Here is a 122,657-nt window from a genome sequence, read left to right on the forward strand (position 1 = left end):
ATGTGAGGGATGGAGTGGGCCAGAGGCCTCTAGGGGTGGGGGGGGGGAGGGGAGGGGTGGGTTTCTGCTGTGAGGATTTGGGGCCTTCCCCGGATCACTCCCTCAGGAAGCCACCTGGAATTTACGGAATGCTGGCAGCACAGAGATGGAGGCAGCGGCAGCCAGAGCAGATGTCCGAGGACAGAGGCAGTGAGAGAAAGTGTGGGCTAGGTGTGGGAGGCAGGGAGAGATGTGTGTTTGGGGTGAGAGGCAGGGAGAGATGTGTGTTTGGGGTGGGAGGCAGGGAGATGTGTGTTTGGGGTGGGAGGCAGGGAGATGTGTGTTTGGGGTGAGAGGCAGGGAGATGTGTGTTTGGGGTGAGAGGCAGGGAGATGTGTGTTTGGGGTGAGAGGCAGGGAGAGATGTGTGTTTGGGGTGGGAGGCAGGGAGATGTGTGTTTGGGGTGGGAGGCAGGGAGATGTGTGTGTTTGGGGTGAGAGGCAGGGAGAGATGTGTGTTTGGGGTGGGAGGCAGGGAGATGTGTGTTTGGGGTGGGAGGCAGGGAGAGATGTGTGTTTGGGGTGAGAGGCAGGGAGAGATGTGTGTTTGGGGTGGGAGGCAGGGAGATGTGTGTTTGGGGTGGGAGGCAGGGAGATGTGTGTTTGGGGTGAGAGGCAGGGAGATGTGTGTTTGGGGTGAGAGGCAGGGAGATGTGTGTTTGGGGTGAGAGGCAGGGAGAGATGTGTGTTTGGGGTGGGAGGCAGGGAGATGTGTGTTTGGGGTGGGAGGCAGGGAGATGTGTGTGTTTGGGGTGAGAGGCAGGGAGAGATGTGTGTTTGGGGTGAGAGGCAGGGAGATGTGTGTTTGGGGTGGGAGGCAGGGAGATGTGTGTGTTTGGGGTGAGAGGCAGGGAGAGATGTGTGTTTGGGGTGGGAGGCAGGGAGATGTGTGTTTGGGGTGGGAGGCAGGGAGATGTGTGTGTTTGGGGTGAGAGGCAGGGAGAGATGTGTGTTTGGGGTGGGAGGCAGGGAGATGTGTGTTTGGGGTGGGAGGCAGGGAGATGTGTGTGTTTGGGGTGAGAGGCAGGGAGATGTGTGTGTTTGGGGTGAGAGGCAGGGAGAGATGCGTGTTTGGGGTGGGAGGCAGGGAGATATGTGTGTTTGGGGTGGGAGGCAGGGAGATATGTGTGTTTGGGGTGGGGGGGTGTGCATACTGCCCCTCCTGCTTTGTCACTGTTTGAACATTCTGTCACATTAGAGGCTTGGGAAGTCATAGCAGCAAGGGGGAAATGAGAGAATAGGCAGTGCAGTTATGGTACATTTAGGGTACAGTTAGGGTGCAGTTAGGGTGTAGTTAGGGTGCAGTCAATCTCTGACTCTGATGGCCTGCAAAGCAGATGCCCCCAGAGGAGATGCAGGCTCGCACTTAAGAGGAGGTACCCAGTTAAGTGCTTTGGGACAACCACTGGGAAAGGTGCTATATAAAAATAAGCTGAACTGAATTAAAATATGCTGAAGGTAGATAAGGGGCTGGGGGGAAGTAATAGTTACCCTGGGAAAGGTATTTACGTACAGTCAGTTAACCTACATCTCACCAGTGATAAATTACAGATTAACACATAGAGATTACAGATTAACACAGCAGTCACTATATTACTCACAAACACACTTCACTGTGCACGCAGCATCACATTCAGCGACTCCCCAATACATGCCATGTCACAGCAGAATGCTAGCCAGCTGCCTCATTTGCTACAAAATTAACAGAGATCCACAAGAGCCATAAATTTCCCATGGTGGGGCGCTTACTGGTTCTCAGCACCTGATAAACCTCTTCTGAAGAAGCCTACAAGCTACCTTTCATCTTTTCACACCAAAAAAACACCTCTTCTGATAACTCCTAATGTTTAATAGCAACACACAGACGTTCTATTTTAATTGTTACAGATACTGTTATATAAGCAGACTGTGGTTATAGCTAAACTTTGCGTATATGAAGCGGTCATGTGCTCTCCTCGGCCTTGCATTTCCTGGTAGACTATCTTGGTTACTCTGCTTACCCTCAGTCCCAGCTAGAACCACTCAGAATAACTCAAAGGTGTGCTTGAATGTGGTCAGGAAGATACAAGCCGCCGTTTCTCTGGTCGATTGTAGCTTTTTAAAGGTCAGCCCTATGAAAAGCAGAACTGTGCAATTCAGGGGCTGCCTGTGAAACAGGGAGGAACCAAAAGCCTATGAACTATTCATCAATCTCTGCTGCTTTGCGAACGCCAAGATGTGACTCAGATAAATAAGTTGTCTGTGTGGAGTTCACTGCTTCTTCCGTCACGCTGCAGCCCCCCCTCCCCCCCCAGGGTCACACGCCGCCGCAGTGATATCAGATGTGTCTGTGTCACAGCGCAGGGCCTGTCGAGGTGGCCTGCAGTGACCTCTGCTGTGAGGAACACGTGGGTGGGGCGGCGTCGACGATTCCGCCGCTCCCCTGTCCGAAACGGTCCATTTCTGCGAGTGCGTCATTCCTGTGGCCCCTTCAACCCAGCCTTTCTCACCTCATCTACTTGTCTATGGAAAAAGAATGTCTCCCTCGTCCTCCCCCTCACACACTAGGCCCGTTTTGCATGAGACCCGGCTGCTTTGGGTGTAAATGAGTCTGCCTTATTAAGGTGGGACCCGAAAGTACCCCGAATGTATTTCCAGTTTCTTAGTTTTGACTGAGCATTAAGTTTGTTCGCTGCAACATTATAGTAGGTCACCTGACATTCAGCGGCTTAAACACTCACCCCACTTCCCTCTGTCCCCCTCCAGGAAATGCGCACCCATGGGCACAAGTGCACACACTCGCACACAAGGCTCGCACACTTCTCAGGGACCTTTCACATCAGTAACTGCTGGTGACTAAGAAACACCAGACATAAGCGAAAGAAGAAAAAAATGCACCTCAAAAAGCATCTGTCTGTAGTGCTGAGCACGTATGCGCAGGTTTCCACACGCTCTGAGCGCAGCCAGGCCAGGCCGCGATTTTCCTACACGCTCCCCGGTGGGGGGAACGGGGGTGGGAGGACAGGCAGCACTGGAAACACAGCGACACTCGCCTCGCCTCGGCTTGGGTTCGCGGCCAGACAGCAGACTTTCCAAAATAGGAAAAAAAAGTCCCAGTAGCACTATCTATGGTAAAAGTTGCAGAGAAAGGAGCAGCAGAAGGAGCTACAGGAGGAGCAGCATAAGGAGTAGCATAAAGAGCAGCATGAGGAGCAGCAGGAGGAGCAGCATAAGGAGTAGCATAAAGAGCAGCATGAGGAGCAGCAGAAGGAGCTACAGGAGGAGCAGCATAAGGAGTAGCATAAGGAGCAGCATGAGGAGCAGCAGAAGGAGCTACAGGAGGAGCAGCATAAGGAGTAGCATAAGGAGCAGCATGAGGAGCAGCAGAAGGAGCTGCAGAAGGAGCTACAGGAGGAGCGGCATAAGGAGCAGCAGAAGGACCAGCAGAAGGAGCTACAGGAGGAGCATGGTGGCATGGCAGGTGGAGGGTGTCAGGTGCCCTGGTGGTCTTGCTCCTGCCTTGTAGCCAGATGCAGTTCAAATTAGGTTAGAATAAATAAACCAGCTGGTCCAACCAGATTGTTCTTATATGAATTTATAAGAATATGACGATGGCTTTATAGAATTTATTAAATAAATTTAAAAATAGATACATTTATAGGTGCTGGTGTCTAACAAGGTACAGAAAGCTATGTGTTTATAGGAGACCAAGCTGTTCTGAATGGCCAATGTTTCCATTTTTAGCAGATCCTTATCCAAAGTGATATACTGGAGCATGTGGGGGTTAAGGGTCATGCAGACACTGGGATTTGAACCAGCAACACAGTACCCAGTCTGATACACATTCTTAACCGACCGAGCCAGACACAGCCCATCTTGTAGGGCCGTTTCAGCTCAGGAATAGTGTCATAGACAGCGGTCCGTCCTCCTCGCCTCCCCAGCCTGCGTGCGGTGAAACCAGATGGGTGGCAGTTCATGACACCGCAGGGAAACTCCGGCACGCTGTCATGAGGGCACCTTGTGCATTTTCTGAACACATTCGTGAAAACTGGCAAGAACGCCCACCACTTTCAACAACAACAAGCTGAAAAGGGTGGGAGGATGTAAGGAAAAGAAAGGCTATGAATAGCCCTGCCTGGAGGAGTGCGGAAACGATTTGAACCACAATCTCGATTTCCGTGTCATTTGGTAACTCTCCCTATCATGTATGAAGAGTCACAGGTAATACCGCATAAGCACATGTTGGCCATTAATGCACTGACTGGACAATGAGGCTTTTACTTCCCTTACTCAATCACACTCTCTGTGAAACACATGTACAGGTGAGAGCAAGGTGAGGGATCACATAACGGGGGGTGGGGGGTGGGGTGGGCAGAGTCTGTGGGGTAATGGGGGTTCAAAGCCCCACTCAAGGATGGGTATTATTTTGTCACTCACGGGGTTTGACCTGGTGACCTTCTGATCATTACCACAGGGGCCAAACCCACAGAACTGCCCGCCATCCCAGAACAGAACCCAACGCAAATAGCTACTTTTTAGTCAGTTTGTCAGCATGAAGCTAATGCTGTAGAGTATAATTAATTTATCTTTTTATTAATGAGGATATTCTAATCAATCATTCAGTTATTATTGAATTAATAACAGAGATCTGGTCCTCAACTTAGTAGTGCTGTTGTGTCATTTTGCACATAGGCTCATAAATCAGAGCACTTCAAATTACTCAGAAGAGCCCTCAATGAATAACGTGGAAAATGGAAAAGAAAACATCTTACTGTATGCAAAAAAAAAGACAATATACAACGAGGTTACAAATCACTGAGAAGTACAGGAGAATGATGCTTTACTATTTCATAATTTTATATATTTTTTTTATTTACAAATTTATATATATATGCCCTGTGATGGGCTGGCCCCCCATCCTGGGTTGTTCCCTGCCTCGTGCCCATTGCTTCCGGGATAGGCTCCGGACCCAGTAGGATAAGCGGTTTGGAAAATGGATGGATGGATATATATATATATATATATATATATATATATATATATATATATATATATATATATATATATATATATATAGAGATATATAGACAGTGAGAGAGAGATACACAGACACACACATATACTCCATATTATTAAATTCTGGTTTAATTGTGATTCTGCTGGCATCAGGCTGCTTCCACGTTCAAGACTGCAGTACAGAAAAATATAGTGACGCAGGAGACACTGGGAGCAACAAAAAACCAGCCAGGTAAAAGGCAGATATATATATCTGTATAGTTCTTATTATTCACAGACATACCCATAAATTGAGAAACGAGTGAAACAAAATATTTAACAGAGCTGTATGTGTGTATACAGTCAGGTCCATAAATATTGGGACATCGACACAATTCTAATCTTTTTGGCTCTATACACCACCACAATGTATTTGAAATGGAAGGAAAGATGTGCTTTAACTGTAGACTTTCAGCTTTAATTTGAGGGTATTTACATACAAATTAAGTGAACGGTGTAGGAATTACAGCAGTTTGTATATCTGCCTCACACTTTTTAAGGGACCAAAAGTAATAGGACAAATTAACAATCATAAATCAAACTTTCACTTTTTAATACTTGGTTGCAAATCCTTTGCAGTCAATTACAGCCTGAAGTCCGGAATGCACAGGTATCATCAAACGCTGGGTTGCATCCCTAGTGATGTTCTGCCAGGCCTCTACTGCAACTGTCTTCTGTTACTGCTTGTTCTTGGGGCATTTCCCCTTCAGTTTTGTCTTTAGCAAGTGAAATACACGCTCAATCGGATTCAGGTCAGGTGATTGACTTGGCCATTGCATGATATTCCACTTCTTTGCCTTAAAAAACTCTTTGGTTGCTTTCGCAGTATGCTTCAGGTCATTGTCCATCTGCACTATGAAGCACCGTCCAATGAGTTCTGAAGCATTTGGCTGAATATGAGCAGATAATATTGCCCGAAACACTTCAGAATTCATCCTGCTGCTTTTGTCAGCAAGCACATCATCAATAAATACAAGGGAACCAGTTCCAGTGGCAGCCATACATGCCCACGCCATGACACTACCACCACCATACTTCACTGATGATGTGGTATGTTTTGGATCGTGAGCAGTTCCTTTCCTTCTCCATACTCGTCTCTTCCCATCACTCTGGTACAAGTTGATCTTTGTCTCATCTGTCCATAGGATGTTGTTCCAGAACTGTAAAGGCTTTTTTAGATGTTGTTTGGCAAACTCTAATCTGGCCTTCCTGTTTTTGAGGCTCACCAATGGTTTACATCTTTAGTTGAACCCTCTGTATTCACTCTGGTGAAGTCTTCTCTTGATTGTTGACCTTGACACACATGCACCTACTTCCTGGAGAGTGTTCTTGATCTGGCCAACTGTTCTGAAGGGGTTTTTCTTCACCAGGGAAAGATTTCTTCGGTCATCCACCACAGTTGTTTTCCGTGGTCTTGCAACTCTTTTGGTGTTGCTGAGCTCACCGGTGCAATCTTTCTTTTTAAGAATGTTCCAAACAGTTGATTTGGTCACACCTGATGTATTTGCTATCTCTCTGATGGGTTTGTTTTTATTTTTCAGCCTAATGACGGCTTGCTTCACTGATAGTGACAGCTCTTTGCATCTCATATTGAGAGTTGACAGCAACGGATTCCAAATGCAAATAGCACACTTGAAATGAACTCTAGACCTTTTATCTGCTCCTTGTAAATTAGATAATGAGGGAATGACACACACTTGGCCATGGAACAGCTGAGCAGCCAATTGTCCCATTACGTTTGGTCCCTTAAAAAGTGGGAGGCACATATACAAACTGCTGTAATTCCTACACCGTTCACCTGATTTGTATGTAAATACCCTCAAATTAAAGCTGAAAGTCTGCAGTTAAAGCACATCTTGTTCGTTTCATTTCAAATCCATTGTGGTGGTGTATAGAGCCAAAAAGATTAGAATTGTGTCGATGTCCCAATATTTATGGACCTGACTGTATGTGTGTGTAGTTTATATACAGGATATAGAGTACGGATGCTCCTCTACTAACAAACTTTCAACTTACGAACTTTCAGACATATGAACGAAGAGGACTGTAAGTCCAAACTGTGTTACTTGGGGTCCCGTTTCCTGTCCGCAACATAACTTTTTTTTTTTTTTAGGACAACTTCTGGCCGCTACTCCCGCCGCGCAGCAGCGTAGCGTGTGTAGTCGTAAAAAAACATTTTTTTGACACTGTGGGGACCAATTTTCAGGTTCCCACAAAGATCGGTGAATGCAATCAAAAAAGTAAAAAATGCCAAAAATCTCACAGTTTGTTTGGTTACTTATGGTTAAGGTTAGGGCTGGTGGGGGTTAAGGTCGTCATGTTGTGATTAGAGTTTTCCCCATAGAAACAAATGGAGACATAATAACAGACATGTGTGTGTGTGTGTATGTATATATATAATTGTGCCATTTACCTTAAACTGTGGAGATGGTTATGGAAAAAAAGTCAGATTTTACAAATAGTGACACACAGAGCGATGGCTGTGGAAAGAAATGTGTCTATGATGACGATGGGGGGGGGGGGGGGGTATTGAAATGAACCTCGCTGGGGGTGCAGATGCCGCAGTCAGGAGCGATGCGGGCAGTGTGACAGATGCAAAGCGCTTCAGTCTGGGAAATACCCTGCGAGCGTCTCAGGGTCAAGCAGCCCTGACTGAGTCACTTCCCCGAAACCTCTGGCCCTTACTGCTATGCGGGCAGGACGTCCCATGAGTGACGTCGCATACGCTCAGGCCCCGCCCCTCCGTCGGCTTACCGCAGCGCACACAACCAACCGGAGGGCACAAAGGAGAGATAGGAGACATACATTCCCCCAACCCCCCCTCCACAGGCAGACCGCCCCCATGCAGTTCAACATGCTCGTCTCCCTCTGCAGCTGCTGCTGTTTCCTGCTTTCACCCTTAACTGTTTTAACATGCACATCAGAAAATGTACAAATATTTTACCTATCTGGAGTACATGTATGCGTGCAGTTTTTGCGGTTTACGGATATGTGATAATGTTGATCAGAGGTGGAAATTTCAGGTCCAGAAAGTATACTGTAAATCCAGACCATGATTTTCTTTCAACCAACCAGCTGTGTACTCTGTGACTGTGACTCTTCATACGCAATTGGTTGGTTGAAACAAAATCCTGGTCTGGATTTTTACTTTCTGGACCTGAAATTTCCACCTCTGGTGTTTATAGTAAATAATCATAACACATAATGCAACAGGCACAGTGCCTGACTATCAGTTACAGAATATCTGTATCACCAAATAAAGACAAGGGACAGCCATAGATATGCATGTTCTTTTCTTTGTTGGAGGTGTCTTCAAAATTCACAGCCCCACCCCCCCCAGTCCACCCACAATAATGTCACTTTTAAATACATAATAATTTGGTTTTCCGTCCTATTCATTATTATATAAATAATAAAAATATGTATAATATTAGTAGTAGTTATGATAACGGAAATAATAATAACATATATTTATGAATATTAACATATTTGTGTATATACAGTATATGTATGCATGTATGTATGTGTGTGTATATATACTGTATACATATAAATTAGGGTGGCAAATTGAAAAACTAATCATACATTTTTCAGTGAATTAATCACAATTAATCGCTACTAAAAACTCCATTTTTCTTCTTAAAACTGAAGCTTGTTATAATACATATTTTAATGTAAAATCAATCACCAAATGAATGCAGAATAATCACAAATGATCTATATTTCAGATATAATAATGTCATTAATGAGAATAATACCAAAAATGTGTCTCCTGCAATCATTTATATGATTTATATGCTTGTCCCCTAATGCACTGTGCGATGACAAAATCTTAAGTTGTGACATTTCCCCCCTATGGTGTCACACATGCAGTGGGAGACACCTGCCTGTCCTCATTCATCTCTTGTCAGTGTTTACTGCATCAACAATCATAGTCACCAGCTTTTGTTATTTACAGTCAATCTGAGCGTCCGGATTTACTAACTGTCAGGACAGTGTGGGTATTTTTGTTATCCTGTTGAAAGAAAAACAAAGCTAAGAGAAAGAGAGAGATGTGTTTCTTAATTTTTCAGCCATTAAAATGTGCATCCTGTTCACATAATATGGAAATTAGGGAAAAATGTGTAGTAAGATGGTTATGAAATTCGCTATCTGCTCAGCCATCATGCCACTGACCGTACCCCTGTCCTACCCCAACCTTCCATGCCCACAGCGGTTCCTGGTATAGGGAGGTTCAGGCCCTGCCTTCACCCTGTGGGTGTTTGGAGCTTGCATGCTCGCCCTCTGTTACGTGGCTAACTGGCATCTCTGGGTTGCCTGTATCATGCTGTACCACGCTGGCATCGCCCAGCCTTGCGCCCTGTGCTCCCGGGGACATGAGCCTAGATCACGCTGGCCAGCATGAACGGTTGGACGTCGGATGTGAGAAAGCGTCGTAAATCCACCTCAGTTAAAATTTTAAACAGCTAAATAAGTAAAAGGATTACAAACTAATAAATCACATGCAAATAAAAAGGTGTTTTATTCTCTTACTTAAAAGGGGATCATGTTGCCACCAAAGCACCTTAACGCAAATCCGACAGAGACACACGGGTCACTGCAGCCAAGAGAGGGCTGTGCTTACAAATGCCTCCTGTTTTGAGTGATGTACTGTACTGTGTCTGGGAAAATTGCAGCCTGCCCCTATTCTCTGTTGACCCCCAAAGGAGACGGGGCTGTTTGTCATATGACTCTTAATGTTGAAGGCCACACACAGAGGCTTTTATTTCAAATGGCAGGGACGGTACAAAAATGCCTAATATAAGTGATGGAGGACTGTTTCATTCACAAAGAAAAAGGGTTAGGACTGAAGTTAGAGACTGACTTTGGCGGCTATGATCCACGTCGTTTGTGAAAAGGACTGCATGCGATAACAGATTATTCACTCCAGGGTAGAGCCAAACAGTGCTTACGCCCAGTTGGAGCACTTGGACGCTTGGGACACGACGATAGAATCATTCTACAGGTGTCAGAGGCCCGCGTGAGTAAAGCCTTCCAGTTAGTTAAATCTCGCAAAGCCGCCATACCTAATGGCATCTCATCACGTGTCCTTAAGGCATGTGCTGTGCAGCTGTCTCAAGTGCACACTGTCATCTTCAACCTGTTACTGTCTTCGTGCACTGACCCACCGTGCTTTAAGAAGATTGCAGTCATGCCTGTCCCAGAGAAAGGTACTGTCTCCAGTTTAAATGACCAATTGCATTGATCTCCGTAGTCATAAAGTGCTTGGAAGAATTGGTCATGTCACACGTCAACCTGCACATTCCCTCAACACTGGACCTACTCCAGTTTGTATTCTGGTGTCAGTGATCCAGTGATGCCATCTTGCTCACCCTGCTCACTGCGCTGACACATATAGTAAAGAAGGACACCTCCGTCAGGATTCTCTTCATTGACTACAGCTCAGCTTTTAACACTACTATACGATGCAAACTGGTGTTAAAGCTGAGAGACCTCCCATGGAGCACCATCTGTGACTGGGTGTTTAACTTTAACTAATAGACCCCAGACGGTGAGAATGGGCGATAGGAGATCATCCAGGTTGACCGTCAGCACTGGCGTCCCGCAATGCTGTTACCTCAGCCTGCTGCTGTACGGCCTATTCACTTATGACTGTGTGGAAAAGCACGTGGGCAACAGCATCATCAAGTTTTTGGAAGACACCATCGTGACGGACCTCATCAGTGACGGTGATGAGGCTGACTGCAGGAGGGAGGTGCAACACTTGACTGTATGGTGCCATGACAGCAATCTCTCCCAGAATGTCGATGTGACACAGGAGATCATCAGGAAGACCAGAGGCCTTCACTCTTCACTACTCATCAATGAGTCTCCCGTTGAGACAGTAGCATCAGGTTCCTGCATGTCCATATCACCGACTCCCTCTCATGGTCTCCAAACACCAGCTGCTTCCTCCAGAAGGCTCGGCAGAAGCTGTTCATGCTGAGGAGGCTAAAGAGCTTTGGGTTAGGAACGAAAACCCAGGTGAACTTCTACTGCTGCACCATTGAGAGACTCTTGACTGGAAGCATCACGATGTGGTTGGGTAACCTAACCAACACGGACCTCAGATTACTAAAAAAGTCTGTCCTAACAACTTCTAAGAGAAATGGCACAGATCTTCCACACCTGCATTTCAGCTATCTCTCCCACTGCCAGGATAGGGCTGAGATCAGGGAAACCAGCCACCCAGCTCATGTCCTCTGGAAAGTGCTACCAGTGCATCATTACTCATTTCAAGGACAACTGCTTTCGCCAAGCCATCAAGTCACCAAACAGCCAGTGACCTGCATCTGTCCTCCCACTGCACACCATTGATAACATTCCATTCCTGTATTTCACCAGTAATTCACTACCTCTGTCCTTATCACAATTGTTTCACCTACTATTGCTTTTCTTTTGTATATTTATTGTTTCACTTATACGGTCTTGCAACATTTTTTGTGCTAATGTCCCCCATACTCTTGTCCCCACCCCTGCAACTGTGGCATAAGAATTTCCCTGTGTTACTCAGAACACAGCTGACAATAAAAAATTGAAACTTGAAATTAAAAATGCCGCTTACTTGGTTCAAGGTCTGCACCCCTGACAGTCCCTGAAGCATTTAAATATGTCCCCGAAAGCTTCCAGGTCAAGAAACTGACTAATAACAAAGATGCAAAACATGTTAAATGTCAGCATGCAAATATTCAACCCTGACCTCCGAATGTGCAGTAGCCCAATGTGGCCACAAGAGGGACAAGCTCCCCATTTGAAAACTAGCCGCTATAGACTGGGTGTGAGAAGCTGTCCTCAAATGAGCCCTTCACATAGTACCCTGCAATGAAGCTCCAGCCTCACATGTCCCGTAGCCAGTTGAAGTAGATCATTTGGACAGTAACAGACTTGCATACATGGAAGACCTTTCTGAGCTGTAGTGTACCTCCTTTTCTGCCTTCACCAGAATCTTCCCAGTTATACACATCCTAGTTACACTACCGTTTAAATGTTTAGGTCATTTAGACATCTCCTAGCTTTTGAAAAAAAGCAAGTTTTCTCTCCATTAAAATAGCATCAGATAACATCAGATTGATCAGAAATGCAGTGTAGACATTGTTGATGTAGTAAACGATCATCAAAGCTGCACATGGATGTTTATTAGTGGAATATCTACATAGGTGTACAGAGGTCCATTACCAGCAACAATTAGTTGTATATTCCAGTGGAATGTTTTGTTTGCTAATGTAAGTTTATCATTTTAAAAGGTCAGTTGATCATTAGAAAAACCTTTTGCAGTTATGGTTGCACAGATGAACATTGCTGTGCTGATTAAAGAAGCAATAACACTGGCCTTCTTTGGACTAGTTGAGTATCTGGAGCATCAGCAATTGTGGGTCCAATTACAAGCTCAAAATGGTCAGAAACAAAGAACTTTCTTCTGAAACTCAGTCTATTCTTGTTCTGAGAAATGAAGGCTATTTCATGCGAGAAATTGCCAGGAAACTGAAGATCTCTTACAATGCTGTGTACTACTCCCTTCACAGAGCAGTGCAAACTGGCTCTACCCACAATAGAAAGAGGAGAGGGAGGCCCCAGTGCACAAGTGAGCGAGGGGATAAATATTTTAAAGTGTATTGTTTAAGAAATAGACGCCTCATTGGTCTTCAACTGGCAGCTTCATTAAATAGTACCGGCAAAAGACCAGTCTCAACGTCAACAGTGAAGAAGCAACTCTGGGATGCTGACCTTCTAGGCAGAACTGCAAAGAAAAAGCCGGATCTCAGAATGGCCATTAAAAAGAAAAGACTGAGACGGGCAAATGAACACAGACCTTGGACAGAGGAAGATCGGAAAAAAGTGCTTTGGATAAACAAATCTAAGTTTGAGTTGTTCCGATTAGAAAGAAGAAGACCTGTGAGACACAGATCAAATGAAAAGACGCTGGAGGAGTGTTTGATGACACCTGTCAAGCATGGTGGAGGCAATATGGTTTGGGGCTGCTTTGGTGATGGTAAAGTGGGAGATTTGTACTGGGTAAAAGGGAGAAATAAGAAAGGCTATCACTCCGTTTTGCATCGCCATGCCATACCCTGTGGATATCATCCTACAACAGAACAATGACCCAAACTATGCAAGAAGTCTTTAGGGAAGAAGCAGTCAGCTGGTATTCTGTGTATAATAGAGTAGCAGCACAATCACTGGATCTGAAATCTATTAAGCTGTTATAGGAGAAGCTTGACCGAACTGTACGTAAGAAATGCTCATCAAGCCAATCCAACTTGTGGGAGACGCTTCAGGTAGCACTGAATGAAATCTCGTCAGATTACCTCAGCAAAATGACACCTAGAATGCCCAAGGCCTTTGACGGAAGCAAAGTTTGAAGAACAGAATTTTTAATTTCAAAAATGATTATTTCTAACATTGTCAATGACTATTTCCTATTTATTTAGCTATATTTTCTATTCAGTCTCATTTCATGCATATTTTCTTGGAAAAAAAGGACATTTCATAGTGACCTCAAACTTTTGAATGGTAGTGCATGTTTTTATTTTTCTGGCATCAAGGAGTTTGATAAACTAGGACAAAAGCAGCAGCTTGCAGAGAGATGTGTGAGTACAAGCTGAAGGCCACATCTGGCTAAACTGGCCAGGAGCTTCAAGATTTTGGAAGCAATCTTAGCTTCTCCGTATTTTCTCTCCTCCTCCCCACCAGTTCAGGTCATTGACTGAGAATGAGGATGAGGTCGGCATCTCTTCCTAGCAGGATATCCTGTCCCAAGGGCCCTGCCCTTGGCTCCGTGTGGCCTCTTAACCCCCTCAGTCCCACCGTGGACAATTATGCATCTTCTAAACACAACGAGAGCTGCTGGAAGTTCGGTGGAAGCCTCTGGAATGGTGGTCGCCCGCAAACGCTGCTTTCCAACCACCCGGGATTCCCCAATTTGGAAGAGTTTTGGACAAGCAGAGATGGCACAAGCTGCACATCTGTCGCAGAACACTGCAGAAGCATAGGCTCAGAGTAATGAGGGGGCTAGCACTGGGGATACGGTGTGTAAGACACTGCAAGCAAAGGAAACATAGCCTGGAGGCAGGGCACCCACATGGGGGGGGGGGGGAAACCCACCGCTTCCTGCCAGGACAGGAAGGCCTACCTCCAGTGTCATGTATCAGAAGCAGCATAGCATAGGCAGACAAAGAGAACAGCACAGAAGGAGTCAGATAAAGAGAAACCAAACTGGAGTGAGACAGATCAAAATAAAGAGAAGATACTGTGGAAAGCGCACTGCAGGGTGTCTGCATGCACACCAAAGCAACGAATTCTGATGCACATAGATGAAAATTCCACTCAGAATGCAGCCGGACAGCATAAATCCTGGCTAGTTGTAGTGTACGTTTCTCTGTCATGGGAGTTACCTAAAAATGTAAGTGCTGCTGCACTTTTGCCATCATCTGTGGAGTCAGGTAATTAAAATCACCTGCCCTCTTTCCCGGTACAGATATAACTCAGCGTGTCCTGCATCCCGAGAGAACGGATCTAAAGTAAAGCCACGCATGGGAAGCAGCTATGGCAGGAAAGGTCCTCTGATTTATTCACATCCCTGCCTCGCACCTGATTTTTATTTCCCGTCTCTGTTAAAACAACGCTTTATCTTTCATGCTTATTTCGCCGTGTTCTCAGTTGTGATAACAGTAACATGATACAGTGCTATGTAATTGGCCTGGAACACAGAGGTAAACTGCGAAAGCATGCTCAGTCTATCAAAATGGTCATGACAGCTTTCACTTTCTTACAGTGACCTAAATGCCTGTCAAATGCTTATGTGGAAAACTCAGTACCCATCCAAGATCAATTTTTAGCCAATAAATGCTTTTTCTGCCTTACAAAAAAAGCCACATTCCTTTATAGATATGACCTTATTATTGAGATCACAATTCAGCCTGGACTAAAATTATGGAAAGAGGTCCATGTTCACTGAAATACAGAAGGTAATTTGCTGCTGATATTTACTGTGAAGTCTTATAAATAATTGGAGACATGGCAGATTTGAGTCTCATCAGTAATTGCTTCAATTTTTTCCACTCATTCTCTGTGCCTGCTTGTCCCATTAGAGGTTATGGGGATGCAGAACCTATCCCAGAAGCTAAGGGGGGGCAAGGCAGAGAACAACACAGGATGGGGCACCAACCCATCGCAGGGCACACTCACACACCATTCACTCACACAGCATTCACTCACACACCATTCACTCACACGCCATTCACACCTATGGGCAATTTGGTAACTCCAATTGACCTTATCATGTTTTTGGACTGTGAGAACCCAGAATAAACCTCACCACAAGAACATGTGACCTTCACACACAATGCCAGGGTCATAGAGGTGCTAGGCAACAGTGCCAACCACTGTGCCACCCCTGCTTCATCTGTATCTCCAAGTAAAACTAATTTCCTCCAAATAGAGCTTAAGCGTCTCATTGCATTCAGTACTTATACGAATGACAATAAACCATTTCAGTCCTCTTTTGAATTGTTGCTCGGCAAAAACTTTTCAGAAAAAAAGGTTTTTACACATTTCTCGCCCTATGGCTGAAATATTCCAAAATCTATTTACAAATCTACCTTTATTCTCTTTATCCCCACTCTAAATTTAGAACCACTTACCAATTACACAAAATGCTCAGTTAAAGTATAATAGCTAACATCACACTAAACCAAACGAATAATATGTTTGTAGAGTTTTCTGTGACTACATGTGGCATATAAACATTTGTTTGAATTCTGGCAGCAGTACAATCCACTACCTATTGCCCACCATAAATGAAATAAACTGAAACCTGTTCATTTGCTCTGTAACGCCCCACTGGATAAATAAAATAAAATAAAATAAAATCATAGCACTGTCTTATTGTTGGGAAAGGCCAGAACAGCCTGCGATCTGCTTTTCGTTTCCGCTTTTTGGACATTCCCGGATTCCAGAGCTCCGCTTAAAAACATGAGGCACTGAGGAAGACCCCTGGCTTAGAGCGCCACCCCCCCCCCCCACACTCTCATGTCACCTCTTCGCCGTAACACTGCCCTCCACTGGAGGAAAAGCCAGCACTTCACAATAGACGCCAATTCAGCTGGTGTCCAGTGGTTTTGGAAAAACGCTGGCAGAAAGAGTGAAGAGAAACAGTGTGGGCTCTGAACTCCCATACTGCTGCTTAAGCAAGGAACCTACTTTCTCCTGTGCGATGCCATTGCTGTTATCGTTCCCCATCTGAGACCCAGCCGGCAAATTAATAAGGGAGGGACACAGGACTGGGGGGGGGGGGGGCAAAACTGGCCTGAAAAAAGCACAGGCGTGAAGAAGGTATGTGCTCTGGGAACCAGCGTGAGGGTGAGTGTTCATATATAAATTCAGAGAAGACACTATGTGGCCTGGTAGTTAAGAATACCCCTTGATGTTGCAGAAGGTGCTGCCAAAATAGTCTCCACATAATAATAATAATAATAATAATAATAATAATAACAATAATAATAATAATAAGGGATGAACGTCAGGCCTGGAGTCAGAAGACGCCCTGAGCAGTTGCCATAGTAACTCACCCTGCCAGAGAGAGCAGCAGCAAGTGACAGTGTTTTGAGGAAAAACACAGGCTCTTTATGTGATGGTCATGCTATTTTAATATCTCATTCAAGAAAAACCCATTTCCTAAAAGAAGTTGCTTGCAGTAGATTCACTGGCATTTGTGAATAGTTTTTTTTGTCTGCCCTTGGTAATTAATTTGCATCAAATGCATAAAAACTAATGAAGCTTCGGGCATCACCTGGATACCACTGCACTACAAGGTGTCACTTGGGCACCATCACACTGCGAGGCATCACCTGGACACCACTGCACTACGAGGTGTCACTTGGGCACCACCACACTGTGAGGCATCACTCGGACACCACTGCACTACGAGGTGTCACTTGGGCACCACCACACTGCGAGGCATCACCTGGACACCATTGCACTATGAGGTATCCCTTGGGCACCATCACACTGCGAGGCATCACCTGGACACCATTGCACTATGAGGTATCCCTTGGGCACCATCACACTGCGAGGCATCATCTGGACGCCAGTGCACTACGAGGTGTCCCTTGGGCACCATCACACTGCGAGGCATCACCTGGACGCCACTGCACAATGATGTGTCACTTGGGCACCATCACACTGCGAGGCATCACCTGGACACCACTGCACTATGAGGTATCCCTTGGGCACCATCACACTGCGAGGTATCACCTGGACGCCACTGCACAACGATGTGTCACTTGGGCACCATCACACTGCAAGGCATCACCTGGACACCACTGCACTATGAGGTATCCCTTGGGCACCATCACACTGCGAGGCATATCCTGGACGCCAGTGCACTACGAGGTGTGCCTTGGGCACCATCACACTGCGAGGCATCACCTGGACACCACTGCACTACGAGGTGTCACTTGGCCACCACCACACTGCGAGGCATCACCTGGACGCCAGTGCACTACGATGTGTCACTTGGGCACCATCACACTGTGAGGCATCACCTGGACACCACTGCACTACGATGTGTCCCTTGGGCACCATCACACTGCGAGGCATCACCTGGACACCACAGCACTATGAGGTGTCACTTGGGCACCATCACACTGTGAGGCATCACCTGGACACCACTGCACTACGAGGTGACACTTGGACACCACCACACTGCGAGGCATCACCTGGACGCCACTGCACTATGAGGTGTCACTTGGGCACCATCACACTGTGAGGCATCACCTGGACGCCACTGCACTATGAGGTGTCACATGGACACCATCACACTGCGAGGCATCACCTGGATGCCACTGCACTACGAGGTGTCACTTGGGCAGCACCACACTGGGAAGCGTCAGTTGGGCATCATCACACTGAAATGCTTTATTTGACTTTCTCTGGTCTTTCCCTGCTACACAGCTGCAAGGATATCTGAATGTTTATGCAGTGCTTGTTGACCAGCTCTGCCGGTGCCTACGGATTCTCGGTACAAAGCTGTGAGCCAAACAGCCTGGAAGGCTTGAGGGTTCTGGGGTCGCTACTCAGTAGCGCTACAGGGACTGGACCAGAGGACTAGAGATTGGGCCTTCAGCGGGTGCAAAGAACATGCCTCTCACAGCTTACCCCTAAATGTTGCTTTGTCATGTGATGAGGGGCACATGGAGAGGGTGGGGATGGCACCGGGAAGCGTCCTGGCTGAGAGTGTGAGGACTGTCAGAGGGCGGCATGGCGGGGGCCGATTAGCACCTGCTTCTAATCCCAGCAAACAGGAGAAGAGGTCACATGGCGCAGTACCGAACACCGCCTGCCCCACAAAACCTAGTGAGGGGGGGTACCAAAGTTGACCCCTCAGCAGAAAGATGGAGATAATGCCCCCCAAGTCTCACCCAAGGTGGAGGCCAGCTTCCCCCACACACCCCAATCCTGTCCTCTGTCCTGTGGCCTCTCCCTCCACAAGGAGGAAAAAAAATGGCTAGTGATGTCACAGAGGAGTAACCCCCTGGCTGAGCCACCCCTCTGATTGGCATGTGGCATGAGCATGTCCCTGTGCCGTCCTCGGAGACGCCCGCTTCTGCCGGCCCTGACGGAATTACAGGGCTGGGAGGGTGGGGGAGGGGGTCTGTTTCCAATTTTCTCACCCCACCCGCCCTGGAGCCGCCACCTCCAAGATCAACACATGAGAAAGTTCCCGTGCCTCGCCCAGCACCTCCTGCTCAAACTGCCCCCCCCCCCGCAGTGGTTGAATCACAGATCTGTTGCATCTCGCTCGGTCTAGGCTGCCGGAAGGAGTGAGACACAAACCGCGTAGCAGAGGTCGCCGGTATGAGAGCCCCCCCCCCCCCCCCCAATTCACACACTCCGTTATGCTGCTGGAGCCGGGAGGACTCTGTGCTGCCGCCGTGTCACCGAGCTCCACAGTCGCCGCCACGAGACAAGCATAGAAAGAGGCACTCACCAGCGCGTGGTGTGAACATCCAGCAGGAGGCGCTCAGTGACCCGACGCGGGCATGCCAGCCCTGGGAGGAGGTCACGTTGTCAGCTCCTCACAGCCAGCGGAGTGCAGGCAGGATTTGGGTCCACAAAGAGAGGCATAAAGACAGAGCAACAAATAGAACACAAGGAGTAGGAGAAGCAGATTAAATGCCACGGGTCGCCAGCCTCTCCTTCCCTCACTCCCACCCTCCTTCACTCCCTCGCTCCCTCTCTCTCTCTCTCTGAACGTCGGATGCTGGTGTCCCTCTCACCGAGGCTCGCAAACTTCTGTCAGCACAGCCTGAGAGCCTGAAACAGCGGGCGGAGGAAAAGAGAGAGCTGGGGAGAGTAGTGCGAGACGGGGGGGGGGGGGGGGGGGGGGGCATAAGGGGGAGGGGGAGGGCCCGTCTCCAAAGAGGCCGGAGGCAGACGGAGAGAGACAATGGCAGGAAACGCTACATGGGGACGCAACATACCAATACGAAAATAATCAGGAGGAAAAAAAAACAACTATGCGGACGGTAAAAACAAAACGTGCGCGTCAGCCCCGTCCCGGACTTTTAAAAAAACAACGCTGACAATAAAAGTTAACTGTGGGACAGCTGCTCCCCTGGTGAGGCATGGGGGCCCCCGCTTGGCCCCTTGGCAGACCCGGATCATGAGAGCTATTCTGCATTCTATGCTAGTCCGCAGCAGCTACACAGGTTTTATATCTATCGGTGCCCATGTTTTGGATGCATTCCTTTAACTGCTATGCCACCTACTGTCAAATGGAGAGAATAGCGCTACAATGGTCCTGTGAAATTGGGAAGTTCTTTTTTTTGCACACATGCATTAAATACACACACACACACACACACACACACACACATAATTTACTCAGTGTTTTTCCCCTCCACCCTTCCACTGTAGCTATCTGGGTACCAATATCCACACTGCAGAGCGAGTCTTAAACTAGCACCCAAGCATCCACTGGTCTCCCAGTCCCATGAACCCCTCTGGTCCCTCTGGCTGGGGCCCATGGGGCCCCAGTGTCTGTTTCTCATTGTGGCCCTAAAGGTACAACGGACAGCGGCCTCATTCTTGCCTCGGTTTGATCAGTCACACAGGAAAGAGAATATGGCCACAGTAATTCAATTTCCTTTTAAACAGGAATCAGGGAGGGTTGACAGGGGGCGGTGGGGGGCGGGGGGTGAGTAGGATCAGGTACAGAAACAATCTCAGTGGGAGATTCGTCAGTAAACTGCATTAACCAATTAATGAGCAAATGATCTGACATAATAACCTTGTCCGTCACCTGGCTGAAGCTTTTATGGCAGACTGATACTCACTGTTGCGTGATTCCATCAGAGAGGGGGCTTCCAAAAGCAACTCCTCTTAGTATACAGGCCAACTCAGGTCCAGACACTGCAGTAAATACACAGTAATGTCTGCTTTAAAATATGAGTGCAATACTGCATACACAGCGTCATCATTAACATACTGAAAACCCGCAAGTGTATGATTTACGATTTAGCCAAATGAGAGCCATATTCTGGGTGATCTGCACGAGGCGCCCCTTCTACAGAACCGCCCAGCCCCATCCTGGACCTGCTTCACAAAACGCTGGTGGGAGGGCAGGGGGAGACAGCCAGGGGCGCGTCCCGTAACATGAGGAGTGCGTGGCTGAAGCGTCCGGCAAGCTGCGCCTCTCATTTGAGGAACTGCTGGGTGCGATCCTCAGTTTGCTGCCCTGGCAGGGCGCTGGAGGGCCGTGCGTCACTCTCGGCGTCACGGCCAGTCAGAACAATGTGTTTATAATCAAAATAACTGAATTAATAGGAAAGCCTTGGTTTGTGACGTGGACTCTGTGGATGAGGCAGGCGGATGGCGAGTACAGATGTGTGGCCTCTGGAAGCTGAGGACATGACTGTGACTGTGGGCCGGGTCGGGGCCGTGTGGGGATGAGAGCTGTATGTGCTGCTCTAATCTGGACAAAACCTGCGGGCTCTGATGATGCAATCCAGGGGAGCCTCCCCACATCCTGTACAACCCCCACCTCTCTGCCCTCTGTTGTGAACCCCCAGGACAGAGGCCCAGTCGCACTTACAAACAAAGCATAAGTGTTGGTTTGCATCTCTGTTTCTTTTTCAAACCGCGTGGTCATCATGCCGTCTCTGTATTTCACACAGAGACATGCCTCTGTGTCCGCGAGGTCGAGGACTGCATGGAAAAAAAATGGAGAAAGTTGGAGCTGAACTACGTACCACCAGGGTTCTTGTTCACTATGTATCCTAGAAAGCTTTTTCTGCTTTCCTTTTCCCTCAAGCTCAGTGCATGCTTTTGAGAAACTCTGTGAATCAATAATAGATCATTACTTTCTGCTATTCATGCAGATAGTCCCCATCTAGCAATAAAGCATCAACCACGAGATAATCTTTTCAGGTTGTCCCAGAGCTAGCAGGGTGGTCAGGGCACCCTGTGTGTCCAGTGTCATTATCGTAAGTCAGTGTTTCTCAACCTAGTCCTCAGGGACCCACAGTCGGTCCATGTTTTTGCTCCCTCCCAGATCCCTATTAGACAGTTCATATTTTTGCTCCCTATTGGGAGCTGGGAGGGACCAACAATGTGGACAGTCTGCAGGTCCCCAAAGATCACACAGTAGATCTTGTCCTCTTGGAATCAGCACATATGAGTATGTATCTGTTTGGGATTTTAATATGCTGTCTAATAAGTACTGAAGTAGAGCCGTCAAATGTCCATCACTAAGCAAAGTTGAAAGAAAACCAAGGAAGTCTATCCCCTTCGCCCCAACGTCATGCAAAGTAAAACAAGTATAATTATGTTATAAACTAGATAAGAAGGTCTCAGAACAGCCACCCTCCTCCACTGCTTTCAATTTATGGGATAATTAGCGTTACCACATGCTAATGGCCGCACAATGTCTCTGAGATTCTCTGAATCTCTTCGCTCATGATGATAGTAACATTACCAAGAGATAGACATGTAAATATTTGGTAGTGTATAATAAGACTAGTCTCCCAGTCTGATGATAGATAAAGGACAGACTATAGATTGGACTACAGCTGGTCCTGCCATCTGTGTGGTCCAGATTTGACCGTGCCCTGTTCTAACCCGGGCCTGAGTCATTCACATCCCAGTTGTGAGACACTTCCACAAAACAATATACGACCAGTGAAAAGGAGGCGGGGCCGTCAATGGAATCTGAGGCCATGGGAATCAAGATCGGAATAACTGAGAACTGAGGGAACTTCAGAGAATGGAAACGAAATAAAGGGCAAATCTGTCCCAATGTGTAACTGGGGATAGTACAAATCTGTCACTGTGTGGCTCAAGACAGTGAAAATCTGTCTGTGAAGCTGGAGACAACGAAAATCTGTTACTATGTAGCTGAAGACAGTGCAAACATGTCACTGTGTAACTGGGGACAGTGCAAATCTGTCACTTTGTAGATGGTGACAGTACAGATCTGTCTGTGTAGCTAGAGATAGTGAAAATCTGTTACTATGTAGCTGAAGACAGTGCAAACATGTCACTGTGTAACTGGGGACAGTGCAAATCTGTCACTTTGTAGATGGTGACAGTACAGATCTGTCTGTGTAGCTAGAGACAGTGGAAATCTGTCACATTGTAGCTGAGGACAGTGCAAATCTGTCCCTGTGTAAGTGGGGACAGTGCAAATCTGTCACTGTGTAACTGGGGACAATGCAAATCTATCTGTGTAGCTGGAGAAAGTGAAGATTTGTTACTACAGTATGTAGCTGGAGACAATGCAAACATGTCACTGTGTAACTGGGGACAATGCAAATCTGTCACTGTAAGTGGGGACAGTGCAAATCTGTCACTGTGTAACTGTGGACAATCCAAATCCATCACTGTATAGCTGGGGATAGTGCAAATCTGTCACTGTGTAACTGGGGACAAAGAAAATCTATCTGTGTAGCTGGAGAAAATGAAAATCTGTCACTGTGTAGCTTTGGTAAATACAAATCAATCACTGTGTAGCTGGGCATAGTGCAGATCTGTCACTGTGCAATTGGGGACAGTCCAAAGCTGTTACAGTGTAGCTGGAGGCAGTGGAATTCTGTCACTGCATCTGGGGATAGTAGAACTGATCAAGAAGTTGAACCCCATGAGAGCTCTGTATGTATGAAGTTTACCTGCTCTCCCTGTGTTGTGAGGGTTTCCTTCAGGTACTGCAGTGTACTCCTGCCAGTGAAGCTGATTGGTGCCTGTGTGTGTCTGCGCCCTGCAGTGCGCTGGTAAGTTGGCCTGTATCTACCCCAGCTGTATGTCCTTTTGCCAGTACAGAGAGAAGAAATTCATTAAACAAGTAAAAGAATTATTAACGGAACAGGAAGTGCACCTTGAAGTAAACTTCAAACCTGAAGAACCCCCAGGAAATTTGCATGCCAGTACTGGCTAAGGTTGCACGGAAAGACTTTTTAATTTACCATAGGTGGCAACACAATAGCTTACAGATCAATGCAGTGCAGCTCAATTCAAGCTGTGTATAGAAACCACACAAATGACTGTGTGTCACATATAAACACTGTGTAACGGCACAGATTGCAGATAAACGCCACGTGAATTCCTGCAGGCTGCACATAAACACTCTCTCTCAGTGTGGGTGACCTGTGCCAGCAGCCAGTGGGAGAGGATTACCTGTAATGAATGCTGTGGCAGATTTCACCAGTGACTCCCGCTGTGCAATACTGCCTAGCATGTGATTACATGTTTTTCTGTTTAATTTCTGCAAGTCTTGTTTTAATTTTGTTTCACCAGTAGGGTTAGCCCCATGGCTAAACTCCCCAGATGTTATTCCATTTATAAACGGCGCCCCCTCACCTGACCAAAAAAGAAGCAGAAAAATGATAAATGCACCCAGAAATAAAACCCTGGGGTAGCTTCCCTATGCCAGGCTCCCGCTAACAGCCACATAAAATGAAACACATCTGAATTCCTGCATAAAAAAGAACAATAATTGGATACACATTTTTATTCTATTATCAGTTGGACTCAGGGCGGAGGAATTCACTGGGAAATGGTTTTCATCCACTGTGATATTTTCTCTCTGCTGTTGGCAGGAGCAGCACTGGAATGCAAAGGGAGAGAGTGAAGAGGAAAAAACCTTAAAATATGAAGTTATTTGACGTGACAATCTTAAAGGGCTACCTTCTCTTTTTAAACAATGCACTGAAATAACAAGCCTCCAGAATGTAATATGAGGGGTCCCAGTTCCCTTTACTGTGGATCAGCCGGTACATCTTCTGCAGCTTTGAAATGCCTTTAGCAATTCTTTCTTTGGAGAAACCAGCATTTCTTGAGGTGCTTTAATGAAGGAAAAAAAGAAGAATGAAAGTTGATAAAGCAGGTCGACTGACAGGAGAGGGAATTACCTTCGCTTTGACACCCTCCCCACCCCCTACTACACCAATGCACTTCCTGTGCAGTGCAGCACCTTGTCAGTGCTTTCAGAATTGGGGGGGAGGACACAGTTTGTCAAAATATAATTCAATCTGCTGGAAGATGTCAGTTATAAGAAGAGGAATAATGCTGCTAAAAGTTTGGCACTTGAAAGCAAAAAGTGAGCTAGAGATGTTACATGACAGTGGGCAAAGAGACAAACATGCCCTCGTATGTGCTGTGTGACCTCCAAGGCAATAGGGGGCACCAATAATGCTTTTTTCCATTAGGGTTTATGGCAGTGTGGCGGATTGGTGGTGCTTCACCTTATCAGGAACTTGGAACACACCGGTGGCCTAGCTGTCAGTCCATAACAGCCTAACTGGTCCTCCCTCTCAGCCTTAGCATGACCACTTTGGACACTCAGTATGCCATGTGAACATTAGCACATTGTTGCTTGTTAATGTCCAGCCCAGTAGTTTAATGGCACTGGCTTTCAAATGAAAATATTCCTTTGTATTCCTCATTAAACAGCAACAAGCAGCACAGACTAATACTCGTGGAAGGCGGTAATGTTTATTACTGTCATCTGACAACTGGCCCCAGGTGGTAAGTGCTGTGTTTGATTCCTGGGATAAAGGCTTCTGAAGAGGTTGGGGCTTCATATGGCCTTCGAGTGGAAGTGAACTGGACCACATATACAGTACTCTGCAGTTCCTCACTGGGTTCTGAAGTAGTCACACACACATACACACACACAGAGACATGTACACACTTCCTAAACTATACCTCAGACACATAAAGACCACAGCACAAGACACTGTCGATATCCACCTATCTGGGGTATTAAGCGGCTTAACAAGACAGCAGGGTTCAACACAGTGGTGCATATTCACTGCAAACTTTCACATTTACTATATAATATGCACTGCATGGCACAAACTGTGTGACTTTTGGGGGATAAACAGGAAGAAGGGCTGAAGTTTAAAGACCTCATACTACGACATGAGGGATAAGAACTGGATGACAAGGTTAAGAGCTATGAATGGTAAATGGACTGCATTCATATAGCAGTTTTCTACTCCCACGAGTACTCAAAGCGTTTTACATTTCACGCTGCCATGCAAGGCACCAACCTGCTCACCAGGAGCAATTAGGGGTTTAGTGCTCACAGACACTTTGACGGAATCAGCCGGAACTAGGGCTCAAACCTGCAACCCTTTGGTTACTGAACAATAGCACTACCTCCTGCGCCTCCATCTTCCCATGTATGGAGTAGCCATGAGCTAAGGCTATAAGCTAAAGGCTAAGAACTAAAGGCCATGTGCTATAGGTTGTGAGTAAAGGCTGTGAGCTAAAGGCTAAGAGCTAAAGACTGTGAGCCAAAGGCTAAGAGCTTAAGGCTATGATTTAAAGGCAAGAGTTAGAAATTAGGAAAAAGGGGCTAAAAGCTTGAGTTGAGTTGAGTTGAATTGAGTTGAGCTGGAGTTATGAGTAAATTTGTATAAGTTTAAGGTTATAAGATGAAGGCCAAAAGTTGGAATTATGAGCTGCAGCATTGGGTTTGTGGTAAAGTGTCCCACTGGAGTTCCGGCTCCCCCTACAGTCTGGTTCAGAGGAAGCTAAAAATGGAGAGTGAGCAGGAAGGTGGAGCAGGATGAAAGTTGCAAGGAAGGCTGGCCAGGGGAGCATTTCTAGAGTGAGACATGGCGGGGCTGCAAGGGGAGGTGGTGGCTGTGTGCAGGCCGCATGCAGCTGTCATCTGTCTGTCAGAATTTCCCTGTCTAAGTCTGCAAACCAGAAACACATGAGCCATTAACCACATGTGCAGGCAGACACACACACACTGTAGAGCTGTGAAGAGTGCTGTTCCATGAAGAGAGGGAACAGCTGTACAAGGCCTTACAGGGACCATCTGGATGTGTTTCAAGTGGCAAATGTGATGGTCGGGGCTGAGTGACCAGGGATCCAGGACCTGGGCTGCGAGACAAATGCGTCAGACCATCCTGTCAGAGGGACTACAAGTCTGTATGGATAAGAACTGCGTCAGGAGAAGAAGGAGCAGAGAGCCACAGTGCGACCCAGGTGGATGGAGGTGCTGTGCAGAAATAACAAGATGGCCCAGCTGTCTAGTGGACTTCTCTGAGTCTATTATTATTATTGTTATTTGGTGCTTCACATCAAAACTCTGCTCATTGGACTGCAAAAAGCACCTGTCACGTTACCCCCCCCCCCCCCCCCCCCCTCAGGTGGTGTCACTGTTCTGATGCTGCGAGAGGAGGCATGTGACGCTACATGCCCCAGTCCAGTGGCAGCCAGCACCATGGCATGTTCTTGGAGCGGATTGGCAGCTCAGGGCTTGTTTAATGTTGCTTCTTTGCCTCGTCCTTTCAGGCCTCCCTGGTGGGGGGAACGGGGGCTCACACAAGCCTGGCTGCACCCCAGAAGCAGCAATTATAGTGAAATCACATGTTTTACAAGAAGCGTGTTTTGTAATAATGTTCTCAGAGAGGAGCGTACCTCCAGGGGCACGCTGGTGGGCGGTGTGTGAGGGGGTGCGATTTATCTCCCATCGATGTGGTGAGAAGGAGGCCCCCGTCTCCTCACACCTGTGACAAACTGAGGTCTCTGACTGCTTTCTCACGGCACCACCTGTCTGCGCCTCCCCTCCCTTCACCCTCCATCACTCCTCTCTCACACTCACCCCTCTCCCCCTGCCTCATTTACTTCACCCTCTCTCTCTCTCTCTCTCTGTCTCTCTCTCTCCCTTCCTATCCCACCATGGTGACAGGACGTGTGCACAACATGCATGAAGAAAAAATTTAAAGAAAGACAAAAGGACAAACACACTTACATACCATTACATCTTCCCGTTATGTTACAACTTAAAAAAAGACTAAACTCACAAATAACCAAAAGTCGATGGCAATCAAAAATATGAACACACACGCACGCACATGTATACACACACACACACACACACACACGAAGACTGACAATAGCCGTTTTGAGGGATTTGTGGGGAGGTGGTCAATGGGGGGTAATCAAAACAGGAAATGTTTTATGTTACATGAACACTCCATTTTTAACTCTCGCAAGCGAACAAAAATAAATGGGGCACTTGAAGCAGCAGAAGGAGACTGACAATGGCAGTAAGGTCCGGCAGTACAGCGCCTTGTGAACCCATTTCCTCACAAACAGAGTTCTGACTCACAGAGCTGCGTTCTCCTCCAGTTGCTGGTCCGGTCCTGCGACTGTGCCAGGATCTCCGTGAGCACCTTCAGTAACTGCAGTCACTGCAGTCATTAGTGCACTTTGTGCAGTGAGGTCAGTGAGCATGCAACAGTTTCAGAAGCTGGTTGAAGCTTCTCATACAGATTTCAGGATTATTTTTACATGTTTCTATTAAGTTGCAATACACACACACAGACACACATCTCAAATTTCATGGGGATTTCCTATTGACTTTTACTTTAACAGAGTTAATGATTCCCGAACCCATTAGAGAAAAACCAAGCAAGAACAAAATAAACAAAGTTCTGGCACATTCTTCTAAAAATGAGGTTGATTGTTTTTCCCACACATGCTGTGTTTTTCGGAGGATATTTTCACAGACACTTACACCTCCCCAACACGCATGTGCACACGCACGTGCACACACACACACACACACACACACACACACACACACACAGGTATGTAAATATACACTGCCCGGCCAAAACACAATGTTGCCATTTGAATTTCTCGTTGGACAGCCTTTAGCTTTGATTATGCCACATTTGTCACGGTATCGTTTCCATAAGTTTATGCAACGTCTCCCCTTTATTTTCATCCAGATTTCCATTCATTTCTCACCGAGATCCAGTATTGACAAGTGAGTTGAACCTCCATAGAGCCTCCTTCAGCACGTCCCAAAGACCTTCAATGGGGTTAAGGTCACAACTCTGTGAAAATGATTCCTCATGCTTCCTGAACCACTGCTTGACAATTCTAACCCAATGAATCTTCATTCTTGTCCTGCCCATGCCAACAGTGAAGAGAAAAACCCATTGCTGATGGATGGAGGGGTAACCTGGCCAGTCAGTAGATTCAAGTACCCAGCTGACTTTACTTTATTGCTGTATAACGTTGCTGAGCTGTAATAATGATCCAGTCATTGGCTCTTAAGTATTTGCTGATATAAATTCAAATGGCGACCATCTTTGTGGGGACTCTCCATTCAAAACTCTAATCCCAACATGATGACCTTAACCCCTACCCAGCCCTAATGCTAACCATAAGTAACCAAATTAAATACAAGACTTTTGGCATTTTTAATTTTTTGATTGCATTCAATGATCTTTGTGGGGACCTGAAAAATGGTGCCCACAACGTCAAAATAACAGGTTTTTATCACATTGTAGGGGACATTCGGTCCCCACAATATAATATAAACATTATCCACACACACACAAACACACCACCTGGGTATTTGCTGATTACTTAAGGAGTATATCAGTTGCTGTGTACATGGAGTTGGAGTAAGGGGGCGCACCGGGGTCTCTGGGACTGGCGGTAATTGGGAGAGGTGCAATGAGCCCCATAGACGTCAGCAGATCCCTGCAGCCGGGTGTAATTCAGCTGAGCCTCCCAAACCCCCCAGCCTATTCCACTACCTCACCTTTTCCAGTGAGAGAGCGACGGCGCCGCATCCCCACAGCCCGGACAGCTGCCCAAGGCTGGAATGAAGTTGGGGGGGGGGGGGGGGGGGCACGGAAAAACCCCACGGGGCCTTCCCAGCTTCCAAAGGCTCCTGGGCAGCTGTAGGGAGAAGATGAAGGGGGACCTCAGGCGGAGCACAAACACTGTCAGCGGATAGCCAACTCCAGTCTGACCACAGCTCCTGTGCCACCCAGCCAAGGGGGGGACACTTTCATGCATAGCCCCCAGTGTGCTCCTGTCATGCTGATAATCCTCACTGCATTCTTTCCAAACCATTCTCCTGATGTCTTCTGTTCACAGGCCTGTCCCTCTGTGCTTTTTTCAACTATACCAGCATATACTATGTCAGCTGTGCAGTGTCATCCTCCCTCTGTGACTCTGTGTAATCTGTGTGTTCTGGTGCATGACTCCCTGTGACTCTGTGTAATCTGTGTATCCTGCTGCATGGCTCCCCGTGACTCTGTGTAATCCGTGTATCCTGGTGCATGGCTCCCTGTGACTCTGTGTAATCCATGTATCCTGGTGCATGACTCCCTGTGACTCTGTGTAATCTGTGTATCCTGCTGCATGGCTCCCTGTGACTCTGTGTAATCCGTGTATCCTGGTGCATGACTCCCTGTGACTCTGTGTAATCCGTTTATCCTGGTGCATGGCTCCCTGTGACTCTGTGTAATCTGTGTATCCTCCTGCATGGCTCCCTGTGACTCTGTGTAATCCGTGTATCCTGGTGCATGACTCCCTGTGACTCTGTGTAATCTGTTTATCCTCCTGCATGGCTCCCTGTGACTCCGTGTGATCTATGTGTCCTGTTTCATGGCTCCCTGTGACTCTGTGTAATCTGTGTGTCCTGGTGCATGGCTCCCTGTGACTCTGTGTAATCCGTGTATCCTGGTGCATGACTCCCTGTGACTCTGTGTAATCCGTGTATCCTGGTGCATGACTCCCTGTGACTCTGTGTAATCTGTTTATCCTCCTGCATGGCTCCCTGTGACTCTGTGTGATCTATGTGTCCTGCTGCATGGCTCCCTGTGACTCTGTGTAATCCGTGTATCCTGGTGCATGACTCCCTGTGACTCTGTGTAATCTGTTTATCCTCCTGCATGGCTCCCTGTGACTCTGTGTAATCTGTGTATCCTGGAGCACTCTCTCTGTAACTCGGTGTGTCCTGGTGCATGACTCCCTGTGACTCTGTGTAATCTGTGTGTCCTGGTGCATGGCTCCCTGTGACTCTGTGTAATCTGTGTGTCCTGGAGCACTCTCTCTGTAACTCGGTGTGTCCTGGTGCATGGCTCCCTGTGACTCTGTATAATCTGTGTGTCCTGGTGCATGACTCCCTGTGACTCTGTGTGATCTATGTGTCCTGTTTCATGGCTCCCTGTGACTCTGTGTGATCTATGTGTCCTGTTTCATGGCTCCCTGTGACTCTGTGTGATCTATGTGTCCTGTGTCATGGCTCCCTGTGACTCTGTGTAATCTGTGTATCCTGCTGCATGGCTCCCTGTGACTCTGTGTGATCTGTGTGTCCTGGTGCATGACTCCCTGTGACTCTGTGTGATCTATGTGTCCTGGTGCATGGTTCCCTGTGACTCTGTGTGATCTATGTGTCCTGTGTCATGGCTCCCTGTGACTCTGTGTAATCTGTGTATCCTGGTGCATGACTCCCTGTGACTCTGTGTAAGCTGTGTGTCCTGGTGCATGGCTCCCTGTGACTCTGTATAATCTGTGTGTCCTGGTGCATGACTCCCTGTGACTCTGTGTGATCTATGTGTCCTGTTTCATGGCTCCCTGTGACTCTGTGTAATCTGTGTATCCTGGTGCATGACTCCCTGTGACTCTGTGTGATCTATGTGTCCTGTTTCATGGCTCCCTGTGACTCTGTGTAATCTGTGTGTCCTGGTGCATGGCTCTCTGTAACTCTGTGTAATCTGTGTGTCCTGGAGCACTCTCTCTGTAACTCGGTGTGTCCTGGTGCATGGCTCCCTGTGACTCTGTATAATCTGTGTGTCCTGGTGCATGACTCCCTGTGACTCTGTGTGATCTATGTGTCCTGTTTCATGGCTCCCTGTGACTCCGTGTAATCTGTGTATCCTGGTGCATGACTCCCTGTGACTCTGTGTGATCTATGTGTCCTGTTTCATGGCTCCCTGTGACTCTGTGTGATCTATGTGTCCTGTTTCATGGCTCCCTGTGACTCTGTGTAATCTGTGTATCCTGCTGCATGGCTCCCTGTGACTCTGTGTGATCTGTGTATCCTGGTGCATGACTCCCTGTGACTCTGTGTGATCTATGTGTCCTGTTTCATGGCTCCCTGTGACTCTGTGTGATCTATGTGTCCTGTTTCATGGCTCCCTGTGACTCTGTGTAATCTGTGTATCCTGCTGCATGGCTCCCTGTGACTCTGTGTGATCTGTGTATCCTGGTGCATGACTCCCTGTGACTCTGTGTGATCTATGTGTCCTGGTGCATGGCATGATTGTGACAGGGCTGAACTGCCCGCTTGGATGCCTTTAACAGGCAAACCGTGCGCTGCTATAGGTACGTGTGGGCGTGCACGAGTGTGTGTGGGGACAGAGCCCCCTGCGCCATGCCGAAGGTTTTTCCCATTCCAGGATTCCTATCTCCCCCCACACACTTCCTCCTGCTCCGGCCGCCAGCTGCTCTTCCTCTGGGAGCGGAGAGCAGGCGGGCCTGGGGAGGTGGAGTAAAAAACAGTTACCAACATGATTAAACAGAGTCTATCCCTTAGGTCCAGAGCTTAAAGAGAGGAGGAGAGCAAGAAACAGACCAAGTACATCAGCCATTCGGTCAGCTTCCTGCCATTGCAGTCATCATTCCTGTTAGTACTCAGATGTTTCATTCCTGTACTTGTGACCTGGTTTTAACAAATTTGGTAAAATTTACATGAAATGATCCATGCAAATAAATGGGGTAGAAGGAAGATAAGCAAGTGAAAATTGCTATAAACATCTATAAACTCACTACACCGTCGCTTCACAACTCCAAGCTTGGTGGCTCAAATCCCAGCCTGCTATGTCTGAGGAGTTTGCATGTTCTCCCTGCGATGTGCTGGCTTCCTCTGGTGGCCCAAAGACATGCAGTTAACCTGAAGTGAGTGTGCACTGCAGTGGACTGGCATCCTGCCCAGGCTATTGGGTTGGAGTTACTGCATATTGCTGCCTTTTGCCCTGTGCAGTCCCCCCTCCTCCGACACTGTACAGAATACGCAGTTGAAGATAAATCCATGAACTCATATAATTTATCAGTTCTTTACTATCATAGTTAAAATTGCTATCGTTACTGTCATCTCAATTCACACTCTTCAGTATTTAGAGTTTTGTCTATTAAACTAATGTTTGTAATGGTAGTGTTAATAGATTGAAGCTTAGATAAACCCACACACACACACACACACATACATCCCATATACACAGACACATCCCACACACACGCACAGGTTTGTAATTATATCTTTGTGGGGACTATCCATTTGTTTCTATGGGGAAAACCCTAACCTCAATAAGACAACCTTAACCCCTATCCAGCCCTTACCTTAACCAAACTAAATATGAGACTTTTGGTTGGCATTTTTAGTATTTTTCACTGCATTCACAGATCTTTGTGGGGACCTGAGATATGGTCCCCACAACGTCAAAATAACAGGTTTTCTATGTTAGCATAGTGTTTGTCAGTCTGTCTGTGTGCGTGTTTACGTGTGTGTGTGTGTGTTGATTATGCTAATATTACATGAGACATATGAGATGACTGAAGCAGCACAAATCCATGTGAGCCAGGAAGACGAAGGAAGAGAACCCCAGTCCATTCACTGACCTACATGTGTCACCGTCTCCAGACCAGTGCACAGTGGATTGGTCTTTGGGGTGAGGCCTGAAAGGAAAGAGCACATGGAGGAGCCAACACTATGACAAGAACCTCAGCCAAGCTACCACACCCTCAGGACAGCCCAGTCAGAACTCCATGCTGAGCGAAGTCGCGAGCACGTGGGAAGCAGGCCGGTGACTGTCGACACAAGAAAATGTAAGGTTCGCTGTAGATTGTGAGTGTTTTCAAAAGGAAAAGTCAACCTTCGTTTTGGAACACCCCCACAGATACAACCACCCAAATGCCCCACTCAGGGATTTGCGGAGACCAGGGTGCACAGCCTGCTTACGGTTTAGACAAGATCAAGTGTTCCCCTGTTCTTTAGCATCTCCAGCACAAAGCCCTCTATCTACACTCTCATTCACTAAGCCTACAGGATCCAAACAAACACCGTCTTTTTTCCCTGTCACCCAGGCAGCAGGAAGGGAAAATATGTCAATACAAAAGGGGGAACTGATGATAGTTCTACGGCTTCAATTTAACAATGCCTAGAAAACGCAGAACAAAGACTTTCCTGCTGTGAAGAGAAGTCAGAATCTAGGGTTTGTGCCAGAATCAAACCAGTTCCAACTGTAACTGAGCGAGTCTTTGGTTATCTAAATCAGTGTTTCCCAATCCGGTCCTCGGAGACCCACAGCCAGTCCATGATTTTGCTCCCTCCCAGCTCCCTACCGAGAACTGGGACTGAGCAAAAACGTGGGCTATTTGTGGGTCCTTAAAGACCCGACTGGGAAACACTGATCTAGGTAAACAGAGTGCAAAGCAAAATTGCTAAAATCTGCTTGCTAATTGTTAAAACATTTCACGGATCAGCATGAGCAAAAACACCTCGATTTCTGCTATTTTGTTTCATGTCTGTAAAAATCAACTTGTGGTTAAAATCCTCAAGGGTTGAATTAGTAATTAGATAACTGAGCCACAACAGTTTATGTTTAGATAATCTGATGCTAATCTTCTTAAAGATCTGCCCAAACCATCTTTTTGCTAAAATGTCTGGGCTTTTAAATATATACTAAGTAAGCATGAGCTGTCACAGCTGATTGCTAGTTGAGCCCTTTTGGTTTTACATAATACTGTACATGACACACGAGAGCATTATTAACCTCCAGGAAGCTGTCATGGAATCCAGTAAAATGGGATTTTTAATTATCTTATCTGCAATTCTGTGGTGAAAAAATATAAATATATTTCTGCAAGTGTGTTTCAATCTCTTTTGCATATTTCTTGTAATTAAATATTAAGGTACAATACATTGTACTGCTCAAAAGAGGAGTTTTATTATATGATTAATATATAAGTTAGTCAGTACTGCATGAGTGTGTGCTGACACAAGAGTCCATAGAGTCACATTCAGTGTTTAAGCTTAATTTAATTCTAGATAGTTGCATGTTCCCCATAATCTTACCAAGATATGTATGTAGAAGATGGATGGATAGATGATTCTGTGTTCTTTTTACTCAGTTGTGGTCCCTGTGAACATAGCATGGATAAAGGATTAAATTATTCTTGGCCATTCTCTCGAATCCTGAGGTCTATTCAGGGGAATACCGCACCACTTTGGTCATCTCATGACATCGGCGTATAAGCCATGCCCTCGATTAAATCATCATGACCTCAGTTGTAGCATTCAGTGGTTTCTCAGTTCCACGAATCCAAGAGCTAGACATATTTGGGACACTATAGCACACACACACACACACAAGCATGTACAGTCGGGTATACCTATCTTTATGGGGCCCGCTCATTCACTTCTATGTGAAAAATGCTAACGCTAACTATGACAACCTTAACCCCCACCCTGCACTAACCTTAACCATAAATAACCAAGCAAAATAGTTTTTGCATTTTTAATTTTTTCATAGCAGTCACTGATTTTTATAAAATAGAGTTTTAAAAAAAACGGATATTTATCATATAATGGGGACATTGTGTTCCCTGCTGCAGGTGAACATCCTGGGGACGTCTGACTGTAGTTTGCTTCTCTATGTAATGTTTCTAGGTGTTCTGTTCTAGGGTGGAGTTAAGCTACTACCTGGTAACGTTATGTCTAGTCTGCGTCTCTTATTCCGTTATGACAACATGGTCAAATGAGCAAACCTGGTGGAATGAGAACAACACGAACCATCAGCTAGCAGCCCGTCTCTAAATACCCTCTTCTCTGCATTTTTGTCCTACTTTCCATTTTCCATCTCGTGTGCTCTGTTAAACATTCCCCAGTGTAATGTGGATGGAGCCTCTGTGGCTATCGTTCCTGTCATCCTCAGGGTTGTCTCACTTACTTTTGATATTCTCTGTGTATTTCTTCCTATGGTGAAACAGCACATTCACAAGCAGACAACATCCTATTGACTGGATGGACGAGAGCAGAAATAAATGTTAAATCAACGGCTGAAGCACAAGTAAGGCTGCCTCCTGTTTCTTATAATATGGGATCGTCCCATATAATGCAGCGGGATGAATGAGATCTTCCAATACACGATGATGGAGGATGGGGAGCAACCCTATACACGGGTAACCATGGTGTTGATGAGCTCCATGATTTTCCTTCACATTTTGGAGAGGTAGACATTCACAAAGTTGTCTACAAGTACAGCCTAAAGTTACTATCCGATTTATATGAATGTGGGGCTCTAATCTCATCCTGGACAGCAGGATCTATCCTGAAGCAGTAGGTTTGCACTGCATTAGAATGGCCTACTAAAGGCCTTAGAATCAGCTTCACATGCTCCAAACTCAAGACTACAGGTCTATCCAGTTCTACACATCAAGCTGGTCTTAAACACTCAAAGTCTAGGCATCAGCTCAGCACACCAGGCCTTTTCCTCACAGTCTGCTCCGGCCTTGGCTGCATGCCCCGTGGACACCCAATCGCTGGTTCTGCCAGACATATGGAACCATTTGGAAGGAGGAAAGAGGAAACATGGAGATGGTAAAGACAAAAATTATACACTGAAGCAAATTGTTTTTAAGATTTACTAATAGTAAACACAAGCATGTATCAAGAAATATCACCACATATCCAGTGAAGCTAATAGATACATTTCCAGTGATGCACCAGTATAGCTATGAAAAGGTAACTAAGCATTGAAGCATTGAAGGCAAGAAGATTAATTTGATTATACTTCTGTTTAAATTGCTAAAGCGCTGGATCCTGTGAGGTGATTGTTGTGTGAACAGAAAGCAGTGAATGTGTGTGTATTTTCCACTGACTTATGGGGTCTATTGCTCACAGAGGCTGCTGATCATCAACGCAGTATGTCATTCCTCTCTGGGCTCTCTGCAGCCCGCCAGCGTCAAGCGCGGAGGATAAGCCTGTCAGGGTGGGTCCAGGGTTTGTCATAAAATGACTGAACTAATGTTTAGCTCAACTGACCCGAAATACATCTCTCAGGTAGAGGATCCAAGAACGTCTGCCAAAGGCGGAGCGGCTCTTGTCTTCTCTTAGTTGGGGGGGGGGGTTCCTCGGTTTTCTCTCACAAGCTGAGAAACAGCTGTTAACGCACAGGGGGAACCCCCCCCCCATAAGATGTCTCCTATCACAGCAGCACCCCCCCCCATCACCCATGACCAAGTCTCTCCAAAATTTGTTGGCGGATCCCGGGACTGGCTTGAGGGCGGGGTCCGGGGGTTTGGTCGTGGTCCCATGTGGGAATATTTAATAACAAACATTAAAAATACCACAGAAATCCCTTGCCGCGTTCCCACGCTCCCAGGCTGCAGCCGAGCCCTGACAGCAAGGTTATAAATATGAGACCCTGGCCCCAACCCAGGGCTCCATACGGACAGAAGGGGGCCCTCAGTGGCATACCAGCATGGACATATACGTGGATGGGCACTTGAACAGCCAATGAGCACCGACAATGCCAGCGCATAACACAGGCCCATGATCCCACCTTTATCTTCTGCTCCACCAATGACTATGTGCTGTGGGTGATCATGGCTCCACCCCCCTGTGCTGCTACGTTCCATGAAGCGACTCTATGAATAGCCCTACACCCCATGGGGTTCAGGAATGGGATGAGTGCATAAACCCAAAACACAAGGAGCAGTTCCCTTATGATCTACCCTTATGAAACATGTGCTGCTGTGCTTAGTCTCAGTGGTGCTCAATAAGTCCTGCCTGCTTCTCTGTCTATCAGTCTGCCAGCCTGTCTGTCTGTATATCTGTCTGTATCTGTCTATCTGTCTCACTACCTGTCAATCTGTCTATTTGTCTGTATCTATCTGTCTCCCCGCCTGTAGGTCTGTCTGCCTATTTGTCTGTATCTGTCTATCAGTCTCCCTGTCAGTCAGTCTGTCTTTCTGCCTGACAATCTGCCTATATCTGTCTATTTGTCTCCCTGTCTATCTGCTTATCTATTTGTCTATATTTGTCTTCCTGTCTGTCTGTATATTGTCTATCTGTCTGTCTATTTTTCTGTATCTGTCTCCCTTCCTGTCTCTCTGCCTATTTGTCTGTATCTTTGTCTATATCTGCCTGTCTGTCTGCCCATTTGTCTATATCTGTCTATTTGTCTCCCTGCCTGTCTATCTGTCTGCTTTTTGTCTATATCTATTTGTCTCTCTTCCTATCTGTCTATCAGTCTGTTGATCTGTGTACCTGTCTGTCTGTATATTTGTCTGTATCTGTCTATGTGTCTCCCTACTTGCCTATCTGTCTGTCTACCCATTTGTCTATATCTATCTCTCTGTATATCTGTCTGTCTTTCTGCCTGTTTATCTGCTTACCTACCTATCTGGCTGTCTCTTTACCTGTCTCGTGTCTGCCTGCCTATCTGTCAGGTAATGCAGCTTTAAATAATCCCCAGCAGCTATGGTTGTCCTAGGAGAAGAGGAAATGAGGAATCCCAGGCATCAGCAACCCCACACAACCCTGACAAAGGGGCACTTCCTTTCCCAGCCTCTGCCAGGAAAGACTCCTATTCATTCAGTATCACTCATACATATATGTACAGATTATACTTAAACCAAAAACAGTTTGAGAACATTTCATGTCTTCACTGTTAATTCTTTAACATTTAATTCTTCATTTAATTCAGTGGTTCTCAAACTCGGTCCTCGGGCCCCACTGTCCTGCTTGTTTTCCACCTATCCCTGCCCTACCTGCCCTACACACTGCTGATTACCTGGATCAGGTGTGTTCAGTCAATCAGAAGCTGAAAGACAGCTGGGACTTGTGTGTGGGGCAGGGATAGCAGGAAAACAAGCAGAGCAGTGGGGGACTAACTTTGAGAACCACTGATTTAATTTAATGTAGCTCTGCAAGTTAGAACTCTCACAACTGGAAGGGCGTCAGTTCAAATCCTGTATCTGGAAGGGTGATGTCACCATGGAGCCCTTGAGCAAGGCCCCTAAACCCAATTGCTCCAGGGACACTGGCTGACCCTGTGTTCTTATCCTGGCTTGTATGTCATTTCAGATAAAAAATAAATAATAATAATTAAATGTGATTGGTCACTGGCTCTTAGGTCTGTTGAACTGACACTGAGGTCTTTAAATTGCTACTTGTGACACTTCAGAACACATTCCTGATTTTATTACTGCTATGCCAGTGAGTCCATGTCTCAGTCAAACTTCTGTGTGCTAGAAAAGAAGTCCTGTTATTGACTGACGTATCTCTGCTCTCTCCTACCTGAAGATCACCTGTGGATTCCTCAAGCGCACAGATGCAGTTCAGAAAAGCAGGTGCATATGGCCAAGGAAGGAGAGTGAACAAGAGGAAGCCTGATCCAACCAGAGGTATGAGGCGGGATGGGGAACAGAGGCAACATACTGCCTGCAGGTTGACAAAACCCAAAAAACATACATAGATCGTCAAACGGAAGAGGTAAAGGGAGGGTGCTTGTTTGAGGGTTAGGGTTAGGTTAGGGTTAGGGTTAGGGCTATTTGACTGTCTGCAGAGAAAAACTCAAAAAACAAAACAAACAAAACCAGTTTTCCTCTCAGGAAATCTTTTGTATATAATGCCTGTCTCTCCACTATCAGCTTCTCAAGGAGATTTGACCCACCCCCACCCCCAGTGTGACCTTTGACATTTGTGTGGAAATTCAGGAATAAGAAGGAAACAAGCAGTCATGTTGTTTTTCTAAATGCCATTCAAACAGTCGGGTATTCTATTGAAAAATACATTTTAATACTGCCTGTTTAAAATGAGCACTTCACTTGCTTTTGTGACTGGTCAGAAGATAATCAGTTAATTGTGCTTTCTGGGTGGTCCAGTTTGTCTTCCATGCTTTGCCGGACACTGGTCATTATATGAGATTACATTGTAATGTCACTAAGAATGTAAAGGAAGGCATGCATAGGATACACATGATAGCACTGTGGGACCCAAATGAAAAAACTCAGAGAAAATATGACATCACTGAAACACACATGCTGTGCCAATGGCCTTGGGACTCACACGGATGACATGTTCCTTTTGGGTGGATTCATGAATGGTACCGATGGGCATCCCAGTCTCACTGCCTTTGAGTGTAGGTCTTCGTTCACTTGTTTGGGTTTTTTGTCTTGAATGAAGGTAAATTGCATCCAAATACACAGGCCTGGGCATAGAATGCGTCTTCCCCTAACAGGGAGGGGGGCATATGTTCTCCGAAGTGACCGATACCCACACCGGTATGACGCTGTGAGGGGTGGCCTGAATTCACAAGCTTGGCGGTAGAGAGAGACTCCCACTATGTTTGTTCTAGCTATAGAAGGGGGACACTGAAAACGGGACTTTTCTGTAGACGCCAGCATCCACCTGAGACCAAGCTATCACCCAGGGGATTAAGGGCTTCTGTGCTACAGGCAGGAGACAAGGAGCAAACTGGTAATCTGGTAGCCAGTGTCCTGCTGGGAAACTCACCAATTCCCAGGTTCTTTAAAAAAAGAAAGAAAAAAGAAACAAAAATGATGCAGAAATGAGTGTAATGATAAGCTGTCTCCATCTGCACCACATCACCGTAAACAGAATGGCTGGAGCCACCTACGGTAATGGTAGGGTACAAGATCAGATTGCCCCCACTAAACAGCAAAAGGGTCTCTGTAAATGCTCACTTTTTTCACCAGTCATTAAATGCTGGTTTCACAGACGTCTCTGACTCAGGTTCTCTCCCTGGGATCCAGTGTTTATCTCTGTGTAACCTCTCTGCGTCTTCCCGGAGCCTCCAGGCCCAGCCCGGCTCTGACGGGGACCTCCTGCAGTAGGTCAGGTCATCGTATCATAGTAACTATGTCTGGACGATTTCCACTGTGGAGCACAGGGTCTGCGGCTGTGCCCTCGCTGTTGGAGCCAAGTCTGATAACACAGAGGTGTATCCAGACACGAGTCAAGGACCCTCATTACTGTTACTATTCTGTGATAGTCAGCCTCGTTGTTGTCTGACTGTGGCTTGTGTTCAAAACAGAGACATACAGGGTTCTGTTTTAGCAGGTCCCCATGACCCCAAATGAACAGCTGGCTGATGTAGGGATGTTTTAGCAGGTATTAGTCATGCGCGTGTTTTAGTGTGAATGTGGTATTATTTACTCAGCAAGATCACTGCAAACAGAATCCAGGACACATACACACACTAACTACAGGCAAATTAGAGACACCTATTTGCTTAACGGTGTGTTTTTAGTCTGCCGGAAGAAACTCACACACACCCAGAGAAACACCGGCAACGAGCAATGATTTAACCCCCTCCTCCGCCCCCACCCAGCCCCAGACCCCAGAGGTGTGGGGCCACAATACCACACCAGCTATCCATTTTCTGGTCAAGGGTGCAGGGTGACCTGGAGCCTAACTCAAGCAGGTAAAGCTGGGGTACACCCTGGATGGGATGCCGGTGCATTGCAAAGCAAACACACACACACACACACACACACACACACACACACACACACACACACACACACACACACACACACGTTAGTATTCATAACTCCCTCTATTTCTATGTGCAAAACCATAATCCCAACATGATGACCGTAACCCCTACCCAGCCCTAACATTTGCAGTTTTTTGATTGCAGACACAGATTTTTATAAAATTGAGTTTCCTTTTTTGGGGACCAAAAAAATGTCCCCAGACAATTTAAAATGATCAAAAACTAAACAGAAATGTTTAACTATAAGAGAGAAGTTCACTAATAAATGAGTATTCAACTTATAAATGTACTCCACAGCTGAAGGTTGGCAATGCGTGAAGGACTACTTGTGCTTCTCAGGGCACCTGAGATCCAAGGTCCAACCTTCAGAGAGCTTATACACTGGAATTCACATCGCTTCAAGAAAGGCAGACTGAGAGGGCTAGTGGGCGCCCATCACATCTATATCTGACATGGCTCTGAAGGGCAGCCAAGGTGCATGCAGCTGAACCTGCGTCAGCCTGCCATTACTCGCATCACACTGCAGGGGGCGCTGCTGAGCCATCACCCGCATCCCCAGCATTGCTGGCTCTCTGGGGTGCTGACCACAACCACCTTGTCTCCCTTTAAACAGACACAAATAGAGACTGAGAGGTTGGGTTGCCACTTTGGGGGGAAGAGCAAGACTCCACCTATAGGCCGAATGTTGTCATTACAGCTCAGTGAGCACCGCTTGCTAGTCACTGAGGTACTGTGCGTGATTATCATGGGACAAGTGTGTGTTAAAAACAATTTAAAACATCTCTGTGTCAAAACAACTTGGGACAGAATTGTCAGTCACTGATTGACACTATCAGGTAAGGGATTGTTCCATAAACAGTGAACTTTTTGTCTAAAACACAACATACCTTGGCCGGTGAACTTGCATGGTATATAATGATATAATGAGTGCTGGAATATAGAGACACTGAAATGGACTTAGCAGGCAGTGGAATAATTAGCTTCTGCTAGTTAGCTGATCAGCTAGGACCATAGTTTACAGTTGAGATGAAGCTCTTTTCATTATAGCCATCCTTCTTTTTACACCAAACCCACCTTGAATGTTTATTGAAAAAAGCTCCATTTTTGTTTCTTCAGACCATAGTACATGATTCCAGTCAAAGATGCAGTGTTTCGCAAACTCCAGGTCCTTACATTTGTGGTTTACTGACAGAAATGGCTTCTTTCTGGCACATCTTCCACATAATCATTAGCATGAAGGTGGCATCTCATGGCTTTTTCGGAGATGTGGTGACCCCAAGATTTTACTTTGTCTTCTAATTCACCAACACTGATCTGTAGGGATTTTTTTGCCTCTCTTATGATCCTCCTCACTGTACATGGGGGCTAATTGGGTCCTATTACAGGCAGGTTTGTAACAGTTTGAGTTCTTGTTCACTTTTTGTATTATTGCCCTAACAGTAGAAATGGGCATTTTTGGGTGAGTAGCTATTTTTCCATACCAATTCCCTGACTTATGAAGGTCAGCACACTTCTCCCTCATTTGGTTTGTATGTTCTCTGATCTTTCCCACGTTGATGGACGACTAAGGGAATTTGTCCTCTGTCACCTCATGTTTGTACCCCAGTTAATCAGGAAATCATGGATTACAGCTTGAAGGTTCCAGTTCACTCCAATCAACTCAAAGATGCACAATTTACAGGGGAAACATGTTTCGGTTACATTGTGTTCACTGTAATGTCCCGGGGTGCAAATAATCATGGCATGTGTTTTTGTCAAAAAAATTATAATTTCTTGATGACTGTCACGCCCAGCTCGTACGATCCTCGTGTGTGTCACACCCCCCTGATTATCCACATGTGCTTCCCTGATCGTACCCAGCTGTGTCTAGTTATTTTGATCAGTCCTGTCTATTTCAGTCTGTGTCTTACCTCAGTTCCTCGTCTGTCATTGATGTTAGTTATCGTCTGATGTTTCCTGCTCCCCGTATTATTATTAAATCCCCGGTTTCCCCGTACCTTGCCTGTCTTGCCTGCTTCCTTGCCTGCATGCCTGTCCGTGCGCCTTACCTGCAATCCACGATCATGACAGAATGACAGACCCGCGACGCAAAGCACCTTCCGTCACTGAGGAGGACTTCATCAGCTACGTTGAACAGGTGCTCTTTTGGATAACCCTGCCTGGAACCTCATTTGTCATTGCAGGGACATCCTGGATGAGCTATCCCTTGAGGAGGACGTGCACCTGGCAGAGGAGGTGCGTGACAACCTCCGCTGTGTGACCGAGCTCCGGAAAGAGTGCTACGTCGCTCCCAGCGAGCCGGGACCCATACTCCCGCCGTCCGTTTTTGCGGATGTAGCGCCGCTTCCCGCCACCGCCGTGCGCCGGAGGAAGAAAAAGAGGAGACCCGCGAGACAGCCTCCCCGGGCAGCTTGACCCCGGCGAGCTGGACCCCGGCCAAAGACCCTACTATCTGTGTCCCGGAAGGGGAGAGGACATAGACACAGGGCTGGGGTCCCTCCCACCCTGCCCCCTGGCTCGCCGGCGCTAAGGCTCGGTCGGCGCCTGCGGGGCCTAGCCCTCCGGGTCGGCTGTCACCTGCGGGTCCCCCTCCACGGCCTCGTCGCCCTGCCTCACTCCCCGCTCTGGTGCCTTGTCGGTCGCCTGCGGGTCCCCTCACTCTGGCGCGTCGGAGGACTTTGCCGCCTGCTGCGGCTCCCCCCCTCTCCTTGCCCTCGCCAGGGTCCCCTCCAGCTCCCTCGTCCCCTTCCCTGGTTCTCCCTCCAGTTCCCTCCTCGGCCCCTCCATCGGTCCCTCGCCCTGCCTCCTCAGCCCCTCCAAGGTCCCCTCCGGCTCCGGCCTCCTGGCCACCTGCAGCCCCTCCGGCTGCCACCCGTCGCCCGCTGGGGCTCCCTCGGGCTCCCCTTAGTTCCCCCTCCTTCGCTCCCTACTCCCCTGCTTATCTCCCTCTATTTGCTCCTCCTCCCGTCTTTGTTCATCGTCCCTTTGTCCCACCCGTCCCTGCTCCTCGTCCTCCTGTTTTCCCTCCGTCCACTCCTGGCCCTTTTGTTCCCACTGTGTCACCTTTCCTGATCTGTCTGTCTGCCCTCCCGGTCCTCTGTCAAGTTTTGTCTTACTTGTCTCTGTGCCAGTTCTGTGTCTCGGTCCTGTTCCCTGTCCCTCGTTAAAGGTTTTTTTTTTTTCTTGTCTTCCAGGTCCTGGTTCCCCAATCTCGTCTCGTCCGTCGCCTCCCCTGAGGCGCGCCTTTTGGGGGGGGGGGGTTCTGTCACGCCCAGCTCGTACGATCCTCGTGTGTGCCACGCCCCTCTGATTATCCACATGTGCTTCCCTGATCATACCCAGCTGTGTCTAGTTATTTTGATCAGTCCTATTTCAGTCTGTCTTACCTCAGTTTCTCGTCTGTCATTGATGTTAGTTGGCGTCTGATGTTTCCTGCTCCCCGTATTATTATTAAATCCCCGTTTTCCCCGTACCTTGCCTGTCTTGCCTGCTTCCTTGCCTGCCTGCCTGTCCGTGCGCTTTACCCACAATCCACGATCATGACAAATTTCTTTTTCTTTTATTAAATTTATTTCAATGAAAGGTTGGATTTTTCAAATTATTTTTCAACATGACATGAAGCTACTTCAGCAAAAGGTAGATTATTTCTAACCATTTTATTTTTTTTTACCCAATAATTGTGGATGGCACTGTATGTGCCCCTAGATGGAGTGACAGGTCAATTTTGTGCCCTGCGCAGCCTGGTCCAGGATCAGGGCCCTGTAATCATGAACAAGGCCTAGCACTCGAAGGGTGGGGGAAGAGTGATACCTGTGACAAAGGGGGGCGGAGGGCTCTATGTATCTGCTAAGGTTTTAATAATATGGCTTTCGGCCCAGAAGAATATGCCTTAAACTGAGGACAAAGATCATGAATCACCACAAGAGGATTTTCAAGGTATTCGGCAGCTTGATTAAATTGCCCTCCCCCAGCTGAACATCCAAAGAGATTTTTAATCACGCACACCGTCCCTGCACCAAGACAGACACTGAGCACTGAAACACTGCTGCAAATCCATTCCTTCAAGCTTCACTGTATACCTCAGGCTCTTTAATTACTGATTTCTATTATACTAAGGTACGACAACAAAGGAGTGTACTCCAATATTCATATATTTGAAAGGGGCGGGGGGCGGGACACACTTACCTTGCTATTTTCTGACCTTTTGCTCCGACATTGAGCTGTGAGTCAATGTTTGCTCATGATCTGTAACTATGTTTTTTATTGTTTAATTTCAGTTCTAACATCATGCAGATTAGGATACTAAAGTAAGGCAGAGAATGTCACGAAGAGACCAGCAAGCAGTTTTTGACATAACAGTGAAATACAGCCTGATAATTTACACAGCTTTCACCCAGAAAACTCTGCCTCTCTTCCCTTCAGGGATTGTGAAATTGGGGGGAAAAAGATACCAGCACACAGATATTACTACAGTATGTACAGCGGCTTGCTTGATCTGGGAGTCATTTCACATTCTATTCATGCTGCACACCATCAGCTTACAATCAAGTTTTCCAGATAACAGAAAGACTAAGTGTACAGAGGGCATTGCAATAATACTAGCGATTAGACCAATTACAAAGATGACAAAACTGCAAAAAAACAACATTAAAAACAGCTAAAAGAACAAGAACAGTAATAATATTAGACGTATACAGCCAGCACTGAATTCAGTAAGAGGTCCATGTTACATCAATAGTATATTTTATTGATATTTATCAGCATGGCGAGAATATACTTGGTGTCCCGGTCCAAATGAAGAGTAACCCACACACAGACATAACAAGGCATGACCAACAGATGCTGCTCTGGCGCTGGAAGGGCGGTGGTCTTAAACAAGCTGTGCCGAGTTCCCCGGGGAAGGCCCCCTGCTGTCAGAGTTAATCAGATCGGCAGCCCCCCCAGGCGGCATGGCCCTCCGCTGTGGACAGTCCAGCATCGTTGGCTGATTGCCTGTTGTGCATTTCATTAAGGCATTCACTTCTGACATTTCAATCCAACCAACAAACCAACCAGGATCCCCCCCCCCCCCCCCCCGAAACATTCCATGGGAATGCGCATCTCCTATGCATCTGCATCAAATAGCTGTATATCCACACTCACACAAAGGTCCAAGGGCTGCCCCCACCCACCCCACAGTTAGGGAACCCTCGCTAGCAGCTCACACATGGATGCCTTTGCTTGGCATCAGATCCCGCGGTCACTACGGCTCCCTCTCTGAGACACACAGAGGTAGGAAAGCTAGCAAACATACCTGCTGCACACACAAGGTCAGCCCCGTGTGATAAAGCAACATTTCAGGACATTGTAGATGTTAGGGCAACTGTCATAAACATACTGTACAAGAGCAGGTGGGCAGAGGCCTGCTTGCTCTGAAAACAGGCACAGTGTCAGTCCGTTACAATTTAATTCAGCTTTATAAGAGAGACAGGAGACCAGCAGCGATGCAAAAGCATTTAAATAGCATACATATTTACAAAGGAACTACCGGCACTCACCTGCCTCTCTCCTGTCTCCCCAATGTCTGCCTGTGAGGCATGAATGTTGGTGTGTGTCAGCATTTGTCTGTAGGCGTGTGGTGACTATCTTTGGGTTCAGACTGCCAGTCTGCAGCGAACATAAAACTGCTCAATGAGGAGGTTCTGAGAATTAACTGGTTCCCCAAGAACACGTAACTGTACAAGCATTCCCTCTTTTTTTGGAGGAATCTGAACAAGAATAAAGTGTAAATTCATCTAAGAAAAACACCAAATTATGATTTTCTACTGAAACAGTATTATCATACAGTTTTGCCCGGGGATCAAAGTTCAATTCGTTAAATCAATGCATTAGTGCCACCTGATGAGAAGGAACTGCCACGTAAAGCAGAATTCTGTCACTCTAAAGAGCACGACTCTGCTTATACACAGATGAGGGTAAATAATCAGCTGTGCACCGGACTGGCATGCGGGCGCAAAATATCCTTCCTTCCCTTCGCAGTGGCGCCACCTGTCTTGCAGAGACGTAATGAAAAGACCAATGCGCTAGTCAGACTATTTATAAAACCTGCTCAAGTATAAAACTCAAGAGTGTCTCTCAAGGTAGAGGGCAGACTTCATACACGCTACATAAATAATTATGTACTAAGCTTGGGATCCACCAGCCAAACCACTACAAAACACAGCTGTTCAGGCCAGCAAGCTACACACGAGTATTACAGACAGTATGTATGGGGGAGTGGGGGGGAAGTTGGGCCTCATCTCTGCCTCTCTTAACTCTCCATCTCTAGGCACCATTCTAAGGGAGACGTCACGCCTCGTACAAGTGAAGTAGGACGTGAACCAGATAGAGCTATGGCATCACCTCACAACACTGCGAGCACAGTGCACCAAACAACTCTGAGGTAAACAATCCAGCATGAAGATGAACAATAATAATAATAACAATAATAATAATCCTTTGTGTGAGGATACTTATGTGGATCACAGAGGTAGTTTGTCAGTCACAGCTCCCCTAACACTCTTGTTTAAAAAAATAATAATAATAATAATAAAAAAATTTAAAAAAGTTTTCAACTTGTGTATCACTGGAAACCAGCTGAGATCACCAAAATGGAGCAGGACATAGAAGATCTACCTAAAAGGGCAGGGAAGGATGTCACTTTGTGAGAGGGCAGCCTGGAAATGTGTTACAAATCTGACCTTTTGAACTCATTTCCTGGTATGAGTAGGACTTCAGATATACAGGAAGCCAGTCTTAGTGTCACAGTCTGCCTTACTGTGATTGGCTATTTACTCTGACTCCTTCCTGTCAGGAAATGGCCACAAGCAAGCAACTTCTGTGGGGGTGACGATGCAGCCGAAAAGGCCAGCTGATTTAGACCCGGGGACCCCTAGGGGAAGTTACCCAGTCTGAGGTGCTACGGTCAAAATTTCCAGCTTAATTATAAAAATATTTAAAAGAAGCAGAGTTGTGGAGAGCTTTGGATTGAAGTATCTGCAGCTGTGGGTATGTGCAAGGCCCTTCCTTTGGCATCTCTGTGCTGGAAAAGCAGGGAAGCTGATGACCAATCAGCCTATAGGAGGAAGAGGAGAGCCTGGCCTGGCATTCTGAGGCAGCGCTACATCCTGGCCCCACCTCAGCTGACTTCAGCTCCACCCACTGAGCCGCCTGAGCCTGCCAGTGCCCAGACTGGGCTAATCATGGCAAAACGATGCATGTCCATGGAGCTGTAGGTAAAATGCTTAAAATGGCCCCCGGGCAGCAATTTAAGTAGACTGATGTTAGACTCCAGCCAATGACTCTATAAGCTGGGCAGCGGAGCTAGGCATTCCTGGGATAGGACCGGCAGGACGAGGCTTGTTTTTTTTCACCCTCACCTCGTCCTGTTTTTCCCCAGAGCTCACAGAGGCCTCCGTCGCCCACCCACAAAGGTCACATTCCTCAGTCTGGGGCCCCCAGGGGTGACTGAGTGAATGCCAGAATGATCATTCTCTTGATGGAGCCCAGCACTGCAGTTTATCTGTACGCCCTGCAGGGGGCACCCAAGAGTCAGGCTGCACTTTCCTCGCATCGCGACATGCGACATCCAGCATGACACCAGCTACGCTTTTATGTGGCACTGCTGGGAAGCTGCACGAAAAGCACCCTGAACACAGGGTGGGCATGCAGATGTGCCCACGCATAGAGGAACCACGGGTAAGCTGCCCCAGTCACCACACCCCCCCCCACGCTGAGGTTTGTTGTGCTACACTTACCTGATGTCAGAACTCTTACAACCCGTCCCCCCCACCCTGCTATGCATCCTCATCTATAAAGGCATCACACATACGGCCTGGGCTGATTCTACAGCTCTCTGCTTCAGCTGTGTGGAATCAGTACAAGAACAGCACAATCGCAGCAGATCTAGTCCCATACGTACAGATCTATGGCTTTCATTAGACAGCAGCATTATGTTTAGTGTAATTTTTTTCTCCAATCTTCCATTAAAAATACACATTCAGAGCAACAGTTCAATGCCACACCCCCACCACAAAAAATTGTTACAGAATCTGCACAGAATAAACCATCCCAGACAGCACGATCCCACCTAAAATGGCAGCTAGATATACCTGCTTAAGAAATGTTATTTTAAGAAAAAAAATTGAATTCCCCATATATTTGCATATATTTTCAGAATATACTTAATACTTTAATTAGTAGTAGAGCTACTTCGCCATACTTATGTACAGAAAAAGTAAAATATTTACAACATGTAACCACTAGAGGGCAGCAGTAAATGGCAGCATAGGATCAGCTCATTACTGTCATGGTACCACAAGTGTTTTTGGCACTGAATCAATTAAATCAGTATCTGATAGGGGAGACATTACAAAAAAAAAAAAAAAAACGCACAGACAGGGAAAAGGCTGTAGGTACAATCGATGCTGAACAGCACCGTAAAGCTTAGTGTCTGGTAAGCTATGCAATACAGAGGAAATGTAATGAATGCATGTAAGCAGCTGCACTTCCTGCCAAAGCCCCGCCCACAAAGCAGTCACCCTGCTGCTGCAGTCACACATCCTGGACTGGGGGAGCCACAGAAGTGCAGCTATGCCACCAGGCGCGAGGCGCAGGCACTTTGCAATGCTTCATTCAGCCCTATGAGGAAGCCGGGTAATTAAACCCTGCCCCCATTTGTCCCTCGGCCAATAAAAGTAATACAGAGGCAGTTTTGTTTTCTATCGTATTAGGGGCAATCTGACCAGGAACTGGGCAACAGTTTTTTTCGGGGGGGGCACAGCCAGAACCAGGGGCTTCCTTGTGGGAAATCTGGGTAAGAGGGCACTTGGCAAAGCTGCTGGGTATGTGGGGCTGTTTGTAACACTGCGCCCACACCCCCACCCCCAACAGCGGCCGTGAAATATCCCCTTACACAAACACAGGACACAGACGGCATGACCGTGCCCTATTTATAGTAGGCGTGAGTGTGTGTTTGCACCAGTTTACCTGGGGTCATTCCCCCAAAAGGCAACCCATGCAAGAATGGCTCCCCTAATAGAGTGTGTGTGTGTGTGTGTGTGTGTGTGTGATTAAATCTGCCTGCAGTCCCTTCTTCACTATATGGGTACCACCACTGACCACCTGGTCCACAGCCTGTCCACTCCTCAGCACTCCCTCAGCCAGCCACTAGGAGACCTCGTTGCCGAAGACCTCGAGCACGAGCGGCGTGAGCTGCATGCTGTGCTCGGGCTGGAAGGACAGCGAGCGGTACTGCTTGGAGTGCTCTTCATTCAGGCTCCGCAGGTCCGCCAGCTTCTGGATCATCTTGGCGTAGAGCAGCTGGCCGCCGGGGTGATGCACGCGGATGTAGGCCTGCAGCACCTCCGAGAGGCGGTCTTGAAGGGACTCCACACGGGCGTGGTCCTGCACACCGGCCCGGTCTGGGGGAGGAGAACGGCAGAGCAGATGGATGAATAGGTGGATGGAGAGGGGAAAGAGGAGAGGGAGGTGGGGCAGCTCGTGGGTCTCGTACCGGGGGACAGGAGGCAGATGGCCATCAGCAAAACGTGCTCGGCCTCATGGAGATTCAGCTTTTTTAGCCCGACCTGGAACTTCACTAGTGGTTCCAGCAGCTCCATAGTGTGTCCAGCTGGAGGGAGGAAGGAGCAGAGTCAGCGTGAGAGGAGCAAAGAGGGCAGGGGTCAGAGGCAGGTAAGGGCGGAGCTCACCTTTGGTGACGTCGTTAATGCAGTACTTGAAGTCAGGGCCCCCACAGCTCCAGGACATATCCTCCAGGTTGAAGGACTGGTTGGAGCGCAGCATGATGATCTCAATGGCACTGGATTTGAGCAGCGCAATCTGATCCTCTGCAGTTAGATCTCTGTGGAACAGACGGACCACTGCCAGGGTCATGGAGGGACTGAGGAGCTACTGAATGCTGGACGGTCGGGGTGGGGGACACATGGGAGGTTTACTTACACAAAATTGTTCTGAGGGCAGAGGCAAAAATGACATGGCCAATCAGAATATAGAGGAGGCGGAACTAACCAATCAGATGTCTTGGTCCGGCCTCCTCTAGTTGCTTGGACCCATCTTCCTTATAATCTGATTAGTCATCTCTCTGAACCAATCATTTTTCCTTCTGCCCTCAGAACAATTTCATATACATAAAACTCCCACGAGCAGTGGGGGGGGGGGGGGGGGGCAGTCTGGCCGGAAATAGTGAAGCGTGGAAGGACCTCTGTCAAAATCACCATGAGGAACAAGTGTGAACTATCATAGACGGTCTGGTCTTGTGGGCAAGGGCGTGGGGGGGCGGGGGGGGGGGGGGGGTGGGAGAGAGAGAAGCACGTAAACAGGCTGCCTGCGTCAGCGGCGCTGATCGGAGTCTGCGAGAGTCGGCTGCACAGGATGTACCAGTGCTCTAGAGTACGCCATCGTTACCCAGACAACAACAGGTCCACAAATACACAGCAAGCTCACGATGCATTTAGGGCAACAGAGATGACACCAGTTCCATCCCTGTCACGATGGACTTGTTTTTTAACCCCCTCAGGTGGGTGGGGCTGACCGCAATTACAATGTATTTTATACATGGTTCTGGTGGATTATTTATTGTTAGACTCACTTCAGTGACAGTATGACTGAATGCTGAAATGCTAATAATTGGTTCACAGCGTGTGATTTTTATAATTTTGTCCCACTGCCAATAATTTCTCTCCATGTGAAAGGGACAGATCAGGAAAAACAATGTCCCTAGTAAATGTCCCTGTACTAAAAGCACTGACATTCAGGTGCCTGTTTACAGTTTGTATTACGACAGGAGTCCGGGTAGCATTACACTCATGAGGCAGGCAGGTAAAAAGCCAAAGAGTTTAGATAAAACGACAGATGGAGGAGCTCCATCCATTTGCACCTGGACACTGTTAAACAGCTTGTACCAAATCCGTGGGTGAGCTTTGGGTCGATATCACACAGCAAACCATAAGCAGCTCTAATTCCTCTTGTTTCCTTCTTTGTGGTAAATTCCCATTGACTTTTATTTTAATCTGATATTTCAAAAATTACGATTTCTGACTTCTCCAGCAGATCTGAAAAAACAAATGAACAGTTCTGGCACGTCCCCTTTTCCTTCTGGATTTAGAAAAAGCTTTGTTGTTACGTATAGAACTTCTCCATGGTGTCTGCTGTTCAGGAATTAGTGTCAGACAGAGAGACAGACAGCGAGACAGACAGAGACAGGCAGACAAGCAGACAGAGAGACAGAGATAGATGGCCAGCCTGCCAAGCAGACAGAATGTCAGACAGACGGAGAGACAGATTGAGAGGCAGACGGAGAGAGAGACAGATAGGGGCTCCCACCTGAACCCCGGGATCATCTTGGCAAAGCCGATGACCTTCTGGATACTGTAGCTGACCAGGTCGGCCAGATGGGGCAGCATGGACAGGTGCTGGCTGTCTTCCTCTCTGTTCTGAGGGCTGCTGTTGCTCTCCTGGTACATCATCAGAAGACTGGTGAAGTTCATCTTCGGGTCCATGGACTCTGAAGAGGAGGACAGAGTGGCAGTTTCAGCCACAGAATCTAAACCACAATTTAGCGGCAGGCTACCAAACCCAGAAACACTCCACGCCTGGCAGCACGTGGTCTGAGCAGCACTCTACCAAACCCAGAAACACTCCACACCTGGCAGCATGTGGTCTGAGCAGCACTCTACCAAACCCAGAAACACTCCACGCCTGGCAGCATGTGGTCTGAGCAGCACTCTACCAAACCCAGAAACACTCCACACCTGGCAGCATGCGGTCTGAGCAGCACTCTACGAAACCCAGAAGCACTCCACACCTGGCAGCGTGTGGTCTGAGCAGCACTCTACCAAACCCAGAAACACTCCACGCCTGGCAGCATGTGGTCTGAGCAGCACTCTACCAAACCCAGAAACACTCCACACCTGGCAGCATGTGGTCTGAGCAGCACTCTACGAAACCCAGAAGCACTCCACACCTGGCAGCGTGTGGTCTGAGCAGCACTCTACCAAACCCAGAAACACTCCACGCCTGGCAGCATGTGGTCTGAGCGGCACTCTACCAAACCCAGAAACACTCCACGCCTGGCAGCATGTGGTCTGAGCAGCACTCTACCAAACCCAGAAACACTCCACGCCTGGCAGCATGTGGTCTGAGCAGCACTCTACCAAACCCAGAAACACTCCACACCTGGCAGCGTGTGGTCTGAGCAGCACTCTACCAAACCCAGAAACACTCCACGCCTGGCAGCACGTGGTCTGAGCGACACTCTACCAAACCCAGAAACACTCCACGCCTGGCAGCACGTGGTCTGAGCGACACTCTACCAAACCCAGAAACACTCCACGCCTGGCAGCATGTGGTCTGAGCGGCACTCTACCAAACCCAGAAACACTCCACGCCTGGCAGCACATGGTCTGAGCGGCACTCTACCAAACCCAGAAACACTCCACGCTTGGCAGCCTCTAGCGTCGGAGCAGTCCTGCAGCGAAGACCCCACCATATTTCTCTAAAGAACCCTGACGTTAGTGAACCGAGGGTCGGGTGGCTCACCTGGAGAGTGGCCTAAGGAGTCTGAGGAGACGTCGGTCAGCGAATGAAGCGAGGCAGCACGGCTGGCACTGCGCGTGACTGGGCCCTCCCTCACCGGGGGCTGGGTGTCACACACAAACATACACACACAGAAAGAGAAAAAAGTAAATAAAAACACTGATGATTCAGTTGCTCCAGAAAACCACCACTTTGTGAGTTGTTATATTTAATTAACCAGTTAAGAAAATTAGGCATTTACTAATGTTTTTGTTTGTAGGCAATTGTTTGCCACACAGCAAACAGGCTTAATCACACACAGCGGACCAGATTCCAGAGTTAAGGACTGGGCCGGCGCCCCCTGGTGGTCAACCCAGCCTGAAAGGTACGCTCGCACACCCGGAAGCGGGAGAAGTCGGAGTAGGAGTCGTCGTAAGTCTTGTGATGTGCCTCCACCAGGGTAGCGATGACATGGTTCTGCTCCGCGCTCAGCCGGGGCCGCTGCGCCTCCCTCAGTGCCTCCTCTTCCTTCCGCTTCAGGATCAGCTCCTTCTTCCGCTGCACCTCCTCGTCTGTCAAAATGACTACGGGTGGAAAGAGCATTGGAGGTTTTGTCTAGTATCACCGGTGCCAGCAGTGATTTGGGAACAACTTGCCAGCTTATTAGCCGGAATAATGTTACCTCATTTTTTAATTCTGTGGAAAACAAAAGATTGATTTGTTTGCCAGATTTAATAATAAACATGTCACAGGTCGAATAAATAAAATATTGTGGTATTCGAGAGGCAAAGAGATCATGAGGCAGACAGCAAAGATCAATTTTTTCTGGCATCTGGCAAGAAAAATCCTTTATTGCGTGATACTTAAAATGCCAGCAGTAAAATGGCAAGTGGGAATAAAGTCATTGACACACAGACAGGGAGCCTTTAAGACGACAAAAGTGGATACAGGCAATCCACCTATGAAAGGTTTCCATTCCATTCTGCTTTGAAACCATTGGAAACACATGCAGTTTCTCAAAAGGCACCAAGCGAAAACCAGCACCAGTACCGGCACCAGTACCGTGTTAGTGGAAATGAGGCAAGACTGATATTGTGATGCTTTTCTCAGGTCTCAGTAGGACTGGGCAATATGTGACAATATTTCATCACAACTGTTTTCATATCAGTCGATATTGATAATTATATTATTCAACTCATTATTTCTGTACTTCAAGGCTCCGTTTCTATTAAAAATTCCCTTAAAATTCCCCTTAAACGTATTCAGAACATGAGAAATGCTACAGATTGAACTGCAAATTTAATTATAATAAATTTAATAATACCAATAGTATGGCAAGTTGCTGTTTTTTTCCTCTAACTGCCTCGCTGCTCATTCAGGGGAATAAAATAAAGTCAGAATTTCAACTCAAGTCAAAATTCTGAGAAAAATGTGTTTTCCTTCCTCCTCCAGATGGCAGAAACGGGCTTCCATACAATGCCAGTATGTCTGCTGTATTTCCAGGTGGCACGAGTTTACAGTACACAGCAGCAGTCCTTTGTGTGTGAGACTTTAAACTGCCAAAGTACCACCATATCACTGACACCTTTTTACGTTGTTTATCCACAATATCTCCTACCACATGATTGGTCAGAAATGCATCCATTTCTGTGATGTGATTCCCTATCACCAGCCCTGGTTCTCCAGTGTATCGGTTAACTTCTCCATTTGTTTCCCATACCGGCCAGCACACTCCTCTCCATATGTCTGTAGGCTCAGATTTCTCAAACTCATGACTCATGAAGGCTGTGGGTGGCTATTTGTGACCCCCCTGCTCCCCCCTATGCCTGTCTGTCATCATGACACAGAGTGTCACTGAAGGAGAAACCCGAATTCCTCTTAGGGTGTGTACTGTGTCGCATTGTGTGTATGTTTCACTGTGTGTGTGCAGTGTTGCAGTGAGTGTGTTGTTTCATGGTGTGTGTGTGGCATTTTGTTACCTGTGTATGTTCAGCAGTGTGTGTACCTGTGTCACAGTGTACCATGTCTTAGTGTGTGTACCGTTTTGGGTGCCATGTCATGGTGAGTGTACCATCTCACAGTGTGTGTGCGCGGTGTCACAATGCGTGTCGGACCGCCTCGGACCTCTGGATCATGCTTGTATGAGCACATAGCGCGGGCAGGCAGAGAGGGCAGCAGGGCATGCTGGGAGCTGGAACGGGAAGGCGTGGCCTCAGGCAGGACTGACTCACACTCTTTCATCATGCCGATGTCCAGGCAGCGTTTGAGGCGGCAGGCCTGGCAGTGCCGGCGGTTGTCCTTTGTGATGGTGCAGCTGCCACTGAAGGGACAGGTGAAGGTGGCCTTGCGCTTCATGCTGCGCCTGTAGGCAGCACCGGGGGGGAGGGGGGGGGTGAGTACCCAGATTACACACCACATTATTTTTGTATATTTACCTAATGGAAGATAAGGGACTAATCATCACATAAATGATTCCCAACGCACGTATACGGGCACCGCACACCATGAACTGCTGAAGAGATGTTCACACTGATCTAGAATAACCGGCTCAGGCACTTAATCTAATGGCAGTTAATCAACAGAAGGACAATCAAGAGCCAGGGGGGCTTCCCAATATAACACACACACACACACACACACACACACACACACACAAACAAACAAACAAACAAACAAACAAACAAACAAACAAACACACACACACACACACACAGCCTCTGCTCATCATGACAGATTTCCGTAACTTTTCCTGAGAACCTCATACCTAGAGCATGTGGTGATCAGGACTAGAAAACCTGTTTGGGCCTGATGAGGTAGGGAGATAATGTTCAAATGGAGAAAATGCTTTCAAATCAGTTTTCCCAGGAGAAGATGCCCCCCCCCACACCCCCAAAATCCCCAGGACCTCCAGGATATTATGAAGATCAGTCTGTGACAGTCTCATCATGTCAGCACTAAAGGGTCCAAGGAACACAGAGCAATGAGTGTTAAAGGAGAGCCTTCGAGGAGCCTGGGAGGCTGCGTGCTCCCCCAGCTGCCAGAGAGCGCAGGCAGCAGCCACCAGGACACGGGAGCACGATTCAGCCCTCAAACGACAATAAAGCAGATGAACAGATGAGAAACGTTACATCGAATGCCAGTGAAACAGTGACCTGACAGAATGAACCACATCCCTGACCATAAGAACAGGGACCGTCATTGTTTCAGGCAGCCTCAGGTGTTGCAGTTTCTCAGAGTGTGGATTATTACATCATACTGAAACGATCCGGCGGGATTCTGTGCTTCATTCGTCTGCAAGCCACGCTGGATGGAACACGCATTGTGGATCGGCGACGACAGTGGTAAACGGACAAGCCGTCAACTAAAGAAGGTTAAACCCAACTGAGGCTGTGACCACGGCTCCTGGAAGCCCGGCTTGGAATAATCGACAAGCCGAAGCAGCCTTGAGCAGAGGACGTACCTCCAGGACCGGGAAGGATCCATCTGCAGGCATTCAGGCATCTGACTGGCTCCAAGATGGATCCTATCCAAGAGGCTATGGGTGCTAGACTGGGAACAACCCAGGATGGGGCGCCAACCCATCACAGGGGACACACACACACACCATTCACTCACACATGCACACCTATGGCCTCAGCATGTTTTTGGACTGAGAGGGGAAACCAGAGTTCCCAGAGGAAACGCCACGACTACGCAGGGAGAACATGCAAACTCACCCACAAGGAGACCGGACAGAGACTCGAACCCAGGTCCCAGAAGTATGAGGGAACACTGCACCACCATACCGCCCCCAGGAAATCCCCGTGGTGACCAGTTACAAAATCAAAAACGTCGGACCAATGCACCCTAATCACACACGCTATTCTCTTCCTGCGGCCACATTCTCTGTGATCATGTGCTGTGACTCTGCTGCTCCCCATGGCTCAGGGGACCTTACTGCATTTCCATGGCCAAGCACCTGACTGCGGCTCGTCACGACGAGGAGCCCAAGGCCACAGCAAACACCCCGTGACGGGGTCGGGGCCTGGTCACAGCACACATATGTACATCTTTGCAATCCATTCAAGCCAACCTCTAATCGAAAGCGGCCACATATATAGACCGAAGCCAGCATGGCTGGGGGGCTGCTGCCGACAGCACAGCTTGTACACAGGAGAAAACCCGGCGACGTTGTGCAAGCGTGGGGTTAGGACAGCGTGTGCGACTGTGGCGCGGTACTGTGCTCTTCATAACCCTTCACATGGAGACACCAGGCACACAGCCCCCGCCACAGCACGAGAAGGAGGGATGGGGGGCTGCATATATCCACACAAGTAAACAGAGGATGAGGATCAAATTCTCGCTCACCGCCCAGAGCTGCTGTGTCAGAGACCCAAAAATACCATGGTCAGGGTCGGGTTACAGGCCAGGGCGTGGCTGCTGATACTGCTGCTCCTGAAGGAATCAGTCACCGTCATCCTCACCATCAGAGTCACCCTCAATCCCACTGTAACTGTCATCCTCACCATCAGAGTCACCCTCAATCCCACTGTAACTGTCACCTTCACCATCACAGTCACCATCACCCTCGCTGTCATCCTCACCCTTACAGTCAGCCTCACCGCCATGTCACCATATTGTCACCGTCACCCTTGCCATCACCATGCTGATGACTGTTACTCTAAGTTGCCTTCCACATCTCATCACTACTGCTGTCAGCATTACTACAGATACGGCTATTATGACACCATTAAAGGGGGGGGGGGGGTATAATCACTGATAAACAAAACCTCGATGTTCGTTCTCAAACCCCCTGCAGACACGAGGTCCCAACATCTCACATCTCCTGCCCATATACCCTTTTTTGAGTGATTTATTTATATCCATCCATCCATCCATCAAGCAATCAATCAATCTTAAAGGCCCAACTGACACATGGGATATGAACCAGCAACCTTCTGATCATGGCATGGGTTCCTAACCTGCTGAGTCACAGATTTTAAAATGGCTTAAGGGTTTATTCCAGTCCCACTGTTTATTAAACCTCAAAAGTCAAATAAAATCTCTGTTCTTCCCACCCACCAATCCCTGGGCTGTGAGGATGTGTTTGCCTTCCGACTAGGGGCATCATCATCATCATCATCATCATCATCATCATCATGCTGGCACCCACCTGAAAAAGCCCTTGCAGCCCTCACAGGTCATGGCATTGAAGTGGAAGCCGGTGGCCTTGTCCCCGCAGACACCGCAGACGCGCGGCACGTTGCGGTCAAACTCGTCCGGGCTGGATGCCGAGGTGCTCACTGCCATGGCCTCCATCACTGCGGGTTAGAGAGGGTGACGCAGGTCACTAGAGGCTCAAGGTCACTCACCACGTCTGCTAGAGCTGATGCTGGGCCGGCAAGCCCACATGCTCTGGTCAGTTACCACGGTCCACGGGGCATGAATGTGGGGATGGAGATCAGAGGGAGCAGACAATTTGGGCTGGTTAACAGAGCCTCTTATAAGGCCTGGGGCAGCCTTGAGGAACAGGGTGGAGAACAGTCAGAGTCTCTCCACTCACAGCACTGTGGGCTTTTCAGCTGGACTACACAGAAAAGAAATGCTCAGGCAAACAAGGCATCCTGATTTCATGGAAGCGCACGTCACCCTCCAGACGGGGGAGGAGAATACGCGAGGCCTTTCCTCACCTAAGCAGAGGTTTTCACCCACCACAAGAAAAAGAGCTTGCAATTAACCTGTTGATGTAGGCATGTATGAAAGCTGGATAATTACAGAGGTAGGATGGCAAAATGGCAGGATCTGGCTACCAGACACTGATTAAGCCTTTCAGAGAGGAAGAGGAAGCTGAACAGCCTTAAATTCTACAGACTTCAAGGGGCTTTAGTCTACATCTACAGCCCACCCCACCCATAAGCCCTTGAAAAAGTGTATCAGGCCCCTGAGAATTGCTATTCCCAAATTAAACTATCAAACTGCCAAAACCTCACAGTTGAGCAGGCAGTAAACATATGAGAAGGACACGGCGGTTTGCTCAACATCCGCATTTGGGTGGGGGAGACCTGCATGTTTGGCAAAGTGCTAAATAATTGAGAATGCAGTAATGGCCCCTCCATCATCTCACGGGAGGGGGGCTGTGCCCACGCCACCGCTGTTGGGAAAAGCAACAAGGACACAGCGTTGCGGTGAATGCAGCAGAAAGCGTGGCAGCACTAAGAGGGCCCCGTTCTATGGGAGGGGGGTGAGATAACCAGGAGGTATTGGAACAGACAGATCACCACCAACACGTGGGGCTGGGAAGCATCCAGGAAGCATTCAAAACGGGAAACAGAGTACGGGGAACAACGTCTGCGCGCGGTGACCTTATCGGGACAATTTATTCAGTGCCCACACAGGAAAACTCAATGCTATAAAAATGTGTGACCACAATCAAAAGCCTAAAATAGCCAAAAGTCTGGTATTTTATTTGGTTACTTATAGGTAAGGTTAGGGCTGGGTGGGGGTTAAGGTCAGCATTGTTGGGATTTGTTTCTCCCTAAATACACACAAAGATAGAAAGACAAACATGTGTGCATGTGTGTGTGAGTGTGTGTGCATGTGTGTCTTTGAGGACACATCTCTGAGATGGGTGCGGTGATCTCCCCTCTCCCAAAAACATCCCCCTGTTAGTTTTACCAAAACAAACATGAGCGATTTTGACAGCCGGCAGTTCAGAGCAGCAGCCCATATGAGGGTGCATCAGATTCCCGGGGAAATGCAAAACAAACAAACAGTGTAAACACAGCGCATGGGTGGATGCCTGTGGAGTCAGGCACTGGGCAGGGATTAAGCAGGGGCCCCCGCCCAGCTACACAGACCCACCGGGGAGGTGAGCTGGGAGCCCCGCAGAGTGACGGTCATGAAGGCCAGCTTCTGGAAAGGCTCCCAAGTCTGCCTACTGGCCTTGGGTTCAAAGAGGCACTACTGCTGCCCTGAATTTCAGTGCCCCCCTCAATGCTGAGTGAGCAGGCTGCCTGGAAAAAGGAAGCAGGCATTTGTGGGTGAATCTGGAAAGAGGGAATTGGTACCACAGCGTGGGAGAGAAAGTGTGGGGAGCGTGAGAGCAGGGAGGGGAGCAGGGCTGTGCGGGGAATATTCACCCAAGCTAGACACTCTGCGCGATCCTGTTGACTGCCTACACACACACAGCTCCCTATAAGGACCCCCCCCCCCCACACACAGTAAAGAGTCCACCTGCAGGTCAACAACTAGACACACATTCAGCTGGTGGTGGCTCCACACGGCCCCTGCAAATGTTTAACCGGCACCCAGCCACAAGAGGGTGGGGGGCTGTTGTTGCTGATTATGGCAGATGGGGGTAGGGGTGCTGTCCCTGCTCTGGAGTGAGTCTGAGTGTCACGCCACCACCACTAATAGATGCTTCACTGGGGTGGTCGCTTAGACATCTGCCCCCCCGGGTGGAAAAATAACAGAGGACGTCATTCCCAGTGACCCGGTGAGCCCTGTCTCACAAATATGGCCACACTGGGGGGGGGGGGGGGTATCAGTTTTCATGACAAAAACAGAGAAACGAAACCTTGGTTCTCTCAGACCGGGGGGGTTCTTGCACGACACAAAACAACACAGGGAGTCAGAGTAAACAGAGTAAAAGAGGGACGGAAAAATGCAGATGGGAATTATCTACAGTGCCCCCTACTGTCCTCCTATGAGCTTCTACTTTTCTTCACAATGGGTGACACTGTCAGCTATATCTGACCTGTTCGTGGTTATCTCTGGGATTGCAGAGGCCAGAGGAAAGATCGGTGGTTCTGTGGGGGGACTGAGGTCTGTGCCTCCGATCACCTGACCTTAGGCGATAACACCGGTGTGGGATCGATACACTAAACGGTAACCTCACCCCCCAAGCCACGGCGATAGCCAAACTGATTCATGCAGCAGCGACGTGCCTGTTAAAGGCTCATCAAGAGGGCGCCCTCGCACCAGGAAGGGAAGCCTGAAATGACCCCGCCACCCGCAGTGCGGAACCCCCCCCCCCACTCGCCACTACGTGTGCCGTCATGCCATACGCGGTGTTCCTGCAAATAATCAGCCCCTCTCCGCAAACCTGGTGACGCGCTTAGAGACAGCGTGGAAGTCATTACCGCTCTTTCCCAGCAGTAAAAGTTCGTCCAGAACATAAACAGCTCGGTAGTTAAGGAAAAACACTAAGGCGATGATTAAAAGAACAAAAAAAAAAAATCATTTAATGGCATTAGCTAATGGGGTTTTAAATCCCAAAAGAGAAACCCTGACCACAGCGCAGGGGGAGCAGTTAGGGTCGCTCGGAATCAGACGTGTCCGGCACGAGGCTGGTGATACATGCTCCTCCTTCCCCACCCCCCGATCATGGGCGTCTTGCCCCAACGCAAAACGAGCTCCCTTCACCAGAACTCATATGACTACAAGCTAGACCTCTCACTTAATTACACCATCGGGGATTCATCAATAACCCAGGTAATGCGGACGCAACTTTCACTCACACTTTCCAGTGAGTCATTAAGTCTTCAGTCATCAATAATAATCAACCGGCATGATCAGACTGCAATCAGGTTATTTACCTCACGGCAAATGAAACCAGCTTCTGGAAGTGGTTAATTATTCATATATTATGTGGACTGTTGCCAACATGCAATGAATCCTTATAAGATCGAAATCCAAGCCGGCGTGCTGATTATTCAGCATAATCTGGGGGCCTGGTGGCTACGTGACAAGCCTCATGGGTCGCCATAGGAGACGGTTGCCAGGGAAACGGAGAGGACCAGGACATTGGCTTCCCAGACAGCGGACACATGGACAGTAGAGAGCATTGAGTCTGATGGCATCCTAAGTGCTTCTTCAGGTAAAGAGAGCTCATTGATTCACCCCTGGATTCCACTGGAGGCAGCTACACAGTCTTGAAATAAGCAACACAGGCCTGTTGACGGCCTGTGGTCCGGCGGTTATGGAAATTATATTTGGTGAGCCTGGCACACAGCAAGCTCACATAAAGACTATTACGTATCAAAGAAAAACTTTATATAATGGCTATTAAAAGAAGCTGTGAAAAAAATCTCCCCTCCTTTTCCTCTAGATTTCTGCTCGTCGCATTACCCAAAGTAAAAGGTCAGCGCAGAGGCTAGAGCGAACACTGCACATTTTTGTAATATTGATGCAGGTTTTCCACCAGGGAGGAAGCCGGTTGCTGCCTGGCACAAGGCGCTGCTGTTTGCAGGAAAGCCGTCGCGATGTCCTGTCTTCCACGGCCACGGCTACAGCTCCAGCTGCCTAAAACCGCCGGACACGCAGCGTCAGGCATCCGGGCTGGGACTGGCACATGACCAAGGACAAATTTAAACCCAATGTGGTTCTCCTGACTCAAAAGTTGCACAAAAACACCATTGAGGACTAAAAACCGAACAAAAATGAGCAGTATAGAGGAAGCACGGGCTGGTGGCGACGCACAAACGCGGTGGGGGCTACAAGAAGACTAACAGGCACTTTCTGCAAAACCAGACACAGCCTGACAGCTGCTGGAGGGCAGGCTCTACCCACAATGCACAGCATGAAAAGGAAACAGACGCAAACATTTTTTTAAAAAAATTAACTTTTTTGTCATAGTTGCTGGGCTTTTTCCCTGACTGCCCCGCTGATGGTTCCGGGGGACAGGTTTGACGCGGCTGGTAGAGTTGTCACCCATTCTGTAATGAACAATAAATGTGTCTGATTTTTAACCAGTACGTGATGAGATTTGTCTCTTATTCCTTGAGACTGAAAGGGGAAACCAAAATTTCTGGTGTTTTCTTACTGTAAGCACTTGCTTTCTGTCTGTTCCACGGGATGGTAACGCAAACGGGTTTTCCATACCTTCAGTATTAGTTTGCAGTACACAGCACCAGTCTGTTGCTTGTTTGGAACTTAAACTGCAAAAAGTAGCACTAGACCACCAGCGTCTTTTTACCATGTTTAGGTACAATGTCTCCTTTCTTAAAAGCTGCAGTGGCTGCTGATCTGTCACCGACACTGAAGGGACCCACTCATCTCTTCCATGATTTTATCAAAACGGTAGCATATGGCATGCAGCACTAGCTCAGTCAACTTTGCTGTGCGTTTGTTGGCAACACATGTTGCCTGTTCTTAAAAGATTTCCATATGATTGGTTAGAATTACGTCTCTGTTATGTGATTGGCTGATGTGCGCTATCGAGCAATGGCCCTTACTGACAATTTAAGGAAGTTTCTCATTTTATTATTTCAATTTGATATGACGATAAGTTAGACAGAGTTTATATTATGGAATATTATTTAGCACTATATAACATAGAATACAAGTATTATATTATTAAAAAGTATGCCAAATATCCATGATGTAATCATTACAATGTAAACATTATAATGTAACCAACACAATGTAACCAACTGAGTATGTATTTGCACCTTTTGTTAGTCTGAGTTTCTGTTAGCTACTTTATGTTAGTCCTGAATCTATGAATATTCACTTTTATTAGCGTATATTTTATCACTATGTTAAAGGACAAATATATTATCAACCGTCTAGTTAGACAACGTGCAACAGGCTGAAACTGCCAAGGTTTACTACTGAAGGGATTCGCTTGAGTTCACCAGAAGTTCACGGCTGAGCATTTTAAAAAAAACCAAGTGGAGATGGTTGTACCACCATTATGTTCAGCTGAGGGACCAAACGGTAAAAGAAATGACTGACAACTTTACGTGTGTCCAGTACTGTTTTACACCAATTTTTATGCAAGTTATCATTTAACAATATTCTCATCACTTAAGCATCATCATTTCTTCAGCCATTCACAATCATTGTTTTTTCCCTTAATCCACACCCCGAGGTGATTTCTTTTGATAATATATTTGTCCTTAAACATAGTGATAAAATATACGCTAATAAAAGTGTGCCAGTCCAAGCCTCAACTTGGCCAAATCCCTGACACAAAATGTGGCAGAGAGAGCAGCTGGCAGTGAGGACATGGGGCCGGGCGAAGCCTCACGGATCCACCCGCTGAAGCGTTCGGATTTAAAGAGAAAGGCTGGTGGAATGCAGATAGCCACAAGACCAAGTCAATCGATCCCAAACATCAATGTGTGGATTGTAAAAGAAAAACAGCGGGACCCGCGGTCGTCTGCCAGAGACTGGGACTCGGGGAATAAGAAAGTAGGAAATATTTCCGACGTCTGGACTCTTTGGCACTTTGGCAAAAAGGATGGAACGGGTTCATTTTGAGGTGGAAAAACAACAAATAGTGAAGCATGTGCTATCTGACAGAAAGGATAAACAGGAGCCATTTGAAGAAGGTAAGAAGTGAATATAACAGAGGTGACCTACATGCCAGGCCAGGCTGGGCACGGCGCCCACAGCGTTCGACAGGAATGCTGCCAGCAGGCCGCGGCACCGTCTGGGGGAGCAAAGCCAGCAGAGGCTTCCCAGCACAGCAGAGTAGGGCAGGGGAAGTTCATGGGGGGGGGGGCTGCTATGTGGACGTGGAGGGGGTTTAGTGGGGAAGCGTGGGACAGTGTGGCTTGTCCACATGGCCGGGGGTGGAGGAGGGGGTGCTGGCTCTTGGCCCGGTTTCCTGAATTACAGATCTTTTGTTGCCAGTGAAGCATAGTAACACCTTCACCTTCCCGTCCTGCATGTTGGGCCCCCGCCCCAGTCCATACTGATCAGTGCCTGGCCGTGAGTTTCCACTTGCCCCCCCCATCTCATTTTCTGCCACTCCATTTGGCACAGTGACTCGTCTAATCTCTTGCAGCACCACACCATGCTTCAGCGGGTGTGATGTGGAGGACAAACACAAAATGGACAGCGGTGCAGTAAAGGCCATGGGGGGGGGGGGGGGCACAGACAGTGCGGTAAAGGAGGCGTGGGGGGCGCAGACAGTGCGATAAACACCAAGGGGTAGCATATACAGTGACATAAAAGCCACAGGGGGGCTATATACAGCACAGTAAATGCCGTGGGGTGGCACAGACGCAGCACAGTAAATGCCGTGGGGTGGCACAGACGGCACAGTAAATGCCGTGGGGTGGCACAGACGGCACAGTAAATGCCGTGGGGTGGCACAGACGGCACAGTAAATGCCGTGGGGTGGCACAGACGGCACAGTAAATGCCGTGGGGTGGCACAGACGGCACAGTAAATGCCGTGGGGTGGCACAGACGGCACAGTAAATGCCGTGGGGTGGCACAGACGGCACAGTAAATGCCGTGGGGTGGCACAGACAGCACAGTAAAGGCTACGGGGGTGGTGGGGGGGGTCTAGTTTACACCACGCAGTTTAGTTTGCACCATCGAGATCCAGGAGCTCATATCAAAACAAAGAGCGGCGTTCGCTGCCATTCACTGCCATTCCTCTACAGTGCATCTGCTGTTCAGACGGGCGTGATATTAAAACTCTCCCACACTTCTGCAACTTACACAATCAATCAATCAGAAGCATTATACACACCTCAACAAAACAACTGATGACCATAACATATCCGTGCACGAAATATAAAAAACCTGTAATTATTTGGATAAGTATTTCAGGAAGTTCATGATAAGATCCCAGTTAGCCAAGCCTTTATGAAGACCTCTTGAAACAATCAGTGAAACCTATTTGTAAGAAGGAGCCAACTGTATGTCACTCCCATCCTTCAACTCGTAACACACAACATGACTGACACAACGATCACCCCAAAGCTAAATACATACCTCTGCCAAGCACGAGATAACACAAACCCAGAAAAAGCTAAGAAAAGTGACCTTGTGGATACATGTTGCCCAGAAGGAGGATAATTCAAAAGTGCAGCCCCAGACTGCGCTCAGTGGAATTACTGAACCCACCCTATAATTTTAGTACGATTGCTTAGCCCCGGTCATCCCATAGGGTGAGTGTGTACATGTATATGACAGCTGGAGACAAAAACCCTCACAGGTACAATACCTTCCTTAAATATATAACCTTGTAGGTGGCTCCTAAGGGCTGCCTTTGTTGCTTTTTTCAGAATATGAGCAGGGAAACAGGTTTGCAACCCTAGCCTACCTGTCAGCTCAGACTAACCTGGGGCTCTGTCTCAAAAGCACGTCGAGCTGAAGGGAAGGTTTCACCTTCCGAATTTCTGTAATGTCACTCAGACTGCAAGGCAACCTGGGACCTAGACAGGCGCAGGGCGTCTGTGGGCCTGTGCTCTCAGCTTCCCGTGCGCCTGCATACTTTAGGGTCAATCTTGCTCTCACAGGTCCAGGCATGACTGTAAAGCAGCAGCAAAGCACAACGTTTCCATTCTGACGGCGATGAAGCTGGTATAAATGGAAAACCGAGGCGATGCTGGAGATTACGAGAACAATGAGCGCCGTCTGATTGAGGCACGGCCGCGTCCCGCAGCCGGAGTGCAGGCCCACGTCCTGAGGGCGAAAGACAGCAGGCAGGCAAGCTGGAGCAGTCACACGAGCAGGACCGGTCGCCCTGGCCGCACCACCTGGCCATCACCAGCACCGAGACGAACAGGCTGGGCAGGAAGGAGAATCTCATGTTATGTTCCCGTTATTGGATACCTGCACATCATTTACTGGTTTCAGAGATATTTTTATTTGCTATTTGCACGAGTATGAGGATAGGTCCATGGGCATTCCTTGGTTCATGTATCCCGTCATGCTCTACCACAGTAGTTATCAATCTTGTTCCTGGCACCCCCCCCCCCCCAGAATATTTTCATTCCAACCCACACTGTTTTCAACCTGCCACATTCATTATTAGCCTATTAAGGACCATATGAGCCAGATTAAGGTAAGGCTGGAATGAAAACATTCTGGCGGAGACGGGGGGCAGGGGGAACACGACTGAGAAGCACTGCTCTACCGTAGGATTCACACACACACACACACACACACACACACACACACACAAACAAACACACACAAACACATACGGGTGAGAGTAAATGGGGACTCAGCCATTAATCCGGCAAGCCTGGAGTGCTTTAATAACCTTGTTCAAGGGCCTAACAGTGACATCATATCAGGCATGTTCTTTAAAAGTAATCACCACCTTCGCTTACATTCGACTCACCCCTATGCTAAGAGTTTATGACAAACACCGTAATTGGGTTTTGTGTGGGAAGATTTCGATACATTAGTGGATTATTTTGACCAGGCAAACACCTACACCCCATTAGAAGGAAAAATAAAACCAGTTAGTTACTGTCCAACCACGCACTGTCAGGTCGCTGGAATATTTGAAGTTCCAACCGTTTCACTTATGTTTTATGTTATTTATATTTGGTATACAAGGCGTACTGCACCGTTTGTCTGGATCTAAACCTCGTCATCTACACCCAAACGGCAAACTGTTACATACCCAAGTATAAGACAGCTTAGCACTGGAGGGACAGACGTATCAAATGATGACCATGTAGAGCTGAGTCAGATTCAGCACTTGGGGAAGAGGCTGGATGGGCCAGTGTTTGCTGGAAACATCTGTGGACCTACAGAAGGTATAAGACTGCTGGCGGGAATATAGCATACTGGGTCTGCTATTGTGGGTTAATCGCTTCCTGAATGAATGCAGTCTACATACTTGGAACAAAGTCAGTTAGAGTGGATTTTTGGCCTTTGGCAAGGGTGCATCCCATCTCCGCTCTTTTTAACAGTACAACAAATCGCAGCCATGGCTAAGCGTGCATGGCTGGGTGGTCAGAGGTGACATCCCTGTCATTTGCAAACTACGTCGTTCTTTTGACATACTTGTGCGGTTCAGCATTGAGCGTTAAGAGACGGGAATGAGAAGCATGAGAATGATGTCATGGTGAGAAGGAAGAGTGAGCCCTTAGTGAAGAACTGAGTACTCACTCACTGAGAACTGAGTACTCACTGAGTACTCCAGGACCATGCTCACCATAAGAGAGGGAAGATGAGATTTACTGCAAGACTGGTTCAACGATTGCAGTTTGCAGTGGGCACTGCGCCGATACGTGGTAGTGAATTGGGAGCAAAGTCTGCAGACAAGGATTGCAGTTTACCAGCCAATCGACATCTATGCCCTCAACTATAGTCATGGGCTCAGAATGATTGAAAGAAGATCAAAAGTACAAGCAGTGAAAATGAAGTTTCTCCCTATACAAACTGTGCTACCTGCAGAACAGGAAAGCGCAGTCCGTCCCCAGTCAAAAGAGAAGATTCAGCCGGCGCGCCCCTCCCTTCGAAGTCAGTCGAGTCGATTTCTGTCAGGCTGCCTGCTGAAGTTCCCCTTCGGCCCACAACTCTGGCGTCAATTAAAAAACGAGGAAAACAACGGCTTGGTGAGTTAGAAAGCGAGTGACTCATCCTCTCCTCTGCTACATGAGAAGAGAAACCACAACGCCCACAGAGATCTTGCTCTGGGATCTAATGGATGGAGGAGCTCCAAAGGGAGGGGGCCGTGAGGGTCACCTGGCATGACCTCTGGGGTGAATGGAATGGGGGTGGGGGGGTTACCGTGTCATGTGTGTCTTGTTGTTAAATCAGTGAGCAAAGTCGGTCTCTACTGCCAGAACAACAGCATGATCACCATGAACCGGGGGGGGGGCGCTGAGTAAAGTCATAGAATCATGCCGGAGACCCTGAACTGATGTGTTGTGCATAAGCTACTGACAGGTGTGGGTCCACCCAGCAAGCTGGATGACCTAAAATATTCAAAAATACATTTCAAGGGCCACACACACACACACACACACACACACACACACACACACACACACACACACACACACACACAAGCGGCCAGGTGAGCTGCAGCAAAAGGAGACTCGTGGATCATTCATGAAACACCTGCCCGTGTGATCAGGTGACAGACCTCCTCCTTCCCGGGAGACTCCGGTTGATTTACACTGTCGCATGGCTCCCAGTGCACTGGGGGCTGGCGCGCTCCACAGCAGATAAAAGAAAAATAATGAAATAACAGAAAACTTCCTGTCATCACGTAATGAGTTCCTTTCCTGTTAGGTGCACGAATTAAAGCTGAAAAGCAGTTACAAAGAAAATACTCAGCCAAGTTGGCCTTGTTGGTCACTCAACAAAGAAGAAAGAAAGAAAAACACCATTGTTGGTAACCCACTGAATTCAGACAATAAAATTATTAACTTTGCTGCAGCTTAAATCCACTTAAATCATCGGTGAAGGATGAGTCATTAAACTGCAGCCTGATTCACTTTAAATCACTGGCTGCGAGACAAAACTGATTATAATGTCTTTACTAAAAGACAAAGTAAATTATTTAGATTTCTTAGTGACATAAATAATGACTAACATTTTGAGCAAATGTCTATCTAAGGAGTCTCTTAGATTTCACTTTTTAAACTATATAGCAATTCCACATGCTACACATAGCAAAACCCACTGTCATGTGCTTTCCTAGAATTCCACAGGACATTTTTTTGCATTTTGCACAAGACAGGCATCTCAGAGGCAAAGGTAACTACTGCAGGCAGGGGGGATGACATTATATCACGGGTGGTGAGCCAGCTGGGCACGTACAGGTGGCACAACCACCCACAGCTGGCCCCGTTACAAATGGCGGAGGAATTCTTGGGATGGGACAGACAGTGATTTCTTGCAGCTGCATCAAAACAAAAGGGGGGGGGGGTGTTTCTGGCAGACCAACTGCAAGTTTATACAGAGTGTGAGGGTCTGAAAAAGCAGCCGGGCCACACCACCACCCCAAGGTAAATTCTGAATCTCAACTAAGGGTGCAGGAAAACACACACAGACACACAGACACAGACACACACAGACCTGTACTCATATCTTTGTGAGGACTGCCCATTAATTTCTATGGGCAAAACCCTAATCAAAACAATGACAACTTTAACCACTACCAGCCCTAACCTTAACAATAAGTAACCAAACAACATACAATTTTTAGTTTTTTTTTTGCTGCAGTGACAGATTTTTATCAAATTAAACTTCCTCTTGTGGGGACTGAAAAAATGGTCCCCACAATGTTAAAACAACAGGTTTTTATCACATCTCATCACATAACTTTTACGCATAGAAAGGGCAGAGGGAAGGAAGAACCAATCAGAGGGTAGTCCTATTGTAAACCCCCCCCCCCACCCGTACCCTATGGTACACGAATACCTTCCCCCTGCACTGGGGAAGGTTCCTCATCCTCCACCATGTTCAACAAACCAAGGGGAGACTGAAGAATGACTGAACAGCACACAAGCCGAGTCAAAATGAACGCAGCAGGTGACGAGTCAACTGGAGATCAAACCAGCGAAAATAGTCATTCCGATCTCATCCAGTTCAGAAAACTGCTCTTGCCCAGACATTTTTAACCCAATGGCAAAAAAAAGCTGTCCGAACAGAAGAGGAAACCACACGTCACAGAGCTCTCAAAAGCCTGTAGGGTTGGGCTTAATTACAGAACAACCATCAAGACCATTACAGGTCCAAACGGTATTTAGGATTATTTTGTTTGGCTGAAATTAGTGCCATATGGAAGTGATTAGCCTCATCTAAAACTGACCTCTGCTGCTACTGGAATGCTACAATTTTAAAAGCGATTCATTAGGCTGTACATTTGCCTGCGAAGACAGTAAAACCAGCGAGGTACTTCAGACGGCCGTATGCTAATTCTTACATTGCGCGTTTCGCCCAGACTGCACGCATGTGGCCCCGTGGGAGTTCCACATTCCCCGACGTCCACTCCGCCGCCAAGCCCGCAGCTACACGTCCCAGGCGGCGGGCCTTTCAACCGCATCCAGATGCGGGGTCTACACGCGTAGCCATGGTGACTCAGGTGCCTCTCTGTGATGCTGGTAACCATGCGACCGAACCAGAGGTAAAATGCTTTCCACACAGCTGCACTCGCTCAGCAAATCTTTGCCTTTCCGACCGCTGGCCGGGGAGTTTACAAACCACTGGAGCAAAATGCAGCTTATGAGTGAAGACTAAAACTTGTCCTGAAGATGTCCTTCCCAATACCGCTCAACACTGCGAAATGGACCCGATCCAAGGCTATGGGGCCACCCCTTCTGTCTCTCTGCCAGTTACACCATTTCTAATTAATTAAAATGATAAATTATATAGAGCAGTGAAAATAAGTAAAAATAAACAGTGTACCATGCCTGCCCCAAAAAAATGGGGCTCATTTCATAATCCTGGCTGGGTGTAACACCCTACCCCAGAGCCCCTGCTTGGGTGGGACATTCCGCAGGTCTTCCGCATGAACAGCATGGGCCCTGAAGGGGGCGCTGCGGCTTGTCTTGGATTATGCAGATGGCTGTGAGTCGACAAAGTGCCAACCATTAACTTTTTTATTAAGTCAGATGCCTTTCAGGTTTCTGCAACAAATGTGGGAGTTCTCGGGGTGTGTGTGTGTGTGTGTGTGTGTCTGTGTGTCTGTGCGCATGTACTTTAAAATAGATTAATGACAGGGTGACCGGAATTTCCAATCTCCACCCGTTTGCTTTGTCAGAGCCAAGCAGTCACACTGACAACACAGCACAGCCTCACAATTAGAATCTATACTGCAAACCAGCAACGAACAGCATAAAATTACAGCACAATGACGGTGGTGATGCTGTACCTTACATACATGTAAGATGGTTAAGACTAATAAAGAACAAAAAAACAGATAAAGGGGACACCTACCGAGCAGAACAAAGGTTGTTACAATGATTCACTCGAGTGGATCGATATCTTCAAACAAGAACAGACTGCCCCTTCGCAGTCTTGCGCTGGATTCATGTCCAGTTCGGGTAAAAATTAACTTCACCGGAGCAATCCCCCCACTCACAAAAACTCACATTAGCAATTCTCCTGCCAACAGAAATGACTTTGAATCTCAGACATGTGCTTCACTACCATCTCCATTATCTTAATTGCCTGGGCAGTCAGCAGCATGTACGTGTGTGCAGTTGAGTGGAGCACACTAGCTTTTAAGAGTTCTACTGCAGTTCAGCCCCAGAGGCCCTGCTTGTTTTATGCAACGACGAACGAAGACCCCCCCAACCCCTCAACGAGACACGGATGGTCTGTGCAGTTCCCTGCCACACAAATGCATGACCACTGAGTGCCACACAATCAAAATTCATTAAAATCAAACAATTTCATGAGCAGCACAAAAAAAATCATAATCTCACCTTAAGATGAGAACACCAGAGATGGAAAGTTCAGGTCCAGAAAGTACAAATCCAAACCAGGGTTTTGTTTCAACCAACCACTTAGGCTACGTTCACTCTGCCAGCCATATCGTTCAATTCTGATTTTTTGCTCAGATCGCATTTGTCTATCTTGACGGTTCACATTCATAACTACAAGTGACCTGTATCTGACACTATGTGAACGCATTAGTCCTCCGAAACGTCACGAATGCGTACATTGATATGTTTTTACAGTGGTCAACTGCATCACCAACAACAAAAAGTGTCTATGGGACGACTCATGGCATTAAAAATGGAGGTGTTAGTAGCTCACGCATGTATCGCACTTTGCTCTGGAGGATGACAAACAGTGAATCAGCTGTACATGAGCAGGTCGAAAAGGAGAAAAAAAGTTTTTCTGTTTTTGCAGTTATTGTCGGAACTGCTGCACCCAGAGATGTGTGGGTACGAACCTGCCGGCGCAGGCTGATGATGTCAGCACATGCGTATAAGCAAAGAGCCACATGAATTCCGATCTGAGCGTTCACATGCAGGTCGCATGGCCGCGAATCAGATACGTATCCGATTTAGTTCCACATATGAAAGTGACACAAATCTGATTTGAAAAGATCAGATTTGCGTGTCCACACAGACCTGAAAAGATCAGATCTGTGTCATATTAAGGCAAAAAATCTGATTTGAGTCACTTCAGCATAGCAGTGTGAACGTAGCCTTAAATACTCTTGCTGTGACTATGCTCAGATGGTAGGTAGGAACAAAACCTTGGTCTAGATTTATAGTTTCTGGCCCTGAATTTTTCACTACTGGAAAACACTAACCTCTTAAGATGCCTGCTATAGATTTGCATGCATTATGCATAAGCATATAAAAATGGCTGCTGGCTTATGCTCAGAGGTGCGTGTCTGTAGTAATTTAACTTTAACAGAGTCTGAGTCACAGCACCTAGCTCAGTGGTTCTCAAACTCGGTCCTCTGGCCCCACTGCCCTGCTTGTTTTCCAGCTATCCCTGCCCCACACACTGCTGATTACCTGGATCAGGTGTGTTCAGTCAATCAGAAGCTGAAAGACAGCTGGACTTGTGTGTAGGGCAGGGATAGCAGGAAAACAAGCAGGGCAGTGGGGCCCGAGGACTAAGTTTGAGAACCACTGAGCTAGCTGAAGGCTGCACACAGTCCATCAGGCAAAATATTGCTCATTTCCTTTGAGACAAGAACCTGGAAAAATTATCACCCGACCTGTAAATTCCAGAAGGGTAGCAGAGGCCCACAGACGGTGGAGCACATCAGCCAAAGAGCGGCCACAGTAAGACATGCAAACGATGCTCCTTATTGGCTGCTCAAAAACGTTCCTTTTCCTCATCTGTCTGAATGTTACTTTGATTCTTTCAATGCTACTGGCTCATTTTCCTAAACTTAGGACACTTCTCTCAGGACTAACCTTGCTGTCTGTATATACCAACTAAGAGAACTTAAACGCATGTTTGCTATGTCACATGCCAGATTTTGCTGCTCTGATTAATGACAGTGTAGCCCAGCTCAGCAGTCCATGCAAAGAGAAGTAGGTTATTTATGGATGTAGGTTTTGTTGTTTTCCCCCAAAATGAATATATTTTAAGTAATGCCTTGATATTTTTTTTATTTTATATATATATATATATATATATATATATATATATATATATATATATATATATATATATATATATATATATATATATATATATATATATATATTTTATCATTATTTATTTATTTATTTTGGGGGGAGGGGGGGACGACCACCACCATTATTCCAGTGTCCAGGCACCAGTGGTGTGCTTCAGGGTGATCATTCTCAGACCAGACAGTCTTTGTTTCTTTTTTTTTTTTTCAGCCCCCCCATATTGAATAAATTGTTTGGAAAGTGACACCAATTACACTTGTTCCAATGCCATTCTTTAGATTTCGTGCCCACTCAACATAAACTAAATAAACTAAATATGTTCTTTATCTGACTTTTTCCAATACCTCATAAAATGTACCTTCCCATGACTGTCTTTCTGGAACAGGGATCATAGTCCTCGGTCGGCAGGATCCTGCTGCTCCCAGTTAGCATATTTCCATCATGTAAACCACACTTTACCTTTATTATGCTCCTCTGAGTCATGAGAAACTATATCTCAGACAGCATAAAGGAGAGGTAATGTAAACATCAGTAAGGGAATAGCAGTTTTATAAACCGAATGGATACGCTTAAGACACGGAGGCAGGGGGAAAAAAGTTATTAATGAGATAAGAAAAAATAGGACAGGTCCAAGGTCTAACGGTGTTGATCCCAGATTTGCTGGCAAATGTTTTCAGAGGTCAGTCGGAAAAGGAAGTTTCTGTTATGCCTGCGATCATCCGGGAAGGTGGTTCGGCTCCGCACCCATTCATTTCACAAAGTGTCCGGCTACTAATATAATATAATATACATATGAAAAATGATGGTGTTTCGCATGTAAATACCGTGTCCCGCTTTCAGTGCCCGAACTGCCGCAGTCATGTGACACGATAGACGGCAATTTCCTGCACTGGAGCTACACGTGAAATCACGTCCAACAGGAAAACAACTAAGTCCCTAGCAAGTGCTTGTTGAAAAGTTAAGGATCGTATCACCTCTCTGCTCCCATACACTTGCCACGTCATTTATCAGAAACGTGGATATGTATACCATAACGATTTAAAAATACCAACAAAGCAAATTACAAAAAACATGACTTACCTGCTCTACCATCACCTTAAAGTCTGTATATGAGAGCTGGCTTGTGTTGTTTCCGCCACGGTAACAGTACCGCCCGTTAGCCACAAACTGCGCTCTTCGCAATCCTGCACAGATCTGCAAACATGGAAATGGAATTACTTAGCTGGGAATGTAAAACCGAGGCGAAGAGGACCAAGCAAACGTGCTTTGACCCACTTGGGTAAATGCATAACAAATACGGCACATCAGCACGAAGTTCTGCAGCCTACGGCCGTCTACATACCAACCCGTTGGCCGGACAGATAGCAGCCTTTCGCAAAACTGGAGTATCTGACATTGCCGACATGCGAGCACATCAGTCAGCAACACTCTCTCTCTATCTATCTCTCTACAAAGGCCAGGCAGCAATCGGGCTGACTCCTCACCTCTAGTGATTGAACAAATGTAACTCTGCGTTACTGCTGCTCGTCGAGAAACCACCATTTCTGCCGCATCGGCTGGCAGGCCCCTTCCCTAACGTGCACGTTACTAAGTTTCTGATCAGCATTGATCACGTTAACACAAGGTCCTCAGCTGGCTACGCTGGCTCATATCTTACTATTTAAAATGCTGCAACACACCTTTACGTCTGCGATCGCATATTACCGACACGTGAAACAGGAAAAACTCTATGCACGGGAAGAAAACAAAAAAACAAAGTGCAGAAAAAAAGTAATAAAACTCACACGAGGAGCGAGTCCTATCTTCCCGGACAGCCCCTAAATAGTTAGACATCACTTCTGTTTGACCCCGCCCCAGACATTGGCATATAGACAGATGGCGCTTCATGGCGACGGAAACAACCAATCGGAGCGCCGGCTCAGAGTACATTACCCGTTTCTATTGGCCAAATCGTCTAACAGCCGCATTCTGCTTGGTCGAATCCAACGCTTGTAAACTTACACGGGACAACGCCCCTCCAAAATAGGGGTGTGTCGTGACGTCAGACAACTGGCTGAGAGGTAAACAACTTGGGACTACGTGAGGTTGAAGGTGTCATTCCTATATAAAATATACAATTGCACAACGTTTTGCAATAATTTATTATGCCCATGCGCCGTATAGAGGTCCCACTGATGAACTGCGGGAAAACATTTTATCCGCTTGCTGAATGTATAGCGTCCTCTCTTGTCTTTTCTCTTCAGTCTAATTCAAAATTGAAAAATCACGAGCACATTACTGTCATGAATTTTACTAGCTTGCCAAAATCAGTGCAGAAGAAACTTGCCACTAATGAACTTAAGTAAAACTTTCTGAAGTCAAAAAATCTCTGAATATAAGGCAAAGGTGAAAGAGAGCGACCTCTGTTCTACTCATTTCAGCTTCCTCTGACCTCGCTGTGCCCTTCAGCCATGTGATCACACCGTGCTTGATCCCCACATGGCAATGCCGGAAGTGCTGAATGGCTCGTGCCTTGTATTATTTTGTGTACTGATACCTTAATGTTATTTTATGGGGTTATTTACATAATTTAGTTCCTTGGCTAGTATAGATATATAAAGTTAACGTGTTTTAATTTAAAGCTCAATATTTTTACTTTGAACCTAAGGGTATAACAGTAATGCCCACCTCTCCAGCGGCACCTGAACTTCGAACTTTGTTGTCTATGAATATGTCTGCGTCCTGGTGCTTGCGTGTTAGTGTGCCTGTGAACATTGAACATTTATGTTTTTATGTGTCTGTTTTTCACCCTGCTCTGGAGCCTCTTTTCAGCACTCGGTATTGTTTAACTTATTATTTTTTTAAATGTTCCTGTTTGTAAAACACAAAAGCAAAGACAGAACCCTATACAAAAATATAAAAGAGACCTGGATCAATTTAATGCTTCAGTACTTACTGAGCAAGTAAGCACGTTGAGGGATGAATGTACGTCATTGATTTGAAGTACTGGCCAGTGAATTTCCATAATAAAATACTCAATATGCAGTTATTTGTGCTGTGGTAGATGTTTTGTGGTGGTGGGCCATGGTAGAGGGCAGGCGTGCCAGTGCTGTACAGCACAGAACAAGCCTTATTTTCCTGCCTTGTTTCCTCCATTGTACTCCTTTTCCTTACCTACAGCACATCTAACTCAGAGTTTTACATAGTTAATCCAGATTCTCTGTTCTTATATATATTTAGAAAATACAATCCTCAAGCACAGTGTCTGTACTGAGTTTGCGATCAATCTGCAGCTCTTAGATTTTCGGTGGTTTCAGCAGTTCGGTGGTGGCGCTGACCTTCCTCCCACCACTGAATAGTCTGCATTGGTAATGCCATCCGCATCACTTCATTTGCTCACGCTGTAAATGTAGTTGTACAGCTCCCTCATTCTTTAATGCTTTAGGTATATCAGCGCCTACCCTGACTCTCCAGTCTGTTTAGTGTCAAGTGAATGGTGACAGGAATGTAATGTCCAGTATAAGTAAGGCATTAGGCTATTGGTAAATAATTTAATGAGAATTTTTGGTAAAACTTAAAGCAGTCATATAAATGCGTTATACCTTCATAATGCATCATAAGGTATTCATAAAGAATTATAAACATGGCTATAATTATTTATAAAAAGGCATAATGCATTACAGCCATATGCATTATGAATGCTTTATGAAGTTATCATCTATAATACACTATAGATATGTTTATAATGCAGTACAAAGCACCCTTGATATTTATACCAACCATTATAATGCATGATAAAGGCATTTATATTGCCGTTTAGATGAAAGCTTCATAAGGCGATCATAATGCATAATACACATGGCTATAATGTGCTGTGCCTTTTGATAAATATTAATATCCATCTTTATAATTCTTTATGAATGCAGTATGATGCATTGTAATGACTGCTTTAAGTGAACTATTACCATTTTTTTTGTCAGTGTAAACGTCTTTTTTGCTTTTGTAAACACCGAAGAGAGTACTGGATTACATTTTCCAGACCTTCTTTCGGTTTCCTAGGAAAGACATTCAACAAATTGATTTATCTGTTGATTTACGTGTGTTTCTCTCTTAAATGTAAAACTAAGAAACTCTAGGTCTGTCGCCTTATTAGAGATCAAAAATGATCAGCTGGGGACTAACAGGATATATTTTGTAGTAACAGTGTACAGGCACATAAGCTTATACTGATGCCGTTTGATCTGCGACTGGAAAGTGATGCAAAGTTTTCAGTTTTTCTCTAAACAGAGGATTTTGATTATTTAGTACCTGCCCGTATCCATTTCTTGGAAGTTTACTGCGGCCCTTAACTGCTGCCATTGGCCGTCCTCCTTTCATGAAATCAGCAGCTACACTTTGACCGGACAGATCTGCATCAAAGGCAAGCGCCGTTGCGCAGGTGCAACATCATATCACATGATCGTAAATCAGCATGCTCGCATCATCTTCTGCCTTCCAGAAAAGCAACTTCTATGAATTTACAAAATGCCTGCTTGACTGTAGTCTGATACCGTGAGCTACAGAGCTGGAAGACGGATGCACCAAGGGTGTGAAAGAGAGGGAAAACGATTCTGAAATCTATAGTGAAGGCTAAATCAACGGCAGTCCCAATGTTCATTAGCTCCAGATCAATGTCAAGAGTTGCACAAGAATGGAAAAACACCCTTCACTCAATACCCACCCCTCCATCATACTGCCATCACTCTGTCGGTAGCTGGTATAGTGAAGTTTGTGCGAGAACCTGTGTGCACCCACAGCAGGGAGAGGCTCCAAGCATGTGATCACTCCAATAGAGGTCACACATGGAACATTCTACTGTGTGATCTCACAAGCGGTTGGTATTTTTCAAACGTTTTTATCCACCAGCAGTCCTGAAAAAAGGCCAGAATTTTGGGGAAGGAATGCATGTCCATGCATGCTGGCATTAGGCACAAATCTCTGTAATACACAGAAAAGGAATACAACTCAGCACAAAATTTTCATATTTTTTTTTATCTTAAAGAAAGTTGCCATGTTGGTGATTACAGGCCTAAATTCCAAAAAGATATAATTACTTTGTGGGGGGGGGCATAGAGGGTGAAGCACAGAGACACCGAACTCCTGACTGAAAGGATTATAAATGGCACAGACCTCATCAGCACAAGACAAACCTAACTCTTCAACACCATTGCATCTCAAGCCTGTCCCCTGTCCCTGATCTAGCTCTTCTTATTGTCCAAAGAATCCCTGGGTGGCCAGCTTCTCTGTGGGAGCTCACTTTGGAAGGCAGCTCTGTGACCAGGGAGTGACTCTGCAGAACTTCGCTCTCGTTGTAAAGAATTCTTTAAAAACCAAAACTTTGCCTGTTTGGCTGATCATAGGGCATGATCAGGGGACCAGGCCTGTACATAGTTCCAGGCCAGTCGATTCCTTTGTCTTTGCCATGTCCCAGTCCTGTTTAGCATTGCTACAGAGATGGAAGGAGGTTGTCCTCCAAAAACTTGTATATGTTTACCAGGAGACCAGTCTGTCCGGCCTCGTGGTTTGTGGAGCCTTGTGTGCCAGCGCTAATGATACACTTCCTGGCCAGGAGTAACTGGCCTTCTCTGTGCTTCTGGCAAAGAACAGAAACAGAGGGAAATGGGAGGTACCTGGCTTCAGCTGTGCCAATCACATGATCAGCATCTGTGGTGAATAATTAACTTTTGCTGTGGGGGCAGCTTGTATTTACTGGAAGGTATTGAAACAGCCTCCTTGCCAGGCAAAATAGTGTGGAGAAGTCTGTGTAGTAAGCAGACCTAGGGAGCATGGCTGAAGTCCTAGGGAACATGACTAAGGTCCCAGGGAACATGGCTGAAGCCATAGGGAACATGGCTAAGGTGCTAGGAAGCATGGCTAAGGTACTAGGAAACATGGCTGAAGCCCTAGGAAACATGGCTAAGGTACTAAGAAACATGGCTGAAGCCCTAGGGAACATGGCGAAGGTGCTAGAGAACATGGCTAAGGTGCTAGGAAGCATGGCTAAGGTACTAGGAAACATGGCTGAAGCCCTAGGAAACATGGCTAAGGTACTAGGAAACATGGCTGAAGCCCTAGGAAACATGACTGAAGCCCTAGGAAACATGGCTAAGGTACTAGGAAACATGGCTGAAGCCCTAGGGAACATGGCTAAGGTACTAGGAAACATGGCTGAAGCCCTAGGAAACATGGCTAAGGTGCTAGGGAACATGGATGAAGCCCTAGAGAACATGGCTAAGGTGCTAGGAAACATGGCTGAAGCCCTAGGGAACATGGCTAAGGTGCTAGGGAACATGGCTAAGGTACTATAGGGAACATGGCTAAGGTACTATAGGGAACATGGCTAAGGTGCTAGGGAACATGGCTAAGGTCCTAGGGAACATGGCTAAGGTGCTAGGACACATGGCTGAAGCCCTAGGGAACATGGCTAAGGTACTATAGGGAACATGGCTAAGGTGCTAGGGAACATGGCTAAGGTACTAGGAAACATGGCTGAAGCCCTAGGGAACATGGCTAAGGTGCTAGGGAACATGGCTAAGGTACTAGGAAACATGGCTGAAGCCCTAGGGAACATGGCTAAGGTGCTAGGGAACATGGCTAAGGTACTAGGAAACATGGCTGAAGCCCTAGGGAACATGGCTAAGGTACTAGGAAACATGGCTGAAGCCCTAGGGAACATGGTTAAGGTACTAGGGAACATGGCTAAGGTCCTCGGGAACATGGCTAAGGTCCCAGGGAACATGGCTGAAGCCCTAGGGAACATGGCTGAAGCCCTAGGGAACATGGCTGAAGCACTTGGGAGCACGGCTAAGGTCCTAGGAAGCATAACTGATGTTAGCCCATGTTTTCACCTTCTGGGTCCTGCACATCCTTCAGTCCCTGTGGCTCCCTAACACGTGTGCTGTTCTTCCCCTTGGCACTGTCTGCACACTTGTGCACCACTTCCGAGTTCCTGCTTCTGTGTGATGCTGTGCCCACATGCTGCTGGTCCTCATTAGAGACAGATATGCCACCAAGAACCTCAGGGCACAGCCAGCCATACAACCATTTACCCCCCAACAATACCTAATGGCGTCACTGCCTCCCAAGGCTGATGTGTACATATGCGCTCATTGTCAATTTTGTATGGCCTTGTTCAGCCATTCGACATGTCATATTAATTTTTCCTATTACATTGCAGATGTTGGGCATTTTCAAAAGGAATCACAGTGAACTTTTGAAATGGTGCAACAGTGTGCAACATGAAGAACTTTGAACCTCTTAATGTGCCCTACAAAACTAATGGACTCTTGATCATAGCAAATAAATTAGTAACTTAATTAGTAACTAAAATGTATATATTCCAGGCTTCGTTTCAAGATCATAGACTTGGGTATGGACAGTAGGGACCTGCCCTTACTAATATTGTGGGAATACCGTGTGTGTTATGGTGACGAGGGTTTCAGGGCTAGTTGGATCCCTACCAACATTGAAACAAAACCTACGCCCTTGCTTATTTTTAGTTATTGTGGTAAAATCCAATGCTGTACTTGTACACTATGGGTAACTTCTGTACTCAGCTTTTCCATCTTAAATCCAGGCTCTTTCCTGTGTGTTTCTACACCACAATGGGCTCCAGCAGGACAGACGCTCATTCCTGAAAAACCCCAAACCCTCCCCAGTGATCTTTCATGCACTTGACCTGGCTTAACATTTTTAGGATTCCTTGTCCTCAAACTTTGGCTTGAAAAACATGCAATTCATCTTATTTTCTCAGTCATACTTTTTGGTAGCCTAGCATGTATGCTTGAGGCCAGAGAAGGGTTGGTGTTCTACAGATGGTAAATCGGAATTGACAGCGGCTTCCTCCTGCCTGCCACAACCTCATGTTATGCTCTCCTTCACAGACAGAATTAGAATTGTAGTATTATTATCAGGTACCATCACATCAATAATGATTTCTTGTAAACCATATAGACAATGTTCCTCCAGGATGTCTGGTCTTCTGTGATGTGTGAGTCAATCTACATTGTTGCTGGTCATCCTCTTCCTCTTTTACCATCCATCCAAACCACTTATCCTTTTGGGTCCGGAAGCAATGGGCACGAGGCAGGGAACAACCCAGTTCTGGATACTCCGGTTTCCACCCACAGTCCAAAGACATGCTGAGGCCAATTGAAGTTACTAAATTGCCCGTAGGAGTGCATGTATGAGTGCATGGTGTGTGAGTGTGCCCTGCGATGGGCTGGCCCCCCATCCTGGGTTGTTCCTTACCTCGTGCCCATAGCTTCCGGTATCGGCTCCAGACCCTAAGCGACCCTAAGATGGATAAGTGGTTTGGAAAATGGATGGATGGATGGATCCTTAGTTGCTTATACCTGTTCTAAGCAGGCACTAGCTTTATTTATTTATCAAATATTTTTGTCCAAATCAACATATGAGTGAGGGTCAGAGAGCAGGGTCAGCCAGTGCTCCTGGAGCAATCCAACTTTGTCATTAGATCTTCATGTTCTACAATAACTCCTCAATACCAATTTGTAAGGACTCAGTTTCACTTGACTGTGCCTTCATGTCGAGGTTCCTCATAAGGAAAGGTATTTTAAACGATTTTTGCAATATTTATTTAGCGAAAATAGTAATTTCCTTGGCTATCAACTTTGACTGGCCACATATGGATGGATATGCTTGCGTATCGCCCCCTCTAGTGGTCAATATTGTTCCACCCATCTTAGTTCTAACCATTTCTCCTGATCTTTGTCGAGGTTATTTTTTTTTAATAATGGCTGCGCAAAAAAAAAAATTTAATGCTTGGATGTTTACTATTACACGGAAGATTATTTTAACCTAGACGATAAAAACGCCGTTCACTATACGTGAAGACGAAGTACATGAAAAAAAGTGGAAATGTCCAGGAAAACACAATTTATATATCGGGAATCAAGTCTAAATCTAGAGATTAAGAGCGAAATTTCATGTTTAGTCTCGAAATACGACTGCTTCGATGTGACCTTAACACTTTTCTGTGCTTTACACCACATCTTTCATTACTACAACTGATCAGCTATATTAATATTTTTAAGTTTCAATCCTTGTGATTAACGGAAGAATTTGTCACCGGAAGATTTCAGTTTATTCTGCCTTCACGCTTATTTTCCCGCAGACCTAACCACATCATATATTATTTAATCCCTGTATACGTTAAACAAAAATACTTACTGTAAAGTTTCTTACGAATAACGTTAAACACCGCAAATAAATATTTTAAATCTCCAATAAACCACAGCATGCTTTTTGTCTTCCATGCATTTCTTTTGTGTTTAATCACTTTTCAGCCAAATGACATTTACAGACAGCGACAGTATCTGGCAGTCACCATGTAAAGTACCACGATGTAAGCGTCCCAGCGGTGCGCGATGCCATTCGCCTCGATGTCTGTCGTCCAATGACCACTAGGGGTAGCCCACGCTGCATCCTTCCCACTTATATATATATATATATATATATATATATATATATATATATATATATATATATATATATATATATATATATATATATATATATATATATATATATATATATAAACATTTGAATAAATAAGTGGTGGTTGTGTGATTTTTACGGATAGGTAACTATAGTCATGTGTTGTATTTATTACATATTACATATGGTGTTACATATGTGACAAATTTGGTACGTTTATACTTTTGTTTTATAGCATGCGGGCAATTACGATATATTCGAGATGTTAGGTGAAATTATGTTGTTGCTAATGAGTATTATTCAGTGAATCACAAGTAACTATTAACACTCCATTATAAAAATGTATTTCCCGTAATGTATCGCGGGTGTTCGTCAGTAGGTTTATAGTTGTGCGCATTTAGTTGGTGTTTTATGACAGAGCTGTTAATTAAGTTGTAAAATTCTCGGATACGTCATAAAACATTAGACATTAATTACAGTAGTATAACCGTAACACAAGTTAAATACTTTAGATGTTCCTTTATGAACTTTTGCAAGAAGTTTGCTATAGGTGGTCCCATGGTGTAATGGTTAGCACTCTGGACTTTGAATCCAGCGATCCGAGTTCAAATCTCGGTGGGACCTCACGGTTTTGTGGGGCTTCTCACTGGCTTTGGCAGAGCTAACGGTTCTAAGACTGTAAGTGACTGTAGCCGAGATCGCTGACTCTGTGACTGAAGTTGTATGTGGAACAATTGAAGCTGGAGATGAATAGTAGTAGTAAAGGTTCCCCTCAGTACTCTACTCTGCAAAGATAAGTACTTCTAAATTGCCCTCCTGAGATGTTGAAAGGTCTATCTTCTATTCCGCTGACCAAGTACAGTAACAGAAGTTCCTGAATCCTGGTCCAGGGCACACGCAGTATGGACAATTTAGACACAAGTTCACCTATTCTCAAAAACATGGAGAGAACACACAAACACAACCTCTCTTCTCAAATGTGTATAACAAAAAAAACTCACCACTGATAGGGGCAACCACCAATTATTCATCTTCAGTTTCCGGAGAATGAGACTGTCCGATCTCAGGTGTCTCTCTTCGGGTTAGCAGCATTTCACCACAACAACTAGTACCATAGTACTTCAAGACAAATTCCTAATTATCCCAGGAAGGAGTTCATCTACTCCTGCAGTCTCTGCACCATAGAGACCACCATAGCAGAATGAGTAACAATCTTCTATCTACAAGATGTTTTCTACATCTTAGTAGTTCCTTTCAGCGCTCAACAATATCCCCAGAGTAGTTCACCACGTCCCACTCCTGCTGCACACGACCTGATTAGTGCTCCAGCTTACCCTCATGAGATGTTGAAAGGTTTGTTAAGCTGTCTTAGGGGCTTCTCTCCATAGCCATTACAAACACCTTTTTTACACAGGTCTCTAGCAACATAACTGCCTTCACCGCAGCTCTTTTCTCTGTACTTTCTATCTGTCTCATGAGACACCCAGGCATTTCTCTAAAGGCTTCCTTCTTCATCTTGACAGCCTTCCTCATCACTGGTGTCCACCAGTAGGTTTCTGCCATGCCAGGGCACCAAATGCACATTGTGGCAACTGCAATGACTGAGGCCTTCAACAGAAGTTGTCAGGCTCAAGGCTCCAAGCCTCAGTCAACACATGAGAGAATTTTTTTGGCAGTGTGACTTGAATTAGTTAAGAGCATGACTGCTCTTCTGGGTCATCCTGGCCCATACAGTTTCCTGCCCATACACTGAATCCAAGTGTCCAAACACAACAGGACTAATGAGTCAAAATATTCTGCCAGTGACCTTTATTCTAGGGCAGTGGATCTCAGTACTGTTCCAGGAGGACCCCTTTCCAGAATGCTTTCATTCCAACCCACACTGCTTTCAACCTGCCACATTCATTACTAACCCAATATGGACCATCTGAGTCTGATTAAGGTAGGGTTGGAAAGAAAGCATTCTGGCAGGGGGTCCCTCAGGATCAGAACCACTGGTCTAGGGTGCTCTGGAACCATGCACACTTATCCTTGTGTTTGAACATGTTCATTATGGACAATCCATGGCTTGCAAAGAGGTCCAATTACAGTTCACCACAAGTCCTCATTTGCTCATTGCTGCCATCTAAATGACACTGGACCAGACCCCCAACATTCACCACCATTGGCTACCTGAGTATTATTATTGTCACATCACAATGAGGCATCTGCAGGCTTGCTTTTCATCGTATTTGTACAGTGTCAATAAATCTTATCTAAGATTAAGCTTACCACCTATTCCATGTCACAGGACACTTTGAGATGGGACAGGATTTCCAAATTGCAGGCAAAAAGATCGTTCACTTAAACACTGAGTTCTTCCTGTATACTAATTGGTCAGGTTTATAATCAGGCCTATGCCATCCATCCATCCATTTTCCAAACCGCTTATCCTACTGGGTCAAGGGGGGTCTGGAGCCTATCCCGGAAGCAATGGGCACGAGGCAGGGAACAACCCAGGGTGGGGGGCCAGCCCATTGCAGGGCACACACACACCATTCATTCACATCTATGGGCAATTTAGCAACTCCAATTAGCCTCAGCATGTCTTTGGAGTGTGGGGGGAAACCGGAGTACCCGAAGGAAACCCCACAACGACATGGGGAGAACATGCAAACTCCGCATGTGACCCAGTTGGAGACTTGAACCCGTGTCCCAGAAGTGTGAGGCAACAGTGCTATCCATTGCACCACCATGCCACCCCCACACCTATGCCACTAATGTTAATGTGAAACAGATACTGTAGATGAGTCTTTCAATCAAGGAAACAAACCAGTCAAAGCACAAGAAGAACTATTTGGCCAAGCACCTTTCAGTTGTAACACTTCGAATTATATAATTTTGTTTGCTACTAGAAGTTCTGTGTATCACTGTGCAGAGTGTATTAAGAGGGAACCCCTGTTAACTGTGTGTATCCTTTTTACTAACAGTTATAACTTTAATCAATTGTCTTTATATACAGTCAGGTCCATAAATATTGGGACATCGACACAATTATAATCTTTTTCGCTCTATACACCACCACAATGGATTTGAAATGAAACAAACAAGATGTGCTTTTTAAGAATGTTCCAAACAGTTGATTTGGCTACACCTAATGTATTTGCTATCTCTCTGATGGGTTTGTTTTTATTTTTCAGCCTAATGATGGCTTGCTTCACTGATAGTAACAGCTCTTTTCATCTCATATTGAGAGTTGACAGCAACGGATTCCAAATGCAAATAGCAGACTTGAAATGAACTCTAGACCTTTTATCTGCTCCTTGTAAATTAGATAATGAGGGAATGACACACACTTGGCCATGGAACAGCTGAGCAGCCAATTGTCCCATTACTTTTGGTCCCTTAAAAAGTGGGAGGCACATATACAAACTGCTGTAATTCCTACACCGTTCACTTGATTTGTATGTAAATACCCTCAAATTAAAGCTGAAAGTCTGCAGTTAAAAGCACATCTTGTTCATTTCATTTCAAATCCATTGTGGTGGTGTATAGAGCCAAAAAGATTAGAATTGTGTCAATGTCCCAATATTTATGGACCTGACTGTAACTGTTCAGCATGATATAGAATTCATAGCTACTGTTCCTGTCAGTATATGAAAATTAAGATTACATGTAACATGATTAGGTCTGCAATTAAATGCATATTGGTAAAGAAAAACCCTAATATTACTGATTTATCACGCTAATAATTATTAATTTCATGCCAGTTAAGCAAACATGTTGTTACCAAGCTAAATATACTGTATGATAATAATCAATAAAATATGTCTCTAGTCTAAGGTAACAATTACAAATAAAATATAGAAGAGATAAGACATAGTGCTAACTATAAATAATATGAGAAAGACAGCAGGCTAACTGAACCCGTAGTAACAGAATGGAAAAGATGAAATCCAATGATCAGAAAACGGCAGGAAGCAGAGAGAAAAGAGAAGGGACTTCAGTGGAGTTTTGAATATGGCAAGAGATGTAGTTTTACAAAGGCTCTGGGGGAGGGAATTCCACAGCTTGGGGGCTACGACCCTAAATTCCCAAGCACCCATAGTGGAAAGCAAAAATCTCTTGACAGACAAGAGACCAGAAAACGATGATCTAAGACTGCATATGAGAGAATGGAACTGAAGTAATTCTCTAAGATTTGTGTATAGCCAAGTGAGGAGTATAGCCATGGAGTGCTTTACATGTAAAAAGAAGAATTTCATATTGAATGCGATAAAGAAGAGAAAGCCAGTGAAGGTCATGGAGTATAGAGGTGATGTGTGTTAAGCGTTTAGTGTAGTCAGGACATGGACTGCAGAGTTTTGAATATAATGGAGACAAGCCATGGATTTAGCTGGGTGACCAATGAACAGGGCTTTACAATAATCTAGATGAGATGTAATAAAAGCATGAAAAGCATTTCAACAACCTTGCTCCTGAGTGCAGCACGAAGGCGTGGAATGTTGTACAGGTGAAAAAAAGTGACCTCAGATAGAAAATTTATATGATCTTCAAAGGTGAGAGCAGAATCGAAGATAACACCAAGGTCACGTATAGGTCATTCAGAGTACAGCTCCACCCACTGTTTTTATGCTTCCCTGAAGAGTGCTCGCGACCTGCCTCTTCACTTATTGTATCTTTTGATCAGTTTATACTCAAACCCCCAAATAAAAGAGATAGTTCCACATACACAAGTTTACTTTAGACTTGAGTTTAGGTATTGGTATTTGACCTACGTGAATTTTGCAAGTGTTGGCCAAATTTAGTATAATGTAAACAGGTGTTTTAATGTTGCTTGTTTGGGAAGCTACTGGGCATCTGTGTGTACTTTAATTCCTTTAATATATTGTAGGACAAAAGAAATAGGAAACTAATTATTCTTTACCTTAAGTGTGTGGGGTGCCTTTCATCATCAGTTTACCTGCCTTTCTTATACGCCAGTGTTACCCAATCCACTCCACCAGGACCCACAGGCAGCCCACGTTTTTGCTTCCTCCCAGCTCCACTGGTACTTGTATAAAGTAGTGATGGGCACCAGGAGATGGAAGATCACAGCTTTACATCTTCACGTACACTAGGAAGGTATGCATTGTCAATGTGCTAATGTATATCTGCTTGCTGACTATGACTAGACAAAGGACACATATTGTTTCTGTGACTAGGAGTGCGGCTCTTGTCATTTACACACAGGGAATGATGACGTGGGGTTCAGACTAAGTCTTCTGCACAGTACTGTATGTCTGTAGGTTATTCTACACAATGTATTGATTTCCAGGGCCGATATTTATTTGTTGTGCTTTACTGTAAAAACACTGCTTCTGCTTTGGTTTCTGTGGGAGTCTTTACTGTCCTTTCTATCTTGAGAAGTTCCCTAAATCGCTTCTGATTGTAGCCCTGAATCCTTGAATAAAACTGACTGAAATGTCCGTTTGCCCTTTAATGGTATTGAAGCTGTGAGAGTAATATGCGCCCCCCCCCCCCCCCATGTCTTCCTTAATGAGTAATTACTACAAAGGAAAGTCACTTCTAAAAGCTTTTCAGGCTTGAACTCTTTTATTTAAAAATCCTCTCTTTTCTGCAGTACATCATTAAGGTGAAAAAGTATATATGTCATACCATTTTACAGTTATATGAGTTTGAATCAAGAGTGCATATAATGTTTAAATGCAATTAAAGTCATTATCAACTGGAATGTCTTGGTGTAACATTCTGGAATATTAGATTGATGTTCTCCTATTGCTGATGATTTGTCTAGGCAGTAATTAATTATTATTTATCCACCTGCCCTACAAGGGCTTATTTTATAACTCGGCACACATACATGGGTCCTACTCACTTTATCTATGCTGCTTCTCCAACACAAATTGCTCTGGCTCTTCCTGCAAATGGCCAGTTTCTGCAGAGTCAATTTTGTTGCGTACTCTCAGACACTTTGGGTTGTGTGCTCCTCTTAGGACACTGATTGCTGCCTTTCAGCTATGTTCAATGCATGGCTCTTTCTTTTTGGGAAAAGTCAGGCCCAGGCTGGACACTGGTGCCAGCCAGTCATACAGCTCAGATGCTGGCTGTCAAGGCAGCCATCCTCTTCACCGGCAGTAATTTCAGACCACAGTGAAAACTTTCACATTCGCACGGTCTGTGCATAACAACCAATGCCAGGCCTTCCTAGCTCTTCCCCTCTATCCGCTTCATCACTGCTCACTCAGATTCATAGGACAGTGGTTAGACAAGAATAAGCTAGTGGCCAAAATTCTAGCATTCTTGGCATTACGCCTTAAAAATTATTACACAAATATTGACAGTAATGTTTATAGACAAAGAATGTTACAAATATTCACTGGATGATTAAAATAAGTAACTGGAGCAACAGTTCAATAAAGTTCTGCAATCTCTAAAAATTGGAAGTGTTTCCCCAATTTTGTCCACCAGCGTATGTCATGCCTCCTCCTCCCTTGATATATAAGCCCCCTGATTGGTAGATGAAGAGACTGGTCCACCCCCATTGGATAGGCTTTGAAACCTGCCAGTTACCCTATCGGTTCTGTCGTCATGGAACATCAATTATATATATAAAAAAAAATTCAAATGAATAATATATGCAGGAGTAGCAAATTGGGTGTCAAACAGTTCAGGTACAAAAAGCCAGGTTACACTGCACCCCCCCAAAATGGGGGCTTTTCTGGGATTCAGGAAGTTGGCTGTTACTGCAGTCAGTCTAAGGTTCTGGTCACGCGCAGCTTCCTGTCAGAACGACGCCCCAGGGAGCACAGAGACTCTACAGGGAGCATCTCTACAGAGGCGGGGCGAGGGTGCGAGCGTCTGTATCACTGAACTCCGAAGAGCACAGCGATGAATGGACAAACTGCTGTGCCTGCGAGCGTGGCCTGGCTCATCATCCCATTTCAGTGTGTGCTGCTAAATGTTTGCACCCACCTCCTGTGGACAGAGCCTAATGTGATTTAGCATTTGACAGTGTCATTGTCACCATCTTGTTGTGGGGGGGGGTGATGCTGCTGGGACTGGCAGTGGTGGGTCGGGGATGGTGGCTGTTTGCTCAGATGACAGACGTCTCCAAGCCCTCCTGCCCGGGGCCCTCCTGGTCGCCGCTGGAGCAGTGGCTGCCGTTGCTCAGCCCGTTCACTTGCGTCTCTGGCCCACTGGGTTTTAGGCTAATGCTGGCGCGGCTCATCTCAGTAATGGAGGAGTTGGTATGGTAGCTGGAGTGCCAGTCAACTCCCATCAGGCGTCCTCTGCACTGGACCTTAAACCGCCTCCAGTGCCGTTTCAACACCGCCTGCACCTGGTGAGAACAAGACAGGGTTCTGAGCAGAGGGAGGGTATGACTGAACTAGAGAGCACTCACTCGACCCAGGCCTTCCTGGGTCACGGCCCCTCTGTGTGCTTCATCACTGCTCAGATTCTTAGAACAGTTGCTTAACAGGCATATGTCATGGCTCCTCCTCCCTTTCTATATAAGCCCCTTGATTGGTGGATGAAAAGACTGGCCCGCCCCCATTGGATAGGCTTTGAAACCTGCCAATTACTCTTTCTGTTCTGTCATTAAGAACATCATAGAGCTCACTACACACCACACTGGCTCACAAAATACATTCCTGAGGGAGAAACATAACATTAGGCACTGCCAGATATCAGGAGGGGGTAGAAATTACACTCATCCAGCACATGGCCATGCTGTCAAAGAATCACCCCACTGCACCAGTGAAAAGTTCAGAATACGTCCAAATGCTTCAAGACACATCCATTAGTAAATAATTCTTTCATTAAAAGGGGATTTTTTTAACCACTGAAAAACAACCACTTCACTTATACAAGTGAAGTAAGTCTGAGCCGTACTCTGGGGTGAGCCCGGTAATGACCCAGAATGCTTTGCTCTTTCCACGTTGTATTGCAGCAGTACTAACCTCTCCATTACAAAAACAGAATATGACTGCCACCAAGAAGCCCTGTGAAGAGATGCATATAAAAAGAATTAAATGATTGGGGCACACATTCATAACATATTCACAGAGAAATGACATTACATGCATAACCAGTCCAACTGTGTAAGCTAAACAGGGATTTATTGAATGATTGAACAAATATACACAAATCACTTTAAAAATGTCAAATATTGAATATTAAAATATTGAACATGTTTACATGTATATTCCTGCTGTGTGGGATTATATGTATTTCTATGACATTCTTCTTCAGTCTTACTGTAACTGAGTTACATGATTGAATTACTAGTAATATCTTCCAGCATACCCAGGTCTTGGGATGTAATATTAATAAATCTAATTTATACAGCAGAACATATTTAGGCCCTCATGACCTAGGAAATGCAGTTGAAAGATGGGCAGGTGGGTGGATAGATGGATGGATGGATAATGCACTTAGATGCATGACACTCAGAACACATAAGCAGAAGAAGTGAATACATTTATTTATGTTGCTATTGTGGAGCTGCCCTACCTACGTAATGCACCTTGGTTTAAAAGACAACAAAAATGCGTGGATGGGGGGCAGTTTTCAGTATCTGGTCCTTGTGGACCCACAGTGCAGGTTTTTGTGGCCTGTCTGGCAAGGAGATGGGAAGGAATGAAAATGCAGACCTTCTGTGGGTCCCTGAGGACTGGGTCGGGAAACACTGGGCTAGAGGGCCGTGTCTTTGTTCTGTCACCAGCTTTGAGACGTATGCAGTCATTAAGAGCATCTGGGAAGAACCTGCTGCTCATTACATGTACAATAATGGAGCGCTTTGGATATGCATTGGACTTGGTAGCAGATGCCTTCCCACACCTCTCCAGCAGCAGGTTCTAACAGGAACTCCATCAACATCACAACACACATACACAGCTCAAGTCTGCCTGCGCGGCCTGAGGCCAACAAACACTCCAGTGCAAGAAAGTGAATTGTTGCGGTTTCTGAGCCAAATTCATAATGCAGCTGCACTGCGTCACCATAACGCAAGGCCTCAGGGCGGCCGGATGGGGCTGACACACCTGGAAATGCATGAAGATATGCATGATGAAGTCGTAGATGGCCAGAGCCAGACGGCCCTTAGGTCTCCAGGGTACCAGGACAAACTGCACGCCAAGCAGTGGCACCAGAATGAGGGTGGCTCGCACTGCCTTCATGTAAACGTTGGACTCGGCACTGTGGGTAACCTTCAGTTTGGTAATAAGGACCCGCACGATATTTAGCAGGAAGAACAGGTTCACCTGGAGGGTGGATGGATCGGAGAACAGAAGTGGAAAGGGGGGAAAGCAGGGGAATGAGCAAGCTTGGCCTTCTTGATTATTCCCTGGGGAAAAAACACTTGCATGGAAATTTAATTCTCAGTATGTATATGCACAGCTGAAAAGACAACAATGACTAAATTAGTAAGGTATTTGTGTATTTGTGAACATGAATTTCAGCTGCTTGCAATTATCTTGCACCACATGTTCAATGTTTTCTTATTTTCAGTCCATTTAAAGAAAGGAAGAATGTTTTACGCAGTTCGTGCACTCACCAGCAGGGCGGCGTGAATGGGCCCATGGATGATGTACACTAGGTGGGTGTCTGAGCTGATCCAACAGCTGGGGGGAATATTGAAAACACGCACTGTTTGTCGGCATGTACAGGAAACGCTTCTTTTTCTTAAGTGCTGAGGGAGGACTATTTGCTTTCATGTATTACACATCCCTAAATATACTTATCACGGATGTTTCCATTCCCAGAGAATACATTCAAGGACACAGAGGAGTCCAGCAGCCCCTCTCTGAATGTGCCTAAACCAATGCTTCCTAATCCAATCCTTGGGGACTCACTGACAGTCCACGATTTTGGGAAGCTGGGAGGGAGCAAAAACGTGGTCCGACTGTGGGTCCCTTAAGGACCGGATTGGGAAACACTGGTCTAGACACTAACCGATCTAGAAAATGTACTGGCTCACATAGCCAGTAGTCTACTGCTGTGCGCTTTTATGCTGAAAAGACAGACAGCACCATGTTTGGATGCAAAACTGCAGAACAGCTTTGATGCCACGCCATGGAAACTACAGGGTGCTCTAAAGAGTGCAGTGAGAAGTGTGCAGTGGTGCGGAATGCCGCGTACGGCCTCAGAGGTGTGCTGACGCATTAAGCGATGCTGTCCAGGCCGGTTCCTTACTTGTCATTGTAGAAGAGCCACCGAGCCACAGCGTGTGTGACAGTGGGGATGATGGGAAAGCCTGGAAGAATCCAAGTCAGGAGGGGGTGTGTGTTAGCATTAACATTAGCAGCTCACGTGACCTCGTTCAGCATCCTCAAAGCTGCCTTTCTATTTAAGGGCGTACTTCATGTAAACATTCGTAATTCAGAACACACGGTTTTCAGCAAACCGCCTTCAACGTGCAGCTCACAGAATGAGCCGTTCTCCTCGTGAGGTTACTCTCATTAGCATTGCTCTGTGTCAGTGTGTCTGTTCAGCTTGTCAACATGACCTATAAAAAGGTAAAAAAAATTGGCCAAATAAATCAAAATGGCTACATGTACATGGGCCGAGAGAACTCCATTTTCAAACTTTATTCTTCTCCTCTTCAGGAGATTAAGCAAGGTAAAAAAATATTCCACTATCCAAAACTACAAAACTTATAAACACAATAATAATGATGATAAATGGTATAAACTTGCTGGTGAAGGTAATTCCATTGAATAATAAGGATAATAGCTTGGCAAGCCTTAAAACCTAATTTTATGCTGTTTTGAAATGTGTTTCAGAAGTTTCCTTGAAGTTGCAAAATCAAGCTTCTAAACCAGGGCTCTTGAAATCTGGACCTCAATTACAAATCCAGGCCTGGTTTTCAGTTTTCACAGGTAATTAGTTTAATAATTACTGATTCTGATTGGCCAGAGGCTTCACACCTGACTCACAGAAAAAGGAAGACTGGAAAATCAGCAGAGCTTGGTCATTGAGGACTGTGATTTGAATATCTCAGTTCTAAACAGAAGACCAATTCTTCATCCTAACTGGAACCTGATTAAGTGTTTTTGGGTGGGGGTTTTGGGTAGATTCTGAGCCAGCATACTCACCCCATCCCAGGACGTAGTACCAGCCCAACTGCTGCTCCCCAACAAACACGGCCACGATGATAAGGGTGTGCAGGTAGATACCCTCACACAGCATCCAAAAGTAGTTTGTTCCACAGATGTACAGGTTCAGGACAGACAACAGTTTGCAGCCTATCTGAAATCAACACATAGAGACCACATGGGTTTATAGACAGCGTCTTACACAGAATCCCATTTTGTACTTACATACATTCCTGTGACGGGCTGAGCCTATTCCTGATGATGGAACAACAGGAGGGCCCTTTCTGAAAATATTTTGCTTATGGGCCAGAATTTCCTCACCAACGTATAAAGGTGAGGCAACCATTATTTACTCATATGCCTGAGGGCGTAGCATTTGTCCCTTGGTGCCATAAGCTCTCACAACTGTTCGATGTCTCTCGAGGAGACTTACAGGGTTTCGTTCCACCAGCTGCTGGTTGTTGGCCACAGCGGAGAGCCAGATGACTGTGCAGATGGAGTTCAGGATAAAGGAGAGGAACATGTTCTTGTGGAGTGAGATCCTCTGGCAGCTGAGACTCCTGAGCGAGCACCACAACCACAGATAGATTGTAAGCCAAGGCAGGAGACCTCCTACCACTATCAAAATACATCTACTGGTCACTAGGGGAAACCAAAGAGAAGCCCCTGCACTACACTCACTGCACATTAGGGGGCGCTTACTTGAAGCAGGAGAAGATACCAAGAGAAATCAGCAAGGACACCACTGAAAGGCCATGGCCCACAATGGCCAGGTAGTACAAGCTGAAAGCAAACTGGAGACAACGGAAACACAGTCACAGCAGGCATCAGACTTCTGCACGTCTGGAGTGTTTTCTACAACATAGGTCTAACAGCATGCAATTAAATTTGAGGCTTGAGAACAATATGTGGCCGTTATTTACAAATCTCTCTGCAAGTGGGTTTTGCTCAAGTACCTTGAGTTTCTCTTGGATGTAAGCAGTGCACTGGGTGTAGTTCGACCAAATGCGATCACTTTCTGGGTGACGGAACCACTGGCCGTCGGGGTTGCACACTTTTGTCACCTTTTCTGAAACAAAAACGGTGGAGATTATCCCCTGAATACACACTGTGTCCAATTCAGCTCATATTTTGGGGATAGTCGCTATCACACGGCACATTCTTGTCCGAGTAGGTGGTTAAACAAGCACAGTGGTTCACTGGTTAGTACTGTGGGCTCACACTGCCAAGGTCATGTCTTGTGTTTCTTCTGGTCTTGTGTTTCTTCTGTATGTGTCTTCTCTGTGCCACGGCAGTTTCTCCGAGCGGTCCAAAGACACTCTATCAGCCTAATTGACACTTCTATAGTGCCAGCTGTGTGGCCGCTATGATGGACTAGCACCCTGCCACGATGTATCCTGAGTCGACTGGGACTGGATCCAGACCCACTCAACACAAGTAGCTAAGTATCTGGAAGATGAATGGAGGAACAGAAGCTTATGGAACACATGCATCCATGAAGGTGGGATCTCACCAGAGGGATCGAAGTCCTGGAAGTACTCAGGACAAAACTGCATTGCCGTTCCTGGGGGGGAGTCGCCCCAGCACAGCCAGCCGTCCCATGTGCGGTTGCAGTAGGGACCTGTAGCAGAGACACATACCTGAGGCACAGTGCAGACATACAGCGGACACAGACACAGTTACTCTGTCACTGCTCTTGGACTGTCAGGGACATCAGTCTGCCATTATAAATACAACTCCAATGGCTGCAAAGTCTCCTGGATCATACAAACAAAATGTTTTTTTACTAGGCTCACTCTGTGCCTTATTGCTGCATTTATAGGTAAGGTAAGGAGGAGCATGCATTGATTAAAGCGTGTTGCCACACCCACCACATGACAGATCACTTCAGGGATGAGATCCTGAGAGCAGCCATGTGGCATGTGATACCTCAGCACCACACTAGTCCAAATGGGCCAACCCCTAAGTTTTTCCCTGTAAGTTGGAGGAGCACCTTATAGGGCTGGATGTAGATTAACGTCATACCCAGGATGAAGCAATTGCAGGTTAAGTGCCTTGCTCAAGGGCCCAATGCAGTAGAATGACTCTGGGCATTCATGGGATTTGAATCAGCAACCTTCCAGTTATCCAGATCTCTAGCCTCAGAGTCACCACTACACACGTGTGCATTTATAGGAGAACTGTATAAAACGAGACAAACTCAAGAGACCAATGGAGCGCTATATATAAAACTTCAGGATGGAAAATGTGGCCTTGGGAGATTACTGGGAATTTACGGTCCTTGTTTGGGTCCCAGTGGCTTTCTCTGCTGCCCCTTGCAAATATTCCCTATAAACAATGCGAGGAAGTCTGGATGTAGAGCACACGACCAGTCAGGAAATACTGCACAAAGCAGCCTCACACAGTGTCTTATTTAACGTGCCATCGTTTCCTACCTCTCTATTTTTGCTTTTACACATTCACACCAAAACAAACCACACACACACACACAAACACAGAGTACTATGAAAAACCCATAGACAGGCAAAGAAAAAGATATCTAAATTATCTTCATGTTGGAGTAAAACTATAATGTCTGTGCCAGCTTAGCTATTTCAAAACCTCCCCTAAGGATACTATATGTTTTCTTAGAAGTATTCATTATATAGGTGAAAATTAAATTTAAATGCGATGCCATTCACCATTCTTGGCATTAGGAGGGTCAGTGATGATCTTCAGGTAGCACTCGAACTGCGCTGACAGGATCTGTCCTCGAGAAACCTTCAGCTCCAAGCCGGTTGGCACCACAAATGACTCCTCTGTGCTCAGCTCATCGCAGCGGCCGTCCTATGGGAGTCCACAGGCAAGGAGGTGACCGACCTGCTTGGAACCATCCCAAACAGGAAACAGGCCGGGGCTTGCTCCTTACCTCAGCAGCCAGCACAAACAGTAGCATTGATAGAAGCTGTCCCCTCCGCATGGCTCCAGTGGGAGGGTCAGGGCATGAATCGACTACGGGAAGAGAAAACGGGAAGTGACTCCCTGCACTCATGGGGGGGATACGGAAGAATCCAACTGGGCAGCTTTTGTGCACTTTTTGCTGCCTCTCGACAGTTTTTCATAACGAAACGTGCCATGCGTGCTTCGTGCCTCTTGCATGGATTGCACGTGTGACATGTGCTGAAGATTAGGATGCAGTTCTGCATTCCCCCATGAATCCAGAGGGCACGAGGCTGACCGTAGACCAAAATGACTTTCAGGGGTTGGGGGAGTGATTTCAGCGCGCCACTTGAGGCCTTTACCCTACTTTGGTCCCACTCCGGAGATGTGGGGGCACATGTGCGTTTATAAAGCGGTGTTCCTGTCTGGTGGGTAATTAGCATATGCGTAACTCACTCCCCTGAGTGTTTTTCTTGTTTCTTGTCTCCATTTGAGAATAAGGCAGAAGCACAAACAGCTCCAGCCCTGAATAGGGGAGCCGGTGGGGGTGACCATGTGTGGACTTGGGAAGAGGGAGGTTCACTGGAGGCTGATGGAAAGCATGGGAAAAAGGCACGATTTCATTAGGGTGGGGGAGGATGCGGTACACTGCAGATAAGAGGAGCGTGGCGGAAGAGACACCGATGGCTTGGTAAGAATTCACACTCCAAGCCCAGACATCACCTGATCCTGTAGACATGGGGGATCCGGCCAAGACACACACAGACACGCAGCGACTTCGCAGTGCTGCACAGCACATACACTTCTAGGCTATGCCTTTCTTTGGGGGAATCCACCATGGTGAAAGAAAATGCAGCTTCCAAAGATGGGTGCAAAATACCTTTGGTTTCTTTTTTAAATTGGTCCAAGCAGTTCCAGATGAATACATTAATGGCCAAAGTTCACAGATTATAAATAGTGTGTATTATTAATAGTCAATATCTCATTATTAATGGACCTGAACACAGTGTACATAGATGCATGTATAAGCTGCATGGCCATTTTCATCATATTATTGGCAGGGCATCAGCACTGCTCAGTTATTTAGACACAAAATAGAACAGTACTGCAAATCTGAAAATATGCTGATGACAAGCTTGTGGTGTTGGAGCCAGCTGGGTTTTGGTCACAGGCCATTTGCAGAGAAACTGGCTCTACTTACACTCAGCATTTGACCGCTGCATTAAGGCATTCCAGGTTAAGTCTTGCTTCAACAAAAGCTGCAGATAGCATTTGGATAGTACTTAGAACTTGGATATAATGCTGAATGTAAAACACTCCGGTTTTATATTACTGTATAGCTGTCTTTTTGTCTTTAAAAGACATTAGTACTGATATTATACAATATCGATCTGTTATTGTTATGTATATTTATCACCCTTACATGTTTCAGATCATCAAACAAATTTTAAAAAGAGGCAAAGATACCCTGAGTAAATACAAAATGCAAAATGATGATGTTAAGGGAAAAAAGCTATTCAGACTTAATCAACTTTAATTCTTTAATTACTTTAATTTAATTTTATTCAACTTTTCAACTTAATAAACTTTATTCAAAAGTAATCTAATTAAATCTAATAACTGGTTGTGCCACCCTTGGCAGCAAGAACTGCAATCAAGCGTTTGCGATAACTGCCAATAAGTCTTACCCGCCCCATTGGTAAATCATGAATTAACTGTGATCAACCACAATTATTGGAAAGCTGAGTCACACCTAGGCCTGATTACTGCCAGACCTGGTTAATCAAGAAATTTCTGAAATAGAACCTGTCTGACAAAGTGAAATAGGCTAAAAGATCTCAAAAAGCAACACATTGTGCCACCATTTAAAGAAACAAAGGGACAGATGAGAAACAAAGTCATTGACATCTATCAGTCTGGAAAGAGTTACAAAGCCGTGTCTAAGGCTTGGGACTCCAGCAAACCACGATGAAAGCCATTATCCACAGATGGAGAAAACTTGGAACAGCGGTGAACCTTCCCCGGGGTGGCCGGCCTACCAGAATCACTCCAAGAGGGCACCGACAACTCATCCAGAAGTCACAAAAGACCCCAGAAGAACATTTCAAGATCTGCAGGCCTCACTTGCCTCAGTTAATGTCTTTGTTCATGATTCAAAAATAAGAAAGAGACTGGGCAAAAATGGCATGTGTGGGAGATTTCCAAGGCGAAAACCACTTTGCTACAAATTTTTCCAAACAGACACAAAGCCAACAAATTACTAGATTTCTGCACAATACTTTCTTTGTGGAATCCAAAATATTTCCATAGAGTGAAAGACTAATGTCTTCTCATGATCGGTTCTTGGTGGCCTCACTCATTTTTGAATTTCTCACAAACTTACCACACGGAGTGAGGACACAAAATGATTTTATGATGATGATTGGCTCTGAGAGTGCAAGGTAAACTTCAGAACTATACCAAAACTTAATTGCAGAGCAGATAAATCGCAACAAATTATACTGCTGATAAATATTTAACATAGCTCATTAATATGTTTTAAGTTTTATTTCATATGCATTCTTGAATATTTGACAATGCCGACTCATCTCCAGTTGGCACAACATGTAACTACACCATGAACTTGAAAGACTTTATCAGTAGATGAGTTCTACAATATTTGTTTATTTTGGGTACATTTGTAACTCATTTTATGTTTTTGATCCATTTTGTACCTCTGTCAGGATTTTGCCCATTTTCATACTGGTGTTGAACTGTTTAGTCTATATTGGGTATTATAGCTTACAGTTATTTGCCCAGAGGTCAGCAGAGTGTCACAGAGCCAGGAGGGAGCCCGTCTGTGACTCTTTAAGGAGCTTTAATTCTGGGTTTGCTCACTTGCCTCTTTGCATTTCATGGAGGAGGGACTCTGTTGCACGCACACACAAGCACCAGAACACAGACAACAGGGTAACAAACATCATCTCTTGGGTAGGGTCATCCTGTGTGTGAGGTTGAGCCTAAACTTTCCATAGCAAACGAAATGTTAGCCCACTGCCGAACATGTAAAAATGTATTTAGAATGTTAATCATATGTAATATGGAAGAAAGCAGACAATTACCTTTGTTTTAATTTGTCATGGTCACAAAAAGTAAAAAAAGAAAAAAAAGGTAGAATGAGGCACAATGAGGTAGATACTTGTCTTCATGACTTTTGGCAGCATATTTGCTACTCTTTATTATTATAGATATTTTCAACTTTCATATTTCCCACCGGTAACCAGTGCAGTGCAGCAAGTGTCAGGGAAATGTGATTCGGCTTTTGCTTTCCTGTTAGCAGCTGTGCTGCTGCATTTTTGACCGATTGTAGGTAAGAGATAGAGGCCTGACTGATTCCAGCATAAAGACAATTTAAATAATCGAAACAAGAGGAAATAAACACGTGTGACCCTTTCAAAGTCATCAAAGTTCAGAAAGGGCTTGACCTTTGTCAAGAGCCTTAATTGGGAAAAGTTCTTCTTGACCACAGAGTTTACATGTTTATCAAGTTTAAAATCAATGTCCATAATTACCCCTAGATGTTTTACAAAAGGCCTGATTTTACCCCTAGATTTTTTACAAGGTCTCCAAGTCCTTATTATATCATATTTATTAGAGGGAAAAAATTACAATCTTAGTTAGTTCTAGTGAAGGGAACTCAATGCTTCAGCATACCAAAACATTTTGGACAATACTATGCTTCCAACTTTGTGGGAACGGTTTGGGGAAGGCCCTTTTCTGTTCCAGCATGACTGTGCCCCAGTGCTCAATGTGAGGTCCATAAAGACATGGTTGGGTGAGTTTGGTGTGGAAGAACTTCACCGGCCCATACAGAGTCCTGACGTCGACCCCATTAAACACCTTTGGGATGAGCTAGAATGGAGAACCAGACCATCACATCCAACATCAGTGCCTGAATTCACAAATACCCTTCTGGATGAATGGGCAAAAAATCCCACAGATGCACTCCAACATCTTGTGGAAAGCCTGTTGTGAAGCCTATGTGAAAGCCGTAGCCTGTCTCTCATAGCTGCAAAGGGGGGACCAACTCCATATTGATGCCTATGGATTCAGAATGGGATGTCATAAAATTTCCCGTACATGTAATAGCCAGGTGTCTATATAGCGTATGTAAGGCCATTCCAGTAATCTATGTCAGCACGCTTGCCAAGTTTCACCACTGGCAACCCCCCAATTATGTACCACTTTAATGTGTTTTATTTTTTTCTGTACAGTTCAGTACTTCAAACAATAAAGATTTATGTTGAGATTCTACTTTCTTTGTATACCATTAAAAATGTGTAATTAAGTTAACATGGTGATATTTGTGATTTGAATTTAGCTTAATCAAAATAATCGATTCATGAAATAGAATTGTGATAAAAAATGCAGTAAATCCTAAGCATCAAATTGATACCTCAATACCTACAATTGAAGCGAACTGGCAACGATTAACACCCCTAAGTTACATCATATGAGGCTTGGGGATCAATTTCTGACAACAGCTCTCTGGTAAAGAAGAGTGTTCAGCCATTTTCATTCCCCAAGACACACCTGTAGGTGGCCAGTGGAACATGCAAGGAGTATCTACAGAGTGACAAAAGATTTCTGGACATGAGAAAAATAGTAATAATAACCCAGCATAAACATTCAGTGGTGTAGGAAGGCTTCATTAACCGGTTTACAGAGCACTTTGACCAAACCTCACCATACAAATTTCAAATTTTTTTTAAATGATGACCTACTGTCATGCCCGGCTCATCCGATCCTCGTGTGTGCCACGCCCCCTGATTATCCTCGTGTGTGCCATGCCCCCTGATTATCCTCGTGTGTGCCACGCCCCCTGATTATCCTCGTGTGTGCCACGCCCCCTGATTATCCTCGTGTGTGCCACGCCCCCTGATTATCCTCGTGTGTGCCACGCCCCCTGATTATCCACGTTTGTTTCCCCAATCTTGCCCAGCTGTGTCTGATTATTGTCACCCAATCTTGTCTATTTTAGTCCACGTCTTGCCCCAGTTTTTTGTCCGTCATTGATGTTAGTTAGCGTCAGTTGATGTTTCCTCGCTGTTTCCCTAACCTTCCCCGTAATAAATCCCCAGTTTTCCCCGATTTTCGCCTCCTTGCCTGCTTTCTGCCCGTTTGCCTGCCCGTCCGCTTACCCGCTCAACGCGCAACTCTGACGCCTACATTTTAGAAATATCAGTTTTCACAATATCAGCTGTGATGTGATTGTTGTAAAGTTACTTGCTAACAGTGGAATACATTTTAAATGTATACAAAATAATCTAGTATCTCAAGAATGAACTTTATCTCAAAGTTTCCATTCATGTGAACAGACCATAAATTGTCCAGATTATCAGTGGCCACTGTAGGACAATTTTCAGAAAGCTTTTTTTATAGGTAAACAAACTGCTGATTTTTGTGTGTGGGTGACGTGCTCCCTCCTGACAGCAATATACATAGATTTACTACTGTTAATCACAATAAACAATGCAAAACACAACATAACCTTAACTTTAGATATTTTGGTGCTCTAATGCCTGCCACAGTTATAGAGGCAACAGTAGTACATTAACTGAGCCATAGTAGTAAAATGCCACAGAGTACTTCCTATTTCCTCCTCTCATGAGCGTGAGAGCCTGTGGATCCCTGCCCCATGACAAGCCCAGCTTCAGAGTGAGCTGCCCTGACAGACAAAGGCCATCCATGGTGTTCCCTGGTCTGTAAGCCCTGTGAGACGATCTGGCAGCATCCTGCAGTTGCTCTCTGGGGTGATCAACTGGGCTCATGTCAGCTTTTCTCACGTTCTTCCTATATCCTGCCTTGCAGAGGGTGGATGAGAAACTGCTGACTGCTTCAGTTAATAAAGTATGACATGATTTAGAAAACCCAGTTTACTATTTTTTTGAGATGAAGAACAGTCTCTTCCTTTGAAGTGGAAGCAAGGAGATGGAGAAAAAAATATATAAAAAAATGTTTCTTTTAAATCATAAAATACAGAGTAAGTGGATAAGAAATTGAAATTGCCTTGTTATAAATGAAATGATGAGTATTAAATACAAAGACTTCTTAAAATATTTCACATAAATTATTACTATGACTGTCTTCACCAGTAAAACCCAGGTAAGTAGACTACAGTACTATCTTTCAGAAGGATAAAAAGTGTGGCAGTACTATACAAAACTCTAAAGGTAGATTTTGTCCCATCATCACCTTGCCTTTGCATTAAAGGTAAACTGCATCAACAGGTGCCCAATACTGAAGAAACTCTGACTGATTTTGTTTATTTATTTTCTGGAGTATTAGAGCAGTGATTGTCATCCCATGGATCACAACCCAAATGAGTTCTTAAAGGGTTGCGAGGCAGAGTTGGAAATGTAACCATTTTAAAACCAGCAAGCTCCTATGCTGATCCATGATCAGATTTTCCTGCTCCAATCTTCGAATTAACCTATATAAACGTGTCTTCGGTCTGCAAATGCTTAGCGCAAAACTAGTGCACACTCAACCAATCCAAGAAGTTAAAAATGCTTCATTTAAAAGTCACTGGTACATCCAACCAGATCTGTGTGATAGGCAATGACTGGCAGAAATAGCAGAGTGCACTGTGTGCTTCATTGTAGCGTTAATTTAAACTAATACAAATATAAATAAATATATTTGTATGTATAATAATATAAAATGTTGCAAATGGGCTGGCATGGTAAAAATTGGATTGCTGTCCAAAAAAGGTATCAATAGAATTTTCCAAAAGAACCACTGTACGAGAGCATCTCCCAGTGGGATGGAAGGTAAACGCAGAGCAGATTGGACTTTGAGTCCACTTCCTATATGGAAGACTGATGTGTATGCCTTCCCAGTGGCACCATGCAACTATGAGGAAAGATAAATCTGCTTGATTAAACAAAAATGAAACATGAAAGTGAAACTCAAAAATATGGACAGGAATAACTGGCTATATTTCAGGGGTTTTCAAACTGGAGTCTCCCCGGTTGGTACAGCAGTAGCAGGAGGTCCATATAAATGCATCATAAATTGAGGATACATTTATGCCTACATAACACAAAAAGAAGTATTAAAGACTCCATTAGGTCTTTGTTAACTAGATACTGTTGGAACAGCAACATCACCCACCCCCCCTCCCAAATCTAATACGTACTCCGCCAACATTGTACCTACACCATTACATTGTTTTTATTCAGCGGAAATTACTTTAATCTTCTGGCCAGATTTAACACGTTGCAAACCTCGTCTAGGCAGAGTTGCCACCAGTATGAGATTGTCCTGGATACAGGACACCAGCTGTCCCATATTCTCAGTTCGTGTGATTGACCCCCCAATAACTAACAAATTAACTTGTTTATTCTCCATCGTTGTGGGGTGTTAGTGTAGTGTCATCACTGAGGAAATTACGAGTGAAGTTTAACCTACATATTTTTTTCGTGTGTCCCATGCTTATTTAGCACAAAGGTCACAGTCTCTGTTGTACAGTAGGAAAGCAAATATGAAAGGGGCCTGGAACCACAAAAACTCCTAGTCAACATGGGCCAAAAACTCAAAACCTGGTTCTTGAACTTCGGTGGGAAAGCACCTACAGCGAAGCTGCTCAATTTTGGTGCGATATGCCTTGAAAGACACATAAGGTCAAGTGCTGTATGCAGTCACCCTTCCCTTTGATTCCATTCATCTGGATTTCTTTCAAAATTTGAATCAGTTACATCATTACCCATTGAACGCCTCTGCCAAAATTGAAAAGGACCCATCAAATACTTTGAGTTATTGCACTAACACGATAAGTGTCTGTGGTGGCAGTGGATCAGCCCCAAAACCATATGTAATCTTTTTTGCTAGCCAGTGTAAATATTTTTTATGGAATCCAATCACTGCTTAAAATCACAAGCCCAGATGATTATGAAGTCTTTCCTAATGTACTTCCATGAATTCAGGGAACCTTAAAGTAAAATTTTTTGTAAAATGTATTGTACACTGATCCAATTCATCAAGAAAGAGCCACTAAAGATGTGACGCATTAATAGAAAAGATTAGGCATGAAACTGAGGAAAATCAGTCTTCAAATCTGAACGTCACAAATCTGAAAATGTATTGGCAGGTTTGAAAAATAATAACAAAACAGTACTGAAGGTACAAAACATACTTTGTCATCTTGTTAAAACTTCTCATTTTAATACCTAGTTAAAAATAGAAAGAAAATGGTCAGAAGTACCGATGCATTTTTGTCATCTTGTCAGCTGCACTCATTGTTTTATTACACCCCAGATTCTCTAGCCTATGGAGCCAGAGGCTGCCATGAGGGTCCTTGTTTTTCCGAGGAGCACCAAGACCCTGCTGAAAGAGGAAGGGGCGGTTTCCACTCTCCGCCTGCGCTTCCACATTCCCAGCAAGCGACTGTTAAAAATAAGCCATTGTTGCCCCGGCACAAAAGCACAAGATTCAAGGACCCGGTGCTTTGCTGTCACAAAGACAGCATTGCTGGCACGCTTTCAGGAAAAACTAATAAACACATGTTCACAACAAAATCGCTTTACAGAAATGAAACAAATTCTGTTCAGTTACTACAGGGCCATATGGAAAATCATGTTCTATACCTAGCAGCACCAGTGAAAGTCTTACCTAAATAAACACATCTACGTCTCTTCTGTAATCTGTGTATTACACAGGCGCTGGTTCAAATACAGGAGTTGAACTTGGCCATCCGGCATCTAGTAGCAGTACTGCAGAGTGAATTTTTCCACAATAGCACCCTCCATCTGTCTCTCACTCTCACGCAGAGAAACCAAATCATTAAACATATACTATGCAGACCACTCACTAGCAGCACCTGGACCAGTCCTATTTCCTTTACTTAAGGGTGATTTACGCATATGTCACTTGGATCTGAGAAAGTCAACTCTTCTAAAATATTCGAACGTCATGTACGGACGATGGAACTTGACAGATGAACTGTTACAGAAAAATAACCCCCTCGACTAGGCAAAACAAAACCACAAATTGCCTCTGTGACTGTTGATGTAAACCTCCAAGTCTCACAATCATTAATCAAGAGACAAGGATAACGTACATTCAAAAGAGCTTAGCTATAAATGGCTCATTTAATTGTGTAATTTAATCCCAGCTGAGTGTCCAGTGAGTGGTCTGACAGGGGTTGAAGTGGGGGGTCGTGTCTAAGGAAAGGGGAAACAATGAATCACAGATTTCTTTTTTTAAACTTTCATAGTGTTTTCAGTCAATACCCACTCAATTCTCTTTATCCAAAAGAGAAGATGCTGATTAGTACTGGGTAAACTCAAAGAAGAAAAAAAATGCAAGAAATATGTAGTAGGGCTGCACAACACTGGAAACATTTCAGATATCATGATGGGAATTTTATTGTAATAAATACTGAGAAATGTATAAAGTAAAATGTCATTTAAGTCATTGGTGTTCCTGTGAGTTGTACAGACACAAAGCAGTGCTGACAAATTATTTACTTTTGCTCAATATAGTCTTTATGGAAACCAAAATATTTCCATACAGCGGAATTTGAATGTCTTTTGATTAACGCATGCAGAGCTAATCTCAATGCAGCTGACTATCGTGGTGTTTCGACAGAAAAATTGCACATCATGTTGGACTAATTTGTAGCAATGCTTTTTCATGACAATCTGATTTAGGCTTTAAGCGAGGTCAGCGTTGCGTGTTCTCAAAGCAGCGATGCCCCCCACGCAACCCTATCTGAACCCCTGTACACATTATCTTGGTACACCCACTGTGCCTGCCCAAAAAAGCTCAGGAGCTGGGAGTTCCAGACCATGCCAGGGGTTGCGAAAGAGTCCAGACCATAGCAGCAGAATGCAGCACCTATTAATACACCCTGACAGCTGCAGAGAAGGAGCACCGTGTCCCCTCGGGATGTGGGGTGCACAGCTGCCATCTGCACGTTCACATGATGCGCCGCGAAGCGCCGACATGAGTTCAGGGAGGCCCCACCGTACGAGATGGGATCTAAAACAAACAGCTAGCTGGGGTTAAAATGACACACAATATCCACACGGCACAGATTGAACCAGATGCTAAGAAACTAATCCACATCCATTAAACACTCGCTTTTTATTGGTCTGCCACAGAAAATGTTTAACAACAAAATGCAGCAACAGAAACATCTAAGAAAAAAAAATTATATTATATCTCTGTTATTATATGTACATTGGCTGTCAGTAAATTATAATGGTCATCTCAGGGAACATTTAATGCTTTTTTAATGATTTAGTATTTTACAAGCTGTCAAGATACATACAAAACTTTTGCCTTTCATAAGAATTCATCATTGATTTACTTATAACCAGATCCTTTGCTTTGAAATTGATTTGTGTTATTGGGTGTTCTATTATATCAGTGGCTCTGAAACTCGGTCCTTGGTACCCACTGCCCTGCTTGTTTTCCAGGTATCCCTGTCCTACCTACTGCTGATTACCTGGATCAGGTGTGTTCAGTCAATCAGTAGCTGAAAGACAGCTGGGATTTGTGTGTGGGGCAGGGATAGCTGGAAAACAAGCAGGGCAGTGGGTGCCGAGGTCCGAGTTTGAGAACCACTTCATTATATGATTTTCCAGTCAGAGAGCACTTCTCCTGTGCATACCTGAACTGGGGGGATCCTGGTTGCATTTCTAATTTCTCTAAATTTCTTCTAAAGTCTCCCTGATGGTTTGGTACTACAAGTTAGGGTCAGGCTTACCAGAATCAACAACAACTAGCGATGCACAGATCCGATATTCGGATCAGTAACGGCGCCGATCCAGGCCTATTTAACGGATCGGGTATCGGCCATACGTGACCAATTCACGTCCAATACTTACTTATTTAGGTTTTGGCAGCCACTAAAAAGATATATTTAACAGGAAATCTGAGCTATTTGTAAAGTTAAATAGATTTTAGATGTTTTTGCGCCATTCAGGCTAAATGCTAATACTGCTTCTCACCACTCACTAGGTGTGAGCGCCGTGACTTCCGCCTTCTGTGACGCCATGCACATTCCCTTCGCAGTAGGAGGAGCATAAGAACATCAGATAATAGGGTGACGATCTGGAAGTATTTTACGTGTTTAACAGCAACTAGTAGCACAGCGATTTGCAATCTTTGTAAAAACAAAGTTTTGACAGATGGGAGTAGCGTTTAGTGGAAAATCCCACAAAACAAAGCACGCGTAATTGTGCAAGAGAACGCGAATAGTGTGAAAAATGCAATTCATGATTTGGGAGTCGCTGGCTGGGGCTGTTCCGCGCACTTGCTGCAGCTTGAGGGGCTGCTATCGCAACGAAGTGTAAGTGACGCTTTTGCAAATGGGAGAAAAATTGCGGGACATTTTAAGCATTCACCACTTCCGTATACTCTGAAAATATTGAACTCAAAATGCCTCAAAAACGCGTAAAACAAGAATAACGCGCAAAACAAATAAGGTTGCTGTTCTTGGGGATGGGCCGATCCACATTTTTTCGGTTCCAATCCGATTCCGAATCACAATTTCACATACGGACACAGTATCCCATACAAGATCTATTTTTACTTTAATATTTTAATACTTTATATATTATTCATATTTTTCAATTAGTAAATACAGATAAAAAAGTCTTTAATTAGGCTACCAGAAACATGCATAACGTACTGTTCCATGCAGACAATTTTCAGGAAGTGTCCCTAAACTCTCACTCTGTGATTTTAAGAGAAGTTAGGGTGTCCAAGAGCAAAACAACAGAATCTTATTCTCATTCAAATGTCTCATTGTGAAGCAAACTTAAATTAAGACAAGATAAATGGGAAGCAGACTACAAGGCCTCTGTCCACTTTCAGTCAGGTGAGACTCGACTCCTGTACTGAGCTGCTCGTTATGAGGTCAGGTGTGACAGGGTCTTTCCAGGTTAATTCAACAAAATGGCCTGTGCATCAACATTTTTCATTTGCATGAAATCTAGCATGTGAATTATACTTCCAGAGCTCAGAAATGGTTTTTTGATAATTTTAATTTTTGAGAATGTTTTCATATGAACTGTAACTTTCTTATTATTGCAGCTATATGACTCTGCTATAGCTCACTGGGGAGTGCAATGAGTTCTTTTTCATGGTATAGCTGGAAAAGTGAAATCTGCCTGGCCTGAATGACACTTCTGATGGGATCAAAGCTATGGAACATCTGGGTTTGAGGGATCACTTGGAATCTGTACCGAAGTGTCTTTTCTGTCTACTTAATTTTCTTAAATTTCTTAAAGAAATTGGTGGTGCAGTGGTTAGCACTGTTGCCTCACACCTCTGAGACCCAGGTTCGAGTCTCCGCCTGGGTTACATGTGTGTGGAGTTTGCGTGTTCTCCCCATGTCGTCGTGGGGTTTCCTCCGGGTTCTCCGGTTTCCCCCCACAGTCCAAAAACATGCTGAGGCTAATTGGAGTTGCAAAATTGCCTGCAGGTGTGCATGTGAGAGTGAGTGTGCCCTGCGATGGGCTGGCCCCCCATCCTGGGTTGTTCCCTGCCTCGTGCCCATTGCTTCCGGGATAGGCTCTGGACCCCCCGCGACCCAATAGGATAAGCGGTTTGGAAAATGGATGGATGGATGAGTCTGAGCTTCTTCAAAAATGATGATGCCAAAACTATTTGGAAATTTGCCATATTTAAATGGAATGATCCAGTGGTAACTGCACATTTGGAACTATGGCCTTCCTTCTGGTCTTTTATACCTTTGCACGTGGATGCCAGAGGTGGATAGTTTGAGTCCAGAAAGTAAAAATCCAGACCAAGACTTTGTTTCAGCTAACCAGCTGAGTATAAAGAGTAACAGTCACAGAGTACTCAACAAAATCTTGGTCTTTTAATCTCTGGATCTGAACAAAATCTTGGTCCTTGGAAATTACTCCTTTATGTAATTTCTTTTATGTTCTGGATCTGAACTGTCCAAGTCGGCTGGATGCAATTCCCTGTCTGTCATTCCAATATTATTGTGTCTTCTCTGCATCACCCTCAAATGCATACCAGTGCACACACCTCAGAATCGTCCAGTCAAACCTAACCCGAAACCAGCAGCATAATTTCTTTTCTTTGCGAACAGGTGTCTGTTACATGACATCTACTGGTATTGTGTGCCCCCCCCCCACTTTGCTCTCCACTCAATGGTGTTGTTTATGTTACAATAGTAGCTGATGAGGTGAGCTCATAATTTGAAACATGCGTGTGACAAAACACTTCATGGCAAGACTCGGCATGCCAGCCATCCATGCAGATTAACCTACTCGCATCCACTGGAATGACTGTACCAGTTACACTGAGGTCTCCACTTCAATGACGCACTATTTGCTGGGACAAAATCACATTTGCGTCCAGCATTCTGAAGGTTACTCTCTTTTACAACTCATTCAAAAGTATATAGTTTATTTCCACTGGAAACTCCATAGATAATGGTACGCAGAGTAGTTGGTTATCTGCTTTGGCCCTTGGCATGTACTACAAGTGTTAGCTCCATCTTGCTGCAGTCTCTTATCTGGTTTGGATGGTACTTACTTATCTCCTCTACTTCTGATCTAGGAGCACTGGATACTATTAAGGGTCTTATGTCATCGACATATGAGACACATTTATTTTACAGACCCAGAACACAGAGGTTCCGCATTCTAAGTACTGGACCATTTGGAATCACAGTCATTTCAGTCTTGATTTTCTCAGAAGAAATTCAGCTTTTGAATAATAAGATTTTAATTTCTTAGCTACTATGATTTCCGATATAAGTATTTCCTGTGCATACAATAATTCTGTATGCGCAAAATTTCTTTTTGCATCCTTATTTTTGTGTGTTCCCTCTAACTGGAACGATTTAAGTTTTAAAATGCCTTATTTATTAATTTTGCAGCTTTTATACACTGTTTTGTCTTTTTATTTTCTTTGAAAATCATATGCCTCATATCAACATCTTCCTTTAAACTTGCCCGTATCTACGGTGTACTGAGGGAAACGCTTCCAAATACAAGAGATTTTCCCCATCTACTGCAAAAAAGCGTTCCACGTTAACATAATATATAAGAATTAAGCTTGTAGTCCGTCAATAACTTAATAGTTTCAAAGTTTCCAACTATTCTCATCTCTTTACAACTGAGTACATACATAAGTTTTGACTTTGAGGTTTACACAAGGTAAAGCTCCGTAAAAAAAGACTGAAAAGATTTCAGATTCTGAAAAATTAACTCGACCCTGCAACTTACACTTCAGACGAACACATACAGGTGAACCAGTTTGCAGTGGTTAAAAATGTGTAAACAAGACGAGTGATATGCTATGTACTGTTGGTATTGCGGGACTTTAACAACGCATTTAAATAATCCCCACCATATTTAACCTAATTAATACCCTGGCATTTACACGAAACATCGCTTTATATTGCGAAAACTGATTTATAGATTCATCTATATTCATCTGTATTATTCATCCACTAAAACTGTTTACATATTTATTACAGAAACTGTTTTTCTTCCATGAAAGCCATAAACAACTCGAATGTAAGCACAAGGTTTAAAAGCACATTAACCTACCTTAAAATATTTAGGAGTCCGATGACAATTCTTTTGTTTTTACGTCTTCCTTACATTTTTTATACGGAACTTGAGGCGGTCACCTCCCCAAACCTCCTCCACTAAAGCCGAGGCAGAATAGTCTTTAGTCACAGTTTCTTTAAGAAAAGGACTCGCGAAAACGCTACACTCTTCTCAAATATTCATCCATAACTTTTCCTTCAAAATATAATTTAAAAACGTGACATAGTTGGGAGAATCGTTTTAAATGCCACGCGCGTGAAGAAGAAAAAAAAGTACAAATAAGTTCACCTGCAGCGTTTCACTGAATTCAAACGTGCAGAGCCGGACTAAACAGCCCTTCTCTCGTCAATACCGACACCAGCTCTCCGATATCTAATGCATACGTATTTACTGGATCGCACGACATCCAGGCTGTAACTGCCATGCACGGCTTCGTGACCCCGCTCTACAGGCGAGATTAGCTTGTCTTTCTTGTAAGCTGCCAGTTCGCGTGCAGCGGCGTTTCGCTCGCGCGAGCGCTGACTGCAAACGGACGCGCGCTCCAGCGGCGCTCACAGCCTGGAGCTCATGGTGCGTGTAAGATCGCATCAGTGTAAAATACGAGGCGGGTCTAACGCGATCGTGCTCAAGGCGTGATTTATAGATTGTTCTTCCATTAATATTGTTTATTTTTTTAAAGAAAATTGTTTTTCTTCCACGAAAGCCATAAACAACTATTATATATATATATAACAATATATGTAACAAATATTAGCACATGGTTTCCTGTAAATACCACGGTATGAATTAGGTTGAATATGGTGGGATTTTTTTTTATGCAAAAAAGTTCTGCATTAGGAACAATACATATAATTTCACTCGTTTTACATTTATTTTAGCCACCGTAAACTGGTTCACCTGTAAATTACAGGGTCAAGTGAGGTAATTTTTTATGTTTAGAAATCTTTTGAGTTTTATGTTATACGGGCTTTTACCTCGTGCAAACCTCCGAGACAAAACTCATGTAGGCCTATATACTCAGTTGCAAAGAGAAGACAATGGTTTGACATCATTATTCACTATATTTTACCGTTAACGATATGTGTATTCGATGGCCATTGCTAATTTGAAAATTGTTATGCGTCATATTCCAGTAAGGCAGCGTTTAATTACTTCCAGTACAACAAACAACCAAGTAAACAAACCCATTTTTTTACCCCCAGTTTAACGTTGACAGCTCACGAATGCTTAAACTGCTCCTTTATGTGATTTCTTTTACGTTTTGTGACCGTGCTATATTATAAAAAAATAATTTATACTTCTCAAAAACTTACAATAACTTTAACATTTAAGGCAGAAAACATATTGCAACAAATTATTATCACTTGCAGTTGGTATTTATCATGATCCCTATATATTCTCTAAGTACAAAAAAAAAAATTACGGCGTTTTAGGTCGACTGCGATTAGTATTTTTAGTGTTTTACGGATAATGTATTTTTTTCTTCCTGTGGCTGAAGAAAATGCATGTATTCCATCCATATATCTTTCATAACCGTTTAGCAAAGTACAGGGCACGATGGACCTACGTACGTGTAGCTTAATCATGGACAGGAGACGCCGTAGACGGAATCGATATATGCTTTGTTCCTATTAAATCTGTAATCCCTTAGTCCTACTAGTCATACATAAATAGTTATACATTATTAGCACCATGCAACTGCCACTACACGATTCAGGATCATATCATTCCCAGCTGAGTTAAAGAGGGCCGCAACCGTCAATTTAACACGTGACCTCTCTTTGCCAAAAGGGTGTGTGTGTGTGGAGAATTTGGGATATATTTAGATTTTTTATTTATTTTATCTAAAGCGACGTACAAACGTGAGGCAAATGGCACATACCTTATTAACTTGGTAGGTTTGAGGACAAAAAGGAAAAGAACGCTCCCTGCTGGATATTTAATGTCAAATCATAATATTTGTAGTAGGCCTACATATTACAAACGAAAATGAGATAGACAAAATGTGAGACAATATAGGCCTACAACAAAGTGGTGCAAATTAATAAATAGATATGTAAGAAAATGTATATTTATTAAGAAGGATGTGCTTTTGTAGCTGGGTTAAGTGTGAGCTACCTGGCAGGTGCCATTGTAGTCAGAAATGACGTTTTAGCACACCATAATGTACCGAGCCACTGAATGAAGATCCAAGATAGCACCCCATTGAGCAGATGGGCAGAATTGTTCATCATGTTCTCCAATTTTCTACTCTGAAAGTCCTTCAGGGGTCCAGGACCACTCTTGAACCTAATGACTTTGTTCAGTCAAATCACGATACATGTATAATTATATTCACAGATTATTTCTGCACAGCTCATGGGTAATTAAATTCCAGATTTGCACATACTTGATTATATGCGTCCGACATAAGGTTACTCATTAACTTTTGTAGACTTTAGTCTACACTTAAGAGAGAAAGGACATCACACAGAAATACAACACTTCCTTCACGAATAGATTTAAGGTAAGGAATTTTAAAGTAAAATTGTGTAAAATAATCCAAAATATCACAGTAGGCCTCTGTTGGCAACAATGATGTGGACCAACTTGACTATACAATATATATTTAATCAATAGTCAATCAATAATCAACTCCACATTCTGTAGTGACAAAACTAGAAAATCTAAATCAGCATTTGGAAATAGTCTCCTGAAGGGCGATATATCTGGTATAAAAAATTGTTGGATTCAAGCTCTTAAAAGTTTAAATCTATATAATTTAATGACCTACTATTAAAGATGAATTACTCTATGCCTGAATGAAATATATTTGAATAGATTTACATAGGTCATGTAGTCCTAAACACGCACAGCACTGTATGGGGTGAAAGTGACAGTTCAGTTCATCCTGTAGACTAGAGTGTGTTCGTATCCAGAAACATAATTTTAGTGCTACTAGCATATAGACTATTATGCCAAGCAATGAAATACTCAAATAATAAAAATTTCCAGAAATATTGTATATTCACCTCTGCTCACAGATTTATAGCCTAAGCATAAACCTAATTTCAGATCGACGCGGGTGAAAGATGAATGACATCTATGAGAATGACAATGACATTTCATTCTCAGTCAAGGTAAGCTGGCAGTTTCCTCCTCAAGGACAGAAAGTTTCTTAAATGCCACTGTAACTGATTGCGCTCATACATACTGAATCCTTAGTGAGTCTTAACTCCTCCATAACTGTGTGTAACAATATACGATCAATTACAGTTTGTCGGTCGCATAGAAGTTGTTCGACCTGTGGGATTACAGCTTCTAAGTGAGGCACTCGACAGTTTGAAGGTAAAATACCATTATCTTTGTGAAAGCTGAAATTGAGAAATGCCATCATAACTGTGAGGTTCAAATTATAAATAAAGTAGTCTTTTAATTCATATTCTGCATTAAAATTCTGATTACATAAGCTAGCGATGTTACATTCATCTTTCAACTTGAGAATAGAATATTTATAAAATTATTAGTAAACTGCAAATCATCTGCAAAATATGCTTCCTGAAATTAAGTACTTTTTTCGATCTAATTTCTTGTATACCTTGTTACCATAGAACTCAGATCACTCTACAAGCTCAGAGGGAAAGGGGAAGAAAAGCAAAGTTTCACTGTTTTTGTCCGTGAATGGAATCGATATCCTGGAACACGAAACAAAGGTAAAACTGGAACTAATGAAAGTAATTAAACTGAATTGGTGCACTCTGTTGCCGACCAGAGACCAAGCATCCAACCAATGTGGTATCACTGTACTTGGCACAAATCAGTTTTATACTATTTATTTTGTATTAATTAACCACAAACTAAGTCTTAGTTACATCCCGATCTAATGTTAATTCATCATTTATGAATTGTGATACTGATCTCATGTTTGTTCATCATTAATTAATTAATAGTGATGCATCTTTCATCCCAAACACTTACTGTATTTGTTATTATATCTGTTAATTGTGTGAACCTTTGTGATCTACTGAACTTAGGGACAAATAATAATGTTTGTTCATCATTAATTAATAGCGATGCATCTTTTATCATAAGGAGTGACTATATTCGTTCATGATTTGTTCTTAATTTGTACTTCAGTAGTAACTGAGTCATCACTAAGTTTTTGTGCCCCGTCAAGTGAAGTGTTACCAGTATTGCAAACACAGACCAATTTAATTGTTTAAATAGGGCCAGTATAACCTTCATGTGTTTAACCAAAACAAAAATAATATCTATGTTGAACAACCAGCAGATACTGTAGCAGATATAGCAACTAATGTTTAATTTTGTGTGATTGAAAGTTCTGCAAGTTGTCAATTGCTATGTATAAAGTAAGACTAAGTTAAAAGGATTTATAATAAATTAAAATGTAATACATCATTGTAATTTGTGTCCCATTATGAAAATTAATTTCACTCAATTTTTCCATCTCACCTCTTTTCTTTCATTCCTCTTCTTCATTTTTATATCTTCTTCTCTGGCTTGTCCATTGTTTTTGTCATCAACGCTGCCCACCATACCCTACCTCTACCCCAAACCAGTTTATGCTGTACACCTGTCCTCTGTTCTTAGTCTCATACTGTGCCGTTCACCCGACTCTGCCCGACCACTTTGGCTTTGTGGCCCAGCACCCTGCCTCTGACACCTACTACTGCTACCTGTTTCGGAGCAAGAAGTTTGTGAGTGAAACCACAAAAGAAAATCTCCTTCCCTGTTGTGGAAGGCAGCCAATGTTCACGTCAGAAACACCCCTGCATCTTTTATCTTGGCACTTATACAGAGGCAATGAAGTACATAAAAGCAAGCTTAAGAATGTCTAGAAGATTAAGTCTAAATTAATGTGAGAGAAGATTGATAAGAAACAGTATTCAGGTCAGGTGAGATCATGTTGGGGAACATGCATTGGTGCAGCGTGTTGCCAGACCCACCACACGACGGAACACCTCAGTATCCCAGATGGTGACCCCCCCAGGCCGACACACAGTCCAATTCCACCCTCCAGAAGTGCCGATCTATCTGCCACAGCCAGGTGTTATGTGGGCGTCCCCTTGGCCTGGTCCAGCTGTCTGGGTCCTCAGCAATGAGGATCCTGCGAGCCGGATCACCCTCAGGGAAACGCGCCACATGGCTGTAATGCCGTAACTGATGGTCCCTCACAATGCAGAAAATGTGCCTCATTTGGGACTCCCTGGGCAACAGCTCGTTCAACACAAAGAGACACAGTACCAAAGGAGTCCAGTCTTCATCTCAGGTCACTGGGTAGCATCCATGTCTCACAGTCATGCCGCAAGACAGGGAGTACCAGTATTAATTGTCTATATGCTATCTGCATAAATAAAGTTTAGAAATGACTATGTTACTACTGAGCTGTAGCGGGCCAAAGGTTAGTGAAGAGCTTGTCAAAACAACTGTTCTGTTGATTTCTCCCTCTGCTTCTCTTGCATACATCTTTCCTATATGGTTTTCAGTCTCACCTGCTGGTGTCACTGATTGGCGATGCCTTTCAAGCTTCTAAGAGGGATGAGAACATCGGTCGCAACAGGGACCTGGTGGTGGAAGCTCTCCGACACAGGGTATGCAGCAAGGGGCACTTGTTTCTTAAAAAAAACAAAAATACAAAACATCCTCACCTGCAAAGCACACTTAAGGCACATGCACTTACAAATGCCTCTTGACAATTCCATGCAAAACGAGGATGTCCATCCATCCATTCACTATGAATGACCAATTATGCAATTAGAATTGTGGTAGTTCTTTAAGAGTTCATCCACAATAGGAATTTAACGTTGTTGTTGGTATGTTATTTAGTAGACAGAATATTACACTATATAAAATAATTCATTATACTCTTCTCGTCAGATTAACATGTTCTTAATGTTCTTGACCAGTGTTTCCCAACCCAGTCCTCGGGACCAGGGGTCACCAACATGGTGCCCGCCGGCACCAGGATGCCCCCAAACACCACATAAGTCACATGTGGACCTGTTCTAAAAATAGCACAACTCACCAGTGAGCAGCGTCTAAAATTTAATTTTATCCTGTTGCAATTCTTCTTTAATCACATTTGCATTTACATAGATTAATGCAATATCTAAAAAAAGCATTTAAAACGTGTTTATTATATTGAGCAAATTTGTTATTTAAGTTGAACGTACCAAACTGGTAGCCCTTTGTATGATTCAGTACCTATGAAGTAGCTCTCAATTTAAAAAAGGTCGATGACCTCTGCCCTAGACAGTCCACGTTACCCCCTGCGTCCCCCCCCCCCCCCAGTTCGCTGCCTGTGTTGGGGTCCTAAAAGACCGGGTTAGTTCTTGACGACTGTGTAAGGACTTGACAGTTGTGCTGTCAAGAATGTTTATGAGAACTAAGTCACTTATCATACTAGTGTGGTTCCTCCTATGTACTACAGTGTCTTGTTAGTTCTGGTGATACTGGTTTCTGCCTATTGCAAGGGCCCGTAACTCTACTCATGCTTTTAGAATAAGATGCTGCTTAAGGAGAATGCAGAGCTCAAGAGGAGAATCGCTGCACTCACCCAGGAGGAGGATTTGAATGAGAACTCTTTTGGGGTGAGTGTTTTCACTGATGCATTGAATGCACGGTACTGGCATGTCTAACACCTAACAAATCAGAACCCTTAACATATGTCTGTGCTCTGTGAAATCAGCATTCCATCAGAAATACAATACTGTTTCCTGTTCGTAAGTCTTCTACTTTCTAACTCTCAGGATGGAGATGAGGATGTCATCAGAGACAAAGTATTTTCAGAAGCTGAATCTAAAACATCTGGTAGGTGTATATGGGACACATGTAAAAATCCAACATACATTCAAACACCATCTACACCTGTTTAATATCTGGCATTATTTTCCAATACACTACTAAGGTGTAATTCTGTATTCAATGAAAGCATGATGTACAAGAATATTTGTGATATTAATAATGTAACTATTGTCTTTTTTTAGCAGTAAGATTTCAAGCTGCAACTGACAAAATGCCTTTGCTAAGAAGACATGAACAGAGAAATCAGAGTGTTGAAATCACAGACTTTCCTGGAGTATAACGGCCTGGGGAACACACACTGCTCGAAAGATCTCAACCCTGAACTGAAGTATATGTGTAATAAAATTATCACGAGAGCTTGTAACAGGTACATGGCATATTATGTTAATTTCAAATTGGTAAAGGAATTTTACTATTTTGCTTTGCATTTTATTTTTGTTTTCTGGTAAATTTTGTTTCAGTAATTTACGAACACTTCTCTAGTGGACATTTTGGTGAAAGTACATTGATGTTGAGATAATCAACATTGTACTGTTTGCTTCATTTGTGTATTTAAAAGTACAGCTAATCTGATGGGTGTTTCAGCTGCATATGACCTTTGACACATACCATTACTGACTATGTTTCTTGCTTATCACTGTACCCACTTCTCCGTGGTAACCTAACAAATGTTCATTTTAAATTGTAGGCAGTAGTGACTCTGTAGTATAAATCTAGTCTTACCAGGAGTAATTGCCAAATTTTCTGGTACATATGTTTTTTTTTCTTTCTTGGCATAACATTAGTTTAATGTAATTTATCAGACACAAATAAAACTACATGTAAAAATTAAGAAACTGTCATTAATAAAAAATGTTAATAAAAAATACCAATTCATATAATTCATATAATTCATTGCGCTCACTAAGAGCCTTGTCAATATTTGCTGTCATCACCTTTTTTTTAGTAACGCTGGAGAGGTCCAGGCAAATAAGGACGCAAAAATTGGAGAAAAATCTTTTATGAAATACTCCACGGATTACAGCCCTTCCCGGGGGCTACACACACCTCGACAGGAATGTTACAAATTCAATCCCCACTCCAGTCAAATTCAAGGTGCAAAGCACAGCAAGCTTGCAGCCACAATACCAATAATCCAGATGATATAAACCACAGCAATCTTATAATCACAACGCTAGTGCATTAATCCCCCTATAGGCACCAAACGGGAACATTCCCAGCCCTCCTGCTCATAACCATAATCCGCGGATAAAAGTCATACATCCACCCACACTCACATTCATCCCAAAAATACAGCGTTAAAAGTGGCTACTTCCCTAAAGAGAAGCACACCGGCTCCCCCGCGTTCTCCAGGGAAGGGGGGGAGTTAAAGTTCCTCAGCCGATGGTGCTTATCGGTCCTCTGCTCGCTGCCAGCCTTTAAAACAAACGCAGTTCCTATCCTGCTCTAAACATTCACCTCCTCCCGTAACTAACTATCGTCGTCCGCGACCGGTCTAACACCAGCGACGGACACACCGCGTTTTCTTCCCCAAAAATGCTGACAGCCGCCCCAACCCAAACTCTCGCCGACAAAATCTTTGCATCTCCCCCTCCCCCTCATCTCCAAGTATGCGTCTTCTTTATAACTCCCCCCAATCCCAGACAAAGTTATTCCTTCAACCAAACCCAAACTCAACCACAGTTTTTATGCTGGGGTTAATGTCTAAGGAAGTTTGAAACTCTGCAGTTATTGAGTCAATGGAGCGTTGGTGACTTTTACACGCTATGCGCCTCAGCACTCGGCGATCCCGCTCCATTACTTTACGTGGTCTGTCATTTTGTGTCGGTTTTTGATGTTCCTAAACACTCATGAGTTTGTACACTGCTCCAATAAAAATAATAAATACCTGGTTTTAAAAGTACCTCAGTAAAAAGTACTATACATTCAAGTGTCACGCCCAGCTCGTACGATCCTTGTGTGTGCCACGCCCCCCTGATTATCCAAGTGTGCTTCCCTGATCGTACCCAGCTGTGTCTAGTTATTTTGCTCCGTCTTGTGTATTTCAGTCCGCTGCCTCCCCCAGCAGCTTCCCCCTGTGCGGAGAACACACACCGGGCCGCTATGCAGCCTGAGCCGCCGCCTCCGCTGCTCGCCGCAGCTGCCGGACCTGAGGAGCTCCCTCCGCTGCAGCCGCCAGAGCAGCCGCCAGAGCAGCCGCCAGAGCAGCCGCCTGAGGCTCCCGAGCAGGCGCCCCCTCTGCCTGCGGCTCCCTCTGCCTCAAATGACTATGCCCCCTGTAGCTCCTGTCCCTCGCCCCATTCCTGTCCCTTCGGCCCCAGTCCCCGAGGAGGTCCTGGACAATCTAACCACCGCTCCTCCCTCCTTGGAGGTAGAGGAGCTTGAGTGGGACCCCTTGGGAACCTCCCTTGTGACTCCTCTGCCCTCGCCCCGGCGAGCTCGACCCCGACCAAGGGTCCATATGTCTGTCCCACAAGGGGAGAGGACACAGACGTAGGGCTGGGGTCCCTCCCACCCTGCCCCCTGGCTCGCCCTCCTTCGCCTGTGCTGGGGCTCGGTTGGCGTCTGTGGGTCCTGGCCCTCCGGGTCGGCTGTCGCCTGCGGGTCCCCTCTCCACAGCCTCGTCACCCTGTCTTGCTCTGGTGCCTCGGCAGTCGCCTGCGGGTTCTCCCGCTCCGGCGCGTTGGAGAACGTCGTCGCCTGCTGCGGTTCCCCCCCTCTCCTTGCCCTCGCCAGGGTCCCCTCCAGCTCCCTCGTCCCCTTCCCTGGGTCTCCCTCCACCTCCCTCTTCGGCCTCTCCCTCAGTCCCTCGCCCTGCCTCCTCTGCCGCTCCAAGGTCCCCTCCAGCTGCGGCCCCTCCGGCCGCTGCCCGACGTCCACTGGGAAAGTGTGCCTTTGGGGGGGGGGGGTTCTGTCACGCCCAGCTCGGATGATCCTTGTGTGTGCCACGCCCCCCTGATTATCCACGTGTGCTTCCCATTGATGTTAGTTATCGTCCGATGTTTCCTGCTCCCCGTATATTATTAAATCCCCGTTTTCCCCGTACCTTGCCTGCTTCCTTGCCTGCCTGCCTGTCCATGCGCCTTACCTGCAATCCATGATCATAACATCAAGTCTGTGGAAAATGAAAGATCAATATAATCGCCAGATTTAATAATGAATTTTGGTACTTTGAGACCCGTTATAAATGGTGAATGAACCAAACCCTCATCCTCCACTACAGAAAAAGGATGACCCCAAAAGCGGAGCCAGAAAACTTAACATGGGCAGAAAATCAGGCAGGCCAATCCCATAACAATTAGTAATTATATCTTTGTGGAGACTCTGCATTAATTTCTATGGAGAGAACTCTAATCCCAACATGACAACCCCTACCCAGCCCTAACTATAGCCATAAGTAAACAAACAAAATAGATTTTTGGCATCGAAAAATGGTCCCCACAATGTCGAAAAACTGGTTATTATATATATAACAC

General features: G+C 45.3%; 3 protein-coding genes, 1 long non-coding RNA gene and 1 other non-coding gene across 13 annotated transcripts; 2 read left to right on the forward strand and 3 right to left on the reverse strand.

Annotated features, from left to right (window-relative positions):
- Window positions 1-45,206: 45,206 nt before the first annotated feature.
- On the reverse strand, window positions 45,207-76,190 carry LOC125744765 (vitamin D3 receptor B). 5 transcript variants are annotated; one of them, XM_049016969.1, is made up of 11 exons: window positions 76,103-76,190; window positions 75,399-75,512; window positions 68,644-68,773; window positions 58,665-58,812; window positions 55,744-55,874; window positions 53,912-54,096; window positions 53,537-53,636; window positions 52,322-52,502; window positions 50,689-50,840; window positions 50,493-50,609; window positions 45,207-50,400 (listed from the first exon to the last, which is right to left on the reverse strand). In XM_049016969.1, exons 4-11 carry the CDS (start codon window positions 58,808-58,810, stop codon window positions 50,147-50,149), a joined length of 1,266 nt encoding a protein of 421 aa, XP_048872926.1. In that variant the 5' UTR covers window positions 58,811-58,812; window positions 68,644-68,773; window positions 75,399-75,512; window positions 76,103-76,190; the 3' UTR covers window positions 45,207-50,146. The 5 variants fall into 5 exon arrangements, with proteins under 5 accessions (XP_048872926.1, XP_048872927.1, XP_048872922.1 ...); XM_049016970.1 differs by lacking the exon at window positions 76,103-76,190 and adding an exon at window positions 75,803-75,989; XM_049016965.1 differs by lacking the exon at window positions 68,644-68,773.
- LOC125744772 (uncharacterized) lies at window positions 52,553-53,305 on the reverse strand. Of its 3 annotated transcripts, none has more exons than XR_007398493.1 (4): window positions 53,174-53,305; window positions 52,962-53,120; window positions 52,803-52,855; window positions 52,553-52,696 (listed from the first exon to the last, which is right to left on the reverse strand). It is a non-coding gene; the product is annotated as an uncharacterized LOC125744772 (long non-coding RNA). The 3 variants fall into 3 exon arrangements; XR_007398491.1 differs by having other exon boundaries at window positions 52,553-52,749; XR_007398492.1 differs by lacking the exon at window positions 53,174-53,305 and having other exon boundaries at window positions 52,553-52,749; window positions 52,962-53,170.
- Window positions 76,191-84,347: 8,157 nt separating the features above from the next.
- trnaq-uug (transfer RNA glutamine (anticodon UUG)) lies at window positions 84,348-84,419 on the forward strand. Its single transcript has one exon. It is a non-coding gene; the product is annotated as a tRNA-Gln (tRNA).
- A 4,931-nt stretch (window positions 84,420-89,350) lies between these two features.
- On the reverse strand, window positions 89,351-114,073 carry calcrl2 (calcitonin receptor-like 2). Of its 3 annotated transcripts, XM_049016958.1 has the most exons (14): window positions 112,666-112,951; window positions 112,375-112,475; window positions 97,782-97,864; window positions 97,555-97,699; window positions 96,387-96,494; window positions 95,830-95,942; window positions 95,576-95,667; window positions 95,307-95,433; window positions 94,874-95,027; window positions 93,972-94,032; window positions 93,334-93,400; window positions 92,822-93,040; window positions 91,739-91,780; window positions 89,351-91,116 (listed from the first exon to the last, which is right to left on the reverse strand). In XM_049016958.1, the coding sequence occupies exons 3-14, from the start codon at window positions 97,830-97,832 to the stop codon at window positions 90,871-90,873; spliced, it is 1,425 nt and encodes a 474-aa protein (XP_048872915.1). In that variant the 5' UTR covers window positions 97,833-97,864; window positions 112,375-112,475; window positions 112,666-112,951; the 3' UTR covers window positions 89,351-90,870. The 3 variants fall into 3 exon arrangements, with proteins under 3 accessions (XP_048872915.1, XP_048872916.1, XP_048872914.1); XM_049016959.1 differs by lacking the exons at window positions 112,375-112,475; window positions 112,666-112,951 and adding an exon at window positions 113,949-114,073; XM_049016957.1 differs by having other exon boundaries at window positions 112,375-112,951.
- Window positions 114,074-115,448: 1,375 nt separating this feature from the next.
- Window positions 115,449-121,678, forward strand: LOC125744896 (PTB domain-containing engulfment adapter protein 1-like). The gene is made up of 9 exons (XM_049017183.1): window positions 115,449-115,496; window positions 115,633-115,704; window positions 115,968-116,069; window positions 116,937-117,074; window positions 117,864-117,968; window positions 118,878-118,967; window positions 119,127-119,187; window positions 121,230-121,406; window positions 121,503-121,678. The coding sequence occupies exons 1-9, from the start codon at window positions 115,449-115,451 to the stop codon at window positions 121,676-121,678; spliced, it is 969 nt and encodes a 322-aa protein (XP_048873140.1).
- Window positions 121,679-122,657: the final 979 nt, after the last annotated feature.

This window comes from Brienomyrus brachyistius, chromosome 6 (genome assembly GCF_023856365.1).
Source record: "Brienomyrus brachyistius isolate T26 chromosome 6, BBRACH_0.4, whole genome shotgun sequence".
NCBI lineage: Eukaryota > Metazoa > Chordata > Actinopteri > Osteoglossiformes > Mormyridae > Brienomyrus > Brienomyrus brachyistius.

Excerpts from the sequence above, each read along its gene's own strand:
- LOC125744765 (XM_049016965.1), bottom strand. The coding sequence starts at position 58,810 with ATGGAGGCCATGGCAGTGAGCACCTCGGCATCCAGCCCGGACGAGTTT. Across the intron at positions 55,875-58,664 it reads GGCTGCAAGGGCTTTTTCAG|GCGCAGCATGAAGCGCAAGG; the intron begins GTGGGTGCCAGC and ends TGCTGCCTACAG. Across the intron at positions 54,097-55,743 it reads CATCGGCATGATGAAAGAGT|TCATTTTGACAGACGAGGAG; the intron begins GTGAGTCAGTCC and ends TTCCACCCGTAG.
- calcrl2 (XM_049016959.1), bottom strand. The coding sequence starts at position 97,832 with ATGCGGAGGGGACAGCTTCTATCAATGCTACTGTTTGTGCTGGCTGCT. Across the intron at positions 95,668-95,829 it reads ACATCCAAGAGAAACTCAAG|TTTGCTTTCAGCTTGTACTA; the intron begins GTACTTGAGCAA and ends CGTTGTCTCCAG. Across the intron at positions 93,401-93,971 it reads TGGCTCTTCTACAATGACAA|CTGTTGGATCAGCTCAGACA; the intron begins GTAAGGAACCGG and ends TATTCCCCCCAG.
- LOC125744896 (XM_049017183.1), top strand. The coding sequence starts at position 115,449 with ATGAATGACATCTATGAGAATGACAATGACATTTCATTCTCAGTCAAG. Across the intron at positions 115,705-115,967 it reads AGGCACTCGACAGTTTGAAG|AACTCAGATCACTCTACAAG; the intron begins GTAAAATACCAT and ends TTGTTACCATAG. Across the intron at positions 116,070-116,936 it reads TCCTGGAACACGAAACAAAG|TTTATGCTGTACACCTGTCC; the intron begins GTAAAACTGGAA and ends ACCCCAAACCAG.